Below are 144,179 nucleotides of genomic sequence, written 5' to 3' on the forward strand. Positions count from 1 at the left end.
AATAAACTATCGTTAAAAAATAACCCGCTACTCGAAAGGTCAGTCAAACAAATCGTGTACAAACAACGAATTGGCAGTCAGCTGTCATTAAACTCTCCAGAGTAGAAAGGAAGTGAATTTTAGATAAACCCTCCGTCTGTAAAATCCCAACATAAACTGATCAAAGATAAGCACTATTCTCTCCTCTGATACACTTGGTGACCAGAGAAGACATTCCTGTTGAACTTACCAACCTCAATAACTGTCTATAGATGTGCTTAAGTATTGGCAATAAAATGAACCATTTATTTTTCAATGCCTGCACGATTCAAATAAAGTCGGTCAATTTGATCAAATAAAGGAAATTCTGACTAAATATAAAAAATCTATGATAAGACATTACTTCTACATCTTTCAATACTTATCACTGAAATAACACAATCCCATAATTCTGCATTGAAAACTGCCTAAACTAACCTCTGAAAATCTTCAATCAACTGGTTAAGGTGATAAAGACAACAACAAATTGCAATAATAACTGTTAACAAGAACAATGGGATAATAACAGAAACAACATAAGACCTAAATTGATCACTAGTTAAATTAAGATATTCCTTGTAATAACATGCATAATTATATAACAAAAGTCCTGTTCATTTAAATTGGATCTGCTCAGCTCACAGTCAAGTCGCTCTGATGTAAGTCATTCAACGGCTTTAACTGTATTCCTTCAAAAAATATTAGACCATAGAACTATATAACTTTGCAAATGTAGAAAATGTTAATTTAATTTTGAAATAAAAAAATATGCTCATCATTTCGAAATCCAGAATAAAAAAATATTAAAAGAATTTTGAAGAAAACAGCCTCTTCTGTTTCTTGGCAAATTAATTGCCATACACAAAACATGATTCATCCAAGATATTATACTTATATTTTTTTGAATTACTACTCATCAAAGGTTAATAAAAATAAGCGAGCTGATGAGCAGTGCAAACCAATAATTCCAATATCTGCTATATTTCGCTAGTCTTTCCATTCCAGTTGGGATAGAATTACTTTACTGTTTTGACAACTTCTATAATCTATGACAGTTATTAAAAAAATAGGTACATAATATTGCATTCCAGAACAATTTCCGAATCCTAGGAAGTGCTTTCTTTGGGGTAATAAAAAAAAAAAACGATCAGCATCTGTATCGACGGAGTGGCTGTCAGAACTCATCAACAATACCGTCATGACAGCGTATATGTAGCAGACGTGTCATTTACTCTGGTTGACAGCTGACCGTTCTTTGTCTATCAAAATGATTCAGGTCAAAATATATAGCATTCTTGATCCGTTTGACTTTATATTATAATATTTCATTGCTATTATTATTATTATTATAATAAGTGTAAAATAAGGGTTACATGAATGTTTCACGAGTATCGCTTTAATTGCCTGTTATAGTACATTTAATATCAGGAGAGTTACAAAATATTGTCAATGTGAATATAATCATAATATCATGTAAAATGGCGTAAAAACTTGCTTCGACGGTAATGTTTTCTCTACTTATATGACATGGATCAATAAAATTTCATACCACATCTTCTTTATTATAGGATCCGAATTTGTATAGAAATTATATCAGTATCATGACCAAAAGCTACACTTCGTCATTTTAAATGAGTTTTAGGAAAATGACTATCATGTTCAATAAAACTATATAGTGGTTAATGTCTATGAAACCCATCAATTAGTTTTTCGTGTATTATCATATAATGCAAATGTTTAAAAAAGAGGCGCTTATAAGAGTCTGAATCGCTCACCTTTTATTTTATTTTTTGTTAAAATCTTTCCACAATAATCTTGCTTTTCAATATATATTAATGAGTGTCTAAAAAATTCCATTTAAAGTTCTTTGTATCTGTCATATTTTCTTCAAAAGCGACAAACAAAATGCATTTTACCCCTTATGTTCCATTTTAGTCATAGTGGCTATGTTTCTTGACGTGCAAGGTAATTAAATACAAAATTTATACTAGATTTTCTAGAAATCATTCAGCCTAAGTTTTGCTGCAAGTAAACAAGATGAACAAATTCAGAAAAAAATGTCTTTAAAGGGCAGTATCTCCTTGATAATTTTGGTCATATAAACTTTTTTGTAGATCTTACTTTGCTGAACAATTTTGCTGTTTACAGTTTATCTTTATCATTAATAATATTCTAGATAATAAATAACAACTTGCAAATTTCCAAAAAAATTCAAATTAAGTAGCAACAACCCAACAATGTGTTGTTAGATTCATCTGAAAATTTCACAGCAGATTGAACTTGACCTAATGAACAATTTTACTTCAATTAGATTTGCTTAAAATGCTTTAGTGTTTGAGATATAAGCCAAAAACAACATTTTACCACTATCTTCTATTTTGCCATGGCGGCTATGTTTTTCTGACGAAACAGAAAAAAAATCACAAAGTTTTTTCTAGATACCCTACGGATCACTAAGCTTAAGTTTGGTTGGAATTGGTTTAGTAGTTTCAAATTTTTAAAGTAAGAAAGCATGATATACAAATTGTGAAAAATTGTCCTTAAAATGCAATAACTCCTTAAGGGGTCGGTTGACAGTTTTGGTCATATCAACTTATTTGAAGATCTTACTTTGCAGAACATATTTGCTGTTTACAATTTATCTTTATAATTAATAGTGTTCAAAATAATAACCAAAAACTGCAAAATGTCCTTAAAATTACAAATTTTGTGGCAGCAACCCTACAATGGTTTATTAGATAAATCTGAAAAATTTCAGGGCTGATAGAACTTTACGTAATGTCAGATTTGCTCTAAATGCTTTGGTTTTTGAGATATAAGCCAAAAACTGCATTTTATTTTTCCCCTATGTTCTATTTTTAAACCATGGAGGCAATGTTTTGGGACGAATCACAAGATAAAACACAAAATTTATTCTAGATACCCTACGAATCATTCAGCTAAAGTTCGGTAGGAATTGGTTCAGTGGGTTAAGAGGAGAAGATGTTTGAAATAGTTCACACCAGACGGACGACAACGGACGCCAAGTGATGACAAAAGTTCATAGTTCCTTCGGAACGTTGATCTAAAAATGCGTACTAATTTAGTTTTAAAAACATCTTCAACAGGGAAGCAGATTTCTGTTGAGTTTATAACTTTCAGTATTGATAAAGCTCAACTTAATTTAGAATCAGTGCTCATTAGTTAGCTATTGGGAAAGGTAGAAAAGCTAGATATAAAAAGATATATTAACATAAAAGATTTTGTGTGCAATTTAAAAAATATGCAGGTTGAAGACAAATTTCATTCTTTTTATAGAATGCACTACATATAGAAAAGAACGTAATGTTATTCTTTATAAAGCAATCATTCACCGTAAAAACCTTCACTTACATTATTTCAACATGTTCAAGTATAAACAATTCATTTGGTTGATGTCATGAGTCTAAAAAGGTTTATATGTCATTGTCAGGATTTATTAGTAATTTTTTTGAAATAAGAGAAAATTTGCATTTAAAAAAAAACTAAATATATATGTAGTAGTGATGTAGTGTATTTTTATTTATTATGTATTAGAGCGACAGATAAATGATAACAGTAGTATAGCGCTGTTCGATTGGTAAAAAAAAATCCGGGTTATAAACTAAAACTAAGAGAAACCCCTCTTTTGACAATTTCACCTATTATATTTGTGTTGTTCACGCATCGTGGTAAATGTAATGGAATTTGATGCGACTGTCATACAAGTCAGAGGTTAAGCGCTATAAAACCAGGTTCAATCCACAATATAAGAGAACTACGACACAACAGAAACACAACACTGAAATGTAACACACACCGAAACAAACTATAATATAACAATGGCCATTGGACAAACTAGCTTTTTTTTATACTAAAACCATTAAGTATGGAGCATAGTTATCTCATCATTTATTTTTAATGTAATATATTTTTTAATTTACTGTATAATTAATATTACATATACATATATGTACACGCTCGGAAACGCGCCCTTTAATTGGATTATTTTTTTATTTTTTATAAAAACAATTTGATTTATGTCTTCTGAATTATAATCATGATTAAACTGTATCGCTTACCTTATACGGGTTTGCATAACTCGTTTATATTTCGCTCGTATAGCCTAGGTTAACAAGTGGTCTAGCGCTTCGGGTACAGTGCAAGGCGATTTGGTGCCCCAATATCTCAGTAGGATTTGTTCGAATCCCGGCCAGGGAAGAACACAAATTTTTCGAAATACAGATCTAACAATGTGGGCTGTTATTTAGACGAATTATATATACATAATTTGTTTTCAGCCTTGTATCACCATCACTGGTGATCCGATAATTAACATCTGTCGTCCAGTTGACACTGGTTCAAACGTACTTATATTAATATATGGTAAAAATCTTCATTCCAACTAACCATTTATGTCAGCTAGTAAAACAAATCGTGTTCATAATTATATTATGAACACTGATCATGAGTCACTATTCTAAAACTTATAATTTTAATTGTTATAACTCTGAAGTATACCACCAATTAATCAAGTTCTTATAGTCCAGTCAAACTAAGTTTTAACCTCAAACTAATTGCAACAGAAAATATTTTAGTTCTTATCTATAGCATTAAGCCCTAAATATACACAGAAAAAAGTCCTATAAAATCTAACTTGAGGAAAACTCAAAATCAGTATTTTTAATTTCCTACGGAAATTAACATTGGACGGAGAGATAACTCCGCAAAAATTAGTCTTTTTTGTCAGTTTTTGGTTGATTTTCTTAAAATTCAAGTAAAGTATGATACTTTAATTGGGTTATAAGTTCGTATTTTACTATCTAATATAATCTTCTGCTCATGAAATGTACAAAACCGAAGAGTTATGGGTATTTTTTTTTTGTGCATTTTCATTTAAGAAATTGCAAATTTGTGGTTTTGTGACCATTTTGAAAAAATCATGTGAAAATTTTGTATGGTTTATACCTGTATATCATATTTGTTCAGCTTTTACCTTGTTTAAAGTAACTTTAAACCAAACAAAGAAAAATATATGCTTAATAATTTTTATTAAATTTGCGATTCTTTACCTTTACATGTTGAAAAATTCAATATTAATCATTTAATAAATGGTCAACTAATGAATTACGAAATCTAGATAGAAGCTTGTTAAAAGATATGAAAACACCTTTAGATTTGTTTGTTATACTCGGTTAATATATCAAGAATCAGTACATTCCGTTGAATAGAAGCGGTAAGTTATAATTTTGTATCGATTTTTATTGATATGTCTGCCTTTTTTGCAGAGTTATCTCCCTTTTTCAATGCAAATCTCCATAGGAATTTTAAATCATGATTTTTATGTCTTCCTCAAGTAAGATTTTATGGGACTTTTTTCTGTGTATATTTTGGGTATAATGCTAAAGATTAAAACTTAAAAATCTTCTGTTGCAATTACTTTAAGGTTAGGGTCAAGTTTATGCTACATTGACTGGACCATTATTCGAGTTAAGTATACAAGGATCAGTATCTACTCATAATTGGCTATCATAATAATTGTCTAAAATATTTTCTTAAATATACTTGGTGATTCCTTCCCTGAAATCTACATGCTCACCTATATTGTAAACTTTTAACTGGTAGGTCTTTGATCTCGATTTTTAAGAATTTCTAATTATACTGAATAATACTTTAAAACAAGATAATAACACGCACCTGTGGGTGTTATTACCGGAATTCTTGTTATAAGTCAGTTGTCGAAAAGTGTTACAGACGCTAAATCACTTCCACAGATTACATTTTAAGGCGATTTTGATGGCGGCTAGACATTAATTTAGTGTTGAATTAAACATTGTAATACCGCTTACACACGCTATGATGGCACGACATGTTAGCTTATCCTGGTTATGTGGTTTAAAAGTTGAGAGAATACAATGTATGTCCAAAATTCTTATAAAGCTCATGTTTTGTATGTCTTTATTTCATAATCATCAAAGTACAGCTGACCATGTCCGCATTATCAGACAGAATGTTTAATTCAGAACCGTTTTATCAGACAGATTGTTTAATTCTGAACTGCATTATCAGACAGAATGTTTAATTCTGAACAGTTATGTGTCGCCTTATTATTGAAAAAAACTTGGTTTGTGAAATTAATACCTGATAATCGTTCACGGAAGTGATTAATATGAGAGTAGACTTATGGCAAAATTATTTTAAAATCATCGAGACAGCTTTACATTTGTTAATTTGGCATCAGAAAACCGCAGGATTAAATTTGATATCATATTGGAAGATGTCTGCGAACGAAAAAAAAAAAACCCAATTCCTTGTTCAAATAAAAAAGAAAATTAAACCTTGGAAACTTGAAATCAAGAATACATTTTCTTGTGAAAATATGAAATATTAGCCATCTGATAAACATTAAGAAATTATTATTCTATAACAGCCAGATTTGAAGAAGAGTGCTGAAAAACCCCAGTTAGAAATCATTTTTAGACTTTAAACTGTATTTTGGAAATACTTGAAAGAAGATTATAGCCATACTAAAATCAATAAACCTTGCAACGAAAACTGTCAACCCAAAAATGTAATAAAAACTATAAATCTTAGGGCGACAGGAGGGAACCTGAAAAGAAAACACATACAGGAATGATTCAACATTTTGTATCAGCTGTAAATTATTTCAAAGATGATGATGATGATATAACTGAGAAATCTATAAGACACACTGTTGAATGCTGTATTTTTGACATTTTTACCTATTATGGTTGTTTCGTTCATGCATCGTTGTCAATATAATGGAATATGATGCGACTATCATACAAGCGAGAGGTTTAGCTAGCTATAGAACTAGCTGCAATCCGCCATTTTCTACATAAGAAAATGCCTGTACCCAGTCAGGGATATGACAGTTGTTACCCATTCGTTTGATGTGCTTGAGCACTTGATTTTGCCGTTTGATTATGGACTTTTCGTTTTGAAATTTCCCAGGAGTTTAGTATTTTACTTTTTCTAAATATCAAATCATTATCTTCAAGCACGAAGATAAAAAATGTGGAAAACTTATTTGCCACACTGACTGATTGACATACATACAGACAGAGTGCACACATTATGTCCCTTTCGGTTGGGGACTACAAACCTTACATTTGCTTTCAGAAGTTATTTTTATTTTCCATTATTTGTATTTAAGGGGGAAAATTAACAGCCAGCAAAGAGGGGACATACAGCTTTATTTGAATGTCCTCTTGATGTTTCAAGGCTTTTCATTATTAAATTATAATCATGGTACCTTTGATAACTATTCTCAACAACTACAGCATTGAATGACCATGTGTTCATTTGATCTTGCCAATAAGATGGTCCAAGTCATTGAATGAAAAGGCAAAAAAAAAGTATATGTGAGCAAACTTCAGGATTAATTTCCTCAAAGCAAGTCTTTATCAATCAGGAGAGTAGATCTACAATTTCAAATGGAGTGGCTCTAGATTTGGGAAGGAGGCTTTGAAATAACCAAAGGCTCAATCAAAGTTCAAGGACCATCAAAGGAAATTTATGGTTGATAAATTTAATATAGGTAATACAACAGGGAACAAGTTGATCCTTACTTTGATGCAAAAGTAAAAAGATTACTTGGAAACTTCAGTCGACTAGAATTTTTATCCGGTCAGCAAATTAGTTCATATATCAGATTTTGTCAGCAGGAAAGAAAATGCCCTGTCGAAAAGTTGAAGCTGCTGAGGAAGTGGATAGAAAAGATCAAACGTAAGGTGAAAACCATATTGAGTTCCCTCTTGATTATACAGTTAATACGTTAATATTCATAGTTCTTTAATATACTATGAATTGGTTGTTACTATGTTAACCAATGTTTCTTTCATGTGAATTTAATGTGATATAGTTCGTGAAGAAATATCTTCATCATCAATCTGTTTCCAATAATTGAATTTATTTATGTAGTTGTGACAATGAAATCAGAAAGTAGATGGGTACAGTGGAGTTACCAATTGATGCAAGTTTTCTATTTTACCCCAGTTACATTTCTTAGTATAATATTTTTTTTATTGATCAAAACAAGTAAAGCAATACATTAATTATCAAATACACTTTGTGAACTAAAAAATGTTTACTTCCGTACTCTTTTAACACTTTTGTCGAAGATCATACATATTTGTCAGTATACTTAAATACTGTTTGTACCCGAGGACTGCAGAGGTAGGTTAATTTGATCATGCGACATTTAGGTTTAACGTTATCCAAATCAGTTTTGTTTTGAAATTTTCTTAAATGGAATAGAGAAAAATGACCATTCTCACACTACCCAGCAGATATATGAGGTATTACCTTCACGCCAAGGCTATTCAAACTCATATCTGTCAACTGATATTGCTTACCTTCGTTGGAAGTATTAAATATTGATTAATTTTATTCCAATAGAATGATGGTACTGTTTCAATGTTCGAAGTGTCCTTTCCGAGTCCCATTTGTATGCAAAACCTGTAATTTTAAGACTATTTCCGATGCTAAATGGCAAAGACACTTAAACTAGAGGCTCTAAAGAGCCTGTGTCGCTCACCTTGGCCTTTGTGCATATTAAACAAAGGACACAGATGGATTCATGACAAAATTGTGTTTCGGTGATGTGGTTGTAGATCTTACTTTACTGAACATTCTTGCTACTAACAATTTTCTCTATCTATAATAAACTTGGCCCTTGAGATACAAAGGAATATATTTTGTAAAAATTTACAAAAATTTACCAAATTAATGAAAATTGTTAAAAATTTACTATAAAGGGCAATAACTCCTTAACAGGTCAACTGACCATTTTGTTCATGCTGACTTATTTTTAGATCTTACTTTGCTGAACATTAGTGCTGTTTACAGTTTATCTCCATCTATTATAGACTTCAAGATAATAACCAAAAACAGCAAAATTTCTTAAAAAAAATTACCAATGCAGGGGCAGCAACCCAACAACCAGTTGTCCAATTCATCTGAAAATTTCAGGACAGATAACTTTTGACTTGTTAACAATTTAACCCCGTGTCATATTTGCTCTAAATGCTTTGGTTTCAGAGTTATAAGCCAAAATCTACATTTTACCCCTGTTTTATTTTTAGCCATGGCAGCCATCTTGATTGGTTTGCTGGGTCATTGCACACATTTTTTAAACTAGATATCCTAATAATGATTGTGGCTAAGTTAGGTTAAATACCCAGTAGTTTCAGAGAAGAAGATTATTGTAAAAGATAACTAAAATTTACGAAAAAATGGTAAAAAATGACAATAACTCCTTAAGGGGTCAACTGACCATTTTGGTCTCCCCGACTTATTTGTAGTTCTTACTTTGCTGAACATTATTGCTGTTTACAGTTTATCTCTATCTATAAAAGTATTCAAGATAATAACCAAAACCGTCAAAATTTCCTCAAAATTACCAATTCAGGGGCAGCAACCCAACAACCGAGTGTCTTATTCATCTGAAAATTTCAGGGCAGATAGATCCTGACCTGATAAACAATTTTACCCCTGTCAGATTTGCTCTAAATGCTTTGGTTTCAGAGCTTCAAGCCAAAATTAACATTTTACCCCTATGTTCTATTTGTAGTCATGGCGGCCATCTTTGTTGGGTGGACAGGTCACCGGACACATTTTTAAAATTAGATACCCTAGTAATGATTGTGGCCAAGTTTGGTTAAATTTGGCCCTGCATTTTCAGAGGAAAAGATTTTTGTAAAAGTTAACGACGACGGACGCCAAGTGATGGGAAAAGCTCACTTGACCCTGTGGGCCAGGTGAGCTAAAAACTCACGTTAACAAAGAACATATTTGTATGAAAAGTATTAATCCTTAGGTGAATAGAGTGAGTGGTGTACTGAAATTTGCATACTTTTGATTTTTTAACCCTACATGCTAACATTGCCTATGTAAATTTTAATGTTTGCATGCACATTGAACGACAAATTTATGTGACGTATAATTAGTTATCAAAAGTACCAGGATTATAATTTTATACGCCAGACGCGCGTTTCGTCTACATAAGACTCATCAGTGACGCTTAGATCAAAATAGTTAAAAGCCAAACAAATACAAAGTTGAAGAGCATTGAAGACCCAAAATTCCAAAAATTTGTGCCAAATACGGCTAAGGTAATCTACTCCTGTGGTAAGAAAATCCTTAGTTTTTCGAAAAATTCACATTTTTGTAAACAGAAAATTTATAAAAATGACCATATAATTGATATTCATGTCAACAACGAAGTGCTGACTACTGGGCTGGTGATACCCTCGGGGACGAAACGTCCACCAGCAGTGGCATCGACCCAGTGGTGTAAATAGTTATCAAAAGTACCAGGATTATAATTTTATACGCCAGACGCGCGTTTCGTCTACATAAGACTCACCAGTGACGCTCAGATCAAAATAGTTAAAAAGCCAAACAAATACAAAGTTGAAGAGCATTGAAGACCCAAAATTCCAAAAAGTTGTGCCAAATACGACTAAGGTAATCTAATCCTGGGGTAAGAAAATCCTTAGTTTTCACATTTTTGTAAACAGAAAATTTATAAAAATGACCATATAATTGATATTCATGTCAACACCGAAGTGCTGACTACTGGGCTGGTGATACCCTCGGGGACGAAACGTAAAAATTTTCTGACGTCAGACACACTAATCAACGAATGTGTTTGTAGATAGATGTCTTTGTGTTCTGTTGGTTAAATTGTCCCCTTTTAAAATTGTTATACGATGATGACTGATGTACCCATATTTTGACTATTTTATTTATTGTGTTTGTTTAGTTTACGCATCAATGTAAATATAACGGAATTTGACGAGACTGTCATCAAGGTGAGAGAGTAAGCGCTATAAAACCAGGTTTAATCCATCATTTTCTACATTTGAAAATGCCTATACCAAGTCAGGGATATGACAGTTCTTGTCCATTCGTTTTTGATGCGTTTTGTTATTTGATTTTGCCATGTGATTATGGACTTTCCGAATTGATTTTCCTCTGAGTTCAGTATTTTTGTGATCTTACTTTTTGGAAGTCTCTTAACTGTTGATTCGTCCTTATACCAACAGTGCAGGTACACGTATATAGGGAAACCAACTTTTTATTCAGTATTCTGATTTTTTATGTATCGTCTGAGTGGTTCTCACACGAATGTTTACTCCATAAACATTTTGTTTTCTATATGTCATATTTTGCCGCATTTTTTGCTTTCCCCATATCCTTCCTTTAGTCTATATTATTATGATGTTCTCCTGGAAAGAGCTCTTTTTGAATAAAAGGGATCAACGAACCCATTACCTTACCTTTAAGATAGATCAGTAAACATGGACATAATTATGGGTGATTATTCAGACTAGTGCACACATTTTACAGTTCAAACAAGGCAATGCCGAGCGTGGCATCCCCTCGTATGTAACATATTGGGGACAAATATGGACACTATATTTGTATATGACACTTGCAGAATATGGTAAATTGAAAACGCATTTTTGATACACAAACTATTTTTTTTAGAAATCAACCAAAGTATTCAGTAACTGGAAATATCCACGGTCTTCCGTCTTATGATTAAACCAAAAATTAAATGTAAAATATAATATATATTCAATATTGATCAAACAATTTAAAACGCGTGATGACTTCGGCATATAATTTAAATGCATCGTAATCTGAACACGTCTTTTAGACATCGTATGGCCATCGCGCCATCATCGTAATCCATCGTGTAGCCTTCGTGATCCAACTTGTAGGCTTCGGCTGAGATATGAAGCTTAAATACCGTCTTCAGTTAACATTCGTATGTCCATCATTTGCTATCGTATATACTTTCGGCACCCTCGTATAGACTTCGTTATTCATCGTACTTGCTTCGGTCACTTTTGGGTATTTTAACGAGATCGGGACCAACTTCGTACCAACTTACAATTTTCGCATTCGGATGTCCATCGTATATAAAAATCGGGACAGTGTGACGCGGGCATTATGATGGTCAAACGATCTGTATATATTGTTTGGTGAAAATAAGATTAAAACTTTTTGAGTTACGGAACTTTGTAACTAAAACAGGGGTGTAGTTTTCACATGTCGCGTCATATCCCAAAAACGATTTATGATAATGGCTTAAATAAAGGCAACAGTAGTATACCGCTGTTCAAAACTCATAAATCCAGGGACAAAAAACAAAATCGGGGTAACAAACTAAAACCGAGGGAAATGCATTAAATATAAGAGGAGAACTTAAAACTATACGCACTTCTTAGTTATATAAATCTTAAGATCTGTATAATTTTTGGTGATGATTCAACATTTTATTTTAGAAATATTGATTTTTTTGTAAAAAAAAAAGGGGAGCCTTTCACATGTCACGCTTTATCTTAAAAACAAATTATAATTATTGCTTAAGACTTTACACACTTCTTAGTTGCATTTAACTTAAGACTGTATACATTTTGGTGATGATTCAAAATTTTATTTTAGAGTTATTATGGAGTTTTTTGATAAAAAAGGTTGGTTTTCACATGTCATGCTGTATCTCAGAAACTATTTATGATTACGTCACACAAGACGATGGGCGTACAAATGTATCATGCGCTCTTGGCGCAGCTGTTTATTTACCACAGTAGTAATAAACTAGGATACCGTACCAGTCTTGGTACCAAAATAGAAACTGAAGAATAGTTATTTTTTTTTAGTTTGAACTTTTACATTCCTGACTTGGTATAAACATTTCCTGATTAAGACAATAGACTATTAAACCTGGTTTTGTAGATAGCTAAACCTCTCACTTGTATGACTGCCGCAAAACAAATTTCATTATATTGACAACAATGTGTGAACAAAACAAACAGACAAACAATTAAAGGAATTAAAAGGGAAACAACAGGGCTACTGCATTCAACATTGTTTTATAATCTTAATCAATATAAAAAAAATGTTAGCAAAGGAAACCAATACGGTATATAGACAAATCACATAAGCATAAATAAAAGACAAAAAATGACCATAGCACAACACATTCGCGGGATAAATTAGTGACAATGCCCTGGCTGAGAAAGAAAAGGGCAAACAGGCAAGTAATAGAACACAAGACTTAACATAGAAAAAACTCCTAAGCAACATGAACCCCACCAAAAACTGGGGGTGATTTAGGTGCAGTGCTCTGGCAGGGTAGGCAGATCCTGCTACACATGTGGCACCCATCGTGCACGACATAAGCAAGACAGTGCAACATGTGGAGCAAGATCTGCATACTCCTCCGTAGCACGCGAGCAATTACCCCGATTTTGATGAGTAACGTGTTACTCAATCAGTAGTTTTCTTTATTGTGTTCTGTATACTAGTAACTTTGTTTGTCTTTCTATTCTTACCATGGCCATAAAAAAGTAACATTCAAACCAATTAGTCGAAAATAAACTTTTAACGTCATGGGTTTAAAAGATCAACACACAATAGTACTCAAAGCATAAAATGTAAAAAAAAAAAACAAACAACAACTTGATACAGAGCAACACAAAAATGCGCGTACCTCGGAAGGTAAGATAGATCCTGCTCCACATGATTTACCCGTCGTGTTGCTCTACCTGACTAACTTGTATTTGTGAGCTATTGAAAAAAAGCAGGACTTGGTGGGAGATAACAAAGTAACAATATATAATTACGGATTCTTATTGCTTATTAAAGTCTTTAAGTACAAAAATGAATAATTTCTTGTTAAAGTATGCATGCTTTGAACTAGCAGTCCGATAACTGCGAGTACTCTCAGATCTGTTCCTAGTGTCTTTTTTGTTGGGATGTACAAGTACCCGACCACGTCCACTTGTATTTTTGTCCATCTGATGAGTTAAGCCTTTTCAACTGATTTTTATAGTTCGTTCATATGTTGTACTGTTATACCACTGTTACCAGGTTAGGGTGAGGGTTGGGATCCCAGCTTCCAGTTTTTGGAGAAAAAAATAATTTGTTTTTGATTCTGAGAAAAAAAATTGTTTGTTTCCCCCTCAGCTGCCACAATATGTAATGCTAAAATTGAAAGAAAAAAATTGTTTTCGACTTGTCGCGAAAAAAATAGATTGTTTTTCGCCGCAGGCGAAAAAAAAAGTTTGTCCAGAAAAAAAATCCATAGCCCCCCCCCCCCCCAGAAAATCAAATGGTTGCTGCCTAATGAAGTTTGGTTCGTGACGTCATGTCAGCAGCATTTTGCTTTGACTTTCAGATTATTTTTTGCCTGAACATCCGAATACTCTTGAGCTATTCGGAATGATTTCGTTAAAAATAGAAATACATAAATTTCCGGGGGTGTTTCTGACTGATAGATTGAAAATAAAACATGGCTAAAAAATAAAAAGACAAACGGTCAAATAATTGTACACAAGACTCAACATAGAAAACTAAAGACTAAGCAACACGAACCTCGCCAAAACCGGGGGTGATCTCAGGTGCTCTGGAAGGTTAAGCAGACCCTGCTCCACATGTGGCACCCGTCGCGTTTTTATTACAAATCCTGTAAATAGCCGAAATCGGTAAGTCACATTCGTGAATAGGAAAGGGTGTTGTAGTAACGACATAAGGAACATAATCGATATCATCTGTGAAACAATTATTCCATAACGGTCAACATACTCGTGATGGCGTTCGTAAAATTTACGAAGGAAAGATTTCAACTTCACCAATTGGTCCTCTTGGTTTAACAGCTTCCTTGAGAGCAGCAATCCCCTATGAAGGAAATCATGATTGGTAAAACAAGCCCGGGAATATCATCGTATTAATTGCGATATATATAATTCGTATGCAGGCGCTGCTGGATTGTTGTTACATAGAAATGGAAAGTTCACAATTGGGAAGCTGACATCTTCTCTTTTGTCGTAAAGTTTTGTTTTCAACTGACCCTCATTGTCAATATCTAGATGTAAGTCAAGATATGATACCGACTTAACTGTATCTGTAATTACCTTTATCATATGTTTAGTAGAAAATACAGCAATTTTGTATATCTAATAAAGGTTCTTTTTTCCAGTCTGTATCACCTACCCTGTATCGTATACCCCGTATCGCATGGCTAAACCCGTATCGCATACCCCGTATCGCATGGCAAAACCCGTATCGCATACCTGGCATGACGTCACAATTCGAATGACGTCAACGTTTGACATATGACGTTCAGTTGCTGTATTTCCTGGCATAGGAAAAAATGAGTTCCGATTAAAAAAAAAATTCCTATCATTTTCAAAAATAATTACCCAGTAACTTTACGAACGATTGTAATATATAAAAAAGACACAATAAGATATAGAAATATATGAAGTTTTATTGTTTATTTGGTCATAATTTTGGTGAAGTTTGTTTTCATTACCTGATGGATTAAACACAAATGCAAATTTTTACGGTTTAAATTTTGGTTAGAATACATGTAGATAGCAATTTTTTCAAGAAATATTTGTCTTGCTGTTCAACTCTTCAGCAAATTAAAATGATAATGAATGATATCATCGCCAAATAATCAATAAAACTTTTAACATTTCTACATCTTATATTTATTTGATAAATGTTAATTTTAGTTGAAATAATAGGACAGTATCGTCAGTGGATGCATTTTAATACATGGTCTCCAACATATATTGAGAATGTAATAAGATTATCGGGGGTATTACGATGTGGATATTAAGCAAATAAGGATGTCTATAAAAAAAACCAAGTAAGCTGGAAAAATACAGGAAAATCATAATAGAATTGAGAATGGTAATGGGGAATGTGTCAAAGAGACAACAACTCGACCATAGAGCAGACAACATCTGAGGTCCACCACTGGGTCTTTGCTAACTTATAATTTCAGACGATTTAAAACAAAAAAATGGATATCCCATAAATCTGATTCTATGAAAATATATGATAAACAGAATAATACATGGCAAAATCCGTATCGCATGCTGTATCACCACTCGACCAATATCAGCCCTCGGGACCTTTGGCCCTCGGGACTGATATTGGTTTCTCGTGGTGATACAGCATGCGATACGGATTTGCCATGTATTATTCTATATTTATCTCTAGTCGGTTAGATTCGTTATACATAGTCACCAAATTTTTGTATTATTTAGTGAGAGAACATCATGTATATAGCGGAACGTAAAGTTAAAGGATACTGAATTATCCCTATTCAGTTAAATGGGTATGCTTATTCATTGCACCTTTGCCTTTGAAAGTCTGAACATTTTGATCAAAGTTAATTCATGAACGTGACCAAAGCAGCAAAATTAGTACTTTTATCTTACGATTTTAGATACGTTCTTACTTATACAGTTGAGGTGATCTGTTTTAATCTTGGCAAATTGCAGTGAAATTTGAGGTTTGTCTGTAGGAGTAACTTTGTTATCATTTAATGAATGTAGTTTTGATTCCATTGTAATTTTTCGTAACATAAACCAATTATCCCTTGCAAAGATATAATGGCGTTTCTTAATGGCACGTAAGGAAAGGTAATATTACATCATAAGGAAGTCAAATTTTGCTTTGAGCACACAATTTTTACTTCCCTAAAGAATAAACGGAAAAGAGTAAGGAGCGTACAGACGAAAAGAAAAAATAATTGCAACTTGAGAGTGATTGTGAGAAATCTTAAAATAATGTATCTAATTGTTGAACTGCATTCCATGCAGTGAGTTTAATAGTTGATATCTATTAAGTTTTACATCTTTAATGTTTTGTACTTTAGTGAAAAGCAAAGACTTAACTCTGTATTTGAAATATTTCCGAAGCAGAAGATGTGTTTCAATTCTTTATAAATGGTATTATAATATAAAGTGAAATCCACAAAGAAAACGATTTTCTATTGTAATTTGGTAACATTATGTCCGAGTTGACTCGCATGGCTGTCGAGTTATGCATACATAAAGGAGACGCTTGCCCTGTGCTCGCACTTTACTTATCCGCTAGTTCTAGCTTGTTGCCTTTGTTTGTCTTACTCGCTTTACGAAATTTGAACATCGGTAATCTACGCTTTCATGGATTTAGTATTTCGAAAAGCGCAACCAAGAGTTAATTGACAATTATTACTAGCTTTCTCTCAGAGTTTATGTGCTTCTTTCTGTTTTAGTTTGTTTTTCGTATTTCTTTTCGTTTAATGAAATTATGACTATTAAACAGCGATAAACCACTGTTATAGAATATATGTGTCGCCGATATTGGCGCAATTGATACATTTGGAAAAAAAAATTTGGCGCAAACGATACCCCTGAAAAACAGTAATTGGCGCAAAACGACTGCGGCCCAGACGATCACGGACATGTTCAAGTAAGAACTTACCATGAGCAGCATGCCGAGCAATAGTAGCTGAACAGGATTTGCTTATCGTTCTAAAACACATACGATCAGTTGAGACTAGTTTTGATGGGTTTCGTGTGTTGATATATATATTTCTATTTAGAGTTTTAAGGATGTACACCTCCGAGGAGCCAAAAATTTCTAGAATTAAACTTTTTTTCTTAACCTGATTTTTGGGTTTATAAGACTGTAACAAAATAATTGGTGAGGAAAGAAACATATGGTGGTGCATTTCTTTTTTAGTACGGACCTTTGAAAATGCCCAATTTTGATGATTTTTCCATATTTTATCGATTTTTACCTATTTTTGGGCTATTATCGTGAAAAAAATCACAGTTCCACAATTAAACTTTTTTTCATACTTTCTCTAAAGATGAAGTGGACCAATTTGAATAAATTTTACTTAAAAAAAACTATAGGTAGGTGTTAATATAAGAAAGTTTTATCATATTTTCACGCTTTTTTGTTTAAAATGTACCATGCAGTCATTTTTTTATTTTTGTGATTTTTCTCAGCATTAAGAACAAAATGCATATTATTTCAACTTTTTGGTTATAAATGATTGAAAAAATACATGATTCTTGTAAAATCACTTTTTGTATCCCTCACCCATTTTTTCAAAATTTTGGCTAAAAATACTGACTTGATTGGTCGTAAAATTTGAAAACTTGATTACTCAAAAACCGTTCATTGTAAATACACATTTTTTTCACAGAGTTATGTTTATAATATTTTTAAAATTCATTGATATTTTCCATTTGAATTACATGTTTTGGAAATAATTCAAGAACGAGATTTCAAGGAGACTGAACGAGACTGAAAAGTCAGAGGAATACATCCTTAATGACTAGTAATCTCTTCGTCGTCGTCTTTTTATTTCTACAATGCCGTTGTCAGTTTCTCTTTAGCGAATGCACCCTCAGTTCCACGCATCTTTTTCTATTTGTAAGGAAACAGCATCACAAGTGAATACGATTCATATTTAATATCACCAGCTAATTTGAGTTCAATAGTGTCAAAACAATTGACATACTTACTTGGCCACAGATCAGTTATCATAACTAGGTTTCTTGTGCTATTGACTTAATGAATCACTACCAGAGGATGATATCATGTACATGAAAACGGTTACACACTTTGTTTTGTCTAGTTTTTCTACTTCGATACTTGTGAGTATGCTTCACGAATTTGAATATTTCGGCAAGCTGGAGGCTTGTTGGAGTAAGATCGAAAGTCATTTATCGTGTCTATTTGATATCAATACATTCCTGAAGGTTTTGATACAGATATAAATAGTAAATTATCAAAAGCAGTTTGAAATATTCTTGTCGGGCGCCGTTTTCCAGAAATTCCATAGACAAAGACAAAAATGCATAAAAACTAAAATTGTTGTCTGTGATACAACTGTTATTCATCATTAAACCAAATAACATACTTTATTTAGTGTTAAGGATGTTTTTGGCATAATTAGATAACTGCAAATACGCTTCTTGTTAATTAAACAGCCAATTGTTACAACCATGCAGTTGCCCAAAATACCGCCATCTTCAAAAAATAGCTTTTTTAACTGTTCATGTTAAAACAAGTTGTATGTAGTCGGTATTAAGTTGAAAAACACTAATGTCAAAATTGTTAAAAAGGACAGAATCCACAGGTCATTCATGCTTTTAGGAGAAAGTTTAGTGCGGAACTTTGATATTTCAATATTTCAGTATTTATATGTTTTCTGGTTTGCTTATACTGCATCTTGCATTGACTGAGGAATGGAAATTATTATACGCTAGCCACAGAAATGTTCTGTATGTCTGGTCATGGTATTTATTCATTTCAAACTTCGTAACTCTTGTAAATAATTGAGATTTTCGCAATTATAATTACTATTATTATTTTTTTTAGATGAAAATTCTAGCAATTTACAATAACAATACATACACTTCCTGAACAGTTTACATATACATACATTGTAATATATAGATGGTTGATGAATTTTTAGTGTTTGACGCAATTTTTCTGTTCAGCATTATTTGCTGCTTAAGTATTTAGCAGCGATCAGATTTATTTGGTTTAGGCCCATGGAGTGCCCAGGGAAACTGGCAATCCCTATTAATAATACATTAGTTATAGCTATAAGTATCAAGGATGAAACTACTGTGTTGGTGTCACAACAAAAATCTACCAGTTAGCATCAATTACCTATTTGCTAAAGTATGCAGTTTTGATATTGATGTTTACTTCACCTTAAGGAAACAAGTAAAGTTGCTTAATAGAAACAGAAATGTAAATGCATTTGAATCACGAATAAGAAGCTTGTTTATCAAATGTTTGTTTGTTTTGAGATTGTGACATAGTGATGACTGCTGTACCCATATTTTGACTTTTTTACCTATTATGTCTGTTCACACATCGTTGTAAATATAACAGAATTTGATGTTACTGTCATACAAGTGAGAGGTTTAGCGCTATAAAACCAATTTCAATACCCAATTTTCTACATTTGAAAAGTCAGGAATATGACAAATGTTGTCAATTCGTTTGATGTGTTTTATTATTTGATTTTGACATTTGATTAGGGACTTTCAGTTTTGAATTTTCCTCGGAGTTCAGTATTTTTGTGACTTTACTTTTTATTTCAAAATCAATTGGCCATGATTTTGTATAAACATTTCAATGTAGATGTGCTACATAATATTTTAAGACATTTAGAAAAAAGAGTTCTACTTCAGTAGATCATCTGTTAAGCATTGGTTGGACATTTGTATATTAATTTAAAGATAGTACATGTACATATATGTGGTTAAAATAATTTGTTTTTAATTTTAAAATATCTATACAATTGTGAGAAATGAAAATTGAGTTTGAATTTATCCAGTGGCAGTTGTTATCTTATAGATCGTTTCTATGTATGCTGCATTGTCGCTTTTTGTTGTTGTTTTCCTCTGTGTTTCCCTAGGTTTTAGTTTGTAACCCGTTTTTTTTCTCAATCGATTTATGATTTTTCTGAACAGCGGTATCTACCAGGCAGTCAGGAATATGTTATCCATTTGTTTGATGTGTTTGAGCTTTTGTTTTTGCCATTTGATTAGGTACTTTCCGTTTTGAATTTTCCTCGGAGTTCAGTGATTTTACTTTATACTACTCTTGCCTTTATTTATCCAGTTTTTTAATTGGTTTCATAGTCTAATCTTAAATTATGCTTGTGGATATTTATTGTGCACTGAGCCCTTGTTGTTGATCTGACAGCGGCTTTAGTTGATCTTCTCCCTTTATTTTCCGTACGGGTTTCTAATTTCCACATAGGAAAACTAATATTTGCCAAATATACCCTTTTTTGTTCCTGAGAGTTCTTCTATTATCCTTTTTTTAAAAAAAAGGTTAGGGTTGATAATTATCTGCCGATATTGACATTATTATCTAGCCAATTAGAGCTAAATGATCCCCATTTGCAGATGGTGTGTTATGGCAACTGCAAAAGCTTCATTAGAAGGTTGCATCTTGACTTGTATCATATTAGATGCAGTTTAAAATGAAGAAAAAATTCCCTCTGCCTATAAACGATAAATCTATTCTTATTTTCACATACAAATATTCAAACTTGAGAAAACATTTAGATTTATAATTGCAGTTTTATCATTTTTGGAAGTTTTTTTTAAGAAATGCAATTTTTCTGTAAACATTGCACGATCAACCTTTTTTAAGTTTTTATTTGATTTGGAACTATGGTCATTTGTTTTGTAAGGTTTATAAACTTTTGGAACCAACATTCCATAATTGTACCAGAAAATGACAATTCGTTTAATTCTGGCAAAATTAAGGAATGATCAATTTTAACCTTTGACCTTGATTTAACGAAAATTGCACCGTACGAATTATTGACGACCGGGCAAAACAGAAAGTACGGACAATAAGCTTTCGAATGATATATAATGTAGCCGTTTGTTAGGTGGGTACATTCAAGTCGTTAACTACACGTCTTTTTGGCAAATATCACTCGCCTAAATGATGTACGAAAAAAACAATGTCAGTATCTACAATCAATCTTTCAAGACCATCGTGTATTATTTATGACGTTCATACAGAATATCCATCAACAAGGTATTTCTATCTTTTGCTGATTTTTTGTTTAGAGAAAGGACGAGATAGCTTTGACATGCCCCTGGATCATCAACTTTCTGCTCAAACACTGGTGACGTTTTACAAAGTCTTATTAGCAGCTGCAAGCTCTTAAATACCGAATAAGTTTAAACTGTGAAACTGTGAAAAAAAAACATGAATATTTAGAATAGAAAAATATAATTGTCTCGGAAGAAAAAAAGCAACCAATACCAGTGAATGACAACCAACAACCTTGAAGTTTGAAATCAAAATTAAGTCTTTATTCATAAGTCCCAACAATAGTGTTGATTTTGTTAAATTTGATTCAAGAGCTTGTGTATGACAAACATTTTTTTTAATATATAACGGTCAACGTTACTCATCTCCTTAACGACGTATCAGGTTATTTTTAAAAATTATTTAGTTTTACCAGCACATCAAAGGAATGGATAACAACGGTCATATTCCTGACTTTGCCATAGATTACCTCAGACGTATTTGGATATTTTTTTAAATTGTTGGTCCTTAATGCTCTTCAATTTATACTTGTTTGGCTTTCTAACTATTTTGATTTGAGCGTCTGAAACCCGCGTACGGCCTTATCAAATTATAAGCCTGGTACCTTTGATAACTATTTGTACAATCAGTTTCTTATATAGATCTCAAGTGATGGAAAATAAGGAAACAGTAGTATACCGCTGTTCGAAAGTCATAAAACTATAAGTGGAAAAACGAAACAACAGAAACACTGAAGTGCAACAAAAAACAAACGACAATGCAACACACACAGAAACGACATATAAGATAACAACTGCTATTTTCCTGACTTAGTACAGGACATTTTAAGATAAAAAGATGGATTGAACCTGGTTTTGTATCTGGCCAGAACTCGCCCTTTTATGGCACAGTTGCATATATAATACTCAAATGATCACATTAAATGACAGGACTTCAGTATAAAAATGCAAGAACCATCAGAACAGAGAAATATACAAATACAAAATACAGTAGTACATTTCGACATGCTAATAGTTATCGAAAGCACAAGGCGTACAATTGTATATGCCAGAGGCGCATTTCGTCTACATATAGCTTACCAGTGACTCAGATCTCAACAGATAGAAAGCTAAACAAGTACAATGTCGAAAAGCACTGACGATCCAAAATTCTAAAACACATTGTGCCAAATACGGCTAAGGTTATCTATGCCTGGGATAAGAAAACCCTTAGTATTTAAAATAATATTTACTTTTCCACACAGTAAATTTATAAATACGACCATATAGTTAATATCCATGTCAACACCAAAGTGCTGACTAACCACAGAATAAAATCAAACACGTAAAACAACCAAGGACAGTATGAATTATCGTTTTCTAAAGCAACATTTATCTTTGCGTTGGTAATTCTTTTTTTGAATATAAAGGTAAAGTAACTAATTCTTTCAATCTGTATTTTAAAATTATGACTTATTGTGAAATAAACAAAAAAAATTACAATAAATACAAAAGTTGTGTCCTATAATAGAAGTCGTCCAAGAAAGATGTTGGGTAAATTTAGTCTGCAATTGGAAAATGAGGGTATATTGGGTAAGGACAGATATTTTGACTTGCAACAAGCTACCGATGGAAGCCTGAACGAGTTTTTGCTACGGTTTTTAACTTGTATAGTGCATGGAACTTTCTCTACGCGAAGCATCTGAGCTAATATTCAGAATCATACATGTTTTGGTTTCAGGGTTTATGTAAGTCAGTTATACCGTGTGATACGTTTCAGGTTCATCACTGAACAATTTCCTGTTTACCGAACATTTGTATCATTTTACACATGATAGCCAAGTAGAAAACTTTCTTCACATTTTTTTCACGAACTACAATACAAGGATTTCTAAAATTTTGTTTTAGAGTTTATTTCAGTCAGCTATACCGTGTTTACCGAAATATTTCGACGTGGTTATCATCAGTGAACAGTAGCTCACAGTTTTACCAGTTGTAAGAGTGGAATTAATATACGAATCCTCAATCTGAAACTACATTGGTCTCGGAAATTTGATAATCTTGATAAATAGTTGGGAAACATAAGCTTAAACCAATATATCAATGATATGCTTTTCTGAGCGCGAATGTTCATGGGATTATTCGCCATCGCAGAATATATGCATAATATATGCAAGACATTTAAATTGAAGGGATTTATTGTTAACGAAATAAATGCAAGCTAATCCTCTTTGATATTTCGACAGATAAAAAGTGGACAACAGCTCTGGTGGATTATAAAGTATTTACGATGTATTGTTAACTGATGAATTCATAATTAAAGATGCTATAAAACTTCACAAGAAATCTGATACATAATAAGTGATACTACATGATATATACGGCATGGAGATGTTATTTTTACAGATCAGCTAAATTATCTATAGTAAAGGATCCTACAAATTAATGTAAGATACAGTGTTATGATATTGTAATTATTGTACTTATTTATGTTTTCCTGATTTGTGTTGTGTGGCCTGATAGTTGTTTACAGAATAATCTTAGAACTGTGCAGTTTAGAAATCACTGGAAAAATTACAGAATGATTGAACTTTCCAGAATGATCCTAATAAAAGATGCGTTATATAAACTTCTACATTTTACTAGAAACTTCTGTTGTAACTTTCTAGGATGTTCCATTATAGACTGTTCTAGAATCTTCCATGACAACTATATATATATACAGACACTAAAGTTAAAGACTCTCTTGGATTTGGACTTAGACATCGATAGACATTAATATTCATAGCATTTGGATTGACATTTTTATTCTGCAAACAACATCATACTGGATTGTGACCTTAGAAGTGAACGTAATATTTAGATTGGATTCCGAAAGATTTCCGGATACAGATAAAGATAAAAGATTGGACTCATATTTTGACAGTTAAGTTGACAGTAATATTTGTGTAATACTTTTGTAAACTTTTGTATAATAAATATTGTTAAATTTTATTATTGATTTGTGTCTTTTGTTGGCTACAATTTAAAGGCGATTTCTGGCCGTAACAGAAATTGGGGGCCCCGTCCGGGAGACTGAAAATATCTTATTCAAAATTTGTTTAGTAATTTTTATTATAACTAGCCAACAAAATTCTACAAAATGGCATTTGATGCCGGTAAATTTTTAAAAATGCCAGACCTGGAGGGGTTTGATAATTTAAAGAAAGAGGAATTAGTGTTGCTTGCTAAACATCTGAAATTAGATTTTAAAGTATCTATGAGAAAACAAATTATAAAAAATTTGGTTATAGACAAATTAGTTGACACAGAAATCTTAGGTGAAGAGGCTCTTGAACTTAAGGTAGAAAATATTGATGCCTTTAAATTAAAACAGCTTGAATTAGAACATGAACTCAAATTAAAAGAACTGGAGATAAGAAAAGAAGATGAACTTAAATTAAAACAACATGAATTTAAATTAAAACAAGCAGAACTGGAAATGAAGGAAAGGTTGGAAATAGAGAAAAAAGAAAAAGAAGATGAATTTAAATTAAAAGAACTGGAAATGAAGGAGAGGGAGAAAATAAAAGATGAATTAAAATTAAAAGAACTTGAAATGAGAGAAAGGCTAGAGATGGAAAAACTGAAAATTGAAATGGTCAAAGAAGAAAGCAACTCTAAAGTCCAGTCGAAATCAGATTATTTTGATACAGCAAAAAATATACGTTTGGTTCCCAGATTTTGTGAAAAAACAGTCGATAAATATTTTCCACAGTTTGAGAAAATTGCTCGTAATTTGAATTGGCCAAAGCCGTATTGGACTACAATGCTACAAAGTGTTTTTGAGGGTAAGGCCGCTGAAATATACTCCGCACTTCCATCAGAAAAAAGTTCCGATTATGACACGGTGAAACAGGAAGTTTTGAAAGCTTATGAGCTAGTACCAGAAGCATATAGACAGAAATTTAGATCTTATAAAAAGTTTGATTCGCAAACCTATGTGGAATTTGCTCGGGAAAAAGAAGATCTATTTGATAAATGACTTACTTCAAAGAAAACAGATAACAATTTTGATAACCTAAGACAATTGATGTTATTAGAAAAGTTCAAACAATGTGTTCATTTAGACTTAAAAACACAATTAGACGACAAAACTGTTGGGACAATACATGATGCAGCTGTAATTTCAGATAATTATACCCTTTCACATAAAAGAAGTTTCAAGGGTCAAAATGTTAATACTTCAAGTGGAAATTACAAAAATCAAAGCACTGAGCATACTGATAGTAAGCCTGTTGCACAGAATAAGAGTCAGTCCAGTTATAATATGTCTAGTCCAAAATTTGATACTTTTGAGAAGAAGTCACTGATTTGTGCTTATTGTAAGAAAAATGGTCACCTGATGGCTGATTGTTTTAGACTCCAGAAGAAGAATGAACAAGATAATAAGCCGAAGTCGAGTGCTTGTACGACACCTTATACTACCAGTACGTTGGAATGTCCTGCGAGTCAGGCTTTTAAGTCCAGTTTTTGTGATTACATGGAGGAATATAAACCCTTTATGTCTGATGGGTTTATTTCTATTGTTGATGATACCACTATTCAGCCTATTAAGATTTTACGGGACACTGGAGCTTCTCAGTCTTTATTGTTAGAAGGTGTGTTGCCTTTGTCCGAGAAGACTTCTGTTGGTGCCTCCGTTTTGTTACATGGTGTAGAGTTAGGTTGTATACATGTTCCTCTCCATCGTATTTATCTGAAGTCAGATTTGATAACTGGACCAGTTATTGTGGGTGTTCGTCCTAATCTCCCTGTTGAGGGTGTTACATTATTGCTAGGAAATGATCTAGCTAGGAACAAAGTGGTTGCTGAACCAATTGTTACCAGTGAACCAGTGGTGGATGTTAAATCACCTGAAGATGATGCTGAATTGTATCCAGCTTGTGTTGTTACTAGCGCGATGGCTAGAAAACAACAAGATGAGAATTTGCAAGAAGACCAGTTTGATTACATGGACCTTTCAGACACTTTCCTAGCCGACATTGAAGGTCATGGTAGCTCAGAAAAGGCCACAATAAGACCACCTCATGTTTACAAGAATGTAATTATGCCATGGCCAGACGTAAACAGCCATTCATTAAACAGAAAGAACCTTTTGGAAGAACAAAATAAAGACCCTGAGGTTCTTCAGCTCCGCAAGAGGGCTCAACCACAGGAGGAAGCAGACAAAGTGGCTGAATGCTATTTCCATCAGGACGGCATTTTAATGAGGAAGTGGAGGCTTCCTGATGCTACCCCAGAGGAGGAATGGAGAGTGGTATACCAAGTGGTGGTGCCTAAAGTTTATAGGCAAGAAATTATTGGTCTTGCCCATGACACCCCCTTGGCTGGACACTTAGGTATAAGAAAGACTTGCCTTAAGATCTTGCAGCATTTCTACTGGCCAAGACTTAGAAATGATGTCAAAGAATACTGCAAATCATGCCATATATGCCAGGTTGTTGGTAAGCCTAACCAGAAAATACCACCAGCACCACTTCTGCCTATTCCAGCCTTTGACGAACCTTTCAGCAGAGTTCTAATTGACTGCGTTGGACCTTTACCAAAGACCAAAACTGGAAATGCCTATTTATTGACAATCATGTGTACATCCACTCGCTTTCCTGAGGCTATTCCGCTTAGAAATATCAAGACACCTACTATTGTCAAAGCTCTTATCAAATTTTTCACATTAGTAGGACTTCCTAAGTCTATATAGGTTTATTTCAGCAAGTCGTGTACCAGTTAGGGATTGCTCAGTATAGATCAAGTGCGTACCATCCAGAATCTCAAGGTGCCTTAGAACGTTTTCATCAAACATTGAAGAACATGATTAGAACTTTTTGTCTTCAATTTGACAGAGACTGGGATGATGGAGTTCACTTTCTACTTTTTGCAGTCCGAGAGGCTGTTCAAGAATCCCTTGGATTTAGTCCCTTTGAGTTGGTATTTGGCCATACTGTAAGGGGACCGTTAACATTGATTAAGGAAAAGTGGCTTACTGAACATACTGACTTGAATCTTGAAAAACAATTTAAATTTGTCGTTGATACAAGCGATGTAGGAATTGGAGCTGTTTTATATCAAGAGACAGATGATAATGTTGAGAAACCTATATCATATTTTTCTAAGAAATTAGATAAACATCAGAAAAATTATTCAACTATTGAAAAAGAGTGTTTTGCAATGTTGTCAGCACTTCAACATTTTGATGTATATTTGAATCCCACTGTATATCCTATTCTTGTTTGTACTGATCATAATCCTCTCACCTTCATACATAAAATGAGAAACAAGAATCAGAGGTTGACTATTAGGAGTTTGTTGTTACAGGAATATGATGTAATTGTAAAACATATTAAGGGTAAAGATAATGTAATAGCAGATGCTTTATCTAGAGCTTATTAAAACACTTTGTATATACTATGTATTTTTGTTCATATTATTCATGATAAGTTTTTGTTACACTAAAACTTCTTTTAAGGGGGGAGGTGTTATGATATTGTAATTATTGTACTTATTTATGTTTGCCTGATTTGTGTTGTGTGGCCTGATAGTTGTTTACAGAATAATCTTAGAACTGTGCAGTTTAGAAATCACTGGAAAAATTACAGAATGATTGGAACTTTTCAGAATGATCCTAATAAAAGATGCGTTATATAAACTTCTACATTTTACTAGAAACTTCTGTTGTAACTTTCTAGGATGTTCCATTATAGACTGTTCTAGAATCTTCCATGACAACTATATATATACAGACACTAAAGTTAAAGACTCTCTTGGATTTGGACTTAGACATCGATAGACATTAATATTCATAGCATTTGGATTGACATTTTTATTCTGCAAACAACATCATACTGGATTGTGACCTTAGAAGTGAACGTAATATTCAGATTTGATTCCGAAAGATTTCCGGATACAGATAAAGATAAAAGATTGGACTCATATTTTGACAGTTAAGTTGACAGTAATATTTGTGTAATACTTCTTGTAAACTATTGTATAATAAATATTGTTAAATTTTATTATTGATTTGTGTCTTTTGTTGGCTACAATTTAAAGGCGATTTCTGGCCGTAACAACAGTCACAGAAAATAATTATATTTATAAGTACGTCTGAGCCAGTGACAACTCTACAACAGATTTATCCATCGGATCACCAGCAGTGATGGTGATACATGGCTGTGTACATTATGTATATACAACTCGTCTAAACATCAACCCAACAATGTTAGATCTGTAAATTTGCTTTCGCAATTTTTTTGTTCTTCCCTCGCCGGGATTCAAACCCATGCTACTGAGATATCGTGACACCAAATCGCCTGCACTGTAGCTGTCCCGCTAGACCACACAACCACCTGGGCTTCAAAATGAAGCTTTCGATGGCCGGGTGTTACCTTTCCACGTCAGTTTTAATCTAGTGTCGTACTACACTACATGATATATAAGGCACGAAGATGTTATTTTTACAGATCAGCTAAATTATCTATAGTAAAGGGTACTACAAATTAATGTAAGATACAGTCAAAGAAAATACGTAAAAGTACGTCTGAGCCAATGACAATTCTACAACAGATTAATCCATCGGATCACCAGCAGTGAAGGTGATACATGGCTGTGTAGATTATGTTTACATTATGTATATACAACTCGTCTAAACACCAACCCAACAATGTAAGATTTGTAAATTTGCTTCCGCAAATGTTTTGTTCTTCCCCCGCCGGGATTCGAACCCATGCTACTGATATATCTTGACACCGAATCGCCTGCACTGTAGCCGTCCCGCTAGACCACACGACCACCTGGACTTCAAAATGAAGCTTTCGATGGCCGGGTGTTACCTTTCCACGTCAGTTTTAATCTAGTGTCGTACTTCACTACATGATATAAAAGGCATGGAGATGTTATTTTTACAGATCAGCTAAATTATCCATAGTAAAAGATCCTACAAATTAATGTAAGATACAGTCACAGAAAATTATTATATTTTTCAGTACGTCTGAGCCAGTGACAACTCTACAACAGATTTATCCATCGGATCACCAGCAGTGATGGTGATACATGGCTGTGTACATTATGTATATACAACTCGTCTAAACATCAACCCAACAATGTAAGATCTGTAAATTTGCTTTTGCAAATTTTTGGTTCTTTCCTAGCCGGGATTCGAACCCATGCTACTGAGATATCTTGACACCAAATCGCCTGCACTGTAGCCGTCCCGCTAGACCACACGACCATATATATAAACAATAAATGCTTTGCGTCGTTTGTTTTCTCTTATTTTTTAGTGTAAATTCACATTGCGATAAGACGTGTCACGGTACTTGTCTATCCCAAATTCATGTATTTGGTTTTGATGTTATATTTGTTATTCTCGTGGGATTTTGTCTGATGCTTGGTCCGTTTCTGTGTGTGTTACATTGTAGTGTTGTGTCGTTGTTCTCCTTTTATATTTAATGCGTTTCCCTCAGTTTTAGTTTGTTGCCACGATTGTTTTTTGTCCATGGATTCATGAGTTTGAACAGCGGTATACTACTGTTGCCTTTATTTTGCATTGTACTGACTACTGGAGTTATCCTTAGTGTATGCATCACCAAACAAAATTATGGCATCGATTATCTATCTGTTCCAACTATGCCTTTGTAGCATTGACTTGTAAATGATAGAGTAAATGAAATTGTAGTGAGTGCAAACAGACTTTATTAGCTTTCAGCTTTCCAATTGTGAACTTTCCATTTCAAAGTAGCAACATTCCAGCAGCACCTGCATACAGGGTATATATCTCCCAATTGATACGATATTCCCGTGCTTGTATTTCCTATCATGATTTTCTTGATAGAGGAAGCTATTAAACCAAGAGTTCAAAATGGTGAAGTTGAAGTCATCCCTTCGTAAATTTTACGAACGCCATCACGAGTGTGTTGACCGTTATAGAATAACCGTTTCACAGATGATATCGGATATGTTCCTTACGTCGTAACTATAATCCCGTCCCCTTTCATGAATGTAACCTACCGAATTAGACTATTTACCGGATTTGTTATAACATGAGCAACATGACGGGTGACACATGTGGAGCAGGATATGCTTACCCTTTTGGAGCACCTGAGATCTCCCCTAGTTTTTGGTGGGGTTCGTATTGCCTATTCTAAAGTTTTTTATGTTGTGTCATGTGTACTATTGTTTGTCTTTTTCAATTTTAGTCATGGCATTGTCAGTTTTTTTTTCGATTTATGATGGTATCTTTCGTCCCTCTTTAATCTCGAATATTCTTTCTTTTACAGTTTAAAAACTGCAGAAGAGAGAACGTAAATATATATATGTGTCTTTAGTTTATTTTTAGCTTATCTGCATATTTCTATTTGCTTTAAAGGGACACTAGCTACGAGATATATGAAAAATATAAAAATATGATTTGTTCAATCACTAATGAAAATGAAATAGTGATATCGCTTTGCGAAACAATTATAGTTCAATTTTGTCAAAATAAGATTAGAAACATTGATGATGAATTATTTACTTGCAAGTGAATAATTCGACTGCATTTAATCCGCATTTATGAGAACTTCAATTTAACCCCTTAAATAGAGATGGATATCGAATGCATTTTGCGTGTTCAATAATTCTAAGGATAACAATGCCAATATTGAAAGTGAAACAAAAGAAATCAATTGATTGACTGATTCGATCCACAAAAAAGCATTCTACTACAGGAAAAACCTATGAATAACATATACTTTTGATCTATAATACAGAATTAAACAGATCTAGAATTCAAATGCACGAGTCAACTTTCTATTTATATATATATTTATGTTTATATTGCTGATATGGCAATCGGAGTTCAACTTGGCAGTTTGGCGTGTAGACCAAAATAACAAGAAACAAAGATACATATTATCCAGCCTATGCACGGTATATTGTTTATTTGAGGCTTTTTATAATTTGAATAATTGTTTTACATTGTTATAAATCAAAAATGAGAATTTGAGTCAAATCGGTGAAGATCAATTTGACAGCTAGTGCCCCTTTCAATGTAGTCACATGGTTTAAATAAAACTTTACTTTTATGTGACGTCTTATGAATATATGTCATGTTCATCCCAGTTTAGTTGTTTGTATTGATTCTTTATATATAGGCGTACATAGGAACATTTTCTCAGTCATAATGCCAAGGATACCAAATTTGATTCTTTCAGACTTTATTGACCGATACAATATCAATTTAACTAAGTCTACGATGAAATGATAGAAACGTAATGGAAACTTGAAACGTGCATTTAACTTTCATCATGTCACTCCAAGCTGGTAATAGAGATTTCCCGATTTTCGTATCTACAATTCACAATCAGGCAATCCTTTCAAACTATCCATTTTATCAATTCGAAAAACGTAGCTGTAATCTGATATCCAATAACGGCTTTAAACTGGTAAATCCTACGATTAGACATTTTCAGTCCGACAAGGGCACTTGAAAAAAACAAACGAATTCAGCTGATAAGTCACTGACATTCTGCAATTAAATTGTTAACTTTCCAATTATAACATTCTCCTTGCACTGTTTCTGATTAAGTGTGAATATGTGCTATCGAAAGTGAGTGACAAAAAATGTAAATACTTTGCAATGAAATTGAATTGAAAGCATGCTACGTGGGTGATATTTCTGATTTAAATTCAAATGTCTTTACAACACATAAAAAGTGAAACTCCCATGTCTACTTCACCGGTTGGATCAAAATTTAAAATTGTGCGCTTTGCTGTCAGATGTTTAAATCCTTCGCATCATTCATGCAAAAAAAGCGTGCAATGTCCACATAAACTTGAAGAAAATTATCTACACATGGTGCCTATGCCTGCAAAAGAAAGAAATTGTTATACTTGAAATAACTTGTATCAGTGGGAAATATCTGTGCAGGATCATGCATGCAAAAGGTAAACAGGAGTAAGGGTCGTTGGGTATTTCGCCAGAAATGCGCTCTTTAATCGCGTTAGATGTAGGAAAAACACTCTTCAATCTATTCAACTTTTTTTAGATTGACTTAATATATATTGGTGTTGATAGGCAACTAGGAAAATTGCAAATACACAAAGTAAGTAGAAAAGTTCTTTTACAATTTGAAAATACTAGTATTTTGAACTGTCAATAAGATAATTGAAAGAGTTGCATTTCTGTAGATTTTTTGTACTTAGATATTGTGTTGCATAGAACATCCTTATCGATATATTTTATTTATTAATTGGTGGTTGCTTATAATCCATATATCAAATGCATGTTTAGAACGATAACCATTTAACAGTGAATCCCATGCAATGAATACAATTGGTAGGTCTAGTAATAAATGCCCTCTTGGTTGAAGGTCTGAGTTTGGACTACCACTGGATAAACAGGGTTTATATTTTGGATAAGTACAGAAATGTTGCCTTGCAACAGGTCACATACAGACCCCTATTAAGAGTTGGTGCAAAGAGTTTTATCGAGCAGAGAACTTGGCAATCTCCAAACTATAGGCATTAGATTTAACGTCCTCATTCTGATTGGACGTTGCTGCGTACTTTTACATTCCGCACAGCCAAACGGAACTAAAACTAAGCAGGGTTTTACTACCGGTCGGAGGAAGACCTAATTGACAATATTTCAGTCATCAATGGGGGCTCAGTTGTATTGTATCTACGAAAAGAGGACGGTCATTTAAAGATGTATCAACCGTATCGTTTACGTTGACGTATCCGCATCTGCAGATTTATAAAAAAACAGTTTGTGATCTCGAGCTTTAATTTTATGTACTTTCAATAATGTAAATGAGCAACTGATTAAATTCTAATGCAACTCGTGTTTCTATTACCTATTATGATAAAATCGCAAACGAACAATATTCAAAGTTCTTTGCATGTATAAAAGTAGTACTGTAATTTTTTGTGTGTTTATTTATTTAAGATCTTGAAATCTTTTAAAACTAGATTATTAAAGGATTGTGTACGATATTCGTGTACCTGCCCTACATTGGCTCCTTTTTAAGGGCACTTAAAAGTAGTTGATAAACCCCCTTATTATCATTTTTACAAAACACCACTATTGCAAATTTTGAAAGTGAATGTTTCATTGTTTCGAAGACACTCCAATTAGTTTTTTTTAAATGAAGCAAAACGTATAATGTTCTTAAGCTCGGGATCACATAATATTTGTTGATAAATCTGCAGATGCGGATACGTCAACGTATACGATACGGTTGATACGTTTTTAAATGACCGACATCTAAAACGGGTACTGCACATTTCAAATTAATGAACATCATTCATTCATATGTTTCAAAAACCGTTTCATACCTATCATACATACTAAATGTATTAGATCCTTCAACTTGGTCGCAATGGCTAAATATAAGGTAATGCACGTATTTGTTTGATATCTTGAAAACAATAATAGAAAGAATAAATATAACAAGGTTAAATGATCGGAATTACAATTTTGAAAAGATGTTCACCACGAAATAATAATGAAGTCAATTTATTTCAATAATAAGTATATGCAGCATTTTACATATGCTTGCATTTATGTAGGTAAATATAATAATCGTCGTATTACACAGAAATATCAGCTACTGACGTCTCATGCAGGGTAGTTGATCGGCTCTGGATCATTCCATTCCTTGAAATCCTACTGTAGGAATACTGTGATGGTCTGTCCCTGTATGTTCCATTACCAAAAAGACTTGCTTTTGAGCTAAACTCTTTTTTGAAACAACATTTACACAATGTCTTCTTTGAGGCTTGTCTGAATTTCTTGGACATTAAATTATACAATATAGGATTTACCGTTGAGCTGACGAAATACAGAACTCCTGAAAAGATACATACATTTGATTTAATTGTTCTGTATATATACAAATGTATAATTGAAGCTTAACGTTGTCGTTTCCTTTACAGAATTATTAAGTTCGTGGAGTTGAGTGTCCGCGACTTATTTTTCTTAGTAGCGATTTAGCTATTAATGGTAAAGTATGCAGCAATACATATTTATGAATGTCTATTAATGTGCTCTTTGATATATAATTTTGTTTAGTGGACTGACATGTTGATAGACTTTACAAGAGAGATTGATAATGATTGTTAGTTTCTAAACGTGCAGTTGCCAATATTCAATGCATATTTAACACGATTTTTCCAAGAGGGAAGGTCGGACTAAACATTATATATACATCATCAAATTTACGTTGAAGTTATAAAAACAGATTATCTAGATTTGGGTGCTCTAGTAATCACAAGTACTATTTGTTCCAATGTCATTACCCCCTATCGTTGGTGAGTCCATGCAAATTAGGATCCATTGTTTGTCCAGCTATCTCCTCTTACAGTTTTGGAGGTACATCTTTTATATTTAGAAGAATGTACATACACACAATGAAGGTGTGCTTGGCCTAAGAATTTAGATTTGTTTTAAATATTCTGAAAATGACAGGTAGTCAGACTTAGTCATTTAGTTTGGACTAGCTGCATGAAGAGATCATTGTTTGTGCAGCTATCTCTTCCTACAGTTACATCATCATACATAGTGTTAAATTTATGCTGTATCTGTACTATACAGATATCACTTTAAAGCTCCGCCCACTGCCGGACTGAGAATTGTATGAACCTGCGTGACCTCAGACTGTGTAATGCAGTCGCATTCCAATGACGTATCAATTGCGAATTAACGATTTCTTTTATACGTTCTGTTTGTTTTCAAACATTAATTTTCTTTAGAGCAATAAGAATCACATCAATTTTCTGATAACATACACACAAGAACAGCAGTCTTTTCTACGATGAAAACTATCAATTTCAAAACTTGAATGTGTATGATTGTGTAACAAAAAACAACCATGTCAGTTTCAGCATGCATGTTTAGTGAATGTCAAGTCTGAAGTGAAGGACAACTAGTACACTCCTGTTTCAAATTGAACAATGTTTTGTTATTTGTTGTTATTGTTGAATGAAGTTGTTATGTTAAAATAGATAATTATTCACTTTGAGCGATGTATTATTGTTGACCATTCGAGATTCTTTTGCGAACCCGTCTTCAGCTGAATGTGGGATTACTGTATCGTATTACTACACGGACCAAAAGAGATTTCAAATCGAAAATAAATGCAAAACATGTGTTTTGTGTCTTTAAAACACAAATAATATACAGAATTGATTACAGGATAGAGACAATATCTGTTTAGTGTCTTTAAATATCGGCTGTATTTGTACTCGGCTCGAAACAGGTGTAATAGCTCTCTAAAAGCTCGCATACACCTTGTTTCCTTGACTCGTACAAATACAGCTGATATTTAAAGACACTAAACAGTTATTGTCTATATATCTTCTTTCCAGGCGGAGTTATCATTTGTGTCTCACATACAGAGTTACAATTTCAGGTTGTATGCCAACATCACTGTTTTTCAAATCAAAAATATGTGGAACTATACAAATACATATGGCAGAGCAGAAAAGGGGAGGGGGACATTGTCCATATCAAGTTCTATTTTAGGGAACGACTATTTTATTCATAAAGCGGGAGGGGTGTTGTGTTGTTTTCCCCTAACAAATAATCAAATCCCCTATTTGATATAAAAAAATTTGAATCCTAGTTTTCCAAATACTATATAGTGTTAAATTTTAACACTTCATCAAGTTTGAGGGTTTTGATATCTTGTCAAATTAGAAAAGAAGTTGTACTTAAGTTATCAAAACTCCCCTTTTTACAGATAATCGAGGGGTTGACTCTGTAACGGTAAATATAAATTGGGCACAATTCTTGTTCCTGACATTGTGCTAAGATTTAAAATCTACTTTCAAGCATTATCACCAGAAAACAAAATCCACTGTTTCAATGTAAAGAAGGTATAACTTTCAATGGTGAATGAAATTAAAACATCAAAACTGAATTGTATGGTCATTGACATTGTAATTAATGCTGGATAATTGTTTATTTTAGTACATAAACTACCGAAAAAAAAGAAAAAAAAATTAAACACCAGGTTTGAATAATTAAGAAGTGTGTAACTATTGAAAGAAAATTTCTCCTTACACGTCAAAGGCCAACTTGATCTGTATTTCTTGGTCAAGTATTGATCATTCAGTATCTATTATTATCCAGAGACGAAAGGTGTGATACATTGAAAATCCTTGTCTCATTTGGCGATTTATAAAATAAAGACGTTAAAAAGTCGTCATATGCATGGTTCTTTTTGTATAGGCGATATGTCGGACAAACCGACAATACAAAGAAGAAGCTAGGAACGAAACCGCTTAAGGAGAAAACTAATAGGCTACCCACCAGATATATAAAATAGCGTTGTTTGTATGGTATGTAGCTCTGGTGTCCAGTCGGTAATATACAATGTCATCAGTCTTTGTGAATGGAACGGTGCCCAGCACAAGAAGAAAGCTATTACAACGGCAACTGCAATGTAAGATAAGTAGACATTTTAGTATTATAAAAAGGTGATTCATACATGTGGTAAACAAAATTGTAGAATTTAAATCTACTAACAATTTACTTGCATAAACTATGCCAAAAATAAAGATCACCATACAATAAAGACACGCGTACACAATGATTTTATAAGCACTTTACATTAGAATATTTTGTTTTATCACACCTTTATTGTGAGGTATAGTACAGTCATCTGGATTAACATCGTCGTGCAGTAGGACCATATACTTTTGTGTGTCAGTTTATGTTACGGAGTGTTAATGAAGTTCCCAGCCACATCCGATCAAAATGGGATGTAATGCATAATGTGTCATATAGGAAGAATGTGGTGTTCCCCGTACATTGATAATGCCTTTGGGATTGCTTTAAGGATGTATTTAGGTGAGGTTTAGGAATGAATGTTCAGAATCTTTCGTTTTTTCCCTACGATACAGGGTAAAACAGTTGGCCCAATGACATCAATTTTCTTCTCATATAAGACTTCTATAGCTCGTACCACGCCATTAACAATAATTTCAGCAGATTCTTGATTTCTTTTCTTTCGATTCGAGAATCAAATAATTATGCGAATATAATGGAAAAGTCCGTGTCAGCCTTTTCTCGCCAACTTATAAAAAACAAATATCTAGAAAGAGAGCTTTACAATCTATCAATATTTCTAAAGATTATCTTATTCCTTGATCAAAGCCCTTCCGAACTTATAGTATCGATATAAAATTCTCGACTTTTTAAAATTTCTCTTAAGTACATCGTCCTTAAGTCTTTAATGTGACAGGCGTTTGCATTCTTCTGTACAAAAATTATTTCTAAATCCAGTGTAACCTCTTTTTCCAATGAGAGAAAATATTTACTAATTTAATTTTATTCTCTCATTGAATAATTTATTCTATGTACTGGACGCTTAACAACGAATCATGAATATATAAGATGTGGCTCTAGAAAGATAGAAAATGTAGTTATAATTTCTGAACCTTGGATCAAAAATATTGTTTACATATTCTCCTTGTATTTAAGATACTCTTTATGTTACCTTTTAACGATTTATCAAAACATCTTTAGAGGTTTTTATTAATGATTTGAGGTACATAATATCATTGTCAAAGGTTTGGTATCAGTCCTTTGTAAAAAAACACAAAACAAAGACGAAGTTGTTTTTGCCCTTGCACATCTGTTTAGTTTGAGAATGCTTGTTTTATCGTCGTTTAACTTAGTTTTTCGATCATTTTATCACGTACATCATATTGCTAAATTAAAGTATTTGTTTTTAATTTGGATAGTTTAGTGATTTTAATGTGTACAGTTTGTTGTTTTTGGTTTGCACTGCTCATCTACATGTACCTTGTATGTAAACGAAACGGGTGTCATGTGTGTAAACGAAACGGGTGTCATGTGTATCAAATTAGAGGTCAGGTATCTTTAACTTCAAATGAGTCAGACGGACGCACAGATAAAAGTAATAATGCCCATAATTGTAAACCATATTTTAATAACATACGTACCTAGCATTTTCAGAACAGATTTTCGTGCTTTGGTTGGGTCATATACATGATTACTATTTCGTTGTCCTAATGAATTTGAGGCTGCGCTCGTTTTACTTGACCTTGAAAAACTTTTATTATCCCCTATCATGTCAGAATTATACAGAGTTATTCCAATTAGAATGTACATAACAAGTATAATTGTCATTGGAAGACAAAAGAATGCAAAAGTTGAAACCTGAAATATTATCTTCATCATTTCTAAATATTCAAGTGGAATGCTGCAAACGAGCGAATCTTCAAGTGGCTCATTTGTATTTGGATCTAATACATAATAAAACTGTTTCCCATAAAGTGCATACGGTAGAGCGAAACTAAACGAAGCTAACCACACAGCTATAATAACTTTGATTGACCTTGAAAGGTTTGAAAATCCTTGAAATCTCAATGGATGACATATTGCTACATAGCGCTCAACTGTGAATGCTGTAATTGTCAACACTGAAGCATATGCAGTCCCTTCTTGAATGTAAGATTTGAGAATACAAAATTCACCACCAAAACGAAATGGATAAGCTTCCCAAATACTGTACAACTCCGGCGGCCATGCTGAAATGAAAAAAAAAGATATAGTATTATAAGACTCCAATAATGTAGATCAACCAAAATTCATAAAAAGAATTGTTAAACTGATGTTATATATTCTTTAAAAACTTGAAAAAAGCACCAAGAAGTTAAGATAAAATATGTTACTACCTTAAGTTTTTCTCAGTGACGGAACATGGCATTACGTAAACATTCCACGACAGTGTTGTTTTATTTGGCCATGACTGTGGGTTATTGTTTTAAAGGTTACGAGTTTTAGTTTATATTTACCGATAAACATTTCAATGAATATGTTTAAAGTTGTCAAAAGTGTTCAAATAACCGTTTTACAGTTTTCTGGAAAATAACTCTTGTCATACTGCTACACATGAAGCAGCTTCAGTATTTAAACGAATATCATTACACCAAACTCTTTTCAACGTACGATAATGCTGACATTGTAAAAGGGTCATTGTATTCATGTTCTCCGATATGACTCCAATTCTCATATTTCATTTAAATCATACTAAAACGTATATGAAAATTATTATATAATTAAGAATTCATGGGCTGAATAATAAGTATCAGAATTCAATGTGTATTTTGATTTAGACGCAATCGAATTAACCATCTAGGTGACAACCGAGGTCTGCCAACGGCCATATTACCCTATACAAACATAAATATAGATATAATAGATATTCGTGCAATTAGATTTTTCTAGGTGTTTGAGTTCATATTAAAGGCTAAAAATATATGTTAATCCTCGGGTTTAACTGTACAAGAACGAGTTTTATGGATCAAATCAGTTAATCAAATTGGTACCGTTAATGTTATTACTGCCACTGGGTCGATGTCTCTGTTGTTGGACTGTTAGTCCCCGCGTGTATCACCAGCCCAGTAGTCAGTACTTCGGTACTGGCATGAAAATACGGATTTTTTGTGTTATTTAAATTTGCTGTTACAAAATGTTAGAAATTATTATAAATTTAGGAATGTATCTCCCTCATGCAAAGCTCCGATTCCTATCACGGATTTAGCTATACTTTTTTGACATTTTGGATTATAGCTTTTCATCTTTTATATAAGCTTTGGATTTCAAATATTTTGGCCACGAGCATCACTGAAGAGACATGTATTGTCGAAATGTGCATCTGATGCCGGAAAATTGGTACCGTTAATGCTATTAATCAAATGGTGCCATTGTTGGGTTGCTGCCCCTGAATTGGTAATTTTAAGGAAACTTTGCTGTTTTTGGTTATTATCTTGAATATTATTATAGATAGATAGAGATAAACTGTAAACATAAATAATGTTCAAGAAAGTAAGATCTACAAATAAGTTAGCATGACCAAATTTGTCAGTTGACCCATTAAGGAGTTATTGCCCTTTATAGTCAATTTTTTCACCATTCTCAAAAATTTTAGTATTCTTTTAAAAAGATCTTCTACTCTGAAACTACTTGGCCAAATTTAACCAAACTTGGCCACAATCATCATTGGGGTATCTGGTTTAAAAAATATGTGTCGTGATCCAGCCAACCAACCAAGATGGCCACAATGGCTAAAATAGTACATAGGGGCGAAATGTAGATTTTGGCTTATATCTTTGAAACCAAAGCATTTAGAGCATCTCTGACATGGGGTAAAATTGTCTATCAGGTCAAGATCTATCTGCCCTGAAATTTTTAGACAAATCGGACAACCAGTTGTTGGGTTGCTTCCCCCGAATTAGTGATTTAAGGAAATTTTGCAGATTTTGGTTATAAATTATTATCTTAAATGTTGTTATAAATAGAGATAAAGTGTAAACAGCAATAATGTTCAGCAAAATAAGATCTACAAATAAGTCTCACGACTGAAAGTGTCAATTGACCCCTTAAGGAGTTATTGCCCTTTATAGTCAATTTTTAACAATTTTCATAAATTTTGGTAAATTTGTAGAAAATATTTTTAACTGCAATTACTGGGCCAAGTTTATTATAGATAGAGATAATTGTAGCAACAAGAATGTCCAGTAAAGAAAGATCTACAAACACATCACCATCACCAAAACACAATTTTGTCATGAATTTATTTGTGTCCATTGTTTAGTATGCACATAGACCAAGGTGAGCGACACAGGCTCCTGAGAGCCTCTGGTTTTATCAAAAATAGTCATTTAAGGAATGGCTGAAATTCAAACGATATTTCAACATTATCTAATGTAAATATTAAATTCCTATCATCGAAAGTTTTAAAATGTACTGCAAATTGATTTTAGGAAAAACTAACTTTAATGTTTCCTCGGAGGATGATTAGAGAAGAAGAAACAATATTGTGGTATGTATGTTCAATTCTCCAAAGACTGTAGTGATTTATTGGTCAATTTAGAACTCAAGGCTTATAATAAACAATAAATAAATATTTCAGTTATCAAATAATAACATATCAACAGATAATACTTTGACGAGACGGATTTTCTATCGTATTTCTTCACGTTCAAACCCACCTACCCACTCATTTAATCTACAGAAAATGATATTGAGATCGCATTTCAATAGCCAATCACGAAAGTCAGGTTGAATTCCATATTTGTGGAACTATATTCTTTAAATATCAAGTAGGTTGTTATATATGTTTTAATAGTGCACACAGACTTTGATATCGAACAGACTTATTTTGAAGTTATCTTGCAAATGAGAGTGGGTTGGTTGCTTGAATAAGTTCGTATAGTTATGTGAAGACTTTGATAAATATGAAATTCTAACTTGACTCTTAAAAAGCTTTAACATTTATCACCATATAATTCTGAAATTGTAAGTATATAGTTTATTCAAAACCCTCTAACAAAAACCCTGAAAATATTCATTTTAGTTACGTTTGGTTCAGGGACATCCCATTTGGAATCATGTATTTGAAATTATTGTTGATCTGACTACTCAAAATTTGATAAATTTTAATAGCTGAACAATGTATTTCAAAATGATAATAAACCTACGCAAATTGTTTAATAATGAGAATTTCTCGACAGAATTTTCAACTTTGAGGTCGAATAAAGTTCATTTATATAAAAACAAAATGGTAAAAAATATAGAAAAATTATAATAAATATATGGGATTATGCAGTGGCCATGTAAAAAAAAATAAAAAAAAAAAAAACACCAAAAATACCGAACTCAGTGGAAAATTCAAAACAGAATGTTCTTAATCAAATTGGCAATATGGAAACCTCAAACACACATAACGAAAGGATAACACCTTTCATAATCCTGACTTAGTACATGTTCTTTCTTTTGTAGGAAAAAGTGGATTGAACCTGGTTTTCAAGCTAGCTAAACTTCTCACTTGTATGACAACGATGTGTAAATGTGAATATGTATATCACGATATGTATGTAAATATCTCTAGACAATACAAAAGAAAAAGACTATGACCGTAGAGAAATGTCTACATGGTGATTCAATACTTGTTGATACAGTACTTAGTGGTGATATAGTCTCATTGCTTGAAACAATATTTATAAAAATAATTTTCAATCACCAAAAACACTTGAATCAGAAATTTGAAAACCATGCACTGTGATTATAAAAATCTAAATCTCCTGTTGAATGATTTGAGAAAATTTTGCTGCAATTTGTTTTAGTGATGTTTTTGGAACTATTTAAGAAGCCTTTATACTGTATAGTGTAGACAACATTACATATCAATTCGAGAATCATACAGTTCGAAGAGGATATAAAATGCTCAAACCTTTGACAATCATACCATATATTCACATTTTCCTATTACTTAATTTAATTTTATATTAAATTTCTGATTGAATGAATACAAACTTATACTACAAATCCTCAAATGTTAGGTTACATCTGACTGAAAATACATGAAAATTATCTAGCTAGGTTACAATGTCACATCAACGGCTTCGTGTACTTTATTTCAAGTTGATTGAAAATATTGTAATATTCGAAAACAGCAATATAATCACATAAAACAGCAGGGATGGAATGATTTGACAAGTTTTTATATTCATAATACAGTTACGTCGTTGCTTGTAATTAGAACGAATCTGTTAAAGTCCACACAATTCATTTCGTAATATAAATAATTGAGTTGTCTTATTTTCAATTGTAAAGAAAATACAGAATGACATACAACTAATAAGAGGAGTTCCTGATTTATTAAGAAACAATACAATAAAATCCAATGCACAGATAAAGATATAATTAAATTACTTTTCTGTTTGTTCCATTGAAATGTTGTATGTTCTGTCAATATATAATCTATAACTTATATCGGTATTTGAACAAGGTTGAGGCAAAAGAATAGTTGAGGGTGCCAGTAAATACAAGACATACATACAAGTATTTCATTCACTATAGGATTTTACAACAATTGAGATCATTACAAAATATATAATACAAATCAATATCAAGGTAAATAGTATAGAAAATAAAAAAAAAAATGTTCCGGGGTACAATGTAACAGGATGCAAAACATTGAAAATAATATGGCTGCATTGGCCACTGTAAATGGTAGTAAACGCAGATGTGACGGACATACACTTAAGTTTCTGATACCAGAACGGAACAGTCGCACAAAGTCAAGCATAACGTCAGCTTTAGTGTTTAGGTTAAAAAGCTATATGACAAAAAAAAAAAAAACAAAACATAAAGTTATAGACAAATGCATCGTAGGATAACATTATTTGTGGAAGTTAAAAACCTAAATTTATCAACAGAAAATTGAAGGAAGGTTTATTATAGATCATTTCAGTACAGATGTGGAAGCATTTTATTTTTCTTGCTTATCTTTCATTAGCAGCTAGTTTATATTTTTGGATTCTGTAGTTATGCCGCTTTGAATAAAAATCATTTTAAAATCTAAAAATGTTCTATTTTAATTGATTGATTGTCATTTTTTCTAAAAGTTTCTAAATATTGTTATGACCTTTTATATGTGTGTCAAAAAAAGGTAACATCCAGTGGCGACCTTTCAATTGTCTGGATAGATGTATGCAATTTGCCATCCGTATATGTTCTTCCATTCCAAGAGTAATTGTTATATCATAGAGGAGTCAACCATTAAGTCAGTGAAATATTCATAATATCTTTATGTAAAATTGATCTATTTGAAGTTAAACTATTTAAATATTACCCCTCCCCCATTCAGTCAAATTAAAATTGGTATGAATTTTGCCAGCGGGAGCCAAATTGAATTTTGTATGTCTAACTGTTGTACCTTGAATTGATTATTTGTAATAATAAATGTTCAACGATGTGTTCACATGTACTGTCTAGAAAGATATTGAATGTTTTAAGATACCTGTATGGCAGATATAGGAGTGCTATTTAGTTAAATTGTAGGCGCGTTGGTAATATTGCATGCAATCACCTTCGTCTGTCCAACCGTTTGTCGTACAATTCTTTGATCACACTTTAATCAGAAACTATGGAATAGCATTATTTCAATATTTGGCTTTGAGCGTTCCTGATAGAGGTAAATCCAGAAAAGCGCTTGCGATGCATGAAATTATTAAACGTGTTGTTTTCATATTTTTTTTTAAGTAACTTGACGGTAAAGAGCTGTAATATGTAAGCACTTTATGTTTCACCCATTTACCTACTTCTTATACTGCCAAACTTAACAAAAGAAACGCTAGATTATTCATTTTAATTCCTATGTTCAAATAGCCATTTTTTGTTAAACAAATGTATGTACATAAATTCCATTCATTACTTCAATGTGTAAAAATAAGTTTGCACTTCGAAAGTTGAATTAATGACTGACGTCATGTTCAAATTTCTTATCATAGGTTGACATTATGGCCGTTAACATGCATCGCAAATGACGTAGTGTTTTTTAACACTATTGACCTGGATTAATGATTTTGCCATTAATGGTTAGCAATATATCCCGTCTACTTGTAGTGATGTTGAAAAGACAGTAAGACGACTTTCTGACGTGAAACTATCTGGTTACAGCTCAGGTTACAGCACGGTCACGTTTTCCTGCCTACAGTATGGGCTGATTCAGATCTGCATCGCTTAGTTTCGGCCTTACTTGTATGGAGAAAAAGTAAAATAACAAAGATGCTGAACTCTGAGGAAAATTTAAAACGGTATGGATGGGAAGAGTTGTATCACAAAGAAACAAAAAGAAAAAGTCATTTGTGGGGGTTTCGCTTTCAGAGAGGTATTGTATCATACGAAGTAGTTATATGAGGATCAAACATGATTTGTTAAAAAAAATATTAAACATAATGTATATTGCCTCTGTCAGTATATTTGCCTATATTTTTTTTGCAATATGGTGAAAAGTAAAATCACAAAAATACTGAACTCCGGGTAAAATTCGACACGGAAAGTCCCTAATCAAATGGTAAAAATATATCTCAAACACATCAAACTAATAGATAACAACTGTCATATTCCTGACTTGGTACAGGCACTTTCGTATGTAGAAAATGATAGATTGAACCTGGTTTTATACCTAGCGAAACCTCTATGACATTAAAACGCGTCGTAATAATTTCTGCAATACTACCCCAAAGACTGACCATATTTACTTAACAGCTTTACAAATACTTTCAAACTTTAAAAACAAATCAAACTAATAAACAGAAAGACTTCACATTTCACAGGGGTTAGCATCTTAGAAGTGATAAAAGTTTTAAACTTTAAGTACCAACTAATTTAGAGAAAAAGTTTGACAACAGCCAAGTCCAAAATTGAACAAGATACTTGAAGTCCGATGTTTTGATTGGTTCTGCCTGCTGACGTACATAAACTTCTGGTTTTCATTCACAAACTGTCAATTATCAGTTTTATTAAGGACACATTTAAATGATGATATGTTGTTTATTACTCTTGACAGCTTTTTGAACAATTGCTTACTGCCCACTGTCATTATTCTGCAAATGATTTATAACCTGAAGCATATTTATTGGGATGATATTGAACCAGACAATGGTAAAGAGATCAACACATCTAAACCAATAATTAGAATGATAAATGATTTGACAGCAATAGGTAAATAGACATATTCAATTATACGGTAGTGGTCTTTCTAATAGCAAAAACAAAACTGCGATTACCAATGGGTTACGAAAACAAATTCCGTAATAATGCTATAGGTGGAATAATCCCATATGCAAGGCTGTGAAGAGTAAATCAAATGATTTTGCTCTGTTTGATTCTGATTGATATACAACTATTTTAATTATCTGGTCGTGACACATTGAGATACTTTCTTTTAAGGAATAACGAAATCGTTGTATTAAATCAAAATGTAACCATGATCTCTTTCCTGTAATAAACTTCCTATGCTTTTTATGGAAAACAAAAACAAATTTAAACCTAAAATGCTAAGTGTATTTTTATGTTAGTGTTTTATCGGGACTGTCTTTTGTGCAAACAATAAATCCCAAGAGAAGATCTTTTAAATTCTATAAGATATTGCTTAATTGATATAAATTTCAAAGTCTAGCCAACTTTTCAAAGTCCGCGCAAACATAAAACAAAGCAAACAAAACCTTACAAGATAAACAAAACAGCACAATAAAAACACTTATACCCATCATAAAAGAATGACAGATGACAAAAATAAGACACAAACAAAACAAAAATTACACAAGACCGTCTCATAAAATGCATTCAATTACTTTTAGTGAGATCAAAGTACTTAAAGTTGAAATTGTGTCCTTTCATTTTTGTATCACATAAATGTGCTTTTAATACTATAAGAAAAATGACTCGACCATTTTGAAAATTTTAAGAGTATAATGGTTAATCAAAATTCATGAATGCAGACTACACAAGTGTTGTTTAAGCTGCACTTTATTTTCGTTAGCTTTATGAAACTAGATAATACATAAATAATAAACATCAATGGTATGAAGTAGGCGACTATAGGGATGCAGTGTCATGATATGATCTTTAGACTATTTAATGTATAGTAGAATCAATAATATGGGAATATTATCTTCTTTTATCAAATATATCATCTCCTAGTTTGCATTTAACATCTTAAAAAGAATCAACAATTAAAATTTTTTAACTGATTCAACACGCTGATTGACGTCATTATATGTGTTATTTACGATTTGATAATGATTATAAAGTATAATAAACAAATCAATTCGGTTATTTATAATCGAATCACAAGTTGGTCAATTGCAAATTGTGTATGTCAATATTAAGCGCATGATGTATTATTATATTGTTAATAAAGTTCAAAAAGGTATTTTGCGTAGTTACATTAAATGGGAACTAGCTGTCAAATTCATGGTCATCGATTTAACTCAAATTCTAATATTTGATTAATACTAATGTAAAACCTTTATCCAAATCATAAAAAGTATAAAATAAGCAATTTTACATGGCATAGTGTCGAGAATATGTAGCTTCGTTTCGTGTGTTTTTTTAGTCCTGGTGCCATCTAATTAATTATCGAGTTGGCCTCCGAATACTTCCAATGACCATATAAGTGATATAAACATAAACAAAGATATAAATAGCGAACTCGTGTAATTGCATTTTGCTATGTCTGTTTAATTTTATATTATAGATTAAAAATATATGTTAATCATCGTTTACTTGTATAAGAATGAGTTTTTGTGGATCGAATAAGTCATTTAAATGATTTACCTTTGTTGCACTTTCAATGTTGATATTGTTTTCCTTTAAACAATTATACACTCACAATTCACGTGTTACCCATCACTCGCTAGGGGTAAAATTGAAGTTCCCATGAATACGGATTTAATGAGGTCGAATTATTCACTTGCAAGTGAATAATACATTTTCAATGTTTTTCGCTTATTTTGACAAAAGTAACCCGTACTGGCTGCTAAACGCGAATTTTTATTTCACTATTTCACTTTCATTAATGATTGAACAAAAAGTATTGCATTTTTGAATTTTTATATATCTGGTAGCTAGTGCCCTTTAAAAAAACAGATGCTCGATAAAAAAAAAAAGGTATCTGAATATGCAATACACGGGTTAAGGAGATTTATTGATGAGTGATGCAATTAAAGAGAAACACATCCTACTGTTTGATTTACCATGTTAATTTTCCTAAACAGTGTAATGGTATAAACATATTACGTAACAAAATTTGCTCACTTATTAGATTGTTTTTAGACATTAATTTGTTGTATGATAATTACCCGTATCCAATGTTTATAACACATTAAGACTCTAAAAATATTGTCCATCAATTTATAGATGATTGGTTGACGTCTTGTGCTATTAAATCATGCACTAGATGTGATAGTTTATTGCAAATAAAGACTCTAAAAATATTGCACATTAATTTATTGTTAATTGCTTTATGCCTATTGCTATTAATTTATACACATTCATGACAAGAAACCAATAAACAATTAATACAAAATGTAGATTCTGAAGGTCACATAGTGATCTCTCAGGGAGTTGCTGCAAAGATGTTTAACGTACAGATAGCGTGGTATTCATCTGACTTGAATACTTAGATCTAGCGTCCCTATTCAGAAGGTAGTGACCGATTATGAATATTAATACAGCTATACTTTTTGTCCTTGTTAGTTTGCAAGCTTTATATTTGTTTGGCCTCGAAAAACTCTAAAGGACATTTATTGTCACAATGCGCATCTAGTGCATTAAAATTGGTGTACTTTTATGTTATTATTATGACGTATTGGTGTCTTCAAGCTTTATATTTTGTTTATTAATATTGTCAGTGTGCTCTCTCCCAATAATTTTTTTCAAAATCGAAAATGTTAATATTGATCAGACATTATCATATCAAATAGACATTTTTTTTTTATAAACATACTAAAGTCACTATTATTTGGAAGTTCGAGGTGTTTTTTTTATTCACATCGAGGGTTCCAAAAGTGACATCTATTTCTGACCGATCACATTTAACACTACATCGAACAAACAAATCAAACAGATAAATATTTTCATATTATTTTGAGATGTAATAAAGTTGAAGATACATTCTTTCGAAAGAACATGTATTTCTGACAGCTCTTTATCAAATTAGTTCCGGCCAATTTGAGGGCAGAGAAGTCGAACTAACCAATAACAGGTGGTAAAAGTAGATATGACCTCCTAATAACCCAAGTCATATACCGATAATAGTTGATTAAACATTCCCGCCTTTGTATAAATGCGTTGATGAATTATTTCCTGGTCGATCCCGACAGTCAATTATCGGAGAATTAAGATAATTTCGTAATAAGAAGATTATTTGTAAACAATTTATTAATATGTACATGCAATTCATATATTTAGAATGAACAAATTATTATTTTTTTTATCGGATGATGAGGTCATCATTTTGAGTATTATTGATGGATATCAATAGGATACATATTGAAGCAACAATAGAATATTTTGAATATAGTTATTACATTATAATTTCGTATATCAGACTATTTGGAAGAAATTTTGCCATCAGAATAAATTTCTCCGATGAGATGCATTTTAGATTAGGATGAAATATAGCAACATCACGCAATCTTGTCTACGAAAAAAGTAATATAACAATAATATAATACTAAACTCCGAAGAAAACTCTAACCGGAAAGTCCAAAAGTAAATGACAAAATCAAAAGCTCAAACACATTAAACGAATGGATAACAATTGTCATATTCCTGAATTGGTATTATTGTGCTAGTGACCTAATACGGTATATATGGGGTCAGTAAATTCCATATGGGGTGAGAGCGAAGTTCGGATCCCCATATGGAGTTTACTGACCCCATATATACCGTATTACGTCACTAGCACACTATGTAACGAATTTATCTTACCGACTATCTTAATTAACATGTAAAATTTAGACTATAGTTACCTATCAAAATGAGCAAGTCTTCAATACAGTTAGCATTAACATGATTTAGAAACTACTTCCTTTGATCCTACAAAAACAGATGCCAACAATGACAACTTGTTAGATTTAAATGAGTTTTATTAATTTATTTCACTTTATCATCACTTTCTTCGTCTGTCGAAACCTTGAAGATTTTTTCTCAGTACTGTTTTGTTTGTCTAAAGGGACGTAACACCACTATTAACCGTGTATGAAATAAGCCCGGCCTAACCTAATATTAAATAAACACGGTTTCCACGAGGACGTTTTTAACCAATCATATTCCTAGAAATGTATAGGAGGTAAGATAAAGGCATTTTTCTTAGGTTCCAGTCTGTTGAAAAACAGTCATAATGATTTTTACACATCTTTGGGGGAAGGGTATTTCAAGAATACACCATGATGTGCGGGTATTTTGTTTGCAGGTCAACTTCATAAGTTTGCACCCCAGCTCACTTTCCAGCCTACTCTTACGGCACTAGTAATCATTGAATTGAAATGATATACGTCATATTTTATTACTTTTGATTGGATGACGTGTACTATACATTGTTGAAGGTCGGAGACATTAGCAACGAATGCGCGAGATATTTCAAATGTTTTATTTAGAACTTTTTCGTGTATTGCATAATATTCTGTGTTTGAATAGTAGCCATCATCAATTAATTAGTCAATCAAAGTACTGTTTTCTTTAAATTTTCATCCTAAAAAAGTACTAAAGAGACGTAAAATATTGGTTTATATGTAATAAAGATAAATATTTTCTGTTCTTTCGTGTAACATTTAATTACAAAGAGACACGTTATGGAGGAAAGTTAAGAAAAACCTCTTACAATAATTAAAGCTTTCAGATAAAGTGTTTTTAAAAGTATTAAAACACTGTAGTACAAACAGCTGCTATTTACAGGAAAAGAAAAGTAAATGCGTAAGCCCAAATATCATACAGCTACAGACGCAATTTAACTGCGGTTAACAACATTGTTTTATTAATTTGATTCAATGTTTACAAAATTAAACGGTTGCCCTTTCTTTTCTATAGACACACTAATTATATAATGGATTTTAGTCACGAATATTTTTTTTAATTTTAAGATACTTTTTGCACATTACATGTTATAATGATTTTTAAAGTAAGGTCATATTTTTAAAAGACTAGCATGTGTATGATTTTAGGATTTTTTTTTGTATTAACACAAATTATTTTTTTGCTGAAAGCTGTGTTATAAAATAGGTTTATAGAAAAATGATACATACTCAATGTGGATAAACATAAAAATGCATCTATCACATCTATTCGATCTTAGATTTTTTTTTTTAATATTTGTTTTAAATATTTATCATAACATATTGTAAATTGATAGCGTGAAATCATGGATATAACTTGTCAAAATAGTCAGCTTGACTTCTGATAGTAAAAATTATAGTAAAAACTAGGAATGGGGCGTACGTTAGTTTGGTTATGCGAAATGCAGATTTTGATATTAAGGTGTTCGTATTTGCGCTGTTGCCAGGCAAGATTTCTGTAAGCAAACATCAATAATCATTGAAATGAAACCAATGATGATTGAGCTAATTTTGTTGTTATTTTTTTTTCATAGTTTTTTCCTTACAAAAATGAATTAACGCTTTCTTTATTCAGTTGAATTTTTCCGTTTTTTTTCAATATATATGATACATTTCAATAAAACCATAAAACAGATAATTAAGTCGGCTGAGAAATTAGTATTATTCTTGTTAAATAAAAAGAATTAATTGATTCGAATTATTATATTTTCAAAATAGAACTCTTTTGACTAAAAAGATAACATTTCAAAGTCTAAACATTTTGTAAAAGCCGTTATACTTTAAGGGAAAAAAGCATACGTGCGATGTGCGTTAAATCAAAGAAAATGCAGTACAATAAGTTGAATGTAATTATATAAGATAAGTGCATTTATTTTGAAACTGTAATACCAATTAAGTTTATTGTTAGCATTTAATAGAATTATTTTTTTTTATAAAAGAAAGAGTGGTGGCGATGCGCAAACATAACCGACCTTGGTATTGCTATTATAGTAAATAAATGTGACATCAGTTTGGACTATACTCCAACACTTTGAAGTATCTCTGTGTTTTATAGTTCCGACTTTCAAACAATAATACTTTGATTGTTTGTTAACCTATATAAGAGAATATGATTGTTTTTCCTTCTCAACAAAAGACAATTGTTGAACATAACTTACTGGCGCGAAAATTAAAAGTGTCACGTTGGTGTAAATGAAGGCATGTTTGTTAACGATTCGTCTCTCTGACAGCTTTTGAATCAACAATCTTTTGCAGGCAGTTTTTTAATCTTTACTTTTTATTCCCTTCAAAGAAATGAATTTGTTCTAGTATCATATTTGACCTTTTTGGCATAAGCAGACTCCCACGATGCTTGAATAATCCAGTTTTTATGTCACTCTCTTGACAGCAGAACAACTTTTAATTACAACTCTTTGATATACGAGTATTTTTTAATATACATCTGATCTTACGAAAGTTTGACTGATGTGTCATCTGAAGAAAATGAAATATAACGAAAGGAGATTAATTTTATATAGAATGTCTCATGATTAAGGTTAAGAAATAGTCGCGAACGGCAAAACCATGATTTCAACTGTTTACAAGCGGAAGATAATAGGAGATATAAAGTTGCTATGTGTAGTGAGTTTTATTACACACAATTACAACTATATGGGTCAGGAGCACCTGAGATCACCCCTAGTTTTTGGTGGGTTTCGTGTTGCTTATTCTTTAGTTTTCTATGTTGTGTCATGTGTACTATTGTTTGTCTGTTTGTCTTTTCATTTTTACCCATGGCGTTGTCAGTCTTTTTTCGATTTATGAGTTTGACTATCCCTCTCGTATCTTTAACATAAACTATAATGCTCCCTACAATGTACTATCAAAGACGGGTCAAACAAAAGAATACAAATAAAACATATGACACAGATATATATTCAAACACATTTGCTTCAGCTCAAATACATTTTTTTTTGCAATAGTCGAGTGCCTTTTTCTATATAAAATTTCAAGGTTTAAACAATTAAAACAGTTAAACTGACTGTAAAACATACTGGTTTAATTAGGGAATGAAAACAAAACTTTACAAATGTTGTTCATCTAAAGCGCTTTTCTTGTTTACTTTCACAAGGAACGTTCATACTTTAACATGTAAAACACAGTGATGCATACAAACGTTATAGCATTAATAGCTTTTGAACAAATGGGACCTAATACTACATTTTGGTAACTGCAAAAACTTTATTCCATTAAAGATCGGTTCTGCGTGTCGTTTTTATGCCCCACCTACGATAGCAGAGGGGCATTATGCTTTCTGGTCTGTGCCTCCGTTCGTCCGTCCGGTTAAAGTTTTTGGTCGAGGTAGTTTTTGATGAAGCTGAAGTCCAATCAACTTGAAACTTAATACACATGTTCCCCATGATATGATCTTTCTAATTTTAATGCCAAATTATAGTTTTGACCCCAATTTCATGGTCCACTGAACATAGAAAATGATAGTGCAAAGTTCAGGTTAAAGTTTTTCGTCAAGGTAGTTTTTGATGAAGTTAAAGTTACATCAACTTGAAACTTAGTACACATGTTCCCTATGATATGATCTTTCTAATTTTAATTCCAAATTAAAGTTTTGACCCCAATTTCACGGTCCACTGAACATAGAAAATGATAGTGGGAGTGGGGCATCCGTGTACTATGGATACATTCTTGTTTTCAATTATTTTTAGTATTTATGATCAGTAGGTAGAAATCTAACTGATTTTGTTGACTGTTAAAACGTTGCTCTGTTTACCGTTCCAGATATTGTGGGCTCACAAATATGTTAATGAAATAATTTGATTGATTATCAAAAGGAACACTATGTTGAAATACATAACATGAGGTGAGCATTTTAACAGCTAGTGATGCTGCTCGATCTTGCAACAAATTAAACCAATTTACTTGATCATTTAAAACAGACTATGTTAATTGATCCTGTATATACTATCAGACATTAGTTTAACATTGGTTTACTGCTCTATAAACACTCCAAGATATTGTATAAATATTAAATTTAGGTATAATAATTTTATAACGTTTTTTTCAAAACTTGACCTTGTATTACCCATGCCGTTATGGCATGTCAAAACATTATGCTGCCAACCATAGTGTAGATCAGTCCCTATGTCAGTTATTGGTGGAGATAAGAAACTCCAGCCGTTGGAGATTGTAATAAAATATTGTTAACAATCAATTATTCGTATCTTAAACCCTGATCAAGTCTAGTCGTGTGATGTAATTGTAAGAAATGGGAAGAAAAAAAAACCAATGAAATACGCAACTTGGAATTTATTTGGTAGCCATAAATTGCAGTTTTCTATTTCACCCGTTAAGAAACCAGGTTAACCCCTGTTTGAATCGTGGTCTAACGCCGCATCAGAACACAAATAAGCAGTTTGTTTGACCCGATACGTTCTGTGTCAAGTTTTTAATCAAGGATCAATATGTTCCGAACGGTAAACGTAAAAACAGTCAATAGCACACTTGACCTTCATTTAGATATTAGTCACAACACATTAAAATATAAAAAGCATTTAATGAAAGGTTCATAAGTAATTACACAAGTTGTTTCTTAATATATCAAGGACCATACCTCCTAAGAAAGAAAAGTGAAAACTTTCAAGATCGAACTTGTCATGATGACCTCCAATTTTTCAACAGTAACAATATCCATTGAAAGCATGAGATGAACGGTTCACAAAATATTACACGTAAACTGTTAATTAGCATGCGCTCAGTCGTCGCGCTTCGCATTCCTACCGCCATCATTCATCTAAGATAATAATCGGACAACCTGATTACAAATATATTAAAACATTTCAAGAATAAAGTGGGATGTTGAATAACATCCGGATTTTATGAAAATAGTAAAATTCCTAAAACATGCATTATATAATACAGGCTGTGAGGCACATCGATGACAAAATTCAAAAGGAGACTACATGTAGAAAACTTGGTGATTTTGACATAATCTGAGGGAATTTAATCTATCTGACCCCACCGAATAATTCCTGTTTTTTTTCCAACAGTTGTTTATCCATTGTGGCATTCAGTAAATATTCTAGATAATTGTGTTCACTTTAAAACACATTTTACGTAAAAAATTATATGTGTATATTGAAATAGTTGCTATTTACTATATGTATGTCGCAAGTTGAATTTATGTGATCTAAATGAGAAAAGAAGTAAAAAAATAATATATAATTGTAAGAACAAACATTTCAGATATTAAAAAAGATAACTTTCGAATTTTATCTGTCATAGGAAATTTCCTTCCATTTTGTGCGCCTTGGTCAAATCATTTACACCAGTGGCGGATCCAGCCATTTTAAAAGGGGGTCCCAACCCAGAGTAAAGGGGGGTTTCAACTATATGATCCCATTCAAATGCATTGATCGTCCAAAAAAAGGGGTTCCAACCCCCGGACCCCCCTTCCCTGGATCCGCCACTGATTTACACTGAAGTTAGACCAGCTACATGTTCTATTTCCTTGCATTACTTGTAAGTTACTGGATCGAAAAAGCCAGTTCTTCGTCAACCCACATTAGCTTCTCTGGTGTCACAATTATCGATCTATTTAACATGCCTGGTAAACCATCTAATCTCAACCAAATGGTTGAGACGGAAAAAAGTATTCTGGCACTTCCTTTTGAGCTTTTCTTGTTCAAATTATTCAAAATAAACATAGGGTAGGTCGACTTTTCGTCAATTTACTGAAAATCAATGCGTTTTTTTGTAAAATAGGAGAATGTCATGCCATAGATAATTGAATGAGGGTTTCTCTCGTGTATAACATGGACCAATATGATTTAAAATGACATCGGAATGACTTTTCTCCAGCAGGTAAATGTGGCCAGTGCAGTCAGCTATTGACAAAATGTCAGAGATATCATTGATACAGTAACGTATATATCAGTGAATTATTTTCTAAAACCTTATAAACATAAAATTACAGTTGGTTCTTTTTCTTTACTTATATAATTGCATTAAGCGAAATATGCTATAAAGTATGTCATGTTGAGATTTTCTGGTATCGGTTGTGATATTCTGGAACAATGTTGAGATCTTCTGGTGAATGAAACTTTCAACTATAGCTTAGTATCAATAACATATACAACCGTCAAAACATTCCAACTGTCATTTAAATCTTGTCTGTAGTTATGACAACAGCTTCTAAAGAGAATTTTGGTTGTAATAGAGTCTAAATAGTAAACAACTATGTGTTTTTAAAGTATTAAAGTTCTACCGCTGGAGATTAATAATCTAGCGTTTGAGATGCAGTTTTGTACAGAAGCTATAAAGTCAATAATGTTGTAATTGACATCCTCAAAAGCTAGAATTTATTCCTACATTGCTTATCTTGACATCTCAATAGCTAGCTTTTCGATATCTACATCGCTATACTTTACATTTGCAGTGGTGGTGTTAACATCAATACTATACTTTATATACAGAACTTGGTTTAAAAAAAAATCGTTAGCACGGGACAATTTGGATCCCCCTGGCTATATTTATATAATCAGTGCTTAACTGTGAAACTTCAACACTAGACCTTTATTCTGACAGCCTCATATCGTGGTATGGTGTTCCTTCGTTATAAAGAATACATAGACGTGCCACAGGAATGGGTCTCTTTTTCATTGTCAAATTGTATATCAACGGGTAGCAATTTCACCAAAGTAAATGTCAGTGGGTCAGTTATTTTCTATAACGTTTTTTTTCTATGTTTATAATCAACATGAACAGGAGTAAAACTGCAAAGATTGTAGTATTGATATTTGAATGAGTCATTAAAGCCCATTGTCTAACTACATGCATATTCAAGACGAGAACATGAAAATGTTGCATGAATATAAACCGTCCTTTGTACTAGACTGAAACGCCGTGTGTGCTTTTGAAATAAAATTGATATACACGTCCACTTGTATTTGTGTACTTCTGATGAGTTAAGCCTTTTTCAACTGATTTTTATGATTCGTTCTTATGTTGTACTCTTATTCCGCTGTCCCAGGTTAGGGGAGGGTTGGGATCCCTCTATAACATGTTTAACCCCGCCACATTATGTATGTATGTGCCTGTCCTAAGTTAGGACCATGTATTTCAGTTATTGTCGTTTGTTTATGTGTTACATATTTGTTTTCGTTCATTTTTTTTTTAAATAAATAAGGCCGTAAATTTTCTCGCTACAATTGTTTTACATTATAGCTGACTATGCAGTATGGGGTTTGCTCATGGTTGAAGGCCGTACGGTGACCTATAGTTGTTAATTTCTGTGTCATTTTGTTCGCTTGTGGAGAGTTGTCTCATTGGTAATCATACCATTCTTTTATATCTATACACAAGGTATTGTCTCGCAGTTAATATTTGTCCCTTTTTAAGAACACATTATTCTAAATCTAAGCCTAGTAGAAGTGTTTACTTCTCACTTCAGCTGTAATCACACCGTACAGGATAGCACGAACGGAGGCCTAACGGATAACAGAAAAGGGTTTCCGTTGACAAAATTGATATCCGTTGGGAGTCCGTTGATGAAGAAACGGAAACGGAACGGACACATACCGTAAAAAATGGACGCCTACCGGATGTATAATGGACACTTCATCCGTTGAACGTCCCTTAATTCAAAGTTTTGAACATGCTCAAAATTTTCCACAGGACAGAAGGGACATTGATGGATAAAACGGATGCTGAACGGACATGAAACGAAAGCTAAGGGATGTCTAACGGACATGAACGGATTGAAAAAAAGTCATCCCTTCGGCGTCCGTTTGCGCTATCCAATAAGGTGTGACTGGTGCTTAAAACTCCGGTCACACCTTACCAGATAGCGCGAACGGACGCCGAACCGATAACTTTTTTTTTGAATTCGTTCATGTCCGTAGTCCGCATGTTGTTATCCTTTAGACGTCGGTCGATATCTGTTTCATTTCGCTCAGTGTCGGACTGTCCGTTTCATCAGTCGACGTCCGTTTTGTCCGATGGAAAAATGTGAGCATTTTCAAAACTTTGAACGGACGTTCAACGGATGAAGTGTCCGGTAAGCGTCCGTTTTTTACAATAGTCGTCCGTTCTGTGTCCGTTTTGTATCCGTTACTTGTCTTATACTAAGGTATATAGGATTTTTTTTTTGAGACAAGTGCCTGTGGTATTTCACTAGACATCAAAAGTTCAATGTAGGATAAAAAACTTAATTCATATAGTTTTTTCACTAACCCCTCCCCCTCTAACCCCTCTCTTAACTTAATTTGGGAAAAAATGATTGACCAATAAAGATATATATAAAGTCGATGTCAATTAAACATAACTTGCAGCAATTTTTACCACCCACCCCCGAACTATTTAAATTAATTTTTGTATTCTTCATTGATTTTTTTTATGTTGTCCCTAATGGAAGGGCAGACACGAAAATTACTGAACTAATAGATTGATGTTCTCCGTCCGTGGTAATTTTTCCAAAAATCGGAGGTTATGCATTTTCTACATCCATCTTGATAGATACCCATGTCGTGGACTTGATACATAATTGTTTTGATTAACTATATTTAGGTAAATTGAAAACTTATGCAATAAAATTAACGGTATCAATTTTCTTTCACCAGATACGCATTTCGACAATACATGTCTCTTCAGTGATGCTCGTGGCCAAAATATTTGAAATCCAAAGCTTATATAAAAGATGAAGAGCTATAATCCAAATGGTGTTTTTAAAATAAAACACTTCGTAATAGAGAAGAAAATTGTCATTTTATTTGTTTCTATTAACAAAATTTTTGTTACTATAGTAAACAATTCAGTAAGCATTTATCGCCTTCTCTAACAAAAAGCTTCGATTCTTTTGTTCTATTTCAACTGGGTTTCCGCCTGATACTGCAATCTACACGATTGCACTACGATCGTCAAAAGCATTATCTTTTTAGAGATCGTGGTGCGATCTTGGCCTAGTGTAACGGGGTCAGGGGTATATATAAATGTTGCTGAATATTACCAAATATTAAGGATGTGCTCTGAATGCAGTTGTGATCAATCAAAATTAATGACAATCTAAGTTATGATTATTTCAATACAACACGTGTGATTACACTAAGTTGGACGTCACTTATAGTACTTGCACAGCAGTTTTAAAATCGAATCATATCTTGTTTTTATAATAACAAAAATAACATCTTTTGCCCACAAATAAATGATCACCACCTTTTAGAGTGAGAACTCATCCTGAACTAATGTGTACGAAAAAACAAACCTAGAGAAGGGGGTCCTGTTCGATTGTTTAGTTTTTAACAATTTTATTTCTTTTTAAAGGTACGCATTTTCGCCATTGAACAATGTCTGTTAGGAATCGAATTCTTCTAAATCACATTAATATTTATATATTATAAACTAATCTTATTTATACTTGAAAGGCATGCATTTTTCTATCGGCAATTCTTAAAATTGTATCTGTATTCAGATTTTAACTTACATGTACCACAGACAGAAAACATAAATCAAGTTAACCGTTAAAAAGGTAAACTCGAATAGTACCGCGCACTGATAAAGTTTCTTTGTTCATTTTGGGAAATAACTATATTTTTACAATAGAAATTACATTTTGATTAGTTGAAATAAACTCTAACATAGCTATTTTAATAGTTTTTATCTTTATATAATAATAATAATAATGCACGCGTTTTGGGTTGCCAGTTAATTTAAACTTTGAAACCTAAGTGACAATGTTTTAACAGTAACATATTGCACGACACAAAGTAACCAGAAAGTCTCAACATTGTGAAAGAAAGACTCAACCAATACCTTTATAGCTCAACCATTTAGAATTTTTCATTTCTGTGCTAAGACTTTGCTTAACCATAAAATATTCTTGTAATTTACAGAAGGGGTTATCGTAAAGCATTAAAAAACCCACAAACAATTGACATATTTTCTTGCTAAATCATTAATATCATCGCAGCTCTATCAGATTCAAAGAAATTAAACATGATAATCCGAAGGAGAAAAGTGATTGTGACTTCAATTTCAGATATTTTGAACCAAGAAGAGACATATTAGTCACAATTATCATTTATCTATGGCATGACATTCTCCTATTTTACAAAACAATCATTGATTTTCAGTAAATTGACGAAAAGTCGACCTACCCTATGTTTATTTTTGATATTTTGAACCAGTAAAGCTCAACAGGAAGTGCCAGAATACTTTTTAACGTCTCAACATTTGGTTGAGATTAGATGGTTTACCAGGCGTGTTTAAAGAACCGGAATATAAGGACACATTTTCTCATTTTTCAAATTTTGATCAACCGTTACGTTTAAAATGTAATCGTATATAATAGGCATTCTATTGATTCAACCCAATTCCGATTACCGGTAATAAGGTTCGCTATTCTAAGGCGTTCTAAGGCGGTCTAAGGCTATTTTTAGTATTTTGTTTTAATAGAAAGACAGATAACGTGTTAAAAATAGACATTTTATCGTGTTGTATTTTGGGGAGCTTGTTTTATTTATGCGTGCTAATTAAATATATTTACGAAAGTAAAATCTTGCAGATTGATTGACCAATAATTAATTTTTTTGACAAAATCACTGAATTGTGCTCCTTATAACGTTAAATATTTTCAGTATATTCAGAAATTTGGTTGTGAACCTATAAAACTAATATTCACATGGTATGGAAAAACCAAAGTTCAACTTGGTGTTTGAAGAATAGTTGAAATTGTGACTTTTGAAATATGGACATACAGCGATTTAGCAAAACTATTTTCTTTCGTCGTGGAATTTTCAAAACACAGTTTATTTGCACTTTACAAAATCAGAGTTCCAATGTTAGTATACTATAACGAGATGGAAACTATGATTTCATTGTTTATTTGTATTATATCAGAATTTCACCAATTATTTCAATCAAATAAAGAAGTTTTATGAATCGAAAGGATCTAATAACGGAAGAGTCAAACTCGAGGCTATTAAAACATCGAAACATTTAGCGATAAATTTGTATTACTTAATCGAAATGGAAAAGTGTAATCTTACTTAATGCTACATTTCGCATTGCCCTGGTTCAAGGTTTGCTACAAAGATTACTAGGGTTAAATCAATTAGTAGCTTCTGACCTTCAAGATCCTCCACAGAGATCTTCAAAGAAAAGGATATCATTGGATACTATAAATACCCAATAAGATTACAGCTTAATCACTAATATGATAGCACTAATATCAACCTGCTGACAGGTATTTAGTATGCTTATCGTATTGCTAGGAGTTTCACTTCCTTTGTGAAATTATGGTACCAATGTCATTGAAATTTACTTTTTTAAATTGCTGAAGTAATAATCTTTGTAAGAATCAAGCTGTTTAAATGAATGTCAAAACATGGTCGAAAAAAACCCATCGACATAACAATCTTATCTTGAATTTACCTTCATCCTGAGTTGGAAATGGTACATGTATGTCTTTCGTTTCTGTGTGTGGTTATTTGATAGATCTGTTACAGTAGATAACTCTTAGTTACAATGATAGGAAATTACGGAGCTATAGCTTCCCCGATAGCTCCTCTTGGTTGTCAATTTATTGCCGTACTTTGACCTATAATGGTTTACTTTTTTACAAATTGTGACTTGGATCAGTGATCTCATTGACATTCATACCACATTTTCTTCTATTTGTTAATTTTATATAAAAATATTTTTACACACGATGTATCACTTATTAAATCTTCAACTTAAAACATGTATTAAGTAGATGCTGTTTGGTTTGTCCATTCTCAGTGTTCAGATTTATTAATTGCCAGTAGAATATAACAAAGAGTAACAAAGTTCCTCGCGTTCCACATATAAAAAATAAATATTTATCTACAAAAAAACTATTGCGACTTACAGTATTTTTGCACGCTTTACTCTGGTATTCTGACCACAACTATATTTCCTGTAAGATATGTGTGTAATGAACAGTGTTATCAAGATATATTATCTATTAGTGTCTTCAAACCTGTTTTGCTATTTTCTTTATATTTTAGACATCAAATTATGCATATTTTTTATCGAGTCTCCTATTGAGTTCATAGACATTCTTTGCATTTGGTTGATCCTATACCAAATAAATAACGTGCAGCTTCATATACATTTAACGATATTTTCTTCAGCTAGAATGTAATATAATTTATCTTATGACCACTTTTCTAACTAATATCATCATTTCTAGGATTAGAATAACCAAATAATTATGAAAAAGAATGTTTTTCAACGACTGTGAGCATTTGGGAATGCCAAATAAAATGTCTTTCCATAAATTTATATCTTCTTCTAATTAGTTGTCTGGGTTTTATAATTCAGAATGGATTAAAAATAGAAATAAAACGTCGAATATAATTAAGTTTACAAGTTAAAACCAATATCTCAATCGGACAGCTTAGGAAAAACCAGAAGATCGCGACATAAGGAGAGAAGGACACCAGTTTGATAGATATAAAGCTTGAAAAATGATGATTGGGCTGATTACGAACCTTGACAAACTCATTCTTTATAATTTCTTTCCTTCAATGAAAATCAGATCTATAAATTACAGAAAAGTCATTAAGACTTTCAGTGTTATATTGTTGCTAGGTTGGGCGTTAGTCCATCTTTATGTTCGGCAACTATATCAAAATGTTTTTATGTTATTTCGAGTTAACCTGTGTTGAAACAAGTAAGTTGCAAACAATATATGAGCAACATAACGGGTGCTAAATGTAGAGCATGATCTGCTACCCTTCCGGAGCACCTTAGATCACCCCCAGTTTTTGGTGGGGTTCGTGTTGCTTAGTCTTTAGTTTTCTTTGTTTTTTCTTGTGTTTTATTGTTTGTCGTTTTCGTTTTTAGCTATGGCGTTGTCAGTTTATTTTGAATTTATGAGGTTTGAATGTCCCTCTGGTATCTTTCGCTCCTCTTTGGTATCTAATTGCCTTGGGAATTTAAGATGAATGTACACAATGTATACGATATCTTTCTCCAGACCTGTTTGCATTCCTACATTTCCTGAACAAACTTTATTAGTTGTTGTCTGTTTATGTAGTTCATACGTGTTTCTCGTTTCTCGTTTGTATATATATTAGGCCGTTGGTTTTCCCGGTTGAATTGTTTTACACTTGTATTTTGGGGGCCCTTTTTAGCTTGTTGTTCGGTGTGAGCCAAGGCTCTGTGTTGAAGGCCGTACCTTGACCTATATTGGTTTACTTTTATAAATTGTTATTTGGATGAAGAGTTTTCTCATTGGCACTCATACCACATCTTGCTATATCTATTTAAAGCACATGTGGTTTTAAGTGAAATATACTAGTATAAAGGGACGAGGAAGCCGAATGTGTTTTTTTATCATTGCACAAGGGAACGGATATGTTCCAGACCGTATGAGTATTTGGACCGTACGCGTACGGTCTGGACCATATGCGTACTTTTTCAAAATACTCATACGGTCGGACCGTACGCGTACGGTCTGACTAATATTAAGAAGTTGGTCAAGTTTACTATATACAAATGCATATAACAGATCAACATAACTTAACTCTCAAATTAATATAAAAAAGCTCAATTGTAATTGAAATAATAACTTTACATTTTAACTATTTAAAAATTTAAATCTGTTAATCTCTTGTATTTATCATGTCGACCAGTACATTGATTGAATTATGATTACTGTAATTGAAGATATTGGAAGTAAACATAATGTGGGAGGACAATTGTTTTGAAATATTTAGCAACTTTACAAAAAAATGAAATGCGAAGACCGGAACATGCATGAACTTCAAACATGTAAATGTAAAAATATACCGTTACTTGTGGTAGCAAGTATTACATTGGGCGAGAGTACCAAATTAGGATTCAGATATACAGTTAAACAAATATTTAATTTCAATTGTTCGTTTGTTCATTTTCTACATCTAGTTGTAATAATAACAATTTGTAAAACTACAAAAACAGATTGTGATAAATGTTTGTTTAGATTTAACCCACACGATCCAATAACATGTATGGTCAGCTCGTACTGGACCATACGCGTATACTCATACGGTCCGACCGTACGCGTATGGTCGGACCGTACGAGTATACGTATACGGTCCGGACCGTACGCGTACGGTCCAAATACTCATATGGTCTGGAACAGATACATTTAATTACTATAACTCTTTGGCATTTTCGGTATCTATCTCTACTTTAAATCATCCCTAAAGTAGGTAGTTTCTCAGCAAATCTGTAGCACGGATGTGAATGCTTGTGAAATTTATGTCTATACAATGGGAAAAGGTTTCGTCAAGAATTTGGCAAACCCATTCTTTTAAAAGAGGGACGAAAGATACAAGAGGGACTGTCAAACTCATAAATCGGAAAATAAACTGACAACGCCATGCTTAAAATGAAAAAGACAAACAGATAAACAATAGTACACATGACACAACATAGAAAACTAAAGAATAAGCAACACGAACCCCACGAAAAACAAGGGGTGATCTCAGGTGTTCTGGAAGGGTAAGCAGATCATGCTCCATATGTGGCACCCGTCGTGTTGCTTATGTGATGACAAATTCAATTAATAGTCCTTATTCGGTAGGTCACATTCATGAAAGGGAAGGGGATTGTAGTTACGACATAAGAAACATATCCGATACCATTTGTGAAACGGTTATTCCATAACGGTCAACCAACTCGTGATGGCGTCCGTAAAATTTACGAAGGGATGACTTCAACTTTGCCATTTGGAACTCTTGGTTTAATAGCTTCCTTTGTGAGCAGCAAATTTAAAGTAAATGATCAGTAAGGGCATTTGTGTAACGTGGGTATTCAGTACAGTACAGTAAATAGAGATAGATCTCTTCATCTTTGGTTGCAATTTGAAATGTACATAGGCCATATATAAGAAATAACTTGACACGTGATTTTCTTATCTATGAAACGTTTGACAAAGAAACTTGCGCTAGATAAATATAGAATGAAGTTGTACATAGTGCCGAGAAATTACTAGCAAAAAAGGAAGACTACGCAAGATAAACAAACGTCGAAGCTTTCAACAAATACAACTATGCGTTGGTCTTGGAAATTTGCTGCATTTGTGAAATCATCTAGAAAGCCGTGATTGCAGGTAATGTATTGACTAACAGACCAGGTAATGTTTTAAAATTGAAGCTACAACTCTTTTCTTCGTATAGTTTTTTCTTAGACCTTTATACAGAAATACTGAAATAAAAGTTAACAAGAGCAATCATCATTATTGAAATTACATGTATCAATGATTCAATAGCGGTTGTTAATGACTATATCTACAGACAAAGAGACTAGTTACGTAGCATGTCTATACAGAGTAAATTAGGCATGTGTCAAAGTGCTGCTCAACTGAACCGAGTATTTGATTGATCGATTAACAGGAACAATTTTGAAAATTTCTTAAAAACTTCTTACAGCAAAATTTGGTGTATTAACAATTTTGAAAAATAACAATTCTTAAAAACTTCTTTCTGCAAAATTTGGTGTATTGGTTTGGTCAGATTTAGATCATCACTGTTGTTGAACCAATACTGGTTTTCTCCCGAAACAAATAATATAATACATATATAACGTTTCAAATGTCTGATTTATATAAGGTCATATCATCTTTTGTTTTCGTCATATTGAAATTATAAAATTTGAGACTTACTAATTTACCTATTACAATGTATATATGATATTGTTATTGACCGTGTACTTTAACGTCATTTATATTTAAGATAGTATTTCTATAGCGCTTAAGTACAAGGTAATAATCAAACATTTATCAATTATAAAAAAAAAAAAAACAATGCATTATTTAACATTACAATATATTTTACTTACTAACAAGACAACAGTTTTGAGCGTTTAGAGAAGTTCATTATGAAATCTCGTCAATATAATAAAACCCAAGAGATGTGTTATGTTTTCTGACGAGACCATTTTCCACAGGTACGGTCTTCACTGTGGTGAAAATCTAAACCGTATAATAAGCTATTATAAAAGATCCCGACATGACAACATAAAAACAATTCAAACAATAAACTGACAGCCTAATTCAAGACAAAACAAGAAACAAAAACAAGTACGACAGACAGCAAGTAATTCTATTATCGGAATTAAGTAAAAAGGTGACAGTCCTATAAACCTAAATAACTGTGATACAAATTAAAATCTGACCGAATTCGTCAGGAATATAACAAATCAAAAGTAACTCACGTACAACCTATTATAACCGGTGTGTCTTTTTGTCTTTTTCTATTCACATGATTGAAACAAATGAGTCAAAAAGAAAGTAGCCTATCAAGTAAACTGGCCTTTTATAGCTGACTATGCGGTATGGGTTTTGCTCATTGTTGAAGGCCGTACGGTGACCTGTAGCTGTTAATGTCTGTTTCATTTTGGTCTTTTGTGGATAGTTGTCTCATTGGCAATCATACCACATCTTCTTTTTTATATGATGATTTACCCGATCATCTGTCTAATTGACAGATAATTCACCCGATACCTAGTTTTATCATATTCCGGCACATGTCATTATACAATTACCAGCAATGGATAAGCATCAGTGTACACATTGAACAAGTAAATTCTACATTTAATACATCAAACATTAAATACCCGTCACCAACACCAACACAAAAAACCTGTCTGACTAAACTCGGGCACAGAAACTTAAGCTAACACTGAGCGTTGTTTAACCCTCGTTAAAAAAAACCTAACACACATAGATTGATTGAAAGTTGGTTACTTAATGTCCAGTGGAAAATATTTCATGCATGTTCTGGACGAGAAACACACATAGAAGAAACTATAATAACCACAACAATAACACCTATTATACATTGCAATTATGATAACAAAAATCACAAATTATTTTTTTTTGAAATGCAATCTAATACTAAGATATACGTCCTTTTTAAAATGAAGAATGAAAGACGATTTTTGTATTTGTAATTGCTATTTTTTGTTATTTTAGTAGTTAATTATCCCAAATCTGTAATATACAAAGTGTTTAGTTATGATTTAACAATGTAAAGTTATAGACAACACATTTGTTTCTTGTTCTGATCACAAATTACATTACATTACACGGTGGGCAAGGCACGTAACATAAAGTCATCATGACATAACTATCTAGTAAAAATGTTTTTCATGTATTAAGAGAATGTAAATGTGTTAACGAACTTTTCATTAAAAAATGTGACCTATAAAAGTTAATTGTTATGTATAGCAGTACTAGTCTAGGTTCTCTATCTTATCCGTAAAGTTCAAGGTTTCTAAATGATTTCATGATAGATATATAGGTGTCAGACCACCTATCTAAAATCTCTTATAATTCAAATATATCATTTTTAATTTTAACATACTTTTCAGTATTTTAGTTCAAGTTTAACTTAATAAAAACCAGGTTTATCCTTTATTGCACATATGCCTCCTTTATACGTGCAAATAAGTCTTTTAGCGAAACACAACCGTACCGGAGTCAATTAGTACTGGTTTTCTAGAAATTTAGAAAAAAGGATACCATGGAGCGCATTATTCATCAATGTCTCATGCAAACTCATTGCCAACTAAATGTTGTCTCAAAATAGTCTAGATAATATACTTGTCTGTTACTAAAGGCTTTATTTCTTAAAATTTGTATATATTGGTTTAAGTAAAAAATGACATACAAAGCACTATTTTTTACCAGAGAGGCTACCTTTATATATGTTCCAAATGAGAATTGGTGAATTGTTAGTCTGACACCTAAAACACTTTAATTGTGTTATTTCCAAAAAGCTTTTCTTTATGTATCGTCACTAGGAACTTCAAAGCATCAACAATTTCAGTCAAGATTGCTTTGAATACTTGCATACTAGAAAAGCTACATCTTAACGCAATTAAGAAGCTTCGACTGGGATCGTTTCTTACATGTATGATATTAATCGATAACCGCTACATACATCTTGGAATAAACATATTTTTCTCATTGTTGAAGGTTGTGTATAATTGCCTACATGTAAATCCACTTCATTTCAACTTTGGTGGATAGTTGCCTATTTAGGAATCATACTACACCTTATTTTTATTATATCAGAGAGAATTAAAAAAAAAGTGCACGAAAGACTGTATACATTTACTTTTCTTTATACTCTATTCTTGATTGATTGATTGTTGTTTCCTCTACGCTCCATAAGCGCAAAAAGGCTAAATCGCGGCGATATACACTATATTAATCTTGTTTGATAAATAGAATCAAGGAGTTGCACACGATGCGGCTTAAAATAAACCCCAAACGTTCAAAAACACTGAGGAAAAAATCTTGCTCAGCCAGCGGGTGAAATAGAATTCAAATTTTCGATAAACATGAAGTAAATGACAGTCCGCTTGCTCCGCCAATCGCTTACATCATGCACATGATACAACAAGGCGAAATTTCAAATCATTCCAGAAGACTAGTAAAATCAAACCACAACTATCTACCACGTACAAGGTACAACTACTCTACATTATATAACACATGACCGAATTTTAAGCTAATTTCTTTACATCATAATTATGTCATCATATGCATGCGGAAATTTCACAAAAATAAATGACTCTGGCGGATAGAGTTCTCATTGGCGATTAATCATACCACATCTACACATTTTTATATTAAGAGTGTCGAATGAATGCATTTTCCACATATTTCCTCTCATCATTGTCCAGAGAAAATAATGGTTGACCATTTTTAGTTTTATGTCTAATATCTGGGATATCGCCATTTTACATGTATATCTAAACTCCAATTACACCCTACCATAACTGGATACTCCCGTCAAGGATAAAGTCTTAAAATTTTACATATTGTACAAAAAACCGTCATATTTATTTAATCTGAAATACGCGATCAGATCTAAAAAATAAACCAACTTGCATCAATATTAACAAATTCATACAATGCATACATTGTATGAATTTGTTAATATTGAAGACCTGTTGGTGACCCTCTGCTGTTGTTTTTTATTTGGGCGGGTTGTTGTCTCTTTGACACATTCCCCATTTCCATTCTCAATTTTATTTCATTGGAAACGTCTTAAAGAACGATTACCAACTACATTGGTTGTTTGTCGACATTACAGTTACGCTACCCTTGCTTTTACCATAGATAACCTAGCAGGTACCACCAAAAAACAATTACTTTATATTGTAGGTGGCAGGAAAAAACTAGTTGGTTAAAATTAGTAACTGAAACTAGGAAATATTCAATATTGACTAGTTTACATTTTAGGAAGCGGGTTCTGAGCCAACGATCGATACCTTTTTATTCTTATATAAGTGGGTCTTTTTGTCGTTTTTTTGTACTTTTATATTATTGGACCAAAGATGCATCTGAAAGTTAGCCTCTTATTTTCAAGTTACCATTTGTTGCTGTATATCACACTTTGTTTTCGTTTATTACTTTATTAATAAATCGGGTCGTTTCAATTGTTTACATTTGTCGTTTCGGGACCTGTATAGTTTGTTTCGTGGTATGAATTTCTTCGTTGTTGAAGGCCGTATGGTGACTTTTTTAAAAATATCTTTATTGCACTTTTCTTTGCTGTTATGACAATTTACTCGACCCATAACATCTTATTGTTTAACATTAGTTCAATTTGATAAAAACACAATTTGTCTTTTTTTTAGCGTTTAATATTTTAGTAGCGCATTAGGCATATACATTTCAATAATGACAGGAATATACTTTTCTAGCATGCAATCATTATAAATTGTTCCTGAAAGTGTAATCGTCCAAAAATCTTTAAGGGGATAACACAACTCTGTAGAACATGTTTTTAAATGCCTTTTTGTGTGTCCAGTTGTCAATAACATCATCATAAACAAAATTGGTATACATGTTTAAATGCTTCTCGTCTGAACAGAAGTCGAGATTTTTCATTTTTCAATGACAATGCAAACATATAAAATGGAAATGTTACTTACCTATCCCCAATGTTAATAAATCAGCAACGGCCAAGCTAACTAAATAGTAATTTGTTGCTGTATGCATGTTCCGATTCCGTGCTATCACAATACATGTACATATATTTCCAATAGTCCCGGATAAAAATATTCCAATGTATATAACATTCAGGACTATCAACTGTACGGTACTAACGTATCTGTCTCCTAAATGTATAGTCAAATATGCTGGAATATCCAAACTTGTATTCGTCATGTTAGCGTTTGTGCTACTGGTATTGTTCATAGCCGTCTACAAACAACGACAAACTATACGTGTATGTTTATTTAGGATCTCCAAAGTCCACTTTGTTTCTAACTTCGTCTATAAATTGAATATTAGACAAACTGTATGACGTCTTCCTCTTACTACTATTCCATTAATTTAATTGTTTGATAATTAAGTAATGTATTAAATAAAGAACTTAAGAACGAGCTTCCTCCAATTTTATACTAAGTAATTCGTCAGAAATTAAGTTAACTGTAAAATTAATAATCTGCAAGTCGTTTACCGTATACACATCAGAACCACCTATTATTTCAAATTAAGTGCAATATTGATACTTAATGGACAATAAACACATCGATTTCTGCCTTCGATCTCGTTATAGTGTATAGATCAGGTATAATATTGCTCATTGTAATATATAAACCTGCCTCCGATATCATTTCATTGATACTAACCAACAAAAATAAATCTTCATCAAACAAATTACTGTGGATACTGATTGGCGAATACAATGTTAATGTTTGTTCCCACTCCTAAAATACGACCATCTGATTATAGAGATTTGAGAAAGTGATATTGACTTGTTCAATATAGTCTCACGTTAGATTTGTACAATTAAGATCAGAAAAATAACACAAAATCTAGCGATATTTGTAAGTGATTACATTATGTTTCCCATGTTTTACCTTTCCATTAGGTTGTAATATATTTACATACAGCCATTAATAAAATTACAACGTTACAAGAATTCGTGATGTTGTCTTAATTGCAACTGTAACCTAAAGAAAAGTATCTTATGCATACACCAGTAAATTACCAGAAAAACATTGACAAATGAAATATTATGTCTCATTTGTCAATGACTTGCTGTTCTTTTAATCACTAGAGAATTTGCTGCACTAATGGGATTAAATATTGAAGGTTCTTTAACTCATTAAAAATACTCTTAAATCAATTCGATGAATCAAAAATCGTATAGCAAGTGCCTCTGATAGCTTGGTATCTTTAATGGTTTTTTTTATATCATAATAGGAAGATAATCTTCTTTGATAAACTAAAAATTGTATAATTTTAAAATGATCACTGAGAAATTCATCTAAAGACAATATGCTATGTCAAGCCATTCTCGTCAAAACCATGTTTAAACCCTTTTTTCGAAAAAATTACACAATGATCATGATGATATTAAAAAACCTAAAATAACACACTGAGAAATCGAAATTACACACTGAGATTTTAAAATTACACACTGAGATTAAAAAAAATATAGAAAACACACACTTAGAAATTAAAGTTACACACTGAGATTTTAAAAAGACACACTGAGATTAAATAAATTGAAAAACACATACTGAGAATTATTAATTACACACTGAGATTTCAAAATACACATTGAGATTAATATACAAATTACTAATGAATATTCATGAGATGAATAATTCAACAGATTAGTATCTTGGTCTCTAGAACTCTTGTCATTATAATGAAATGCGGTTTCTTCAACAAACATTCATAACAAATTTCAAGACTTAACATCGTTTTTTGCTAACTCATATTCATAAGTTATTTGTCAATATAATTCAGATTAATATTATTGCTAAAGGTGTATCGGTTGTTTGCTTAAAACTGTTTAAGCATAGGTTCTTTTTCAAAAGTCTTTCAACTGTTACCCTGATTTCGCAAGGTAATCTTATATTTTTGTTGTTACGTTTATATGTTATAATAGACACTTGGGAGAACATGTCATTGCGTTGTTTGTCTTTTTGTAGATCGTTCCAATGATTTCTTATAATTTTAAAGTTTTCACCATTTGGTTATATTAGAGACATATAATACATGTCACTAGTTATATTTTGTAATGAGAGTAAGTGGGTATTTATCTTGTTCTATTAGTCTTTAATGTTGTTTTGCTAATGTATTTTATAAAACATTTGGCACCAGATTGAAGGACTAACGAGTTATGTCCCCTAGTTGTTTTAAGCTTGTACTAGATTAAGATTACGTATGCTAATTAGATATGTGCGCATAAAAAGTGCGCAAAAATCTCAGTGTGTAATTTTAAATTCTCAGTGTTTAATTTCAAATTCTCAGTGTGTGTTTTTCAGTTTATTTCATCTCAGTGTGTAATTTCAAATTCTCAGTGTGTAATTTCAAATTCTCAGTGTGTGTTTTTCCGTTTATTTCATCTCAGTGTGTCTTTTTGAAATCTCAGTGTGTAATTTTTAATTCTCAGTGTGTAATTTTCAATTCTCAGTGTGTGTTTTTCATTTTTCGTAATCTCAGTGCGTCTTTATGAAATCTCAGTGTGTAATTTCTTATTCTCAGTGGTGTTTTTAGGTTTTTTAATCTCAGTGTGTAAAATTTTCGAAAAATGTTTTAAACATAGTTAAACATAGGCTTACCATAATATGCGACCAGTACGACTATTGGTTAATTTTCAGGAGACGAATGATGGTGGATATGACTTTAAATGGTTTGATTTGCAAACTTGATGCCTTTGTAAAGTTGAGAAGTTAAAATAGCTTATACATTATGAATAAATTGACTGAGAAATAATGTGCAAGCGGTGTAATCTACAACCAGAAGTGCAGCTAATTTTATTTCGTGCTGACTGGAGGAGGTACTACAAATTCTTCAGTCTCGAGGTGAATGACCCTATCATTTAACTATTAAGGCGTACTTATTCTTGGTATAATTTCTCTGAACTATGCTACTTCATTATATCACTTTCGGTCAGTTTCTTTAATAAAATTGCTTTACAGTTTAACCGAATTATATGCACATTAAAGCGTAATATCATAACCATTAAAAAGTAAAATCACAAAAATACTGAACTCAGAGGAAAATCAATTCGGAAAGTCCATAATCCCATGGCAAAATCAAATAACAAAACGCATCAAAAACGAATGGACAAGAACTTTATTTAAACTACTCTAGTTACGATACTGGTCATTAATAATGGCAAATTCTGGCTTTAATATTTGGGAATGTGTCAAAGAGACAAAACCCCGATCAAAGAGCAGTACACAGCCAAAGGCCATAAATAGGTCTCCAACTCAGCGGGAAAATCCGCCACCGATGAATGCTTCATCTGGGACCTAAACATGTGTACTAGTTCAGTGAAATGGACGTATTACTAAACTTCGAAACATATGAATAAACTAAAATTAAATATCATTCAAGACTAACGAAGGCCGGGGGTCCTGACTTGGGACAGGCGCAAAAAAAAGTGGCAGGGTTAAATATGTTTCGTGAGATCTCAACCCTTTGCCTCTATAAAGCTTTCCAATATAGAAAAAACAATCACACAGCAACGGCAATACGAACAGTTAAACTCAAATAAAAAGAAGTCCGAGTCCGATGTGAGAATGGATAACAAAAGAGACTAAGAAAAATTACAATGATACATTAACAAAGGACTATATATATTAGCAGCTACTGATGTGCAAGCTCCAAACCTCAACTAAACTTATTGAAAGATAATGTCTTTATCATATGAATATCAAACATAATCCCTACCGTTAGGGGTTTAGTTTTATACCATCATTAAAATATACAAGAATAACATAACCCGTATCATGCAAACAACTGGTTTTATAATAATTGTAAAATTGAGAAAGGAAATGGTGAATATGTCAAAGCGACAACCACCCGACCATAGAGTAAACAACAGCCGAAGGCAACCAATGGGTCTTCAATGTAGTATATTTCTGATGCTATGACCCTATAAGTCCATCACTATTAAAGCCTACATATGCCATCTTTAATGACCTGACAACAGTATCGTAATTACATTCCTTCCAAATAAGTCTGTTTAAAGGTTTGGTTAGATTTTCATGTGAACTTAACAATAGACTTAGATAGTTGATAATGATTTGATATATTTTTTTGGGAAGTCATAGTACATGTATCGGATAAATTATTGCCTAAATGTAGGTCTTTTTGTGTTCACCATATGCATCATGTTCTGATGTCATACAATAATGAGATTTACTCTATCTTAAATGTATGGGGTTAAACCTATACTATATATTCGACAATATAACATTTAGAACTGACTAATTATATTGGTGTAGTAGTAGGATTTCATACTCTGTCGAAGCATCTGATTATAACATAAGGATACCTAGTTTAAATGAGTTGATCTCTCTCTTAAAACTTATCAGTGTCGACATTCCTTATATGAACACTATGATATAATTTATCCGTTGATTCTGTTTCGTCTCTGCCAGTATTGGCGATATGGTTGATTTTTGTTGCAGGGGAACTTGAGCAAATCTTACTGTGCTAAAAAATCGTATCTCCATTGCAAACGGTGCGTACTCTGTTGATATCTGCGATCTTATTAGATGACGATATTTTACACCGATAAAAGTAAAAAGAAACGAAAACAAAATACATTGAAGACTAATAGTATCCTAATGTCAACTATTACTTTCTTCCAATCTAATACCGATTTGTATATTGTTTTAATAGTGGCTATCTAGTGTTAAAAGATATGCTTTAATTATGATATTCTTCGTAGCTAAAACGATGTTCTTGAACTCACATTTGAAACACCATCAAATGCAACTTATGACCGGATATTATATTTTTACGACAACGCGGCAGATGTCAACAACTGTATACAACTGTAAAGCGCCTGATTTCATTCCGGGTTTATATTGATCGTGTTTCTCTTATCTTTAGTTTTACATGTAGTGAAATATTGTTTGGCCTTGTAACTTGTGACATGATCATATTAATCTTGTGTACGCGTTTGTCCTATCTCTTTATCTATTTAGCCATGGTCTTATTTGGCTTGCTACGACTTATTGCTATGTTTTCCCTCTTACTTGTTTAGTATACTTACTGTCACTTTATTATACATATAGTTATGATGGTGACATTTCTTATAATTATTTCCACTTCTTGTTGTCTTGCGAGTTTGAGATGGTTTTAGTGTTGTGGGTATAATACAAAAGTGTCATTTTTAGTACCTTTATCATTTTTGTCGGAGCTTCTTATTACTATTCTTACATTTATATTTCAAACAAACAAATATCTTATAACAACAAAAACAAAATAATTAACAAACATTTATATTTGCTTTTTTGAAAAGTAAGAACACATTTTGGCACAACTTTTTGGAATTTTGGATCCTCAATGCTCTTCAACTTTGTATTTATTCGGCTTTTTAACTATTTTGATCTGAGCGTCACTGATGAGTCTTATGTAGACGAAACGCGCGTCTGGCGTATAAAATTATAATCCTGGTACTTTTGATAACTATTTGAGGAGTAGAAAATATTATAATATAATGTAACTAATAACGTAACAACAATACATGTTGAGATGAACATACCGTTTGCTATATGATGATTTCAAAGTTAATAGAGAACAAAAAATACCTAATATTATGTAATTGATAGGTGTTTGATGCGATTTAATTAAGCACTATTGTTTTATTCTGTGTCGGTCAGTTTTTATTGAAGATGGAGAGAATAGCTACTCTTTAACAGACAAACTGACAAGTATGATTGATGTCGAGTGCACTGCATCTGACATGTGCAGGATTAAAACTCACAAACAAAACAGGCTAACAATACAGCAACTCAACGACTTTTATCACTCGGCAACCGAAAACCCTTCAAATAGGAAGCACCACCACCAATGTCAATATATATTTAAAGTCGATAATCAAAGTCATACACAAAAACGATGCATATGTTTTTTTTATAACTAAATGGATAGTTTCATCATAAAACTGATGTACATATACTTATTTCTGAATATTTGTTTTTAATTTGTCCACATTTAGTAGATGTTTATTTTATTTTAATTACTTGCTTCCAGGAAACATTTCGCCGACATATTTTCTGTATGCAAGTGACCTTAGCGTGACCCTTCTCATAAAAATCCGGTGAATGTAATACGTATGAATCTGTGTTTAAAATAAACTATTATCTGATTGCACATGTTATACACGTGCTCAATAACCATGATTCATTGTTGATTGTTTACTCTAAGGTGACAATCGACAAACTACGGTTTTAAAACACGGTAATTAATTAGCTGCCATAATTTTTTTATCATAACAGACAGAGGAGAGAAAAAATATTGACGATTATACGATATTTTTGCGTTTGATGCATCGATAGTCTATATATGTATCATCGCTACATCGAAGACCTATTGGTGACCTTCTGCTGCTGTCTGTTCTATGGTCGGATTGTTGTCTCTTTGACACATTCCCCATTTCCATTCCCAACATATCTTTAAGCAATTTTAATTAGTAGTCTGTCGAAATATCACTATCAGGAATATGAAACAATCGATATAATTACACGATTAATCTAACATATAAAGATTTAAAAGCGCGAACAGATGTCGTTTGTGAGTTGATACAAAATGAGAGACGCAGTATTGGGCAACTAACGTAATTCATGATGATGGACTTAAAACATTTGTAGTGTCAATCGATAAAAGTGATGATTTCAGCTTCCCAAATGTGTACTTTCCATTTCTATGAAGCAGCATTTAAGCATGACCTGCATATGGAATATATATCTTCTAGATGATACGACATACCAGGGCTTGTATTTCATATCATGATATCTTTGATGCTGGTACATTGTTCACAAACCTGGGAGCTATAAACCAAAAATTCTAAGTGGTGAAGTTGAAATCATCCTTTTGTAAATTTTTAGGACGCCATCACGAGTATGTTGGCAGTTTTGAAATATCTGTTTCACAGATGACGACGGGTATGGTGTAACCATAATTCCGTCCTATTTAACAGGATGAGATCTTCTAAATCATATTTATCAACAGGTCTGTATTAACACGAGCAACACGACTTGTGCTACATGTGGAGAAGGATCTGCTTACCCTTCTGAAACACATGCGATCAATCCCTTTGTTTCGGTGTTGTTCGTTTTTCCTGATCAAGTGTTCTATGTTGTTCACTGTAATTGTTTATCTCTGAGTATTCTTTTTTTGCCATGGCTTTGTTAGTTTAATACCAACTCATCAGTTTGAATGTTTCTTTGAAGTCTTTCGCCTCTTTTTTTATTGTTCGGTTTACCTAGTAACGTTTTAAGGGTTTGGTTAGAAGCACATCCCCATAAATGAAGTCAATATAAACGGAAGATATTACCAATTTATTTCAACTGATCGGGCGGAGCTTAATTCTTAATTAGCGTAAGAACAGTCTATTTGAAGATGTGCGTGATAAGGATGATGGCTGTTATAATTATAACTGATTTCTAATCACCTATCAGTGTCACCAAACAGATAGACAAATGAACCGAGTGTTTGATACAGGACGAATAACTGGATACTTTATTGATGAGTTTATCCTGAAATACCTGTCTATAGATGGACTGGTCTTAAATAAGCGAACCAGATAAACCCCGCCCAGTCAAGTGAAATAAATCAAGTAATACACGATCGTTATGTATCATTTGAGATGCTAGTAGTAAATAAAGGCAACAGTAGATTACCGCTGTTTGAAATTCATAAATCGATTGCAAGAAAACAAATCCGGGTTACAAACTAAATCCACATCAACTATAAGAAGAAACCACGAAACAACAGAAACACTGTAGTGCAACAAAAAAACAAACGACAATGCAAAACAAACTAAAACGAACTATAAGAAAACAACTGATAAAACCGAAAATTATCAACCAAGAACATGGAGGTTTCTGTCTAGCACAGTTGAAGAAATATTTGAATACTTTACAAGAATGAGTAAGAAATAATGTTCTTAAGGGACAACATGGATCTTTAATTATTTATGCGTGCATGTGTTTTTCTTTTATGTCGCTGTTTCCTTTCATGAATGTGATCTACCGAATTAGACTATTTACCGGATTTATTGTTACATGAGCAATACGACGGGTGTCGCATGTGGAGCAGGATCTTCTTACCCTTCAGGAGCACTTGAGATCACCCTTTTTTTGGTGGGGTTATTGATGCTTATTCTTTATGTTGTGTCATGTGTACTATTGTTTGTCTGTTTGTCTTTTTCATTTTTAGCCTGGGCGTTGTCAGTTTATTTTCGATTTATGAGTTTGACTGTCCCTTTGGTATTTTTCGTCCCTCTATTTTGTGTAGTTATGTACCATTCAATGACATCAAGTTACACAATATGATACAATCTAACATATCTTATTTCTTTGTTAACAAATTACACAATTTGCTACATGTACTTTGAACATCACTTATACATTGTATACAAATTATATAATGTGGTACAATTGTACATTACTTTTATTTGTATACAAATGACACACTATGGTATAATTAAACATAACTTATACAATGTATACAAAGTACACATCGTTGTCAATATAATGGAATTTGATGCGACTGTCATATAAGTGAGAGGTTTAGCTAGCTACAAAACCAGGTTAAATCTACCACTTTCTACATTAGCAAATGCCTGTACGAAGTCAGGAATATGACAGTTGATATCAATTTGTTTGATGTGTTTAAGTTTAAGATTTTGCCATTTGATAAGGAACTTTCCTTTTTGAATTGTTCTCGGAGTTCAGTATTTTTTGTGATTTTACTTCTTACACAATATGGTACAATTAAACATAAATGAAAATTGTATACAAATTCCACATTATGATACAATTGTTCATAATATGTACATTGGATACAAATTACACAATATTTTGCAATTAAGATAAATTAAATTTATACATTGTATACAAATTACACGTTATGGAACAGTGGAACATAACTTCTTCATTGTATACAAATTAGCATACTGCTTCAATTGAATATATCTTATACATTGTTTACATAAATTTGACCACAACTATCTTCAAAGTTAAAATGAATAACTAACATCTCAAATATAGACAAGAAAGAAAACTCTTAATACTCGTTATTCTTAAACGAAATATACTGTTCTTGATCAAAGTCTGCAGCAAAACAGCTTACATCTCATTGCTTAATTATACGACAAAAAAGAAGGCAATAATAGGGAATATATATACCACAAACTGTGTATCCCAGTTTGGATGGATTCAACTTAGAGCTGCAAGATTTATTACAGGGGACTACAAATCACGATCAGAGAGATTTTTTACCTAAATGCTAACCCCACACTAAGACTCTGGCTGTTGACAATTCACTGTAAATAAATAAAGGATCAAATTCAATGCTAACTGAGTTAGACAATCAGTAGTCTTAAAGAACAAATGGTGCTTATGTTTCTGTAAAAGGTGGTTCAGTTTTTGTTTAATGCTATATATCCTGACAATTTTTGTGTTAAAAGTTAATCCAAAAGAAATATCACACCTTAACGTTTTGAAGACTTTGAAAGTGAAGGTATATTGAAAAATCTAAAGACACTAGAAACAACAATATATAAAAGTGATCAATTCAGGATTTTTTTTACGTTAAGACTGATTCGTCGGTACTAGCTGGAAGAAAATATGGTGTGTGCACAGTCTGTCAAGAGATTTATATCAGCTCGCTTTCACCCGAAATACGTGCTTTCCTTTTCTCCCGTCAAGTAAAAGCAAACATAAATACGTACGACGTGCAAATATTAATACAGTTGCAATGGAAAAAGAAACCCTGATCTTTAATCTAATAAATATGTGTCGACGTTCTCCTTTACTCAAAGGGATTCAATTAGCCCATGTTTTCGAAACGTCCTATCGACGAGAGGCGAAATAAACCAAGGAAATAATATTCAAACTGCCAATTCAAAAACAATGTGACAACGCGATGGCGGAAAAAGAAGAACAAAGATCAAAACACAAACAAAAGTATACACAACACAATACAGAAATGTTTCACATAGCACATTTCATAATTGATGGATTTTATGCATACATTGACGTGTATAGCTATTATATCTGACACATGTTGTTGCATAAACATTATTAGAAAAGAGAAACCATATATGGTTGCATGAAAACTGTTCGGTCATATCCAGAATATGCAGGAAATACTACCAATTTTATACTTTTAGAAACCTGACAATGCCGCAGTAGTTTTACATCATTGAAATAGAAATAGATAAATGTCTTCCGTCTTAGGACGAGTCGACGTCTTGTCTCGGTGATAATATTGGAATAACATCATAAACACAACTTTGTATCTTTGCTGATTTATAAATGTGCATAAATTTAATACAAGAATTGGTTTCATAATTCATTCACACTATTGGTGAATTATCAGAAAAAGGTCAGATGAAAGCTATGTTTTAATATTACTGTGCGTTAACGTAATTAAATTTTGGTCATATAGTTGTTCTGATTGCCCACTTCTCTCTTTTGCACAATAAACATTTCGATCTTTAAAGGGGCACTAGCTGTCAAATTCATGTTCGATTCTAATCAAATTCTCATTTTTGATTTATAACAATATAAAACGTTTATCCAAACTATTAAAAGTCTAAAATAAACAATTAACAGGACACGGGCATGAAAATACGTAGCTTCGTTTCGTGTGTATTTTAGTCCAGACGCCATCTAATTAATTTTCGAGTTGGCCTCTAAAATCATCCGATGACCATATAAGCGATGTAAACAAACATATAGTTATAAATAGATTAAGCAAACTCGTGATGTTGGATTGTTCTAGGTCTATTTAATTTCATATTATAGATGAAAAATAAATGTTTATCGTCGTGTTTACCTGTATAAGAAAGATTTTTATGGATCGAATCAGTCATTCAAATGATTTCCCTTTGTTTCACTTTCAATGTTGACATTCTTTTCCTTTAAATAACTTTACACATACAATTCACGTGTAATCCATCTCAAGCTAAGGGCTTAAATTAAAGTTCACATGAATACCGATTCAATGAGGTCGAATTATTCACTTGCAAGTGAATAATTCATAATCAATGATTCTTTTTAGCTTATTTTTACAAAGTTGCACCATACTTGGTGCTAAAAGCGAATTGTTATTTCACTATTTCCATTTCATTAATGATTGAGCAAAACAATTTATATATTAAATTTTATATATATTCGTAGCTAGTAATATTACTACATATTTTTCTTATTCCTGATTCAGAGCATTCTGATATATACCATTAAATAAAAGTATATACCACTGGTTATCATACATCTTTCAGCGATTTTTGTATTGATGAATGACATTATCGTCTTGAGTTTGGGGAATTCTACAAGTGAAAGTTTTGCGTCATAAATATAAATATCCAAATTGAAAAAACAGCGGATTCACAAGAACAGTGTCGACAAAAAAATTCAAATGAGTTAATTTTTTTCTCTCTGTTTTAATTACAAAGGACATCTCTCGCAACAACAAACATGTTCTACCCGTTATTACTCTATATGTAGCTTCTTACGTAGAGAACAAGTGTAATGTGTAGATTGCATTTGAAAAAAACGTGTTATTTCAAAATAAGATCTGTACTTTCTCATATGCAGATGAATGCAAACCATGCAGTTGCATGTATGTTTACTTTTACCATTGTCGATAGAAAAGAACTGGACGATACCAAAATGACATTCAAAACGTCATACCGATGAAAACGGATCGAACTCTGACTAAAACAAACAAAGATTAAAGCAAAACTTCACGATCGAGCCAAAGAACACTACATGAAGACTAAATACTCACCACCTCGGACAAAACTAAATAGGGATGAAATCAAGTGCTCAAGAAGAGAAATCAGATTCTGTTTCACATTTGGCATCCTTCATGTCGCTCATGGACATATAACTATGGTGACAAGTTGCATTTAGTAATATGGTCTTAATTGAAAAAGATATTTCATAATGGTCAATCGAATTGTATACATAAAACATAAAAATGAATGAAACAAACTTTACCACTAATAACAATTGTTTCAATAGCTTTCTTGTAAGCTGCATCTTTCTATCAACGACACCAGGACACTATGGTAGAAAGCAGCAAATGCTTGCTTTACTAGAATGGTGCTTCATAAAAAATAAAATTTTCCCATAGAGAAGCTGAACAAGTTAAAAAGAAGTATGCCCAACCCGCTTTCGATTTTTGAAATCTATCTTATCGACATACACCCAGTAATAAAATGACCTCGACTGTTCTAAATTAAAGAATTGGTTTTAAACCTGTATAATTGTTTAATTTAATAAACAAATTCGAGAAAGGAAATCGCTAGTCGTTTTTGAGTGAATTAAAGAGCTTTCCATGTTATCTTAGGATTTAGGCAGGTATTAGAAACTGTCAATTTTGAATTTGTAGGACTACTCATTGGTTTGAAGCTGTAGTCATATTAACAACGTTGGGCTCCATTTCATTTAAACGATCACTTTAATACACAAGTCAGGAATATGACAGTTCTTGTCCATTCGTTTTTGATGCGTTTTGTTATTTGATTTTGCCATGTAATTATGGACTTTCCGAATTGAAGTTCAGTATTTTTTGTGATTTTACTTTTTACATCATATTTAAAATGCCCAAAATAATCCGGCTTGTGTTTGAAAATAATACTTCCCAATGAAAGGAAAAAAATACCGCAACATAAAAGCCAGAAATCCTACTGTCATTAATGTACAGTTTGAATTACTTTTAGTGTTTGTCAAACTGCTATATAACCAATGTAATTTTTCTGATTAATTGGTCAGTTCAATTTGTTTTAAATTTTTATATTTTTGTCAACGGGTCAAAGTAAATACTTTGTCAAACTTTTATGAAAATTAAACGAGTCAAATTAATTTGAGTGAAGTTATTTCAGATATTTTTTTATATTTATTGTATGTTGACCCAAGGTTGGAAATTTCATTATTTATGTAGGACAATTGTCAATTCAATTGACAATCTTAAATAAAGATAGGGAAACATTTCTTAAAAAAGTCGTGTTTCGAGCTTATGCTATGCAATTTTGAAAAAAAACTCATCGCTAAATTGCTTGAAAATATTCAGTATACATATTTAGAAATCAGCAAGGCTTAAAGATTAGTTATGATGATATTCAAGTAGGATTTATACAACGTGACTAATCTATCTGCCCAAGCGAAATGTAATTTTGGTGTTGCCAGTCGTTGGTTTTTCTATGTTTAGCAGATACTATCTGCTATTGTGAATTCCTCTTATATCTAAATGAAAATGTTACAATTATTTTGAATGCCGTGATGCACATCACAATATAGATTTTATGCAACCCAATGGTAGATTAAGGTACTTTAAGATAAGCCGAAAAAAATTTGACATTTTATTGTTTTAAATTACTTTGATCACATTGTATAAACCTTCAAATACAAAATATTATTTAATGTACGACGAAAAATAAAGCTAATCTCCCTTTTGGAGATAGTTATAGTTATCTGATACGGATTTATTGGCACAATAACACTTCATCTAATGGTAAAAACCAATACGCATTTGTTTAAATTCACTTTTATTACATCAGAATGCAGACATTAAAGGAAATCCTAGTAAAATACAAAAGATTTTTAAAGAAGTTGCTAAATATTAACAAAACCGTTTTCCTTTCACGCGACTCTTTAATTTAAACTCAAAGCCATTGAATATTTTACAATTGTGCTGCTTCAGGGAAAGTTGGCATTAAAGGGTTAATCATGTTAAAACAGTAATTTTATTGTGATGTGTCATGTCGGTCACCTTTATTAGGAAGTATTCACTAGATAGTATGGAAATATGAAACGTACTGTAAAAGTACTGTTCGCTTTTACTGTTAGACATTTATTTATTTAAAACAACCCGTTCGTGCATTAATTGATAGAATTGAATTGTTATTGCAGATTGAATTTTTAATTGTACACATCGGTGTAACAAATGCATTTAATTTTCCATCTAACAAAAAAGTACTATGATACATATATTTTAGATTTGATTTTGAAAAATTAAATCGTCAAGGAAATTCGAGTTTTGAAATATTTTTTTGTATTGTAAACCTAATGATTATCAAGTGCAACAGTTCCAAGTATACTTAATTGTAGTCCAAATAATTAAGACGTCTGGCAAGGCTATTTTATTATTTTTCTGGGACGCCTTCCTACGGCGTCATAACGCTGAAGCCATTTTTCACGTCTGGAGTTTAAGAGCAAATATTGGGGGAAACGTCACTTCCAGTGAACATAAAATATTTAAAATCGGTAAAATTAAAATAACCCCAATTTCCAATTTCCGGAACGTTCGATTTACATTATCCGGAAATTCGGGTCTGTCAAATTTTACCGAGTTTAATATTTTATACTTTTCAGAAGTGACGTATTTTGGTAGTTTTGGTATATCATGTCGAAAGCAAAATAAATATTTGTCCATCTCAAACGGAATCGGATATTATTTTATCATTTCTTATGGATATTTTTGGAAATATTTTGCACCAATAAGCACAAAAAGGTAGGACTTTACAACTATCTAAAAATTTCTAGCCGGCAATGAAAATTCCATGTCAAAATTAGGTGTCAAAGTTCCCCCCAATATTTTCTCTCAAACTCCAGACGTAATAATGGCTTCAGCGTTATGACGTTGTAGGAAGGCGTCCAAGAAAAAAAATCAAAATAAATTTGTCAGATGTCATAATTATTTGGACAAACTTAATAGCAGAAAAGTTATAATATGTAACATATATATTTTCATAACCGGAATCTTAAGACTTTTATCAGAATTTCACTCTTTAGATTAAAATTCAAGGTACCAATTTGACTGCTGCAAATGATCATTATGACAATTAATGTCTCTTTATATTCAAACATATAGAATAAAATACAAACGCTGAAAAGTAGATATAAGTAAAGAGGATTAATGTTAAATCAAACCCGGACAAGGGTACGGTTAACCTTAAACCATATTGGTGTTACTGCTGCCAATAAGCTTAAGGTTAAAATAAGAACAAACATTAATGAAAAAGAACGTTTGTCGTTATGTATGAGAATGATAATTAAATGTATTTCATGCTGGATACCATGCTTTAGGTTGAATTATTTTTTTGTATTATCTTTCGACAATTACTTTAATTTTCAGAAAACATTAGATTTTATTTTTAAGTGAGAGTGTGACCAATCAAGAAAAGAATAACAAGTTAAAGGTAAAATTAAAAAAAAATCAAATTCCAAGGACAATTCAAACGGGAATGTCATTTCGCCAATGGCAAATGCAAAAGCTCAATCGCACCAAACGAATGAAAAACGACTGTCATATTCCTGACTTGGTAGAGGCATTTCCTTATGTAGAAAATGGTGGATTAAACCTGTTCTAAAAGTGTGCCTTCTAATTTGAAGTACCCGTAATTACGTGTGTACGACACTGATTTCTAGACTCTGATATCAACGAAAAAACCTTAACCCGACGGTTTATTTATCATTGTTTTGTGTTGTACTATTCATTTTAGTGGCACTGCGTTGTTTACATTATTCTTTAAAAATATCGGATGTATTCTAGACTCTTGTTAGTGTGCTTAATCTAAACGGGTTATATGTTTAGCAGCGCTTTAATCAGACACCCGGAAAGGATTGTTTGGTTTGCAAAGATAAATGTTGAAACCTATTTCAGCCTGTCTGTCAAGTCGTGTTATTTCGGATATTATTCGTGACAGGCTATAATAAACTGTTAAAGTCACAAACAAAGTAGACATATCTGTCTTGTATGTTCGACATATTCAATTAAGGAAATGAATATTTTCTGCACTTCTATCATAATGAAATATTGATGTTGATAATTTAAAAAAAAATATTAGTAAACAATGCAGAAATTTAACAATCTTAAGGGAGTACTTTGCCACCAAAATAGTGTTTGAAAAAAGGGAAAGATATCAAGGCAATCAAATCTATAAATCGAGAAAAATAAACGGAAAGCACCATGTCAATTTCAAGATGTAAGTATGCATCTAATCGTTGGTAATTAACCCAGTAACCTATTGTTATATAGTTCAATGTTTACTAAAAAAAATTTCGAAATACTTAGGATTTTCTTATCTCAGGCATATATTACCTTAGACATATTTGGCACAACTTGTTGGAATTTCGGGTCCTCTATGCTCTTAAACTTTCCACTTATTTTGGCTTTATAACCATTGCGATCTGAACGTCACCAATAAGATAAGGACATCTGTAGAGCGGAACTTGATACTAAAGAATAAGGATATTTGACCTATTTGTATCCGTCACACGTTACATATATGTATTATGTTGTTTTTTCTCTGATAGTTGACGTGTTTCCCTCAGTTTTGGTAAGTGACCCGGATTTGTTTTGGCTTAATTGATTTATGACTTTTGGACGACGGTAAAGACGGGTAACATTACCAATTGAATTTCATTTTTAATGTATCCATCTAGCATACGGCTAAAGCATTTACCATACGAAAGCATAATATCTGTAATATTTTTTTTGCCCAGTCGTCAAAACTGCGTAGTTCCCCTCAAAACACAATGAAAAGTCAAAGACAGACAATTTCTAATTTAACAACATGTCAGCAGTTTTGCATATTTTGTCTTCTGAATAATATTTTATATGGCCATATGAAAATCTGTTCCAACAGATGTTAATAGTAGCAAAAAATATTTATGTCGATTTTTTTAAAATAGGGCCGTTTTCCAGAGGTTAAAGTGAAAATGACAAAAATGCTTTGATTCAATTATTATTTATCGTAAACCCAAATAACAAAATTAAAACAACCCATGTAGTTGCCCAAAATACTGCCATCTGCAGTTGCCAAAAATTTAATTCATGCTTTCTGAGGAAATTTTAAAGGCAAAACTTAGATATTTCAGTATTTTAGTATCTATATGTTTTCTTGGTTGCTTATACTACATCGTGCAATTGCTAAGAGAATGAAAACTATTACAAGCTAGCCACTGAAATTGTTTACCATGCCTTGCCGAGGTATTATTTCTTGTAAATATAATTGCAACATGTTCCAGTATTTTTTTGTAATTCGCAAATACAATACATACGCTCCCTAGATAGTTTTTATATAGATAAATTGTAATTCAACGATGATGCATTGACGTCAGACACAAACATCAATGAATGTAGTTTTTGTGTTCTGTTAAATTGTTCCTTTTAAAATTGTTATATATACGATGATGACTGATGTACCCATATTTTGACTACTTTATTTATCGTGTCTGTTTAGTTAACGCACCAATGTAAATATAACGGAATTTGATGAGACTGTCATCAAAGTGAGAGGGTTAGCGCTATAAAACCAGGTTTAATCCACCATTTTCTACATTTGAAAATGCCTGTACCAAGTCAGGAATATGACAGTTCTTGTCCATTAGTTTTTGATGCGTTTTGTTGTTTGATTTTGCCATGTTATTATGGACTTTCCGAATTGATTTTCCACCAAGTTCAGTATTTTTGTGATTTTACTTTTGATTGTTGGTGTTGAACGCGATTTTCAGCACTTTTGGCTACTAAAGCATTTTGCGTCGATTAGTTTTTATTGATTTACGCACAATGAACTGTTGACGATCGATCATCAGCATCAATTGCATTTTGTAGGCAACCTTTTACAAAACATAACATTTTTGATATTGATGTTTACTTCAACTACATATTACATATAATTAAACTTAATAAAACAAAAATGTAAATGGATTTGAACAACTAGTTAACTTGGTATATAAAAACACAAAATTACTGTGTTGTTCGGTATAATAAAACACCTAATGACTGGTTGTGAGGGTTATAGCAAATTTGTTGTCCCTGAGATACAAACTATTGCTTCGAGGCAAAACCAAGAGCAATAGTTGGTATGTGAAGGGACAACAAACTTGCTATTTAACCCGCACAACCAGTCATTAGGTGTTTTATTATACCGAACAACACAGTAATTTTGTGTTTTTATATACCAAGTTAACTAGTTTTCAAAAAGTGTACATACATGACAAATATCACCTGAAAGAAAAGAAAAATGTCACATCACTTGATATGCACAAGATGAACTATACGGTTGTTTTTTAGTTCGTCTTGTATTTGTAGATATTTCACTAGAAATACTTGTGTTAAACTTTCCGTGCATATAATAAACTCTAGCTAAAGTATACCATACGCAAATACAGTTTTAGAATACGACAACCAAACCTATATTATCAATAAGGTACTATATTTTAGATCTTTAAAAAATGCGCGCGAATATTTTCTTTCTCTTTTATAATTGCTTCTTGTTAGTGATATTAAAATGGACACAGACAGATTATATCGTTTACGATATTAGAGTTTGACGTTGCCGAGCACACAAATCCAAGAAGATTAGTCAATGACATTATTCTTGTCCAATGAAAAATAAGAATGAAAAAGTAGGGGAAAGATGATTATAAAACTATTAATCGGGGTAATATTCTTTGAAACCATTGACTGGCAAATAGTCTGTGGAATGAAATAGCACAACTATTTCATTATTTTTTATAAAGAAAAAACATACTGACGTATAATAAATATAGTTATTTTATTCCAAAAATATATATTATACAATTGTAAGAAATAAAAATTGTAGCTGAATAGTCAATGACATTATTCTTGTCCAATGACAAATAAGAATGAAAAAGTACGGGAAAGATGATTATAAAACTATTAACCGGGGTAATATTCTTTGAAACTATTGACTGGCAAATAGTCTGTGGAATGAAATAGAAAGAACTATTTCATTATTTTCTATATAGAAAAAACATACTGAGGTATAATAAATATAGTTATTTTATTCCACAAATATATATTATACAATTGTAAGAAACAAAAATTGTAGTTGAATTTAACCAGTTTTTAATTGATTTTATGTCATCTAAACTTAAATTATGTTTGAGGAAACTAATGTGGTACAAAGCCCCCTTATTGTTGATCTAACCGCGACCGTTGATGAATTGCTCACTTTATTTTTGTATCTTTTTCAGTCATAGGGTTTCTAATGGTGCTAAGATCTCACAACAATAATAAGTGATATAAAAGAGGGACGAAAGATACCAAAGGGACAGTCAAACTCATAAATCTAAAACAAACTGACAACGCCATGGCTAAAAATGAAAAAAAAAAACAAACAACAGCACACACGACACAACATAGAAAACTAAAGAATAAACAACACGAACCCCACCAAAAAACTAGGGGTGATCTCAGGTGCTCCGGAAGGGTAAGCAGATCCTGCTCCACATGCGGCACCCGTCGTGTTGCTTATGTGATAACAAATCTGGTAAATAGTCTAATTCGGTAGGTCACATATATAAGTTGACATGAGAAACACACGTACAAATGGTATGTATAAATGGTAAATCATGATTTAAAGCAACCTACTCAAATTCAGATATATCACGACCCGCCTGCTCATATATTATATGAGATAAACGAAATCAGAGATCTAAGTTTTAATTAGATTGTGTTAACTTTATAATATATCTTAAAAGCTATGTTACATAGTTGACTTAAAAGCTTACTATTTTGACTCTATTTTAACATGTCTATTATGAAAAAAATCCCTTCATGTACAAACTCAATATGTAATTTGAACGTCACTAAAGTCTACTTAGCAATAAACTTAGGAATATTGATCGCTAAAAATTTGTTTTAGAATAAAAGATAGATATATGAATGGAAAGAACTGAGAAAAGGATGTGGGTTCCTACATTATTGTTTTATTTTTGTTTTAAATTGTTTTATAAAATGACCATAAACCCACTTATTCATGGTATGGTATCAATATTTCTGACCTGACACTACGTACTTTTTATTGCTTAATACTTCAGAATTTAATATGCAATGTCTCGGGTTCTTTCGGGAATAATCCCAGGTAAACCTTCATCAGAGGCAGCCCTTTATATATTTATTTTATATCTAGAATAGTAGATAGATGTGTGTCTGTTTCATAACAGTTTTGTTTTTAATTTACTACACGTGCATTTAGGTCTACGTTGTAGCTAGTCTTTTTATAGACTGAAGAACCTGCCTAAGAAGATCAGCACCTTTTGTTAATTATTCATATATATGTTACAGTAAATAGATGAAATTAGGAATTACACGTAATTACTAAACATTTCAGTAAATACCTGTAATTACTAGCCAATTCAGTAATTACATGTATTTACTAGTTGGTTCAGTGATTACTGGTATTTACTGATTATTTTTGTCATTTTTACAGCTATTTACTGACTTGATATTTTTGTTTTAAAATTTAAGATATAATCCAAGATAGAATGAAATTCAAAACAGTGTAGCTGTGGCCATTGATTGACACATTAAATACATCCATTGACTGGGACAATTTAGGTGAACCTTTGTCTGAAACTACCACTGTTCACGACGTACAGAATGTACCTACGATAGAGATTTAAACTGTGGGGTCACCAAAGGTTTCTTAACGCCTTTAAATATAAAATAATTCGAAAATTAATCAGGAATAACCTTTATGTTTTGATTTATATAAATGATATAAATAAAAACATCGTGTTATTTCTGATTAATTTTTCGAATTACTTTATTTAGGTGTTCAGAACCTTTGGTGACCCCATAGTTTAAGTGTCTTTAAAATGTACACAGTGAGCAGTGGTCGTTACATACAAACGTTCACCTAAATTGTCCCAGTCAATGGATGAATTTAATGTGTCAATCAATGGCCACAGCTACACTGTTTTGAATTTCATTCTACCAAATAAGAAAGTAAAAGGGTAGGTATTTTAGGGCTGACTTAATTAAGGATTAATGAATATAAGGCACACCTTTAGTGGTTGTGAATTGAAACTGAAAAATAGTTGTTTTAAAAGTATTGAAACTCCCTTAATGTCATTTGCAGCATGAAGACAATGATATCAATCCAAAATTGAGATATACATTTGTGAGAAGTTTATAGGCAACTTTGCCAGCTCTTTTTGATGATAAACATTTGATAATGTCAAATTTGGTTGAATAATCTTGATAATTCTTAAAATCTCATAATTTTTTATATTACAATCTCCATCAGGCATACTCTGCTTACTTCATTTGCTTTAATATTTTATATTAATCAATTAAATCAAAATCAATCATATTATGTCATTTTTAACCTATTTTTAATTTTCTTTACATTATGTTTGAAAATTACAATGTAATTGTTCTGCTCATTTTGGACGCCGTGATTGGCAAATAACATATTTGTTGTTTGTTGTTGTTGTTAAGGGGCGGATCCAGCCATTTTAAAAAGGGGGGGGGGGTTCCTAACCCAGGACAAAGGGGGGGGGGTTCCAATTACATGTCCCCATTCAAATGCATTAATCGTCCAAAAAAAAGGGGGGGTTCCAACCCCCGGAACCCCCCCTCTGGATCCGCGCCTGTTGTTGCATATAAACTTGCCCAATGACATAAATCAAATTCCTTTTACAAAATAGTTTTATTTACGACTTCTTTTGTCAGACTGTTGTGATAAAGCTTACATTCTTCACAAACAAATTTATACAATTTGATGATTTTAAGAGTCACATTTCATATTTTTGTGTTTCTCTTTTTTATGAGTTTTTCAAGACCTCCAAACTCCAGCTTATATACCCGCAACAAAATTTTATTATGGTTTTTATCTGTATAAGAATGATCTTTTGTGGATTGAATAATCCATTCCTTTTGATTTTCTTTCAATGTTGTCATTATGTTTCTTTTTGCCGAGCCTGCGACCTTTGTCGCAAAAGCGAAAAACAGCAAACCATTCTGTCGTCAGCATCATTCACAAGTATTCACTATGTGGTTAAAGGTCTTTAAATTTTGATAACTTTCTTAAATTATCCTGGATTTCTACCAAACGTGAACAGAAGCTTGACTATAATTATGAGATAATTTTCAAGAAGTAAATTTTGTGAAAATAAAATCAAGTTTTTCCGTATTTTACTTATAAATGGACTTATATGCCAGTTAACATTACATTCGCATTTTGGTTGAAGTTTTTAAAATTTTGATAACTTTCTCAGAACATCCTAAATTTCTACCAAACTTGGACAGAAGCTTGTTTATGATCATCATATCCAGAAGAAAAGTTTGTAAAACAAATCCCTTTTCGTATATTCCTTCTAAATGGACTTCGTTTTTTCCCCAGTTAACATTACATACACTCTGCGGTTAAAGTTTTTTTTTAACATTTATTACATTTCATAAACCATCCTCGATTTTTACCAAATTCGGACAGAAGGTTCTTACAGCACTAGTCAAAAGATTTGATATTTTCCCCCCATTTTTGTTGAGCCTGCGACTTACAGCTAAAATAGACAAGATACTGGGTTCTGCGAAACCCTTACAATTCTAAATCTGAATACATCGGTAACCTATTTCCAGCTAGGGGTTGAATTGAAGGTCACATGAATACGTATTCAATGAGGTCCAATTATTCACTTGCAAGTGAAAAAAAAATCATCAACCATGTTTCTCTGCTTATTTTAGTAAAATAGAACCAGCTTGACTGATAAAAGTGAATTATAATTTCACTATATAATTTCCATTAATGATTTAACAAACAAAAAATCATATTTAACTTATTTTATATCTCGTAGCTAATGCTCTTATAACAAAAAAGGTACATTTTAAGCTGATCATTTTTTAAGAGTACTCACTGATCTTCTATAGCTAGAATTACCATAACTTTTGATCAGCTTACAATATTACAACATTGTTTTAACAGTTAGTAAATAGGTGTAAAAATTCATTTTAAAATTAGTAATTACTGGTAATAACTGGGCCGTTTCAGGAATTACTTGTATTTACCAAGTACATCGGGGATTACATGTAATTCCTAAATTTTAGTAATTACATGTAATCCCTAATTTCACCTATTTACTGTAACATATATAACGAAACGTTTTATTGTCTTTATTCTCGTAATCTAATCTATCACAAATCTACACGAGATAAACTATAGATAGTAGTTATCAGCGCTATACTGTTGCATTCACAGAAGACTGTCGTGTATGTTTTAACATCTATTTGATAATATAAAAATGTATATATGTTTAACAATTGAAGAGGTTTGTGTAGATACCATGTCGGGTATATGTATGAATATAACAGGCATCATTCGGTTTTCCCTTGTATGTGCTCTTTTGAAATAAAACGGCATCACGTCTTTTTACATCTGTTTTACAGTATAATGATTGTATACTAAAACCTCCTGTGGTGGGTTATTGTGAATCAATGTCTTCGGCTAAATAATTAATTATCATCTTGCCAATATTCTTATTGTTTTTTGAAACCAATATCTGATTTATATTTAGATAGTTCTTTTATTTAGTTTTTGGCAATCGGATCTTTTCGAATTATATACCAAAATTTAGTTAATACCGTGTTAACATATTCGAAATATTTCTGCCATTTGTTTTCTAATATTTGGGTTTTTTCAAAGTTGCTGTCTGCATCTATGCTAACTAAGTCTAACTATTTCGTGAGGTTGAAATATGCCAGACATGTATACTTCAGATCTTATTTATACGATTTTTTCATTAGTACATGTTGCTAGTGTTTCTAAGAATTCTCGTACCTTCCGAAGGGACGAAAACAATGCACTATTTCAAATAGTTTTTCACTTTGTTCACCTTCTTCATTACATTTATTAAACCCATCAATTCTCATTCTTTAGTGGAATATAAAATTTGTTTTGTAGGATATTTCTCTGTTTTATGTCTATAATTATGGTCAAATATAGCAATATCAGATATTTCGAGGGAGGCAGCTCTGCTGATTGAAACTGCAACGATTTGTTGCTAGTATTATTATCGATATTAGTTGCTTAACGTCCTGTTGCCAATATTTCATGTATGTTTAGGACTGATACAGTGATGACATAAGGTTTTTTGCTAATATAATAGTATAACCTCCATAGTTTATTAACAATCATATTTGCTTTTGTCAGTTTCCATGCTACCTTGTAAGGTTTGACATGATACAACGATGAATTATTAATTGTTGGTTGCTTAACATCCAGTGGCAGATATTTCATGTATGTTTAGGACTATGAAATAGTAATGACACAAGGTTGTTTGCTAGTATAATAGTATAACTTCATAGTTCATTGACAATAATATTTGTTTTAGTCAGTTTCCATACTACCTTCTATGGTTTTACATTGTTTTATAAAATGACCATAAACCGACTTATTCATGGTATGGTATTAATATTTCTGACCTGACACTAGGTCAGAAATATGGATACCGTACCATGAATAAGTGGGTGTATAGTCTTTTTTTTTTATATATAAAACTATAAAACTAAAACAAAAATAAAAATAAATCAATTTATAAAACATATTTGGTAAAACAACTTATAAAGTATATAATAATTGACTAATATTAAAAGGAATTCATCGGTTTGATATTGAAAAGTGTATGGTACAAACAGTTTTCATTCGAATATTGAACCAGAATTCAATTCGTAACATGTCTTTCCTCATTAGAAAACTAATTTTTACTGAATATTTCTGTTTGTTTCTTAAATTTAATTCCGTTACAATTTACAAATATTGATGATCATTATCTGCCGAAATTGCCAATTGCCAATTATCTAGCAAAAAATCAAAAAGAAACATGTAAGGACGCAGCTTTACCTATCCATATAAAAGATATTTTTAAAGGATGAAAAAAATCATTTGGCAGATAAACGATAAATCTATTTTTTTTTTAGATATAAATATTCAAATTTCCTTTTATCAATTTTATCATTTTTTTGAATTTACTTCAAGAATTGTAATTTTCTTTAAATATTGCACAACCAACACTTAAGTTTTTTTATTTAATTTGGACGGCCTTGGTTTTATTAGGTGAGGACATTTTTTAGAAAAAAATCTTCACAAATGTTAGAAGATGGCATTTTGTTTAAGTAAAGCAAATTTTCGGAATTTTCAGTTTTGAACTTTGACCTTGATTTAATGAAAATTGCACCATACGTATACTCTACGACCTGGAAACACAGAAGTATAGATAATAAGCTTTCGAATGATATATAATATAGATGGGTGCATTACATTAAAGCCGTTAACTTTTTGTCTTTTGAAAACTGTCACTCGCCTAATACTACTGTTGCCTTTTAACTGTGGTAATATTAGAATTCAAACCCATATACATTAGTTCTTAATTTCCAGGTTGGGATTACATGTAATTTAACAGGTTTTATAACATATTAATATAACTGTAACAAAATGCTGCTAAAATATTGAAATTTTTGAAACTTGTAGCTAAACCTAATCATCAACGCTGTTATTTTTAGCCAACACTTTAATGATTGACTTATGAATGAAACCAATATGTCTGTAAAATGAAACCGTAACATATTATTGAATCAGGTATGGATTTTGATTACATAGAGGAGTTGGATGAACGACTCCAGTGGTCAATAATGATACACATATCAGATATTTATTCTATTCGTCTAGGCTGATACATGAAACCATAGCATACATAAAGTTCAGATAGTACTGAAATTATTTAAAAACAAAAACAAGGAAAATTGATGTTTCCTGAGTTTAAGGAAATGATAATTTGAGTAATGACAAGTTGAGTTCAGACAGTACAGTAGTAACGAAGGTGATACACGAAAGTACATCCTAGTTGCTTGAAGACGTGATTACATTTGTCATATGACATTACTAACATTTCAACCGTACTCTTTATAACGATTCGTTGTTTATTTTAGCAATTGATTCAATGTTGTGTCTTTTCACATAGAGGATGATACTGGCGTATATACTAAATTTAGTCCTGGTATCTATGATGAGTTTATTTACAACCACTGGGTCGATGCCACTGCTGGTGGAGATTTATTTCCCCGAGGGTATCACAAGCCCATTAGTCAGCACGTTTTGTGCTGACATGAATTGTCATTGATATGGTCATATTTATAAATTTACTGTTTAAAAAATCTTTGAATTTTTTGAAATACTAAGGCTTTTCTACCTCAGGCTTAGATTACCTTAGCTGTATTTGGCAAAACTTTTAGGAATTTTTGTCCTCAATGCTATACAACTTCGTACTTTATTTGGCTATTTAACTGTTTTGGATTCGAGCGTCACTGATGAGTCTTTTGTAGACGAAACGCGCGTCTGGCGTATATACTAAATTTAGTCCTGGTATCTATGATGAGTTTACTAATTACAAGTCCTTGATGGCTGCATTTTTACCACATTCAATCAATTCTAATTGTGTATGTTAAGTCTTTTAACAAGGTCAACAGCATATAAATTTATTTAAAACCCCGTTTCACAACATCATCTGTTTATATCTGCTCATATATTGACCTACATATAGAATTTGACTATAAGTGTCGATAGGAAACTAACGTTAAGAGTTGATTTTATTATTCCAATTGTGAACTTTCTATTTCAGGTTTTACCCATCATTTTCTTTCGAAATCGTCCATAACTAGTCAGGATGTGGCTGTTATATTTTGCTTGTTCTGTAGATTGGAAGTATTTTGTTGAGATTGGTGGACTCTTTTTTGAATTTGACCTAGAGTTTTTTTTCGTAAACATGTAAGTTATGTACTGTATCAAAACTCTATCAATTGCATTTGCAGTATATGTTTCCAAATCAATACGATATTGCAGGACTTGTGCTAGGTGCATTAATTTCTTTGATAGAAGGCAATTGAACGAAGGAGTGCTACGTTAGTGGTATTATGCATCATGTCCAAAACAGTGTTCCTCTCAAACTTGCAAATTGTTATGTATAATATAATGATTGAAGAATTTACACGTACAGCAGTATCATTCATTTTTATTTAAATACACTTGGAGGACCATTTGTTTATTTCTTTTAAGAAAACAAAAACAACAATACTTTACAAGAGATAAAATCTAATTTTGGATAAAATTTTGGATATGGATTTGTTTTATTCTTGTGTCTGTAGTTGAACGCCTCTATCAACTATATTAGCTATTCCATGGCGGTCAATTTTTATTGGTGGATAATTTCGTAGATAACATCCGACCTTGGACAGAAAAATTTGAACTCCTTTACAATTAAAATCTGAGTCTACATGTAGCACACCTAGCCATCCTTGGCTTCGATGTATTCGGCTTTGAGCATTACTGCTGAAAGTAAATTCCGACATGCGTGTCTTAAATTATTGCTAAATAAAAAGATTAACATTTTGACCAGTAAATTCAATACTGACGTTCATGAACTTTTTCATTGATTCTAAATCCTATGCAAGTTCTAGAACAGACGACGACTTTCCATGATGCTGACCTTTGAAATTATTTGCTACTTAAAATAAAACTTAAACATGATTGGAAAAAATCAACTTTTCCTTTAATTTTATAAGTAGTAATTCGATCTAATAAAACTAGCTTTTGGATAATTTACAAAAAAATAATATCAATTTTAGTTGACATTGATAAATTAAATTGCCTTCGAAGACAAATGATTGATAGGTTAGACAAGTCAATCAGTAAATTACAACACAAAAAAGTCGGACAGTTCAGTTAGTGTTCAATTTGGTTTTGGCATGGAAATTACTTGTTTATTACTTTGTTATTAAACCTCTAACTGTTTTTGTAAGCAAATCATCCAAGTAACCCCTTATCATTGCAACTATATCTACATGCAATAAAAATAAATATTAAGGAATTGTCAAGTCTTGAATAAAAGATATGTCCCGAAATTGCTACTTAACTTTAAGCTAGCAAGCAACACTCAATCAATAACGGTGTTTAACTAAAAAATAATATATACTGTGTATATGGCCAGGAACATGATTTAGTACCGATTATTCGATAGTCTACATATTTGTATCGTAAAATATCACCTGCGAGTCATATTTATATACTGTGCACATGGCCAGGAACATGATTTAGTACCGATTATTCGATAGTCTGCATATTTGTATCGTAAAATATCACCTGCGAGTCATAATATGAAGCATTTTGTCGAGTAATCGTAGCGAGCAATTTAAAAAGGCTTCATATTGTGTAGAGCAGCTGAATTCTTACCTTAAAGTTAAATTGACAACCAGATAATCTATTTATCGGGTTGCATTCGCGTATCTGCATGATATAATCTAGTGTTTTTGTTTTGTTTCAAGACGATAAAGCTGCATTATACCGATTTCAGATACATTCTGTAGAAACAACATATGGTTCAGTAGATTCCTTATATCAGCTATGCCCAAAAGATTCATAAGAAAAGAACGAAAGATACCAGAGGGACAGTCAAACTCATAAATCTAAAATAAACTGACAACGCCATGGCTAAAATGAAAAAAAGACAAACAGACAAACAACAGTTCACATGACACAACAAAAGAATAAACAACACGAAACCCACCAAAAACTAGGGGTGATATCGGGTGCTCCGGAAGGGTAAGCAGATCCTGCTCCACATGTGGCACCAGTCGTGTTGCTTATGTGATAACAAAGCCGGTAAATAGTCTCATTATAATTATAATTATAAATCATAAGTGACGCTCGAATAAAAAACATTGATGACGCCAATAAAGTACGAAGATAAGAGCATTGAGGACACAAAATATTTCTTGGGGTTGCAAATTTGTTTGAAAATGCAAACATGTCCTGAGCTGGTCTAGCTGATATAAACGTGCCTTCAATGTTCTTAAACTTTAGACTTGTTTGGCTTTGTATCAATGTTTATCTGAGCTTCACTAATGAGTCTTATGTAGACGAAACGCGCTTTTTAACTATCAAATTATAAACCTAGTTCATTTAATAACTATGATATGGATTATGCTTTGATGTGAATGGTTTGCAAAAAGTAAACCTTACTTTTTTTCCAAAAATTGTCGAATTAATATGCCTTTAGATTGACTTTTATGTCGACATATAATTGTTATTATCGTTCCAGATAAAACCCTGATGTAAAAATGTCTTCACACACACTCGAAACAATTGTGTGATCCAGTATGACATATGCAAATTTACACTTTCCACTGTAAAACATCAAACAAAACGTATATTACTGATTTCTGCGTGCATTTAGAGGAAATGTCATGATTAATATCCGTTACACTTCATTGGCATTATTTATTACATTAAACTTGTCATTAATGTGATTCCAAACCAACGTACTAGCAGATAAACTATAACTCGCTTCGTTTTTACCAATATTGGCATTATAAACTTCATGGATTTCGAGGCAAATTATGTGTCAGATTGACTTTTATGTCTAGGAAGTGACTGATTACAACTAATTAGAACTCAAATTGGATAAGTGATACATGTAATTGATCAACTGACAGAATAATTTCATAGATTGTTCCGGTTAAATCCTGACATCCAAATTCATACAAGGGAAAGACTTACTTAATAAGCAAATGAGTTTCTGATATTGTGTTAATAATTTCTGTTCACTGCATGCATCTCTTTTTAAATGGTTTAAAAGTTACAACAGTGTCTTTCATGGTGATTACGATTATAAAACTCTGTTATATGCTGTATCCCTATGTTTTACATTTTAACCTATCATTTCTGGTTGATTTGTTCCCACACTGTTGTTTATTTATTGAAATTCTATGGGACTGTCATATACTAGTGAGAGGTTTTGTTAAAAATCAAACCAGGTTTAATCAAGTATTTACTACATTAGGAAATGCCAGCACCAAATCGGAAATATGAAATTTGTTATCCATGCATTTGGTGTGTTTGATTCTTTACGTTTCATAAAAGAGGGACGAAAGATACCAAAGGGACAGTCAAACTCATAAATCTAAAACAAACTGACAACTCCATGGCTAAAAATGAAAAAGACAAACAGAAAAACAGAAAAACAATAGTACACACGACACAACATAGAAAACTAAAGAATAAACAACACGAACCCCACCAAAAACTAGGGGTGATCTCAGGTGCTCCGGAAGATAAGCAGATCCTGCTCCACATGTGGCACCCGTCGTGTTGCTTATGTGATTACAAATCCGGTAAATAGTCTAATTCGGTAGGTCATATTCATGAAAGGGAAGGGGATTGTAGTTACGACGTAAGGAACATATCCGATATCATTTGTGAAACGGTTATTCCATAACGGTCAACCAACTCGTGATGGCGTCCGTAAAATTTACGAAGGGATGATTTCAACTTCACTATTTGGAACTCTTGGTTTAATAGCTTCCTTGTGAGCAGCAAACCTCTATCAAGAAAATCATGATAGGAAATGCAAGCACGGGAATATCGTATCAATTGGGAGATATATACCCCGTATGCAGGTGCTGCTGGAATGTTGCTACTTAGAAATGGAAAGTTCACAATTGGAAAGCTGAAATCATCTCTTTTGTCGTAAAGTTTTGTTTTCAACCGACCCTCATTGTCAATTTCTAGATGTAAGTCAAGATATGAAGCCGACTTAATTGTATCTGTAGTATCCTTTATCTCTAGTTCGATTGGATAGATGCGTTCCACATAGTCACCAAATTTTGAATTGTTTAGTGAAAGAACATCATCTATATAGCGGAAAGTAGAATTAAAGGATATTGCTAACTTCTTGTCTTTCTTCCTAAGAAGTTCCTGCATGAAGTCAGCCTCATAATAATAAAGAAACAAGTCGACGAGTAGAGGGGCACAGTTTGTTCCCATTGGAATGCCGACATTCTGTTGAAAAACACGTCCTCCGAACGTAACAAATATGTTGTCAATCAAGAAATCAAGCATCTTGATAAGATCAGTTTCAGAGAATTTTTTGTTTGAATCAGAGTGATTCTTTACAAAGTAGGATTTATCCCTCCCTACGACAAGATACTTGTATCTACGTTGGCCATTCTTTTTTATAAAGCAAAGTAATACCAACTCTTTCAATTTGTCTTTTAGTTTGGAATGTGGAATACTTGTGTACAGAGTAGAAAAGTCAAATGTTTTAATACTGTTACAAGATGAAAGAGAGTTAGATTGTATGTACTCTAAAAGATCTTTTGAATTTTTAAGTATCCACATCTGATTCACGCCACCTCTAGAATAGGCAGTTTCACAATAACTTTGAAGCCCGTCTTTGATTGCTGATAAAATAGATGTTAATAATTTAGAAAGAGGTTTCGTGGAGCACTTGGAAGACCCAGCAATATACCGTTGTTTGTAAGGACACTTATGTAGTTTAGGTATCCAATACAGTGATGGAAGATCCAGTTCTTCATCTTTGGTTGAAATTCCAAAGGAACATAGAACAGACCTATGATTATCCAGGATTTCCTCTTTGGTAAGTGTCGTGAGGGTATATGTTGAGTTTCCAAGTGAATTGTCAATACCTAATTCGTTTATCAAGCAGTTGATGTAGTGACTTTTACACACAAAAACGATGTTATTTGGGGCTTTATCTGCGGGGACAACAACATATTTGTCATGGAGGTCGGATAGGTGTTTTGCAACATTTGGGTCTTTAAAGATTGACGTAGCATGGGCATTGATGGACCCATTCAGTTTCTTAATTCTGATTTGTATCAACGACCTCACTGCCTTAATCCATTCGGAAAGAGTGTCTACGTCTTCCTTCTCGCGCTTAGCCCATTGCCTGGCATAATCCTCGACTGAATCCATCAAAATTTTAAAGTTGTATTTCCAATTGATGGATTTAGGCTCACGATATTTGGGACCTTTCGATAACATATTTCGTAGAGAAGTGTTATTAACAATGTTAAGGTCACCGGTAATAACGTGGCCAGCAGGATTATATGTGAATTTGGAACTAGCACAAGTGCAATCAGGAGGTTTAGACTTGAAGTCGGCAATATCGAGATCCTGCAAAACGCGTTTGTAATTGAAAATTTTAGTTGCAATAGGTTTGGTATAGGTATAAGAAATTATTGGTACAGACTGGTCTTTGAAATAAGGAGGTATTTTCGATTGTACTAATTTATGATGAAGGATATTGCCTAGGTTGACGCCATCGAGACCTTTGTTGGCAAAGGAAAGATTAAGAAAAAATCTTTTCTCTTTTTCATCTTTTCCCATGCGAACTGGCATGAAAAGTCTGTGACTTGCAATATCCGAAATTATAGCTTCAAGTTTGTATTGGTTTGAATGAGGGTTTGTAACAGTGGATTCCAAACATAAATTGAACAGAGAATGAAGTTTTGAAAGGGGTAATGAATAAAGTTTCGTGCGAATGTTATGAATACCTAACGGCTTTTGTATGAATGGCAGCAAGTCATTAATAGAGACATCATGCAGAGAAGGTGATGTATAATGACGATGACCATGACTGCGTCTACGTCGAGGAGTCGAGTTGAAAATATTCATCACATTCACCGAGTTACACGAAGGACTAGATAGAATACCTATACCATCAATTTTGTCATTGCAGCCATAAGGTGTTGCAGTTCCCAATTGTCTAATCCAGTAGTCTTCTTTTTGTCTACGGAGAGTCGTTGAAAGATTAGGATTGTTAGAGCTATGGTATATCTTTTCGATAATGCGAACTGTCATAGAAACGATGGAATGATCGGGCTGATTGAAATGGTGGTATAGAATGTCGTTAGCATTAAGGTTAATGTCTGATGTATGACCGCACATACGTTTGTTAAGCCTTCCTTTCGTTTCACCGACGTATACCAATCCGCAAAGGTTGCACTCTAATCCGTAGACGACATTTATCGATTTACAATTCAGATCATCGTAACTTCTGGTAAAATATGACTTCTTGGTCAAATTGCTAGTGAATTCAGCATCTGTAATTAAAATAGCACAAGTTTTGCAGCCTTTGGTCTCACATTTTGAAATGCGACAGTGTTGTACTGTGTCATCAAACACCAAATGTCTTTAAGGAGAACTGAACATGGCTGTATATGTGTAATATTGTTATTGTCACTAGGACGATGATCTGAATGAGTCGTGTTTGAGATATTTGTCATGTCTGGTGATGAGGGGACACCTGCCGTATCAGACGACACCGTGTCCATGGTGACGTCTGTTTCGGACCTTTTTATACTGGGCGACGTCCGAGCCAGTTTCCTGTTTGATCTTCGTAAGTTAATGCAATGTAAAGGACTTTCCGTTTTGAATTTCCCTTTAAATTGTGTTTTTGACATTTTACTTTTGAATGACCCAACAAGCACACGTCATCTATCAATGAAATATCATGTTTTACAGAACTATAATTTGGAAAACCTTAATCTTGAAACTTTTTAAAATAATTTTTGAAACTGTTTCCGTCAAATCAATGCTGAAGTTATTTTATTCTAGTGATTCTAAAACCTTTAATAGTGAGCTGTTAAAACAATATAAATAGTACGAATGTATCATGGATCTATTTTCTTTCTAAAAATATAAAATAGCATATTGAAACTATATGTTAAGCGGATACACCTAGTTAAAACCTTCTTAAATACACTGATTATGATTTTTATACCCCTCATTGCATATATTCATAAAAACGTGTACATTAAGAATTAATATTGTAACCAACTATGACTTTTGGTCTACGATGCAATTGCTTTCAATAATCAAATATAATGCTATTTAAAATTTTAAAGTGCCTGGTGAGTTTATTTGCTTTCGTGCCCTATGAATAGCTTAATATATGTTTACAGTAAACAAGATAAGACTATTATACCTAAAATCAGATATATTTTTTAATGCATAAACTATCCACATTGAGTGTATTTTAAAAATCAAATATCATGTTACTTTTTCTTCAATTTTTGTGACATTACATGTTTACCTTTATATGATCTGATGTTTGGGTAATATTGATTACTGATAGAAAATGAAATAGAAGCTCGAATGACCTTTGAGTTCAAAAGTTCCTGATATAAATGTAAAGTCCGTTTGTGTTTTTTTTTTGTTTTTCATTTAATTTTGTTTCACTTTTTGTTCTATCTAGGCTAGCCTTTAAGAGGTGACTATGCCCTACGGTGTCATATTTCCTGATTTTATCATATCTGATCTCCTGATTTTTGTATGAAACTGTTTATATATGATTCAAAATTGTATTAAAAACTGGCAAAAATGTATCACATGACCCATGCAAAACAACTAGAAAACCATATCTTTATATAAAGTTACCAATCGTAAAATTATTTGTTAAAAAAGAAGGAAAAACAATGACTATTATCCATTATATGTAACTGCCATATTAAAATAAAAGGGAAAGGGTAACTTGTACACTGGGTAATCAAGTTTTGATTAAACGCCACTATTGATAAACTCATATGATAATTTTCTTCTGTAAACAAGTAATAAATTCTGGAATATTAGGCTGATGTCAACTTCTAAGAGAAACTGTTCGGTGTAGTAGGATAAAAAGAGTCCTTTCTGATTTGAAAGAGATAGTCTGCGCACGAACTCAACATACGGAATCACTGTTCCTTGTATTTTCCTAAAGAAATGTCAACTTTTGTTTAATCATGCTATTCTTCCTGTACTTGGACTACAAACTATTCTTGCTTATTGTAACACGTGTTTCATAAAATGCTCTTTCAGCAAGAGGTCATTCACATACGATTATGACACATGAATGATTGAAAACAAAATCTTGTTGATGCTTTTCGAGATATGAATATTGCTGTTATGAATATTGCTGTTGCTTTTGAGAAAGATGATACTGTTGTTGCCTCTGATGAGGAATGGTGTACTGGGGCTGCTGCTACTGTATGGCATGTTTGTTTTACATGTGTTTTGAAGATACCCTTGCGTAACTATATACGACTTCACCCAAACCTTGAAGAATGAAGCGTTATCCAAACTAATTTAAGGTGTATACTTTAGACATTTAAGAAAACATATCCTATGCCATTCCCTTTTTATAGGCACATTTATAATTTATATGTTAAAATGAAGCAATACCTTCTTGTTATAAAAAATTAAACGACATAAAATTAAGCTAGTAAAAAGACAATTTTCATATTGCACATTGTTGTATGTATTACTAAGATTGATTCGATTTTCTTCCTGATTTTATCTATTTTTAATTTGATGCATTAGCCGGCTTACACGATTTTACTTCTAAGATTATGCCTTAACAATGGTTATATTCGTGTTAAAGTCTTTATTCTTGTTACCTACAGTCTGTATCGAATAAGTGTGCAGCTGTTGTGATGTTAAAACATTAGTTCATAATAATGTATTATAATAATAATGTCAAGATAGCACATTACGAGAGAAAACATAAGTAGAGTTCCAACTATTGATGTAAGTTTAATTCAACAATTCCTCTAAGCAATATACTCTTTCGATGTTGTTCATTTATAAAGATATAAGCATGTACTGAGAATGAAATGTTGAATCTTCAAGTGACTTCTCCTGAATTCAAGGATTTAAAATTATTTTAGGAAAGATCAAGTTGCCATTCAGAAATGTCTTTAGTCGATCATTCCTGACATATCAGATATACGGTTGTTGTTTATTTTCTTTATTTGGGAACATGACCAAAAAGTTATAAAAGTGAGAGATTGAGGCGATGTCATATGAAACTAGGTGTTGGTCGAATAAATATCAAGTTGTGTTTAGAAACATGATCTTCAATGTTGTTCATAACTTTCAGAGTTCTGAACACACACTATCCTTTTAGATGATCAGGAGTGTAACCGTATAAAATTTTGTATACTATAATCAACTTTTGATGGATCTCTGTCCGGAAATCATATACAATTCAATCTAAGATAAAGTATCGTCGATACTATAAGTACCAGGACATCTAGAACTATTCATGCTGCTGTATTTGTTTAGTTGTTCATATCTAAATCAGAAATTTGTCCTTACAAGCTCCCAATACCGAGTGTAAATATTGAAAGATGTGTACCTGTACTTTTGTAGTCGAAGTTACTTAAGTTTATCAAAAATGCATAACCTTTAGTTAATGAGTATAAAAATTTAATCTATACGCCAACAGGTGTTGGTCCAAATATGTTCAAAAGGGTTAGTATTGAACTAAAAATTAATGAAATTTAACTTGAGAGATTAACAAAGGAAATGATGAAAAAAAATACTTGATAGATACGATAAACGTAAAGAGTTATATGTCCCTGTAAATACTAAAGGATTTAGTTTAGACGTTTTTCATAACATATGAAGTAATTATGACATCATCTATAATTTTTGAATGAATTATGCATTAAATTGGTAAGGTTCTTTTGGCAAAATGCACGGATAAAGTATTTTTTATAAGTATGTTACTCATCATATCTGTCTCATTTGAAAAGTCTATTTTGATACAAGGGCGTGGCTATATATTGTCAGCAATATTTTCTAAAAGACTAAAAAAAGTGAAATAAGTATGTTTTTTTCCCACCTCATGTTTTTGCCGCAAGTTTATTGTTTTCGGTTTTTCATTTCATCTTGTGATCAGTTTATTTGGCAATCGTCAATGACAGTCAGCAGGGTTTAAGAACATCAGTTGTTCGACCAGTTAAGTCAAATGCGTTTTGTTTAAGTATACTCTTTCATATTTTTGGTCTTTTGGAAAATGTTGCTTGTGCTGTATTTAGACCCTCTTCAACAAAATTTGTTTTGCATGCACACGTATACAAAATTGCGGTTTTTATCCAACGCGATCATAGGTTTGAACGTTGTTGACAATTTAGACTTGTATATTGTTTTTTTCGTTTGGGAGTTTATTATATTTTCCCTTCGGTTTATATAATCCATTCATCCCATCTCGACTCTTTTAAAACTCAATATTCCATCCTTAACTGAGGTAAATTTTATGGTCAAAATCCTGATATGATGTACAAACTTTTGCACCTCATGTTTGTAGTATACCATTTTGCCGCAAGTTTATTATTTTCTGTTTGGTTAATTTAATATTAAGATCTATTTGTTACATCTTGTGATTAATTGTTCTGGCAATCGTTAAAGGCAGTCAGCAGGGTTTAAGAACACCAGTTTTCTTAAAAAAAATCTTTTTTGAAAAAAAATTGAACTTTTGGAAAAGTTTGTGTTGTATTTTGACCCCTCTACAACGAAATTTGTTTTACATGCACACGTATAAAACATGCGGTTTTTATCCAACGCAATCATAGGTTTGAACGTTGTTTTCAATTTAGACTTGTTAACATATTTTAAGCAAAATACATATCAATATTTTTTGATTGCATATAGACACTTGCATGTCAAATGTTATAACTGAACAGACGAATAATACGTCGAGGTTATGAAACTTTCAACAATATTAAGATATACAGTAGACAGAAGAATACAAAAAAAATGTTTAACCTATTAATATATATGTATTATTATTTTTAATGAAATATGACAACGACAAAATTTAATGTCTTTTCAAGCATATATGAAATGGCGCCAGTAGAATCGATACAAATTTCCTGGGCTCATTATGTACTGCACATTATCGAACAAAAAGTCACACCTTTTATCAAATTGACATAAGAAAGTATATAGATATAGGAAGATGTGATATGAGTGTCAATGTAAAATTTATAATCAAGGTTAATATTGCTTAAAAGTAACACATGAAAGACTTCAGATATAATTTGTTTAGTTCACCTGAGCAAAAAGAGTCGTGTTTGCTTGTGTTCACAATTCTATTCTCCCTGAAACAACTGGTCTTAAGTTGAATAACTAAATTTGTATCTTCTTAGTACTACACAGCAGAATCTAGAGTTGTTACACAGTGCATGACATATTAGGAAGGAAGATAGCATTGATTGTAATTTTTATTATAATTGTACAAATATATAACACATTAGCTGCGTTGAAATCATTGTGTCATTGTTTTCTCCTTACGTCACAAGAGAGGTTCATTCGGAAAAGTATGTTGTGCAGTTACATCACTGTGTAAGGTTAAGGGAGATTTTAGTGCATGCAAATGTTTTAAACCCCGTCACTTTACGTGTTAATAATAAAAGGAAGATGCAAACTATAAACAAGAGACCAAATGAAACAGAACTTATCGACTATAGGTCACCATACGACCATCAATATTTAGTGTTTGCCTTTCTGCCCTAAGTGAGGAGCCTGTAATTCAGTGGTCATGTATAAAATTGAGAATGAAAATGGTGAATGTGTCAAAGAGACAACAACTGGACTAAAGATTAAAAAAAAACAACCGAAGCGCACTAATGAGTCTGCAACACAGCAAGAAAATCCCGCACCCCAAGAGGACACAGCTGCCCTTAAACAAAAATGTGTACATGATCAGTGAAAACGGATTTCATACTAAACTCCACATACTAAACTCCAAAACATATAAATAAACTATAACTAAAAATTACACAAGACTAACAAAGGTCATATTTATACCATATTTGATTTTCGTTTATTTGTTTTGTACATAAATCAGTCTTTTGGTTTGTCTCGTATATAATGTTTTATATTTGTCTTTTAAAAGACATAATTGGTCTCTCGCTGATAGTTGTCTCATTGCCAATCATACCACATATTTTTATTTATTTAACATTTTATTTGGTATCAGTAAAATCTGATTATTGTCCTTCATACACAAGCTTAGTACGTGACATTTATCATTTAATATCACGCGACATTTATCATTTAATATCACGCGACATTTATCATTTAATATCACATCAGCTCATTCACATTTACCCTTAAAATGAGTTTCTGGGCTTCAGTTCAGACATAGTCGAATATGAAACCGTTACCAAATTTCATAAGGTTTCATCTTAGTGTTTTTACTAACCTCGGTATGATGATTAAGAGAGAGAGAGAACGGATATCCATATAAATACCATGAAGTATTAAAAACCAAATAAGATGTGTTATAAATAAATTCCGAGGGGAATATTTCATATAAAGAGTCATATGAAGCAATATGACAGTGATTTTTTTTCATATTTAAAAATTCTATAACATGATCCCCGAGACACAATATATAAACAATTAACAATCACATAACAAAATATTTATACGTTTGTACTGTTGATCAAAGAATAATCATACGAATACGTTTGTGCTGACGACAAGGCCAACTCAAATTGATCATTTCTGCTTTGGTTTTTATAACGTATTTGACTTTAACAGAAAGATAAGCTTATGAAATTGACGAAATAAAAACTAAAAACAGATTATTACCAGGAAATATGTTTAGTTTTTAGAAACAATTACCTGGAGTCATACTCTCTTTATAAGCTTTATGACATTGTACCAAATATTGGATAATCTTTAGAAACTTCAAATTATAACATTAATATTATGTCATATTTTCCCAAATATCGCACATTGGAGTATACTAAGAAAAATAAAAATGAAAATATTGAACAAAATGAGAACAATTTTATGTCGGAAACATTGTCTTACACTTTCAAAGACACACATTTTGCATTTTAAAGTACATTGATTGCTTTGTAAATCAATTTAATTGATTACATTATTAAAATTTTGACGTTATTGTTTGCTGATAAAACTGTTGTCTATTACTTGTGAATAATTGAAACACCAATTTTGCTTTTTAACATGTTATTTGAAAGCAAATGTTTGAAATAAGCTGATGGTTGTTTAACAGTCATTCTACATACAGTTTATTACTTACATTGGTATCAAGAATAGACTATGCAAAGTTGTGTGTGTAAACTATGAGAACAAGCTTTTCATTGAATATTATATTAAGACAGAGAAAAAGGTCATTTAACGTAGATACCATATTGATGATAGATAAAGACATTATTAAATAGCTAAGGTTTTAATAGGTCGTTATCGTCGCTGTTGGACCAAGAGGATACTTCAACATCACAAGTCAGTGCTTCTGTGCTGCTCGAATCTATAACCTATTTTTTTCAAAATCTCAATTGATAAATTCAGAAAAATAAGATAGATTTGCCCTTTTTTGTCCGTTATGTCTTAACGTTTCTACATATTTATACACCCCTGGCCTTTTGATTTATTGACCTTGGGCGTTGGTTTTAAAGTTTAACTCAGAAAGGTTCACCGGACACATGAAGTTTATAAAATGTAATTTTTTAACCTGGGTAGTTTTCAACCGAAATCAGAGCAAATGCAAATATCTTTAAACATGTTGTTGAGTTTATTCAAGAACGTGAAAAGTCCTTATCATTAAGATATGAGAATAAAAATACATCGTCCTCTATGTTAACCTTTGTTAATTTATCTTCTTGATTTGTTTGTAAATTTGATTTTCTTATTTCATTATTTAAAAATAGTTATCAAAGGTACCAGGATTATAATTGTGTACGCCATACACGCGTTTCGTCTACATAAGACTCATAAGTGACGCTCATATCAAAACAGTTAGAAAGCCAAACAAGTACAAAGTTGAAGAGTATTGAGGAACCACAATTCCAAAAAGTTGTGCCAAAATACGGCTAAGGTAATCTACTCCTTGGATAAGAAAATACTTAGTTTTTCGAAAAAATTCAAAGTTTTGTAAACAGGAAATTAAAAAAAAAAAATGTCCATATAATTGATATTCATGTCAACACCGAAGTGCTGACTACTGAACTGGTGATACCATCGGGGACGAAACGTCCATCAGCAGTGGCATCGACCCAGTGGTGCAAAATAGTTAACAAAGGTACGAGGATTGTAATTTTATACGTCAAACGCGCGTTTCGTCTACAGACTCATCAGTGACGCTCATATCAAAACAGTTAAAAAGCCACACAAGTACGAGGTTTAAAAGCATTAAGGAACCAAAATTCCAAAAAGTTGTGCCAAAATACGGCTAAGGTAATCTACTCTTGGGTTAAGAAAATCCTAAGTTTTTCCAAAAATTCAAAGTTTTGTATACAGGAAATTAAAAAAAAAAATGACCATGTAATTGATATTCATGTCAACACCGAAGTGCTGACTACTGGGCTGGTGATACCCTCTGGGAGGAAAATACGGCTAGGGTAATCTAATCCTGGGATAAAAAAATCCTTATTTTTTCGAAAAATTCAAAGTTTTGTATACAGGAAATTAAAAAAAAATATATTGATTAGCCAAGAATCTCAAACAACCAACTGAACTGAAAAAGGGGGATGCAGTATAGAATGCAGTGCAAAATGGTTGACATTAGAGGCATAATTTATTATACAAAATAGATGTATTAAACATTACTGACTATAAAAAGAAATGTAATGTTAAATGCAATCATCTTATAAAACTATTAAACAATGTATTGGCGGTAAAGTTAGTGTTTTTTACTTTGCCAACTTAATTTGTTTTATTTTCGTTGATTGCTTTGTCTGATTAACTGTTCTCCAAAAAAGCTTTAAAATTTAACTTTACATGTTTTCATTAATATATTTATACTTGCTCATTTTAGAGGTAATTTTCATGTATATATAACTATTCATTGTTTTGTCAATAAAGTACAGAGCCAGATTTTAGATCATAAAATGAACTCCAAGGACATAACTGTTTACCGATTTTCAAATCTTTTCAATCAATTAAGAAGATATAATCAAGGTAAAAATAAAACTTTCTGAAATCCGAAAAGGAGCAATACCACGTACAAAATTAACAGGGTAAAAGGTAGAATCACAAAAGTACGAAACTCCGAGGAAAATTCTAAAAGGAGAGTCCATAATCAAATGAAAAAAGCACACACACATCAAACGAATGGATAACAATTGTCATTTTCCTGACTTATAACAGGCATTTACCATAAAACCTGTTTGAATTGTTTAAACAGCCCAAAAAATAAAATTTTTTGTTTTTACCGACATTAAGATCATCTCAATCATCTTAACAACAGGTCCAATGCGCAAATTTAACGTAAAATCAGTTAGACATTAATAGACTTAATTGGTGTAACTGAAGAACAAAAACAACTGTAAAATTTTAAGTGTTTTTTTCTAAAATCATAGTCAATAGTAGAATATTGTTACTTCTGAAACTAGTAAATATTTTTGATAATATTTATTCAATCATCCCGTGGAGTACATGTGAAACACGCATATGCATAATTTCTGTGTTGAAATGAATTTTGACTGTATGATCATATTCATGAATCACATGCTAACAAAATTGCTCTTTATCTTTGTACCTTTAAGTTTGAGCGTCACTGACGAGTCATTTTTAGAGATAAAGTGCGTCTGGCGTTCACAATTGTAAGCCTGATATATTTGATGAAGTTTTTTTTTCCGATTATCATGTGTCAAAAAAAAATACATTCATGTGTAGTTTACACATATCTCGAAGCTCAGTTTCATAATTTAACCATATTATACAAATTTAAGATGCAAAACATCATACAATATGTACCTATATTATACTTTTAAATACCATAGAAGCAATATTAATATACAATCTTTAAACATTTATACCTTCTTTAATAAAACGTTCAATTTATGTAGTTTGATTTCAACTGGATATAAGCTTATATTGTGTGATAACTTTCTTAGACATCGACATAATGAAATTATGCAGACTGCATACTGCTAAGACAAACTGACTGAATGATAGTTATTTATTTTCTAATATAACAACGTCAATCATATAGATATATTCTAGTTATATACATACATAATTAAATAAAGGCAACAGTAGTATACCGCTGTTCAAAACTCATAAATCCATGGACAAAAAACAAAATCGGGGTAATAAACTAAAACTGAGGGAAACACATTAAATATTAGAGAACAACGACACAACATTAAAATGTAACACATACACACAGAAACGGACTAAGCATTAGACAAAATCCCATGAGAATAACAAATATAACATCAAAACCAAATACATGAATTTGGAATAGATAAGTACCGTGACACGTCTTATAGTAATGTGAATTCACACTAAAAAATAAGAGAAAACAAACGACACAACGGAAACACAACGTCAAAATGTAACACACACAGAAACGATCTATAAAATAACAAAGGCCATATTCCTGACTTGGTACAGGACACTTTTAAAGGAAAAAATGGTGGTTTGAACCTGGTTTTGTGGCATGCCGAACCTCCCTCTTTTATGGCCATGTGAAATATAACATTAAAATGACAACACAGCATTACAGGACTACAATATAAATAAATAGGAGAACACAATTGACAAAGAAATACACGAAAAATAGCTAACAAAAGGCAACAAGTTTAAAATTTTTAATACGCCAGAAGTGCATTTTGTCCACACAAGACTTACTAGTGACGCCCAGATACAAACGTTTGAAAGCCGAAACAAGTACAAAGTTGAACAGCATCGAGGACCAAAAGTTAAAAAAAGTTGTGCCAAAAACGGCCAAGGATGTTCTGTTAGGTACCAGAACATCCCTATTATTTAGAATAATTTATACTTTTGCAAACAGTTAATTTTACAAAATGACTATACAAAAGATGTACATGATAAAACTGAAGTATTAACTAATTACAGGAAACAACCGAAATACATTACATAACCCGACAAAATGCAACACATCCGAATAAGATTAAACCCCCACGCCAAGTGACGTCATATTAGAGATTAAAAAAAAGGACATAAAAATGACGTAACATTTGAATTTGTAAAACAGATCATCAAAAAATGAAAAATGACGTCACATTTGAATGATTAAGATATAATTAGGATTGATTTAAGATTATATTTGAACTAAAGATTGTCAAAAATATATCAATACCTTTTTCCCTGTTTTTCAATTGCTACTATTATAGTATAATGTAAAGAGATATTTAGTGCTTTTCCGTTTCATCTTTCTTTGTGGTTTTCAAATGATTATTTTTTAAATGCAAATATCGCAACAGATACATATACGTGCAACTACCATTTCATTTATATATCAATTTAACTATATCTATTTTTACATTAACATACTTTACCCACAAATATTTCTTCTAATAATTATTTATCACAGTTACTCTGTTTTTAGTTTTGATTCTCATAAATCAACCAAATAACTGCAAGGTCTTTACTCACAGAATGTATAAAGCTCAATGTTTACAATCTTTGTATAATAATTCTAATGCGATTTCAACTGTTTGCACCTAAGTAAAAGCAATGTGAACACTGAAAGTTCTTTCTGTTGTTTTTCTTTAGGCAAGGCAAACCAGGAGTAATCAAGCATTTTTCTCGCTGCAAATTGATATCTGTTCAGCGTTTATTCAGGCAGCGATTATCCAGGCATTTCCGTATTTTATAAGTATACCAGGTAAATTACAGATGTTGCGGCTATAATGTCATTGGCTTTACATGATCACGAAATTACTGAATGTTAGTACTAGAATCATCGGAGTGAAATTAAAACTAAAAATATATAACATGATGGGGAAAGAATCGTGTTTTATTTTGAATATCGAGACAGATAAAAGAGGAGAAAAACACAATTATTCGAATTTCGAACGCTATTTTCAGAAAACTTACAAAATGAACAAACAAGGGATTGGTATTGATAGTGATTAGTGTTGGTAAAATAATATTTGAACAACTCCAGTTGTTTCTACTTTTGAAAACCATTATATGTGTAATGGAGTGGATCCCACATCCAATTAAGGCATACAGTAATAATTAAACAATAACAACTACAACCTTAGTCTGATAAAAACAGTTTGTCAGCGCATACTATATATAGAAATTCAAGGTTTATTTCAGGCAATTAAACACTCCTTGCAATCCACTGTTTATAAACAGTAAACAATTTAAAATCGGAGCTTAAATATAACGAAACACTTTGCATTTAGTATGTACATGCGAAACATATGAATAGTTCTGATTTGACTATTATGGAAATATCTGCAAAATTGTAAACGTATTTTTCAAAGTTACGGGACAGTGGTAACATTGCAGTTTTGATATTGGTGGTTATAAAATACATTTAATACTGTAACAACTGCATGCACATTTTTCGTGTGAAATGATGACGTTTTTTTCTGCAGACAGAAACGTATGGGAAACAACTGTGTTCATTTTTTTGTCGACTTGTTGATTAACTCATATAGGGCAATATTTAGCTAATCCTTTGTATCAAAAGTAATCTACAGATTCAGTTCAATCTGCCTCACAAATTAAGTTAAATCTTATGAGGGTCAATTGATTTTTTTTTACTTGCGATGATTTGAGCTATTCATATCCTTAACTTGCCATTTCTAGACAGCACAATGTCAGCAACGCCTGCATATTGATTGTTTATTCTCTCTCTCCCGAGTTTCAACGGTATTCCATTGTATGCGTTCTCTATAATGACTTCCATGATAGGCGGTTTTTAGATGTATATACATGCAAGTTATGAAGTTGAAGTAATCCCAATTTTTGTTTACGTTATTTGGTTGACCGTTATAAAGTATTTGTTCTAAAGATGACCACAGACCTAATCCATTTATTTTCATCACTCTCCGGTCATCAGTTCACTCTACAAATATAGTGACGAATTTTATTTATTTTATGCAAATAGAGATATAGACACAGCTTTTTCCTCACTTGAAAAGATAGTTTGCCTGATAGACTGGTTCTATTCCAATCAAGTGAAGGCAAACCCTTTATAACCCTGAATAGTTTCAACAATTGGCAAAAGGAAAACCATGCGCAAAATCATAACGTTAGATCTTGCAGTTAACAAATCAAAATGAGAAAATGAGGTCTAGCTATTAGCCATCACCACTGACCTTGGGAACTTAATTTCAACACATATATATCCAACATCTGCAAAAAAGCATCCAGACAAATTTTATATCTTAAAAAGACTTCGCTTGAATGTGAACAAGTTGGAAAAATTACCAATATATCACTCATTCATTGTGTCAAACTTTAATTTATGCCCATTGTGTTGGCATTTCTGCAGTGAGGCGCCAAACACTACTAAAATTGAAAAAAGAGCACTCCGCTTAATTTACCAGGATAACAGTAAACAATAGAATTTAATTAAATGAAAATTAAATTCATTTATTGAATTAACATTCAGATGTATTGAGACTCGACAAACCGAGTCGCCCCTTTACTCTTTATGCTAATTTGAGCCTGACAGTGTGATAGCCGAGTAGTAAAAGTCCGTGCAATTTAACGGTCACTTTTACCTTGAAAACCGAACGGAGAGGACGTTAAGAAATTAAGAGATATATTCCACATACATCAAGATAAGTATTGTTTGAATTAGTTCATTTAAGAATTCATATTTTAAATTTAATTCGGATTTGAAGATTCCATTTATGTTTTTTGTAATTATAATTAAATTAACTTATTACTTCGTCGAATTAAATATGCGGCTGGGCCACGTGGTATTAGAAATTTTAAATGAATAATTTTTAATAGTACATGCATTGCCTAAATATTTTTAATTTCACATTTTATTTTATCCTTGATGCAGAATGTTAAAGTTTACCTGTTATAATTCGTAGAGACAGGTAGGTGTATGTTTTCAGGTTAAGTTAATAATAAATAATTTATATATTTTACATGTCACAACTCGTGATATACATGTACCGGTGAGTAATTTATTTAGATAAGAGACAATTTAAGGAATTAATTTATTGATTTAAGCTCAAATGATTGAGTTAATAGATATGAATAAAAATGAATATTGAAGTCGATGCATTGAAACTGTTATAAAAAATAAATTCAATTAAGAGACAGAATACTAATTATGTGATGTTAGTAAGTACTTCAACTTTTAACCTATTTCGTTTATACAAATGCCTAGAATTGGTCGACGAAGAAATAGGAATGGGCGCGCACGAGTGCCCGTTGTTGAAGCGCAACCACCAGAGAGACGACGCGGAAGGAGAAACCGTGCAGTTGCTGCAACAGGAATTCAAGATGTGGGGGCAGTTGTTGGTGAAGTACAAGCACCTCTTCCTCTACAATTCCAGGCTCCTTTGCCAATTGAAAGACAACCTGCCTCGCAAGGTCCCAAAACACCAGCACTGAACATACAAGTGCCATCTGCGCAAGTTGAAATACCAGCTCCTGTGCCAATGCGTTATCAAAATGGTGAGATAAATAATGATCCTATGCTTATACATAATCAGTCAGAATGTGATGTTTACGTATCTCAAAATTTGAAAGAAAAACTATGGAATAGAGAATTTATAGATTTGTCATTACTTCTTTATCAAAATTTGATTAGTCAAATTGACAGACCTCAAAATGTTATAAGTTATGATAATGCAGCTGGTTCACTTGTAATCACATCAAACAAAAACAGCAAAGTTAAATCTATTCAAAACATTAAGTCATGGACTGATGCATTTATCAATTATATGAAAATATTTATTCAACGTTTTCCAAATTTAGCTAGTGAATTGACCACTTATATGTCAATCATTAGAGGTACACAAGTGTCTTTTGAGAAGATTTATTGTTATGACCAGCAATTTAGATTAAGAATGGCAAACAATCCTACAAGACCATGGTCTTCCATTGATGGCATTTTATGGTACACCGTCATAGCTAATGGGGAACCGGAGGGTAATACAATTCAACAGACAAGTGAAGGTAATCGACCATGCTATGATTATAATTTTAAGGGAGCTTGTCATCGACAAAATTGTTTTTACACCCATTTATGTATGAAATGAGGAATGGCGCATCCTTTCGCTGGCTGTCCACAACAAGTAAATAGCAACCAGGCATATGCTTGTGCTCAAAATGCAATCCGAGGCACATATCAAAATACAACAAGATTTGCTAGAAATTTTGCACCTAGAACTCAAACACATTTTCAAAGAGCAGCGAATTCGAATCAAGGATTTAGACCTGGAGGAAGCAGATTCCCTGCCCTTCGAATGGCCGCACCACATACATTTAACAATTAAATTTTATATTTTTCATAATCTTTAATTAATCCGTTGGACATATGGTGTCTTGGCTTTACTCCGATCAATTTCACAGAATTAAATAAACTACTTTTCAATTACCCAAATCAACATGATGCAATGAAATGATATAAGGGATTTTCTGAAGGTTTTGGGTTAAATTATTTTGGGCCACGATGTAGGACTGAATTAAAAAATTTACATTCAGTCATCCAAAATCCTGGGGTGGTATGGGAAAAAGTCATTAGTGAAGTAAAAAATGGTTGCATAGCTGGTCCTTTTTTTTACTACACCTATATCTAATCTAAGGTGTTCGCCTATAGGTGTAATTCCTAAGAAAACTGGTGTTTTTAGATTGATTACGCACTTATCTTTTCCGCCAAATTTGAGTGTAAACGACTTTATTGATGAAAAGTTTACTACAGTAAAGTATTCGTCTTTTGACAGTGCTATTGATATGATTAAAAGATTGGGTTCAAATGTTGAAATTGGAAGAAAGGACATTAAATCCGCCTTCAGATTGTTAAAAATTTATCCAGGGTACTTTGATCTATCAGGGTTTAAACTTAATGAATATTATTTCATAGATAAATCATTGCCTATGGGGTACTCAAAATCAAATTGCTTATTCGAAAAATTTTCAACTTTTATTCAATGGGCTTTCATGAATGAGTCCAATTCAGATAATCTTGATCATTATTTGGATGATTTTTTATTTGCCGGTAAAAGCAATACCGAGGATTGTAAAAATCTGATGAATAGTTTTGATAGAGTATGTTGTCGTCTTAGAGTCCCAATTGCTCATGAAAAAAACAGAAGGCCCAACAACAAAACTTAGTTATTTAGGTTTACTTATAGACACAGAAAAAATGCTAATACAAATTCCGGAGGACAAAGTATTGGAGGTAAAGTCGAAAATTAAATGGGTATTGGGTAGGAAAAAGATAACTTTAAGGGACCTACAATCTTTGTGTGGGTCATAATCTTTTTGTGCAAAAGCTCTACCTGCAGGCAGAGCATTTAGCAGACGAATTTATTTGGCAAGTAGTCACGCAAAGAAACCACATCATTATGTCGGAATCACAGACGGCATGTATCAAGACTTATTGGTATGGGAATTATTTTTAGACAAATTTAACGGCATTAGTTACATGCTCGACATTGATTGGACTTCAAATTCAGTTTTACAACTATTTACTTACAGCGCTGGTGGTTCAACAAAAGGGTGTGGCTGCTATTTTCAAGGTAAATGGGCTTTTCTTAAATGGCCTGTAGTATGGTCTGGTACTGAAGTTCTCAGGGATATATCATATTTAGAAATGATATCTATTGCAATATCTGTTTACTTATGGGGTAATCTATTTCAAAAAAAGAAAATTTTATTTAATTCGGATAATAATGCCGTGGTTGAAATTTTAAATAAGAAGACGTCAAAATCTATACGAATTATGAACCTTGTTAGACACATAGTATATTGGTCGTTATTAGGCAATTTTCATATAAAAGCACAGTTCATTCCTTGTTATACAAATATAATTGCAGATTGTATTTCTCGTAAAAAATTTCAGAAATTCAAAAGTCTGGCTCTAACAGCAGATACTCATCCAGCTACAATTCCGGAGGAATTTTGGAACATTTGAGGCCAGAAATAGCAAAGCTATTTGACGCATCGAATTCTCAGAATACATGGAAAACGTATAACAATGGACTGACTTCATTTGTTTCATTTAGATTAAAAGAAGGTTTAGGAAATACATGGCCGCCCAGTATTTCGCATTTAGTAAATTATGTTGCTTATTTATCAAAATTAGGATATACCCCTGTAACGGTTAAGGTGTACTTATCAGGTTTAAGCTATTATTTACGAATAAATGAGCTCACAGATTTGACTTCATCGTTCATTATACAAAAAATGCTAAAAGGAATGGACAAATTATATGGTGTAGTATATAGTCGCAAAACTTTAGAAATATTAGCTCGATTAATACACTCGTTGCAATTTGTCTGTTCTTCAGTATATGAATGTACGTTATTTAGATCCATGTCTTCATTAGTATTTTTTGCATTTGTGAGAATCGGTGAAATTACAATTAATAGAAATACACAACATGTCAATAACAATGATGATGTCAATGTTTCACATCATTCACAATCTTCATATATCACAATTCCCTTTTCGAAAACATACCAAAAAGGTTTATCTACAACAATAACAGTTGAAAGTTTTAATCAAGTAGATATTTGCCCGGTGAGATTGTTATTAAACTTTATTTCAATCAGACACAAAAAAAATGGACCACTTTTTTGTCATTTTAACAAAACCAGTGTAACACGATATCAATTTTCTAGTGTACTATGCAAGACCATGAAATGTATTGATTGTAATCCAAATGAGTACAACACGCATTCATTTCGTGCAGCTACATATTTTGCTATGAACGGTCATACTAATGAAGAAATTATGACTTTAGGTCGTTGGAAATCTGCATTCTTTAAACGTTATATAAGAATTGGGCTAACCAAATAACTTATAATTTCAGCTTGTCTTAGTAATGAAATATGGATTATTGGTTCTTCAATAATATGCATTGCTCGTGATCACTCGGAGAACAGACCTTCAGGTAGTAATTTAGGTCTTTTAAAAAATAATAATTGTTTTTTGCGATGGGCAGGCAAATCTGGTATAAAATGGGACGATGTTGTTGGCACCGTTAACAGCATAATTAATTTATGCAACAAAATTCCACATGCGTTGATATTGCATTGTGGTGGGAATGACATAGGAAATGTACCACGTGGTGCTCTGCTATATCACATTAAATTCACAATAGCAATTCTGTCTCGCATGCTCCCAAATTGCTCTCTTATATGGTCAAGCATTCTTCCCAGGCGTTCATGGCGTTACTCTAGTGATGACCATGCCATGGAAGTTACAAAAAAGAGAATAAATAGGGGAGTGAGATCTTATATACTCAAAAATGGAGGATACATTATCAAGTATCCAGATTTTGACGACCGTCATCCAGCGCTATATTCTGACGATGGAGTACATCTATCATTTATTGGAAATGGTATTTTCTTGAATCAAATTCAATCAGCAAGAGAAACATTCATAAAGTATCCACATTGTGTTGTATTTCCTTACGATCACCTTTAATTTAAAATAAACATAGTTCATACTGACAATGGATGAAAATACATGATATTTTGTGAAATTTGGTTGTTATATCAATGTTGAATTCGCATATGTTTTATTATTTTGATTTTTTAAATGGTGTTGATAAGTTGATTATAAAATTGGACATAACTGAATTGTCATGGGTAAATTTTGTGGCGGATTATCATTCTGTACTTAAAGTCCGAATAATAATTTTGGCGAAATTTACTTCATTTTATGCAGACTATGGATAGCCCAGATGCTAATTCTGAAATATTGCTGAATGGACCTCCCTTCAGTACACCAACTTTGGATCGCCCACCTGTGATACAATGATTAGTTCAATCGTCATCAACATTTTATTGATTGACAAATATTTTGGTTGTGTACTGTTGTTGTAACAGTTGTTGTATGAATGAATTTTGATTGAATGTTGCCATGACAATTCAATATCCAAACAAAATCAGTGTTTGTTATTTGTTGTAGTGAAATACAAATCAAGGCATCAATGGCGTCTGTTCGTCAATTCTGATATTTGGTTAATTTACACCAAGTGATAACTTTGATCAAATGATATATTCAATAACAGCACATTATGATGATTTTTACTTTTAAAATCTATACCGTCGTCACTTTTAGTAAGACACCTAAGAATCTATAATACTAAAATAATCAGGTCCAATTTGTCAGCCGTCATCGGGTAAAAACAACAAATCAAAGAATTCAATTTTATGTAAAGCTAATATAGGACAATGGTGTTGACTAAAAATTACACAACTAAAGACCCTTTTGTTTACTACATAATTAATATTGCCAATAATTAACAAGTTCCGGTTCGAATCCGAAACCGATACCAATAGTATATTCACCTCCCAGCAGACACAACAACGTTGAATCAACATTGAATAAACCTCAGATTTCAACGTTGAATTGATGTTGAAAAGTAGTGTTGGATTGAAAATTGATATGACGTTGAACACATAACGTTGTTTCAAAATCAGATTTCAACGTTGAAAATAGGTTGAATTTTGGTCTAAATTTGGTCGAGGTTTGTTGAAAACAAGTCGATTGGTGGTTGAATTGTGGTTGTTGTATGTAGAAATCAGGTCGGATGTTGGTTGTTCTGTGGTTAGTGTATGTTGAAATCAGGTCGAATGTTGGTTGAAGTGTGGTTAGTGTATGTTGAAATCCGGTCGAAGGTTGGTTGTTCTGTGGTCAGTGTATGTTGAAAATAGGTGGAATGTGTGCCCAGGTAAACTTTTAATGGTTGAATTGAACGTTTTTAACAGCTGAAATGATTACCTTTTATTATATCCATCAATGCCATTTTATGCGTAATAAAACTGTCGCACAACTATATGTTGGTGGTTGGTGTACATGTAGTTTGTAGTTCTGTTGGTATACATTTTTGTGCCTTCACTTTTCTTAATAGACATGATCTTGCTTTACTTATAATTATTATGTTCACACTCAAAATATGTTTGTGACATAACACAGTAGTTATATAACAAGTTACCCACATATGCCCCTTACAATGTCAAACAAACACAATTAATCTGATTACTTAATTTTATTTAAAAAAAAATAGTCCATCTGCTAGACTTCTTGTACTGTTGTTCCATATTGTGGTCTCTAATTTTTACATTCGAAACTTGTTACTACAGCATCTGCAACAGAAAAAAAAAACATATTGTACTATCTTTTACAAAACTGGGTTAATTTCATTATGCAGCCCAAATAAAAAACACTAGTGTCATATGAATGATATAGTTATTTCTTTAAATATTTATCAATAGCTATCATGACACTTTTTTTTAAATTTGAGTTCAGATAGTAAATAATAAATCATTTTAATAAAAACAAACCTAAAGATTTTAGTAGACAAAGATGAAGGGACAATTTAAAAGAAATTGTGACCAAAATCTCATACACTTTTATGTGAAAAAAACAATGGTGTATATTTCAATACTAACCTCTTATTATTTCAATCGGTCAAGCTTGGACACCATAGGCATATTTATTCTTTTTACCCGAGATGTACTTTACAGACATGGATTTTTTGGTAAGACATCATCTACAAAAAAATACGTTTATTTAATTACAGCATTTTCAAATGATTAATTCCCTCCTGAACTAATAAATAAACACGCTTACAAAAACCTTAAATTGGGGACTTTCTGATTTGAATTTTCCTCGGAGATCACTATAATCTATTGTTGTGATCTTACATTTTTTCAATAATTGGTTGAAAAACTTTAAGTCCAATAATTATTATTGTAGCATTACGGGAAGTTTGTCCAATCGAGAATCAAACATGATTCTGGAATCAGTGGCAGATCCTGAAATTTTCATAAGGGGTCCACTGACTTAATAACAGAGGGATAGGGGGCTCAAGTCATGCTTCAGTGATTCATTATATAATCAACCAATTTTTCCCTCTCAAGGGGGACCACAAGCATTGAGATTTTGCCAGTCACTCATCTTGAGAAACAATACTGCACCACAAGCACCGAGATCTTGACAGTCACTCATCTGACAGGCGCACCACCAAACGGTGTATTTAGGATTTTGCTATATACACTGGTCATAATCACAGGCCTAGGTTGACACTACTTAATTCAATCATTGTCACATTGTTCCCTATTGTAGTATTTTAATCAGTATGACTTTCTTAGATGACAATACGAATACAAAAAATCTGGACTTAAAATAAGGCGTATATGTACAGTTTTCAATTTGTTAGCCGGCATGGTGTAAAACCGCGAATCAAATAATTCAACTTTATTTATAACTAATATAGGACAATGCTGTTGATTAAACAATACTCCATTCCATGCCTTTTTTTCCCCCCAAATAATTAATATTACCAATAATTGATAAGTTCCAAGGTCGACGGGTTCAAACAGAAAGATTTTGAAAGCAGAGAAAACTGTGCATTTTATAATCGGCTTGACTTTATCAGATGACAATACCAATACTAAAATAAGGCTTACGCATAGTTATATACTTAACCCGCGATATCACGGGTGTGTTCTAGTATCATGTATGTATTTAAAACAATTAATAAAGAAAATCAAATATACCTTCATGATCTCATAAACATTAAAGAAACACAATTATCTTTCAAGCATCAAAACTTAGCTGATATGTCTGCAGTAAGAACTAAAGATATGGATTGAAATCTTTTAAACTATTGAAGGAGTTGCCAGACCAATTTAGAACTGAAATGTCTTACCCAATTTAAGAGTATAATAAACTTACACAATGACAACGAATGCCAGTGCAATTCATGTGCTTACTATTTGGTTTATTTCTATGTTTTATGTTACAGCATCCAAACATGGTAGTACTGCTAATTATACTTTCATTCATTTTGTGTTTTATTTGTGTAGCTTTATATAATGTGTGGTAGATGTGCATAAATGGTTTACGTTGCTGCTATAATATTGCTTTTAGCTTAGTTCTCAGACATAAATATATCATGGGGTATTTGAATTAGTTTCGCCTAGCTTAAATGTGCATGAAATATATGTGATAGTCTTTTATGTTTTAATATTAGTATTGCGTTTTTGTATTGTGTAAATGTATGCATTTGTCGTTTATAAAAGGTAAAAAAGCGTATGTATAATGGTATTGTTATGGGACATGCAGACATTAAATAAAGCTTTTGATCTGATTTGAATACGGAATTTGTAGTTACCATGATCATAACGACGGGCATCACATGTGAAAGAGGATATTATCTTTTTGGACCACACGATGTCATTTCTAAGTTATGCTATTTAGCCTTTAGATTTTCGATAAAGTGGTTTATCTTTTTGATTTTTTTTTTCAATTTTTTTGCAATGATTTTGGCGGTCTTTAATTGACTTCTGAGTTTGGTTCTCCTTTGTTATCTCCCCCTTTTTTAACAAATGTGTGTGTTGTTAATGATCTATATTAGTTTGATCTTGTCAAATTAGAATATGTTTAAAAACGTTTATGGTCAGACATTTTTGATGATATTACCAAAATTATGTTATCCTAAAAGAGTTAAAATGTAAAGATAAAAGACAGCACCGTCTACCTCGGATAGAGAAAAGTTTGCAGATGGCTATAAGTGTTTTAAAGAAATGTATTGTACCTAATAATACTATCTCCACCAAACAACAGGGAATCATGTCAAATACAATTTTACTGAACTAGACTTGACGAACTGAACCATTATATATATATCTTATATATTCACTCTTAATGTTTTTTTTTTATCATCACGACCACGATGTTTTTTTTATATTGCATTCAATATTGATATCTTTCAAATGTCTTGGCGGTAAAGCGATGGACTTTAGTTAAAGAAAAGTAGAATTAACGACCAAACAAATATCAATGAAGATATTAATTACAATTATTTGAAAAATCTGATGAAAACCTTAAACTTAAATACACGAATGACCTGATTATGCAAAATCACTCAACAAATTTAATGTACTGTTGCTGTGAGAGTTAATAGCAATAAATGAAAGTATTGCGTTATAAAAGTTTTCCAAAATAACGGATACATTTGAAGGATCAACTGATTTCTAGTCGAAATAAATGGAATTAATTATACTGCAAAGGTCATCTGTTTTACAAGATCAATTTTATAAACCATGTGGAGAATTCTTTAAAATTCTCAAACACTTAAGTCTGTGTAACGTTCTTCAATGAAATTCCACTTCTATGCCTAGCCGTTTTATGTACACTGTAAAACAATCAAAGTACCAAAAATGTATATAAGGACAAATTATCTTGATTTGTTTAAATGTCATTCTCCTTGTGAACATGGTTTGTAAATCAGTATTCATTTATAAAACACGGCAACACCCCCATACATTGCACCAGCTTGACGAATGAGACAGGAAGTGAAGTTTTGTTTGAATGGTATATATAACTTTGTTTTGTGATTTTCTTTGCCGATATCTTTTGATTATGTTTAATATGGACTTTGCTACGCATGTTTCTCTGTCCCTATTGATATTTATCGGTTAAGGTAGAACAGATAAAATTGACGATGATACAATGCTATGCCATTTTATTGATCACGACACTTTAATATCTTTTTTTTCATTTTAAGTACTGTTTGTCGATTTGGAGGAATTTTGCTAGCCTTTATCAAAATCAGGAAGAAATTTTGAAGACTCCTTGTAATGTCGACTTTATAAAAATTTCTTTGTCGCATGTCTGTTGTTATATAGAGTATGATGACCTCTAGATGAACGATCTTTCAACATTTGCTGTGTTGCCTGTTTGTTAGTTTAATCTTTCATTTTCTTTCAATTTGCAGGAATATGAGTACATCAACGGGTTTAAGACACGTGTATTCATCATATCGTTTAGGTTTTGGCGAAATAGCTCCTCATTTTAATTTTAGGATAGTTCTGTGTTTTGTCTTGATAAAAATATCACAAATTTTTAAATGACTGTTATTTTTTTTTGAAAGTTTTTACTTTATCTATGGTTACATATATTTATCTTTTTAAAATTGTCCTATTCTCTTCTGAAAGGATATTTTTGTTTTGTTTTATATTTCAACATATTAAATTTGCTGTTTCCAGGTATGTTTTTTTTTCTGCCTGCAAAGTATCGAATACCGCTATCTTTTGTAACCGCTGAGCAACAACAACAAAAAAATCATAATTTTTCGTTTCTTACAGTATACTTTTTAAATACAAAGAGGTCATCAAAGATATTAGGCTTACGAGATGGTACACCTAATAATCGTTTTGTTCACCTAATGCTCACCATTGGCGCTAAAAAAAGAATTGAAAAAGCTAATCAATGCGAAGTTCAAAGTATTAAAAGCGTATTTCGAACAGCGAATGTAAAATTATAGGATAATTTATGGGCATTTATTCCAATTTAGTTTAGCGGTATATTTAGCATTGCCCAAAAGCACGAGGCTTGGCTAGCCCCCAAACCAGGATCAACTAATCATGTGTTTCTTATAATGACCTGTGCCGAGCCAGGAATACGATAGATGTTATCTAATAGTTCGCTTCTATGAATGTTTCATTGTCGTTTGTATTTTTGCATTTAAGTGTTTCTGTTGATGTGTTTTCCTCTTGAAGTACTAGATGATGTGTTTCTCTCAATTTTAGTTTGTAACCCGAATTTCTTTTATCTCAATCTATTTATGACTTTTGAACAGCGGTATACTACTGTTGCCTTTATTTCAGACATGGTCACAATTATTACAATTGTAGTGTTCAAACATATTAATATATATTAATGACGAAGGTCGACGGGTTAAAACAGAAAGATTTTGAAAGCAGAGAAAACTGTGCATTTAATAATCGGCATGACTTTATTAGATGACAATAGCAATTCTAAAATAAGGCTTACGCATAGTTATATACTTAACCCGCGATATCACGGGTGTGTTCTAGTATCATGTATGTATTTAAAACAATTAATAAAGAAAATCAAATATACCTTCATGATCTCATAAACATTAAAGAAACAAAATTATCTTTCAGGCATCAAAACTTAGCTGATATGTCTGCAGTAAGAACTAAAGATATGGATTGAAATCTTTTAAATTATTGAAGGAGTTGCCAGACCAATTTAGAACTGAAATGTCTTACCCAATTTAAGAGTATAATAAACTCACACAATGGCAACGAATGCCTGTGCAATGCATGTGCTTACTATTTAGTTTATTTCTATGTTTTATGTTACAGCATCCAAACATGGTAGTACTGCTAATTATACTTCCATTCTTTTTGTGTTTTATTTGCGTAGCTTTATATAATGTGTGGTAGATGTGCATAAATGGTTTACGTTGCTGCTATAATATTGCTTTTAGCTTAGTTCTCAGACATAAATATATCATGGGGTATTTGAATTAGTTTCGCCTAGCTTAAATGTGCATGAAATATATGTGATAGTCTTTTATGTTTTAATATTAGTATTGCGTTTCTGTATTGTGTAAATGTATGCATTTGTCGTTTATAAAAGGTAAAAAAGCGTATGTATAATGGTATTGTTATGGGACATGCAGAGATTAAATAAAGCTTTTGGTCTGATTTGAATACGGAATTTGTAGTTACCATGATCATAACGACGGGCATCACATGTGAAAGAGGATATTATCTTTTTGGACCACACGATGTCATTTCTAAGTTATGCTATTTAGCCTTTAGATTTTCGATAAAGTGGTTTTAGACACCTGTTTATCTTTTTGATTTTTTTCAATTTTTGAGCAATTATTTTGGCGGTCTTTAATTGACTTCTGAGTTTGGTTCTCCTTTGTTATCTCCCCCTTTTTTTAACAAATGTGTGTGTTGTTAATGATCTATATTAGTTTGATCTTGTCAAATTAGAATATGTTTAAAAACGTTTATGGTCAGACATTTTTGATGATATTACCAAAATTATGTTATCCTAAAAAAGTTAAAATGTAAAGATAAAAGACAGCACCGTCTACCTCGGATAGAGAAAAGTTTGCAGATGGCTATAAGTGTTTTAAAGAAATGTATTGTACCTAATACTATCTCCACCAAACAACAGGGAATCATGTCAAATACTATTTTACTGAACTAGACTTGACGAAGTGAACCGTTATGTATATCTTATATATTCACTCTTAGGCCACACCAATTTTATTCCTTGTTCGACGGACCCGCCCGCACCTATTTTTTTCAAAACAGAATTTTTTTTATTTTTTCTATATTCCCGCTTCCCGCATCGGGAAATGTAATCGTGTCCATTTTCCGCAGCGTTTTTTGTAAATATTATAAAAAGATATATACAGTCTCACCTGTATATAACGATTTTAAACATATAAGCACCCCATTACACTGTGTAAATATCTGAAATAATATTTGATTCAGCATGATACACATTTATCCCAAGACTAAAGTGGGAGTGCTCCGATAGAAATATGTAAAAGAGGAAAATACCAGTCAAAACAAAACATTAGTTTCCTTTCTCTTACTTATATTCTCTATCAAGAAATTTTCGTTGTTAGAATAAACTTCAAAGAACTTCGGAAAGAAATGCCTTCAACTGCAATTATATTATATGCTGGCAATACAAAACTAATCCAAACCCGCGCATGTTTAAGCACCTGTCCTGATTGCCTCAGGGGCCTGTCGTTCAGCAGTTACAATGTAGATATCGTTTGTTGATGTTCATAAAAAATTATTTGGTATTTTCCCGTTTGTATATATAAATAAGATCGTTGGTTTTCCAGTTCGAATTGTGATTGCTCTATGGTCGGTTTGTTGTCGCTTTGACAAATTCCCCATTTCCTTTCTCAATTTTACTTATAATTTTGTGTCCCTTATAGCTTGCTATTTGGTCTGGGTCAATGCCCTGTGTTAACAGGGCTCATATGGGATCATTTTACTGTTGTAGAAAAGAAATACCAAGGATTTGTATAGTGCTTCTATACAAATCAATTGAAAAACTTCAATTTTATTACTTAAAAAGAGGTGAAATACATCATATTTCTAAACAACCAGAGGGGTCCACTTGTTTTAAATAATGTTAAATAAAATGTGTTAAAATGGCTAAGGTCCAGGAATATCACAAAATTCTTGGACATGTTTTTATCATTTAATACCAGATAGATATATAGTTCTTTGGCAAAAGATGAGCCCTTTTGTACTAAAAAGTGTTATTTACAAAAAAATACATTATAACTTATATTGACCCCTCATAAAAGGGATACTTATAAAATTGTTTTTAGGATGAAGAATTGTCTCATTAATTGGCAAAAATACATATAGCCATTCTAATTATTCAATTATATCTTGGTGAACAGGGAAAAAAATCCTTCATAAATTAAAGAAATGTCAACATGGTCAAAGTACAAGTGATAAATCAAGTTTTAAAATTGTCAAAACCTACTATTTTATGTTTACAAAAAAAAAATATAGTCGCTCGCCTTTACTTTTCAAGCTTCGCCTCAAAAATTTGCAAATCAAATATTTTTTATTAAAATTTTCAAATCGCTCGCTCGCCCCAATTTTCGAAGTCCAAAATTCCGTAGAACAAGAAATGAAATTGGTGTGGCCTTAATGTTTTTTTATCATCACGACCACGATGTTTTTTTATATTGCATTTAATATTGATATCTTTCAAATGTCTTGGCGGTAAAGCGATGGACTTTAGTTAAAGAAAAGTAGAATTAACGACCAAACAAATATCAATGAAGATATTAATTACAATTATTTGAAAAATCTGATGAAAATCTTAAACTTAAATACACGAATGACCTGATTATGCAAAATCAGTCAACAAATTTAACGTACTGTTGCTGTGAGAGTTAATAGCTATAAATGAAAGTATTGCGTTATAAAAGTTTTCCGAAATAACGGATACATTTGAAGGATCAACTGATTTCTAGTCGAAACAAATGGAATTAATTATACTGCAAAGGTCATCTGTTTTACAAGATCAATTTTATAAACCATGTGGAGAATTCTTTAAAATTCTCAACACTTAAGTCTGTGTAACGTTCTTCAATGAAATTCCACTTCTATGCCTAGCCGTTTTATGTACACTGTAAAACAATCAAAGTACCAAAAATGTATATAAGGACAAATTATCTTGATTTGTTTAAATGTCATTCTCCTTGTGAACATGGTTGGTAAATCAGTATTCATTTATAAAACACGGCAACACCCCATACATTGCACCAGCTTGACGAATGAGACAGGAAGTGAAGTTTTGTTTGAATGGTATATGTAACTACTTTGTTTTGTGATTTTCTTTGCCGATATCTTTTGATTATGTTTAATATGGACTTTGCTGCGCATGTTTCTCTGTTACTATTGATATTTATCGGTTAAGGTAGAACAGATAAAATTGACGATACAATGCTATGCCATTTTATTGATCACGACACTTTAATATCTTTTTTTTTTCATTTTAAGTACTGTTTGTCGATTTGGAGGAATTTTGCTAGCCTTTATCAAAATCAGGAAGAAATTTTGAAGACTCCTTGTAATGTCGACTTTATGAATATTTCTTTGTCGCATGTCTGTTGTTATATAGAGTATGATGACATCTAGGTGAACGATCTTTCTACATTTGCTGTGTTGCCTGTTTGTTAGTTTAATCTTTCATTTTCTTTCAATTTGCAGGAATATGAGTACATCAACGAGTTTGAGACACGTGTATTCATCATATCGTTTTGGTTTTGGCGAGATAGCTCCTCATTTTAATTTTAGGATCATAGTTCTGTGTTTTGTCTTGATAAAAATATCACAAATTTTTAAATGACTGTTATTTTTTTTTGAAAGTTTTTACTTTATTTATGGTTACATATATTTATCTTTTTAAAATTGTCCTATTCTCTTCTGAAAGGATATTTTTGTTTTGTTTTATATTTCAACATATTAAATTTGCTGTTTCCAGGTATGTTTTTTTTCTGCCTGCACAGTATCGAATACCGCTATCTTTTGTAACCGCTGAGCAACAACAACAAATAAATCATAATTTTTCGTTTCTTACAGTATACTTTTTAAATACAAAGAGGTCATCAAAGATATTAGGCTTACGAGATGGTACGCCTAATAATCGTTTTTGTTCACCTAATGCTCACCAGTGGCGCTAAAAAAATTTAAAAAAGCTAATAAATGCGAAGGTCAAAGCATTAAAAGCGTATTTCGAACAGCGAATGTAAAATTATAGGAGAATTTTCGGGCATTCATTCTGATATAGTTCAGCGGTATATTTAACATTGCCCAAAAGCGTGAGGCTTGGCTAGCCCCAAAACCAGGATTAACTAATCATGTGTTTCTTATAATGACCTGTGCCGAGCCAGGAATACGATAGATGGTATCTAATAGTTCGTTTCTATGAATGTTTCATTGTCGTTTGTATTTGTTGCATTTAAGTGTTTCTGTTGATGTGTTTTCCTCTTGAAGTACTAGTTGATGTGTTTCTCTCGATTTTAGTTTGTAACCCGAATCTTTTCTCTCAATCTATTTATGACTTTTGAACAGCGGTATACTACTGTTGCCTTTATTTCAGACATGGTCACAATTATTACAATTGTAGTGTTCAAACATATTAATATATTTCTATATATATGTACTATATATTTTGTGGACTGAAAACATAATTTGTGTACAATTTCATTGTTTCGTCCAATATAGACCAAACGTGTACTCCATGCCTAACTTAGTAGTAATAAAAAATATAAAGAAAATATATATTCATGTATGTACTATTAAAAAATCTATAAGTAACTGAATTTCTTGTCGTCCAACTCAGAAAAACATGTAAAATATGGATTGAGTTGAGAAAACTTGTTGTTTTGTACAATTATAGAATCGCTTCCAATTGTCACAGCCCACTTGAAATCGAAGTCTTTACATTTAACGTCTGTTTTATGCACTCTAACCAATAGCATCAACTAGTGAAATATTGAGCTAAAATAACATTACAAAGACCATGCATGACATTAAGTACACAGACAGCTATATCTGTCTCTGCATAATATGTTACTTGTTTATAAATATTGAGTTAAATTGTCCGTATAAGAATACCAATATTCAAGCTGTACTTTAAAATAAAATAAAGCATGCATCCTTTGAAATAAATCAGGATCACCATGAAATAATGTCATTTATACCAACGTATAACTAGCAGGGATAACACACGGAATATGTTTGTGCACTATATACGTGTTAATAGAAGGTTTTAATAAGGAATTCCCAAGACATAAAGGCTGGAAATATGAACGTTTTATCAAACATCTATAAGAAAAGAAAGAAAAAAACAGTCTAAAGGTAAACATTGGATTGTAGAACTTGCATACTTATTTTTTCCACATATACACAAGTCTGTAAACTTGTAATGTTCATTAGATCAGTAGATACCCATCAAAGCTACAAGGCTTATACAAATCAGTATACTATGACGTTACGCACGGTGTTCGGTTTAGTAATGGTAACGTTAGTTGACGTCGTTTTTCAATTATTTCATCCTACTTCTGTACCAAACGTCAAAGCTTTGCAGCTTTTTATAAATGAAAGTGTATATTTCAAATATTTGTCACTGCCCAAGCATGTCAATTGTTGCTCTATAATTCTCCGAATTCCGTCATCACAAGTATCTAGGACTAGGCATTTATATCGATTGGAAACAGCCAGTTCCAAAGCTTTTTGTGCTTCAAGAATATAAATGTTATTAGCCCACCTTCAACTAGTTTTCTAACTACAGTTCGCGAATATAATTTCAGGGTCTTTTTATTCGTATTATCAACATCTTAAATATGTGTCTTTCAAGAAGATTATAATGGAAAATAATCCTTCTTCAGGTCAATCGCAGCAACAACTACTATTTATCCTCTTGATTTTAAAATGAAAACGGCAGTTTAGAATTGTTGATTTTATTTAAAATTGAAATGTCATCTACAGTCCTCAAATTGAAATATAAGGAGTAATTTTAAATGCGTCTGTTTGTCGGATGCGTGGAAGTGACTTTTAGTTATACAACATATACAATCGTACTAGCAGACGCATCTATGTTACTAAAATCCAAAAACGAAAGCTTCGGCATGTTTAAAGCTTGTGCTACATATATATTCATCCGAAAATTTAGAGTAATATTTTGATAAATTTACATGTAAATTAACACATGAAAATCGCTGGATCATATCAAGAAAATTATGATTGAATCATGCTTTTAGAGCTGTCTATGCGGTATGGGCTTTGCTCATTGTTGAAGGCCGTTCGGTGACCTACCGTTGTTAATTTCTGTGTCAATTGGTTTAAAATGCAATTCTTTTGCATTAAAAATACCTAATCTTCTGCATTATACTTTTCTTTATCCGACGCTTTTACGATCAGCAAATGGCTTAGAAATTTTAATGGAAGTCAAATTTTCTTGTTGATTTAAATAATTTTTCAAAAAAATATATCCCAAAATAATATCATCACACAGAACGTGTCAAATGCTAAAGACACAACATGCTACACTTTCAGTAAATGGGAAATACAATTATATATTATAATGTTACATTCACGTTCCATGCAAAAATCGTTCAATTTGGACGTGGTAACATTTGCGGGAGACACGGTCAACTTGATAGAAATTGATGAAAAATTTGGCGTGTCCTTAACCTTGAAGGCTTAACCAAATCTTTTAAAAAAATCACATTTCAGTAATAACATTTGTTTGCATAGTTCATTTGTCTGTCACAAATCTAAAATACCCTAAATTATCATCGTACTCAAAAATCTTGAACAATGGCTCTATAGTAACATTTACGGAAGACACGGAAAATACTGAAAAAAAAAATAAAATGGGAGAAGCTTTGTTAAAAAGAAAAATAGTTTTGTAAAATTCAATAAAATCACATTTGTATGTAGAGGTTGCGAACCTTTCCTATTATTAATATAAAAATATTATAATATTGAAGTGTTAGCTTTCATTTTTGTGTACTCGAATTTTCAAATCTTACAGCTATATGGAATTTCGAAAATGGCTGTTAGATTGCGAACTGACAGGATATTTATCGTGTCCGTTTAACATAGTAAATGTGAATATATCATGTCCCATCTGTACAAATTTTATCGAAATCTATTCAGTAGTTAGTATTTTTTCTTCGTTTATATTTGGATGGTTGGCGCTTGTTGTTACCTCTTACACGGCAAATACGACAAATTATGAACACAAAATCATTGTTTGATCATAGAATGAGACATAACATTAAATTTATTAAAAATAGGTTTTATTTAATTTCGATTCAAATGAAAAATCAAGACAAGTTACTATTCAATAATGCGTAGATTTGATTTGTTTTTGTCATACTTAGGGACGACATCAAAAGATAGATGTAGGATAAAAAACTTAAATCAAATAGTTTGGGGGTGGGGGTTAAAATTCTGCAAGCTATGTATATCTAAAATCGATTTTTTACATATATCCCTATTGGTAAATCAATTTTTCCCAAATTAAGTTAAGAGGGGGGTGGGGGGTTTAGTGAACAAACTATGTGAATTAAGTTTTTTATCCTACATTGAACTTTTGATGTCGTCCCTTATGCATCAAGAAATGGTCAAATGAAACATAGACCGAATACCGTGCGTAACGTCTAACGATCCACCATAAGACACTTTTTTGTCACACTAGTGTTCTTGGTTTCGTTGAAAGGAATTGATTTCATATTTTATCTGCACTTTATAATATTAGGTTGTAGCGAACTAGCAATTTTCATAAACGTCGTGCAGCCACTTCCTGTTTGTTGATTGTTTGAAATCTTACAACATTCGTTGTACAAGGAACATTTTTGTCAAATATTGCTTAGCTTCTTTCTGCAGCTTGATAATATTGAGTTGTAACGCGTAAGCAATTTTCACATCTATCGTCTAGACACTTCCTGTCTGACGATAGTTAAAAATTTCACAGCAATAATTGTAACAGGACATTTTTTTGTTTACCTTTGCTTTGGCTCTTACTGAATGGTATATATTTTTGTGTTGACAGCTTGATTATGATCATTTGTTAAGAGAAATCAATTTTTACTTCTGCCTTTCAGCCATTTCCTGTTTGCAGATATAGTAAAATTTTACAACACACATTGACAAAGCACATGTTTGTGACATTTATTTTGTCTTTATTGGAATGAAATGATCAGCTCCAGAACATATGTTACCTAAATAGATTGCTAGAGGCAAAGCAGGTCCAGACCTGAAGTCTTATATTATGGGGACGGAGTCCCCAATAACATTAACAGTAGAAAATTCAATAAAAAAAAAATACGGGAAAATTTCCCGAATTTTTCATTGTACTAATGAACTCAAAATCGTTCAAATTTTTTTTGTCGTGTTTTGAAATCCCGGACCGGCGCAGAAATGTACAATATACTTCCTTTTTCCGGTCTCGTTTGTATGAAACTTTGAGTAAAATATATATTTATCAGTCTAGTATAAAATAGGAAGGAACGCGCAATACCAATTTCATTTTTAATAATTCCTTGATATGAAAAAACGTTACCTAATGATAGCGTTTCTTTGTTTACATTGTATATGACGTTATAATTTAAATAACGTCACAACTAAAATCCCTAACAACAGAACCAAAATCGGAAACGTTACGGTATTTCCGTGTTTTTTTTTTTTTGACAAATAATTAAGTTACAAAAAAATAATTCATACAGACTTCGTCCCCATTTACAGGTAATGCCTGCCTCATATTAAAAGAAAAAAAATTTCTATCTACATTTTGGATAGAACTGCCTGTATAGGAATATGACAAATTCTAAAAAAAAAAAAAAAAAAAAAAAAAAACAGAATAAAGGAACACCTTTGCAGCAGTTTCAAGAGATCAAAAAGTTTTCGATTTTAAACCTTGTATAAAAATCGGAAAGTGAATATATGTGTGTATTTTTATGTTTTTGTCGTTTGTTTGTTTTTTTTTCCTTTTCTATTGAAAATACAACCATCGATTTTTCTATGACAAGTTTGAAGTAAAAGACAATTTATTTCAGTATATGTAAAATATGACATGTCTCTATTATTCAGTATTTCTACTGTGATAATACAATTGAGAATGGAATGTGCCAAAGAGACAACAACCCGACCATAGAGCAGACAACAGCAGAAGGTCACCAACAGTTCTTCAATGCAACGAGTAATTCTCGCACCCGGAGGCGTCCTTCAGCTGGCCCCTAAACGAATATATACTAGTTCAGTGATAATGAACACCATACTAAACTCCAAATTGTACACAAGAAACTAAAAGTTAAAATAATACAAGACTAACAAAGGCCAGAGGCTCCTGACTTGGGACAGGCGCAAAAATGCGGCGGGGTTAAACGTGTTTGTGAGATCTCAACACTCCCCCTATACCTCTAGCCAATACAAAAAAGTAAACGCATAACAATACGCACATTAAAATTCAGTTCAAGAAAAGTCCGAGTCTAATGTCAGAAGATGTAACCAAAGAAAATAAACAAAATGACAATAATACATAAATAACATCAGACTACTAGCAGTTAACTGACATGCCAGCTCTAGATTTCAATCAAAGTGATTGAAAAATTATGTCTTCATCATATGAATATCAGGCACAATCCTCCCCGTGAGGGGTTTAGTATCATACCATCATAACATATATGAGAAGAACATAACCCGTGTCATGCCAACAACTGGTTTATTAATAATAAATGTGTTTAGTTCCGATGCAAAGACCCTATAAGGGAATCAATATTAACGCCAAAATATGCAATCTTTAATGACCTGACAACAGTATCGTAACTATATCCCTTCTTAAGGCGAAGTGTACGTACATTGCAATTGCACGCCTCTAGCGGAATACGGGATTGAAAACGTTCGTCGTTAGTTACGAAAGTTATCTCCCTTACTCCAAAAAAGGACACACGAAAGAGAAACTACTTTCTGCGGTCTATAATGAATCCAACAAGCACGCCTGTGCTGTCTTAAACCTCATAGAAATTATCTAAATAACTCCAATTACAAATCACAGCATTCTGTACGTTGTTCTGTGTGCAGCCTGACTTAAAAACACTGTTTTTTTTTGTTTTAGACGCGTAGGAGAAGGCATTTCGTGTTTATGATATCAACAGAAAGAAAAAACGCCTCACAACAAAATTATAAACAAATAAACAAATAAACATGTAACAAATTTTTCTTCTATTGATATCAAATTAATTAAAATGAAACCTGAATTGACCCAACAATATCGTTTTAAAAAGCCGTAGTCTTGAACGAAAAAGAGTACTCAACGTAAAGTTTTATTATAGGTTACAAATAATTTTAAAATGAAAGACGTGTAAATTTAATTGCTTAATTAAAAAGACGTTGAAATATTCGTATGTTGTGCAATTGAAAATCTAAGGACATGATTTATATTCATATAAGAAATCAGACGATACCAAGAGAATAATTTGACCACTAGTGCACAACTTACCAGTCGGAAGAACAAAGACGGAAAACAAACAAAAAATAAACAAATTATGCCCCAAAAATTACTCATTAACTTAAAAATTGTCTCACTCTAACATTTATCTTAAAATAAGTGAAAATTATGTCATTCAACTCCCAGTTTTCAACTTTTTTCTACATGTGCAGAAAATAAACAGGTGTCTACAGTAACTATTCCGTCCGCAATTTATGGGAAAACTAAATCTAAATTTAGAACCATATTGAAATTGAAAGTACACATGTAAGATAAAATATAACATGTCATTTCTTCTTTTACAAATTCCAATTTCGAAGAGATATATAGCGAAATCTGTTTTCTTTTATTGTGCCTGTGTGCATCATTCAAAATTAGAGAATGTATCAAGTCTCAATTAAAGATTATGAATGAATAGAATATAGAATTACTAGTTTTTAAGCTCGGGATTTCGGGATTGACCCTTTCGGGATCCGGGAATTCTATTTCCGATTTTCGGGTAGTCGGGATTTATTTTTTTTTTAATTCGGGACCTCGCCGGATTTCGTATTTTTAAGCCCGGGATTTGGGGATCTGGATCCCTCCTTCCCTTCTACCTCTATTATGGTTAAAGAAAAGAGGTCAGGGAAGTTTTGTGATACTTGTAACTGCAATTTAATATTTAGTGGAATGAGAGGTGAAATGTGTTCAGACTATTACATTTCGATTTTTTTTTAAAAATTTAACCAAAGTTGACTGCAAGGGGTGTTTAACGACCTCGATGATTATCCATGAGGATCTCGCACTCGGTCAGCTCTAGGTTTTCCCCTAGTTCATGATCATACAAGAATTGAGAAGCCTGTGGTTTACTAGTCTTACAATATAAGACTTTGGAGTTCATATAATTTACATTCAACGTTTTTTATCGAATATTTCAAGGCTTTTTGACTATCAATGTTGACCCCCCCCCCCCTTTCCAATTGATTGGATAAAATGAATGGATTGCCGCCCCTATTTTAAACTGCAGTCCTATAAACTGACTGGTATTCGAATTTGTTAATTGTTAAAAGAAATAATTGGTATCTCTATTGATTCAATACCGTAATGCCGAAAAACAATCCGCGAATTCCTAACAGCTAGAAATATATTCCCGAGTTTCAATTTGAGTAACTCGAATAATTCAAGCTCTTTCCATGTCCGATTTTCTCCCACACGAGAAATGTAGCATTCGTACATCAGCTGAATAATACGACTGAATTATTTGGGTTACAATTTGTGTAAATCCCGAATGCACATAAAAGTAAAGATCCAGCCCGACTTTCGGAAATGGACTGTTGTAGATTTCAGATTGATTTCCAGAAATAAAAATCATACAAAAATGTTTCACGCAAATATTCGTCTTCAGACGTGTAAAGTTATACAACGGTTACTAGCCGGTCTGGATTGTGATAGAAAGAAGCGCATGCAATGCATAAAATATATAATGGCGTGGCTCAGGGATGTGTTGAATTATAGAGATGCTTATGCGGCACAAAGATAAGATTAATTTACCCAAATGTACTAAGAATTACCACACAACTTAAATTTACTTAAATATTGATTTGTTATCCTGTGCCAGACAGATGGCTGGTATTCTGAGAAGAGACCTTGATGAAATGAAGTTTTATGGGAACAGAAATTTTGAAAACACGTCGCAGTGTTTAGATTTTAACAAAAAATAAGGCACCAAGGTCGAAAATAGTTCTAGTTCATAATGAAGAAAATGTCAACTGTTTTCTAGCTTGGCGATTTCCGCACGCACCCGAATATAATAGACAAATACAATACAATAGTACACAAAACGTAACATAAAGAACTGAAGACCGAGCAACACGAACTCCAACAAAACGGTATATATTTCATACAAGTATAGGACTATATGAAGCGTCGTAACTGTTGCGGCGACGTCAATAACGTTGTCGTTGTTTTTTGTTTTTTTACACTCAAGATTCAACTTTAACAGGGTATAGCTTGAAAAGTAGCACGGTTGCTAAGGACTTTCTTTGCACCAATCGATTCCTCAGACATTTTAGAATCGTCTCATAAATTAAAAAAAAAACATCGATTGTCTAATATAATAGAAAATCTTGGAAATGTAACAATTCCTGCCGAATTGCACGATTTTCCCTATATATCCTTTGTAATTTTGGTGTATGATGCTGTTAACTTCAACAGCTCGTATCTCAAAAACGAAAACGGTTACCCCCTTTTTTTATTTTATTTTCCGATTTATTTTTACAAGCAGAATCTACATGTAAAATTTAAAAAAAATCCATTGTGTAGTTTAATTACGTACACTTCGCCTTAATAAGTCTATTTAAAGGTTTTGTTAGCTTCTGAGGTGAATACTGACATTTTTGTGCTTTATAAAGAATATTTCCATAAAATATTGGATGTGAAATACCTGAACGTATAACAAGTCTGCATGTTGAGCTATATTTACGAATGATGTCCTTATACCGATGATAAAATTTAGTAAATGTTTTGACTAGTTTGTGATATCGAAAACCCTGGTGTAATAATTTTTCAGTAATACATAAATTTCTCTCGTTAAAATCTAAAACATTGTAAAATACACGAGCGAATCGTACAAGTTGAGATATATAAACACCGTAAGATGGTGACAAGGGAACAGTTTGTACATTACAAAATTCGTACAGCAAAGACTTACAGAAGGTCTCATAAATTTTAACTTGAATGGTATGATTTAATATGCAGATATTTAGAAGATTAGAACATCTAAATAAGTTAAATTGCTTGCATGCTTGTTACATGTATCTCTTTATTTGTGCTTTTCATTATATTCTACATGTATATATATAGTGTGGTATTGTAAATAAAATTGAACGCGGTTCATTCGATATAATTGTACCTTTTTCTTCAACTAGGACCCGTCTTTAAACATATAATGTTTTTCATTCGCCTCAAAGGCGGACCCGGGGGGACTTTGGTCCGGCGTCTAATTTGTTGAGGAAAGTTTTAATTAATATTTTTTTGGAATCACTGAAGCATGACTTGATCGGCCTCTTCTTAGGTCAAAAATATCTGAATCTGCCACTGCGCTTAAAAAGGAACTGAGGGAACAGTAAATAATAGGATTACATTTTTAGATATATTAAAAACTTGCCATTATTAGCTGCCATTACTAATTCTTCGTCGTTATCCGCACTGGATATATCAGAACAAAGATCCGATTTTAATACAAAGTTGGAAACAATATCATCACTATCGTCAACGTCGCTTGCTTCTTGTCGGAGAGTATTCTGCGTTAGGAAAATACTTTCACCGTCGTCTATATCCATTTCCAAACATTTACTAGTATTGCATTAGAAAGTACTCCCGGGAAGTATATATGTAATCCTAGAGTACACGCTATTCGTGATACACATGCACTGTACCTTTACATGTAGTTTACCTTCAACTGTACATTCTTTTTTGTCTCTCTATTGTTTGATGTTGAGCTACTGTTTAAAAGGGCCAACATATAGGATAGTACTGATAAAGTTTTTGCAAAACTATTTAAAAACTTGATGTGAAAATAATCTTAAAAAACACTATTTTTGTATGCTTTTTTTAATCGTCTTTAACAAGTAAGACAATGTTTTAAGTAATATATAAGCCTCTAACAGTCCATTCTGTAAAATATTGAACAAATCTTCGGCCTGCGGCCTCAGACCTGCATGTCCAATATTTTACAGAATGGACTGTTATCGGCTTATGTCCCTGACGGAAATAAATATTCCACCATAGTGAAATAAACCGAGATGTTGTATATAAAGCTTAAAAAAGATGACTTGAACTTTACCTTTTAAAGATTTTCATGACTTTTAAGACGACTGCTTTTCAACAAAAGAAAAAGTGCCGAGAATACAAGGGTAGTAGCAGTAAACTTTGAATTCCTCGTAAGAAGCAACTCTTTATCCGGCAACTTATTTTTAGATTGTCAGGTTTTTTATTCGAAAGAACAGTGAAATTCTTTCAGGCGAATTTTAGCGTTTTTTAAACTCCTCCAGCGGAAATTTGGATAAAATTGCGTTTCTTAGTTATTTGCGAGTTCTCTGCCTTATTCCGGTCTGATAAATACGTGAACAAGTGAGCTATGTCCTGTACAAGTGTATTTTAAATACAAATATGCTTGTGCTGCAAAGAAACAACTCCCATTAGATAGTAAGCTCATTGAAGCGAACAAACACACGACACCAGTTTGGATATGCCAGATGATGTGGTTTACGGAAGACCTTAAACGAGGGACGAAAGATACCAAAGGGACAGTCAAACTCATAAATCTAAAACAAACTGACAACGCCATGGCTAAAAATGAAAAAAGACAAACAAACAACAGCACACATGACACAACATAGAAAACTAAAGAATAAACAAAACGAAACCACCAAAAAACTAGGGGTGATCTCAGGTGCTCCGGAAGGGTAAGCCGATCCTGCTCCACATGTGGCAGCCGTCGTGTTGCCTATGTGATAACAAATCCAGTAAATAGTCTAATTCGGTAGGTCACATTCATGAAAGGGAAGGGGATTGTAGTTACAACGTAAGGAACATATCCGATATCATTTGTGAAACGGTTATTCCATAACGGTCAACCAACTCGTGATGGCGTCCGTAAAATTTATGAAGGGATGATTTCAACTTCACCATTTGGAACTCTTGGTTTAATAGCTTCCTTGTGAGCAGCATCCCTCTACCAAGAAAATCATGATAGGAAATGAAAGCACGGGAATATCGTATCAATTGGGAGATATATACCCCGTATGCAGGTGCTGCTGGAATATTGCTACTTAGAAATGGAAAGTTCACAATTGGAAAGCTGATATCATCTCTTTTGTCGTAAAGTTTTGTTTTCAACTTAAAATGCATTGCTGAATAAAAGCAACAGTAGTATACCGCTGTTCGAAATTCATAAATCATGAACCAGAACAAAGTTTAACGAAGATTGGCGGCTTTAATTCTTTTTCTTTTTAATACAAAATAATTCCTTAATAGTTTGAATCTTCTCAGTATATTTAAGTATCAGTTGAAAACTCTGTAACTGTTGGTTGCGTTGTAAATCATTGCCCTTGTATGTTTTTATCCTTTACTGTTTATTCATATTGGATTAATATAAGAATATAGTTGATCGTTACTTGTACCTTTTGCAATTGTATTATTATTTAATGGTCAATTTCGAGTTCTTGTCTTTAGTTTTTGCTTATTTACTATGTCTATATGTCATTTTGTCGTTTTAAGTTATTAAGTCTGTTTGTTTTGCTCACACCTTGTAGTCCATATAAGAGAATTATATGCAACGGTCATACAAGTGAGAGGTTTAACTAGCTTTAAACCCAATTTTAAGGAAATGCCTGTGCTAAGTTAGGAATATAACTGTTTTTTCCCATTCGTTTGATGTATTTTGAGCGTTTTCTTGTGAAATTTTATAAAGGACTTTCCATTTTGAATTTCCGTTGGAGATCGTTTTTTGTTGTTTTTTTTTATGCTAAGTTAATTAGATTTCTGATACATAATCTAACCTTATTGCGTGGTAACAAACTGATACAAAACATGTCGTCACCATGGATCAATTGCGTTGTCGGTTTGTTTTTTTCGTTTCTTTTGAAATATTTACAGAATATAACTTGAAAAGAAGCACCGTTATTTATAAATTTCTTTGCATGAAAAGATTCTGAAATACAAATGTACTTGTCGATTTTTATGATGTTCGTTATGTTATCTATTTTTGGTTAATCGTGCCATACATTTCAACAATTACAGTATCTGTTTTCTCATGAAAAATACTATCAATGTGTGAAGTTTAGAAACAGTAGTTTTTCACGTACACTTCGCCTTCTATTATGTCTATAATCCTATTTTTGGAAACTACATATTTAACAAGAAATCAGAAAGTTAGTTTACAATTGGACACCAATATCAGTCATTCATTTTAGTTTTCATCTTTATTATTGAAATAGATTAATTTGATCAATTAATATAAAATATCATGTTCATGACGTCAGTAAGATTACAAAACATCTTCATTATTTGAATTATAATAAAAGTATATGATGATTCTTATAATTGGAAGAGAGGGGTGAAAGATACAAGAGGGACATTCAAACTCAAAGATTAAAAATAAACTGACAAAACTATGGCTAAAAAAGAAAAACAGACAAATAGACAAATAATAGTACACAAGCAAAACATAGAAAACTAAAGACTAAGCAACACGGACCCCACAAAAAACTGGAGTTATTTGGAAGGGAAACCAGATCCTTCTTCACATGATGCGGCACCCGTCTTGTTGCTCATATTATTACAAACCCGATAAATAGTCTAAATCGGCAGGTCACATTCATGAAAATGGAACGGGACTGTAGTTGAGACATAGGAAACATATTCGATTTCATCTGTAAAAAGGATATTCCATGACGGTCAACTAACTCGTGATAGCGTCCGTAAAATTTACGAAGGGATTATTTCAACTTCACTATTGAGAACTCTTGGTTTAATATATTCTTTTTTTTTTAGCAGCAAAAAAACTCTAAAAGAATACAAGCCCGGGAATATTGTATCAATTGGGAGATAAATACTAGTA

General features: G+C 32.2%; 1 protein-coding gene and 1 long non-coding RNA gene across 3 annotated transcripts; both read right to left on the reverse strand.

The window, feature by feature from the left end:
- Positions 1-31,354: 31,354 nt before the first annotated feature.
- LOC143047946 (pyrokinin-1 receptor-like) lies at positions 31,355-70,607 on the reverse strand. Of its 2 annotated transcripts, none has more exons than XM_076221317.1 (5): positions 69,831-70,607; positions 38,409-38,996; positions 36,751-36,876; positions 34,054-34,288; positions 31,355-32,302 (listed from the first exon to the last, which is right to left on the reverse strand). In XM_076221317.1, exons 1-5 carry the CDS (start codon positions 70,093-70,095, stop codon positions 32,284-32,286), a joined length of 1,233 nt encoding a protein of 410 aa, XP_076077432.1. In that variant the 5' UTR covers positions 70,096-70,607; the 3' UTR covers positions 31,355-32,283. The 2 variants fall into 2 exon arrangements, with proteins under 2 accessions (XP_076077432.1, XP_076077431.1); XM_076221316.1 differs by having other exon boundaries at positions 34,033-34,288.
- Positions 70,608-122,234: 51,627 nt separating this feature from the next.
- LOC143049254 (uncharacterized) lies at positions 122,235-122,822 on the reverse strand. The gene is made up of 2 exons (XR_012970149.1): positions 122,653-122,822; positions 122,235-122,346 (listed from the first exon to the last, which is right to left on the reverse strand). It is a non-coding gene; the product is annotated as an uncharacterized LOC143049254 (long non-coding RNA).
- Between the last annotated feature and the right edge of the window lie 21,357 nt (positions 122,823-144,179).

This window comes from Mytilus galloprovincialis, chromosome 10, assembly GCF_965363235.1.
Source record: "Mytilus galloprovincialis chromosome 10, xbMytGall1.hap1.1, whole genome shotgun sequence".
Taxonomy (NCBI): domain Eukaryota; kingdom Metazoa; phylum Mollusca; class Bivalvia; order Mytilida; family Mytilidae; genus Mytilus; species Mytilus galloprovincialis.

Excerpts from the sequence above, each read along its gene's own strand:
- LOC143047946 (XM_076221316.1), bottom strand. The coding sequence starts at position 70,095 with ATGAACAATACCAGTAGCACAAACGCTAACATGACGAATACAAGTTTG. Across the intron at positions 36,877-38,408 it reads ATCTGTTCTGAAAATGCTAG|TTGCCGTTGTAATAGCTTTC; the intron begins GTACGTATGTTA and ends CTTACATTGCAG. Across the intron at positions 34,289-36,750 it reads AACGCTATTTTATATATCTG|GAGTTCTGTATTTCGTCAGC; the intron begins GTGGGTAGCCTA and ends GTATCTTTTCAG.